Below are 144,179 nucleotides of genomic sequence, written 5' to 3'. Positions count from 1 at the left end.
AGCCTGCCCTCCCCATAAACACACTCTTTCTGAACTGAATTTCAACCTGAGGTATTATTGTCCCAGTCTGCTTGGAAGAACTCTGCACAATATCTAGACTAAGAGGTCAAAGCTGGTCTTGGGTTTGACTTGTTTCCAAAAGAGGCAGGTATTTTATTTATTCTTTCTACTTACACTCGGTTAATTTCAGCCTTTTGACTAATGACACATTTTTGTATAGTTGATTAATTTGGTAGAGCTCTTCAGCAAAGCATGTGATTCCTGTGCTGCTGGCTGCATGTCTTTTGAGTGAATTTATTTCTTCCACAGCAGCAATTAACTGTGAAGATGGAACAGAATATGCACAGATTTTTAATATTGAAGAAGCAAGATATGGGGGAGAGAAAGATGAAAGATGGCAATCTGAAAAGATGAAAGGTACAGAACTGTATACTACCACTAAACATTGCGGTGCATACAGTCCTTCCCCCCACCATCTTAGCTCTTGCCAACAAACACGGTATTTAAAGCATGCATTAAGAAAAAAAAAAAAAATTGTTTCCTATTCCATGAAGAATTACTTAGTGAAGTGCTCTCTCTGTGTACTTGTTCATGTTGTCTCCAGCTTGCTTCATGTGGGACAGTTATTTTCTCACCATACCTTTAGAAAAACCTTTATAGACAATAGTTGGAAATACATGTTAAGTCAGGCCCGTGTACACTCTTCACGTGTCAGATGAATCCCTTTGAATTCAACATAAGAATTCCATTCCCACTGAACATGCACATACAACATCCTTTTAATCCTAATGAGATACTACCTGTGTAAGAACACTTCTGTCCAATAAGAAAATGGAAGACAGAAGCTAACAAGAAAAAAATGCCCAGTTATACAGTAAAAGTGGAGAATGGCTCAACATGTTTGAGGTGAGCTATTTATAGAAAACATTCTGAGACTATAAACATTCAAATAAAAACCTTATTTTTCTGTTTTGTTCATGGCAATGACCTAAAGAGGCTAAAGGTCCTGGAGATGTTGGGAACCAAATACGTTACCATAAAGAAATTCTTCCATACGCTCTATGAATTGTTATACTAACCTGCTGCAGGAAAGGCCTTGAATGGCTACATAAGCAGTCAAAAGATAAGAACTGAAAAGTAGATATAAAATCATCAAGGCAGGACCTCACAAGTTTCCTCTACAAATATCTGTCTTAAGGTTTCTAATTAGTCTTCCGTGTCCATTAGTGCAAGACAGGAAGCAATGAGTTGAATTGTTGCAAGAGGGATTTTGTCCAGGAGTAGAAGGAAATGTCCTAACCATAATGGCAGTTAAGTCCTAGAATAGATTGCCTAATGCTTTGGTTTGTGTCTCTGTGCTTTCAGGTGACAGAAAGATCGTATTAGATAGAGTACCTGCTTTTTATTAAAACTTCTCATATTGAAACTTTCAAACTTTCTTTTTCTTGTTCCACCAAGGACCTTTATTAGATTTCTCACTGATCAGCACCCACAGGTGTTCATAGATGACTTTTAGGTGACTACTGCCAAAGAAATAGTTCATGTACTAAAGCAGTTTTCCATATTATTAGCATTAGTATTAGTATTACTGCTTGTAATACTGCTACTACTGATACTACTACTACTATTTTTAGGATGTCTTTGCGTGACCAGTACTAGAAACAGCCTTCTAATATTCAGTTTTTGCTAGCAGCTCTTAGAATTTTAATTCAAAATGGAAGCAGGAAAACAAAAGGTAGACAGAGACCTATCGGTCAAATGGTTTGCGAATTGACACAGAATCATAATCAGAATACAAAGTACATAACCTGATCCTCCATGCTTTCCATTTCTGTCACAACACAAAGAAATAGCAGCAACCATAACAGTAATGTGGCAATGTTTTGCTTCACATATATAACACTAATTGCAAAAACTCATTATTAAATTTACTTAGTGAGGTATCATAAGATTTAGGGAATGACCCCCATTTTCAAAGCAGATTACAATCTCAGTACTAGAAATTTGTAGATTTGGGTTACAGGATATTTACATCGAGAAATGTAATGCAATATGTAATCTTTAGTAACAGTGAAATCAACTGGAAGTGAACATTCTTCCACTTTGCTTTGAAAATGCAATATTGTCACAAATATTGAACTGGAAGTACAGATATTCTCTTTTTTTAGCAGGGCATTATTAACCACATTAAACACAAAAATCTCATTTTATTCTACAAATTATAGCATATGAAAACACTGGGAAGCTCAGCAAACAGAGCCTTTGAAGTCATAAACAGAGAGAAGTTATAAAACTTCCATGGGAAAATGACAAACTTTTTACTGTAGGGTATTGCTCAAACTTGCATTATTTTTACAGGCCAGAAGGCAACAGTAATTTTTTAAAGCTCTTGTTGCAGTAGCAGGACATGCTCTTGCTTTCATAGCCTTGTTTCTCAGGTGGTTGCCACATGTTTGGCTTCTGTGCAAAGGTATATTATTTCATGACTTACCTCTCTGGCAAATAGTTTGGTTGAGAATGTGGAGATTTCTTTTAGAATTAGAATGTTTAGCCATTCTGCAGAATAAATATAAACCAGCACAGCAGAGGCTAAACTGTGGATTACAGAAGAAGGAGGAAACAATTGAAGAATCAGTCTAGATATAGATTCTGGCTGCTGCTCAAAGGCTTTATACCAGCCTGGAAGCATAGAAGCAGCTATCAACGTGCATTGAGGGACTGTCCCAAAATTACTTTTCTAGAAGGGAATTTTAAGTTGTAAAGATGTCTGTTAAAAAACTCAGAAACTTGTGCGAGTGGTTTACACGACCCAGTACTGGCTAACCCCAAGACTTCAGAACCAGCTTTAGGAGGGCAAAAGTCCATGAGTTGTCCTTTCCACCACCAGTAAGTGTCAGAGCCAAAATAGCAACCTACCCTCCACCCACCAAATATCTCTTGTGAGTTAATTTCATGGAAATCTTCCCTGAGGTCTAAAAACTTCAGTCAGCTTGTTTATTCATTTTGCTCTTTTGGGACCACAAGCAAGCAAGGCCAGAAAACCACTGTGAGAGGCTGATTTTATGGTATTTACCATCTGACCAGAAAGAATTATAGAAATCTCCCAGAAATGTTTACAATCAAGAGGTTTGCATAGCAAGACAACTTATGAGTGCTTTCACTAAAATAGCTCATTTGCCAACCTTTTTAAGTTTCACCCTGACTAGAACTGAAATTATCTCAATTCATACTGAGAACAAAAAATAAACGCAGTAGTGTAAAAATAAATGTCCGGTACTGTATGAAAATATGGCAAGGTTAAAAAGTCCTTCCCTTCAGTGCATGAGCAGGTAGTGGCTGGGGTAATATTTTCTCCAGTAACATAAGCACAGTTGCCTATCTACTTTTTCTAGCCCTGTATTTTGAACAGTTTTCTTGTTCCACCCACCGCTGAGTAACTCAAAGACAATATATTAAAACTCTGTAAACGGCGTTGATCTTTTCTTCTGCATTTCCTATCCATACTGCTGTTTAAATTAAATTATTTTTTATTGTCCCATTCAAAGGGAAGGAATCGGAAATGTGAGAGAAGACTGGCAATATGCACCGTGTTCTCTGCTGGGTTTGGCTCTTGCTGCTACACCAGCTTCCTCTGATGTCTTCACCACTGAGGACTGTGAGCCACACACACACAGAGGTCAGTTGTGCTAACTTCCATGGAACAGATTTTATCTGGTATGGCAGTGCAGACTCCAAAGCAGCTGTTAGTTCATGTCATAGCACATCTGGCTCTATATGTTCTGAATTTTCCTTTTAGCAGCATAGCTGGCTGGGCGTATATGCAAAACTGAGCATGGGGTCATCTGCTCATGAGGTGTTAGCTTTATCTTTCATAGCCTTAATATGAGTCTCAGAAATATTTTCCCTATTTTCTTGTCCCAGAGAGAGGACTTTAGTCTGTGTAGGGATGTAGTTTTTCATCCAGAGCAAAATCCTGTCTCCACTACTAACAATTAGCATTTTGCTATTGATTTCAATAAAGACAGAATTTTTTCCTAGATGAGCAGTGTAGGGAGCTGAGAGACACTGAGAAAATTCATCTGGTTGCCATTGCAAACTTAATATTTCTGGTAGGAAATACATAATTTATCCCTAATTTATAATAATCCAAAAGCTCTTTTGACGCTGTCAATATTGTAATCTGTAAGAGTCAGGGACATACCATCTTCTTGGAGATTATTTTCTGCCTTTCTCATTAACATTTTTCTCCCATTGAATACTCCCAGGAACAAACAGTCAGTCTTAATAGAATTAGTTGTAGTACTTAAACAGAGTACCAGTCTCTTTTTGTACAGTCAAATTTTAACTCAACGTGTGGGTTTACATATTCATCCTTCAAATATGCTTAAACAAGTAATTTCTTATACTCATTTAGATGTACAGTTTTACTGATTTGCAAAAAGTACTCGTGAGGATATATTCTTGACTAATTAAGTATTTATGAAAGGAGGGCCATAGGCCCTATTATAAAAAGTCTGAAAATAAAACCTTAGCATCAAAACTGGTTATTAGCACTTCGTTCTTCAAAAATGTAGAAAGTAAACAGTTAAACTTACTATTTATCACCTTGTTCAATGGAACAGGATTCTGCATTATGCTGTGATTACTTTAGCTCACTAAAGAATTTTAAATTAGTTGAATTAATGCTGAAATACTTTGCTGACTCAAGGCCTAGATGGATAATCTATAATTCACAGATATAGTGAAAGGTTAGGTCTTTGAGGTCAGTTTGATCTGATCTCTGGACTTTGGAATTTCATGTGAAAAGTTTACTTACAAGACATAACAGTGTGTTAAGTATTCAAAAGAGTACTTCTTTATACAGTTTATAACAAATTCACTTCTCTATGTACTGTATTCACTAGAGATTCATATTCTCCTCATAAACCCTGCAATAAATTTTTTACTTCTGATTTCAAATGCTGTGATACTTTTTGTAATAATAAATGTTGTCCCAAAGGGACTGTGAATATGCTGATCACAAAAAGCATCTCATGGGAGCTTCCATAACAATGAAGTAAAGACCTTCTGGCTTCTCACAAGAAAGTGAGGAGAATCTCTCTTTAATATCAGTGTCTACTGTCCATTTTTCACACAACATAGTGACTTATTTAGCTTCATGAAAGAGGGTTTTTTTTCTATTATATACAGAAAAATCCAACTTCCTATGTGTAAGGGTTTAGTGGCAGATAATAGATTCATGAATTAGGCAATTTAAGAGTGTATTATTTTGAAATAAAGTGCAATGCTTCTTCTAAATATTCTTCCTTCAACTCCTCTCTCAAATGAGGAATCCTGAATAACCTAAATATTGTTCTAGATAAAATTTTAAGTTAGTGTCTCACTCCTGTACCACCTCTGATCTTTTTGACCAAATTTAGCTTCTTATATATTTCAGCTTCATATTACCCAGCTAGACTCAGCTGCACTGCTAAATTTGGCTTAGAAATAGAGATCTGCAAGTTGGATTTCACTTCAAGCTCTGCTGATAGATCTCTTTCTTTCTCCTGTTGATATATTACTCATATTGTCCCTACTATTAGAGTATCTCTCTGCCTTATAGTCTCCAGCTTATTTATCCTCACAGTCCTGCAGACAGATTTTCTTTCACAAAGAAATGCAGCACAAAGAAATCAAACAATTAATCTATGGTCACAGTAGTGACCCTCCACTACAGTGGAGGGAAATGACATCTAACTCTGCCCTTCTGTATTACTGAAGACTAAAATTATCATTATACTGTTTTGGCATTCTCCCTTTGCTTTCTGTATCCCATTCTTAATTTAACTCCTGAAATTTTTCAGTCTTTACTTTTCCTTTCTTCATCTCAATTACATCCTCCATCTGGAAATCTGCCCTGCCCCTGAAACCAGAACTCCTCTTGCCTCAATGTGCACTTGGCTTAATCCTTTCCTATAACTAAAAGCACCTGCCATTCCTTTCCCTTGTTCTGGATAGTATTTTTTAAGGTCTAAACACAACTCTGTTTTGTCCCAAAGTGTTGCTTGCTTTTCACAAGATACCATTTCACTTCAAGACAGGTTGTAAGAGGACCCTGTTTAATAAAAATCAGTAGCAAGAAGGCTGGTTTAGAAGAACATCTAGCTTATTCTTCACACATCAGGAGAAGAAAAGCAATAAAAGGCCCCTTTCTTTCTAGAAATCTTCAACCCCAGCCCACGTAACACTCAGCAGTGATCTGGATGGCCATAGACTCAAGGGGATTTAGTATGTTCCTTGTCATTTTGCTGATCAGTGTTGCAGCGGTTTCATGACCATGTGCATTGGTGCAATGCAGGGGAAGGTGTGCTGCCTTCAGGATGGCCAGCTGAGATGACAGCCCAGAGGAGGGAACAGCACTAACAACAACAGCAACAACAAATCTCTGGCGGCTGATGATGAAAGGCAATTTTTCAAGCCACATGTTAGAGAGTGGGGTTTAGTGAGTAGATGAATAGTTAAACCAGCAGCATGGAGGGGGAGGTAACAACTGGCTTAACCCAGATCTGCTGCAGCCAGAATAATTTCTCTGGCCATGCCCTAATTGGATGCACAGGGAATAACACCTATGAGTGTCTAAACACTGAAACACAAAAATGCTCCCAGCATTTTGGAATTTCAGCTTTAAATGTGTTCTTATCAATGTGCAAACTACATTTATCTAAAAGCTGGTATTTCAGGATCACAGTCTCCTTTCCTGTGATACCCCTGCATTATAAACTCTGAAGTTCTGTATGCTCTGTGCTAGAATAGAGTTACCTATGCTCAGATAAGCCATTTTTATGTACTGCGGGATGGAGAAAAAATGCCTATGGCAAGTCATGAAGGAACTCTCATGGTCAGAATTTATCTTTACTTGGGTAAAATTGCAATTACTGTTGACTGGAATTTAAAGAGAGAAAAAGACTGAATCAAGAAAAAGCTTAATAAACATTTCAGAAATGTGGTCCTATACACTCAAGTCTACTCAAAAAAATAAAATTTGTGTTCTTAATCAGGTATAGTCATTCAAATTATATTATAAATATATTAGTGATAATATATTTTGGCAAGGTTTTCCAGAAAGGATTATAAGGACCTAAAGAGATTCTGGACCTCTAGGTCATTGTTTTATGTGGCAAAATTTATTTAGTTAAACGGCATTATAGGATTAGATGCTAATGTATAGAGTTGCCAGAAACATTGTTTATTTAAAGTGGTTTGTATTTCCTTTAATAACAATCATGGGATATTACTGTAGCAAACTCACATCATAATTATATGGTTCTAGACTTCAAAAATATCCTGGAGCTATCTTTAGCTAATTAGTCCTCTGAGTTTATTGATTAAATTTATTTATATTGCATAGGTCTGTTGAGATTCAACCATCTCATCTGTGTGGTTGAAAAAGAGTTGAAAAAGAACTAAAAAAAATCATCATTTTAAACATTTAAAAGTGTGGGGTGTGAACAAATCATAAGCTTTTGAACAGGAATAGTGGGTCATTATTAAAACCTAAGCTACAGGTATTTATTTTACTAAATAGTAGACATTATTCTTACAAATCAGAAATATTGGAAGGGCATCACAAGCACTTAATGAAATTATTTTTTTCTTAGACTTTCACATACAACAGCAGTGTTTGGCCTGCCCTACTTTACAAAGCTGGACACTGAAAACACTTTTGCACAACTAGGTGCAGTAATTTCTTTGGGTCGGTGACCTTTTTCCTCACACTTATCACAAGATTAAGAAAAGAATAGTAAGATCAGTCTGATGGACATGGAAGAACCACTTATTTTCTTTAATCTTTCTATACATCGGTTCTGAGTGATTTAAATACTCATAAAAAAAGAGATTGTCTGAAGGACTGAAGAAAAGCAAGACATGACAACTCAGGGTTTAGAAAGAAAAAGAAAAATGGCAGGGCTACTTCAGAGTTTATAACAATTCTAGAATAAAAACCTAACAGTGGAACAGGATACTAGCAAATTTCTGTTTGCTCCTGTGTATGGATTTTTTTCCCCTTAATGGCTATTTATGCACCTCCTATTAATTTTCTTCCCTTCCATTATTTTGCTCGTCCTCTTCTCCAGTAATGCTTCTCTCTGTCTCTTGCTATTCTTCTTGGGATTCCTAATTCCTCCGCCTGCTTTCAAATCCCGCTCTCTGAGTTTTCTGAAATTCTTTTTTCTTTTTTTTTTTTTTTTGTACAAATTAGAAAAATGGCACCAATTGCATCTTCTCCCTTGTTTTTGTGAGGACCAGCTAAGACCAGAGGAAGAGCTCTTACAAAAAATTATGAAAACTTGGTAAAAGGGTAAACAGTTTTCCCAATGAAGTCCAGTCATTGTCAGAGTGAAAATAACTGACAGCTGAAAAAACTATAGAGATCATACACCCTTTTACATTTGGTAAGACTGAGCTAATTCCAAATGGTTAGATATCATGAATCCTAAGAGGACATACATCCCCTTGTTGATTTCTCCTCATTAAAGAAGTGTATGTGTATTTATTTCAACACAAGACAGACTTTCCCATTAACAAAAGTATGTTTCTTCCTAATCTTTCTTTCTCTAATAGTATAGTTAGTCAAACATGAACTAGAATTAATATTCTAAAGAAAACAGTCAAAATATTCAACATCCTTTTTTTTTCATAGTTGTGTTGTTAAAAAAAAATAATTTTCACCTAAGAAATCAAAAAATGGAATGAAAGGAAATGAATGAAATGCATTGACTTGGGGTATTTGGTAACATTGCTCTTATACACAAATCACAACTAAATATGTGATTATACTTTATGTTCAAACTACTTGAAATTACAGACACTTTATCAATTCTTTGTACAGCTGACATCTCTGAGTAGCTTCTTACAGATCCCTTTATTGTATTAGAAATTTTCTAAACAGTTTTTAATATATTCATGTATTCATACACATGTACACACATCACTGACAGTCCAGTGCAACAATGAAAGACCAGTTTTCACAATGTCATCCTTACTGGTTCTGCTAAACTAATATTTGCCTACATTTGTTATAATAGGGCTGTGTGGTGGGTGGGTATGGACATATCCACTAAACATACATGGTAGTTTATATTAGGCAAGTCCTAAAGAAACAAAACAATCTATAACAATGAACAAGGTGGCCATGAAGCAAGAAGTGAAGCAAACTGGAAGGAGAAAACATTAGTTAGGAAACAAAGGAAAACAAATTGTCAGTGAGCTTATACATATTTTTATCCTTTTTCACGATCTCCATTTAGTAAGTTGGTAATATAACAGAGATCCCGAGATTAAATGGAATATGTGTTGTTTAATATGTTTTGTTAATTTTCCACGGTCAATTTATATGTACAGAATTAAACAGATCAGACTAGATAGGGTTAGTTAGCCCATGGACTGATTAAGGAACTTTGGCTGCCTAAGGCATTAGGCACAGAGGAATCCTTCTAATGCATTTACATATATTTTATATCCACTAACTGATTAGATGAAATATTATAAGACCCCAAGGTCCCTATCTCCAAGCGGAATCATCAAGAGTATTTGCATACAAAGTGTCATTTCAAAAGACAGACAGCTGATTTGTGGTTGCTGCATAGTTAAGTAGGAGGAAAGCAGTATAAAATAGAGGAACTGAGAGGAGACGGGACTGAGGGATCCTATGACGAGAGTACTCCCTGAAAATGTTGTCGCTAGCTCTCGAATCCAACATGTCCTAAACAAAAAGAGTGAAATCCAGAACTGAGAATAGTACTGGGAGGAGGGAATGCTGATTTGAGTACTGTGTCCCTAAGCCTCTCAGGATCAGTCCTGGGAACCATCAGCAGACTCTGATTTCACAATAGCCTGAACGATGTAGGTGTCTTCCTGATTCCAGCTGTAGGCTCCCATCCCTTCCCTTGGACAGCAGGTCACTGCACCCTGATGGGAGCCAGTTCAACATGCTCAGAGCAAGCTTTTCCAGCATAGCTTCTGCATGGAAAAATCTATCTTTTTTTTTTTTTTTTTTTTTTTTTTTCTCCATCTGTGGTCAATACTTTCCAGATTCACCTGTTAAATCCTGCTGAATAAACCTCTCTCACTTTTATGCTCCAGTCACTCTGGTGGAAACCTTCACAATGATTTCAACGTGTAATTCACTTTTCTGATAATTTTTCAACAGACATGAATAGATAACAACACATTCCATAAATCTAATACAGATGCGTGGTTAAGAGCAGCCATCCTTGCCATGCCTATGAAGTTGACTGCAGTGCACCATAATACCTTTATTGCACCTGTTAATTTACTGACAGAGCAACACAAACGTGAATGAGACAGGAGATCAGATGATCATGTTTCTGAGCAGAGATGAATTTTACAAATAATTTGGGATTTCAGCAACCAACCTCAGTGCAGTACAGCTCACTGGAAGAAAACAGGACACTGGTAAATTGACACTGGTCAGTGAACACTGAAGAAAGTATTTCATACACATTTCCTCAAACCAGATTTATAATATCACCTTGATGATATTTGCAAACTTTTTTATTTTGAGAGATGTTTATGCTTTTGATTTTTTTTTTTTTTAATTTCCAAAGATTTGCACACAAAGCAATGTGTCCAGAAAGATTTGTGACTACGAATCTGCAGGAAGTTTCAGGCTGATATTATTCAAATTTGTCTGTTTAGAGATATTCTACCTCTACTTAGGAAGCAAAAGTTGTACACATGAAAAAAAAAATTAGCACTCAATTTTAGCAGATTATGAAAGATGGTCAAATACACAATTTAGAAAAGCAATTTGTGAACAACAAAATGAAATATCTGCTAAGCTGGTAAAAAAATAGGGAGCAGGGATGGGGGTGTAGGAATTCAGACATTAAATATCAGTGAAATAGATTACTGTGGTGGGGACGGGTCTTCATTTCAATCCAACTGTCACATCTGACAAGCCAGACTCTTGGTTTTTGAACAAATTGTTTGAAGTTCAACTCCAAACAGATACTTTGTGGAGAAGTAAAGTGGTCTTTTGGAGTTGAAGGTGTCCAGCACCTATGGGCCATAAGCAAATTGGCCCATATTGTTTAGTGGTTGAACTAAGGAAATGAGCAGTTTAAATACCAAGACTCATCAAGATCCTCAAAATATTTCTCAAGCTGGTGTCTACATTTCAAGTGCCTAAATTCCTCTGCTAATTAAGTCCAAATGGCATGCCAGTGAACTTGTACCTTTCTATCAGCTAGTATTTCTTAGGTGCCTAATTCTCCTCCTACACTGCATATGGAGCGAGAATCCCACTCCCAGCTATTCCTTCTGGGGAAAAAGACAACTGAAGGCCAGGAATTGATAAACCAAATCCCAATCTTGTTTTATTGTCTACATAAGGATTTAAGGTTACTGCTTTTCTGTTCCCATGTCTGAAGATTTGGTTAAAGGATTTTTGAGTTTGCTTGATAATAATCAGGGTATTTATTTTAATAATATGAGAGCTTACAGCTTTTATGAATAATTCTCACCACTGCAAACTTCAGGTCAACATTGATTTGACTGTCTGCATCTCCAGAAGTTGTTTAATTCTCCAAATAGTATAAAGGCATACTCATGGATTTACTTTTCTAGCCCTTTGACAGCTTCATTTTTATGTTTGTTTTTGGCACAAATGATCCATTTTTAAGCAGCAAATCTCAGCTTGATAATAGTGCGCAAAGTAAACTCACATGAATTGACCTACAGAGCATTAATTAGGCACAGATTATTTTAGTAAACATAAAAATCCCTTTGGCTTAGTTTGGCCTGAGTGAAACAGTTCAACATCCACCTAAACAGGGGCATGTGAGAGATGCATTCAGGATTACAGAGCTCTTCTTTCCATTTCCTCTGCCTCTCTCCCTTAGCTGATAGCACTTGCAGGATATGCTAATGTTGTCATCATCACACAGTCCCTGACTCTGCCTTCAGGGAAGAAAAAAACACAAGCTGTAGTGAAAGATTTCTCTCTGAAAGCCCATTTGAGAGGTCACCTGAGAGTAACAAACAGAACTCCACTGTGCTTTTTGGCTCAGAGTATTTGCGAACTTATGAAAGAACCATGGAGATGTACAGGAGGGTATAGCTGAGCCATAGCATTTCCGTTAGAAAACATAGGGGGTCTAGGGAGTTAAAATTCAAGGACTGAATAGAAGTCAGCCAAAGCTGTGAGAAAAAAGGCAGCTGGAGCTGAGCTGACTTCCAAGGGCAAAGCAGTAGTGATTGATGATTAACAAGAAGACCATATCGTATCCTTGTATTTGTTTGAGGATTTTGTTATAGGATATTAATTAACTCTTTATTGGGTATGGTGTCTACATGTTAAAAAAAAGTCTAGGAAGCATTAGGTTATTATTTGTTACACATCAGGAAGCTTCCCAGGTTGTTATTGGGTGATGACTCTTCAACATTCTCCCAAACACCAGATGTACTCCTAAAAGGCAAGATGTCAGTAACATTGACAAAATGCGCTGCACAGAAGTTGTCAGCATTTCAGTGCTGGGCAGCAGGGATCCCTCCTGCAGTGTAATGTACTGGTGCCTGGGAGCCCGCTACTTGCCCTCTTGTTAGCACAAGGGCACTCACTGGCACTGTCAACAGTAATGAACATGACGGGACTGCCTGGGGGATAGATGCCATTGACAAGGTGCCCTTCCCTACCAAGCAGTTTGCAACCACTGGGTGATCCAATGAGTGTGGTAGGGGCAATCTCTGACTTCAGACTGCCTAGAGCTATTCTTCTTGTTCCTGTCTTGGAACATCACAGGTGTGATGTCTCAAGACGTTGCCTCGCACATGCCGTACCTTCTTCTTACAAATGCAGCTCTGGTCCTAAAAACATTAATTGAACTATCTCTCAGTAGTGATTAATGAGAAGGCTCCTTCACAGTGACTCAAAGTGTTCGATTCATTTTGTAAGCACATCATCTCTTTATAGCTTCATTTGACATTAACAAAAGTGTATTTGCAAGCAAAACCACCTTTCTAATTAAGTGCAAATTTGGAGACCAGTATGGAGTGAATAGAATAGTATTCATAACATAATGACATTGCAATGGATTTGTAAACAGTCTCCTAGCATTACAGTGCTGTCAGCTCAATGGATTTATAGCATACTGGAATGTGAGACACCAGAACAAACACTTAAAGCATGCAGATAGGTTTCAAATTATTCACATTTTGCAGTGTTTTGAGATGCTTTGTCAAATTCTTTTCCATGTTACCTGTACTCTCCTATTTTAGATTCATCTTGAAAAGGCCTTCTGTACGTTCTTGACATTCTCCTCTGCTTCAAAACAGACATAGGCTAAAGCATTTGCTGAATTGCATCCAATATTTTGCAGAAAAGAAATAGTTTTGTCTCGTGGTTACTCATCCCTTCCAAGGAGGAGTTTTCAGTTTTCAGGCTTTTTTTTTTCTTATTCCAGGAGAATGAAAACAAACACACAAAAATGTCCCATGTTTGCAAGCTTGGCTCTGTCACTAACTCAGTGTGTGGCCTTTCAGATATCACTTTGCATAAAAGCTACTGGTGGCTTTTCTAGAGCCAGGAAGAAGGGCTAGCTCCGCAGGACTGTTGTTTTGGAGGAAGGCTCTCTGCAAAGCACCTTCCCAGGAAAACAAACACTTAAGCAAATCACTCTATTTCACAGGATGAACTTTATACCCAAAACTCAAGTGGATTTGAAATTTGCTTGAAGCAAATATAATTCAAAACTTCAAGGTATAATTAAATGGCTTTGGATGGGATGAATGTGCTCTCATGGTAATTCTACTATTAATGAATTTTACTAACCCCTGAAGATTTTCACATCAGAGCTGGGTCAGCCGACCTAGTTGGGATCATTTCTTTTCATTTTTTTTCTTATTTGTTTTGTCAGGTGGAAGAAACTGTACAGAAAAGATTATATGCCTATTATTTCAAGGAAATAGTTAATATTCTGAACACTTTCCAAATTTAATAGATGTCTCCACAAATTGGTATTCATTCACAATGTCTTTTGAGGGTACTGCATTCACAACAGCACGAAATTGAAAACAACTCTTGCTGGTGTGGAATCATATCACATGATGTAATGACATTCAGAAAATACTCATTAGGAAAGAAAATGGCAGAACAGATACGCTATACTGTATCTTGCTTTTCATGGTTTATATTTAGTCTTTTACCAAACATTGTATTTCAAGGTGGCACAAAAAAAAAAAAAAAAAAGTTACAAAGCAACTTTCATCCACCGGTTTCCACTATGAAACTGGTCAAACACTAGTAGACAACTGACAATTGGTGGTGTAAAAGGGGCGTGATCAAGTGACACAGCTGGATTGAGGATGTACAGTAGGTCAATGGTAGAAGTAAAAACAGGACCCAGTACAAAATGGGGTGCCTGGCAGTTTCACAGTTGCCCTCTATTTTCTGGAATTTCACTTTAACAATCTAACATTTAAGTTAGATTTGGATGACTTAATCTCCTGCTAGTCTTCAGCAAGAGACAATCAGAAACACGAAGATTTCTGCCTTCAAGTGCCAGCTGTCTTTTAGAGGGTAGGTTGTAGAGGGTAACCTGGAATGAGAATTTAATCCGTAATCACACCTCCTGAGCCCTGTTGTGCTTAGGGAGCATTACACCACCTCCGTGAACAGTGGTGATACTCATATAGAAAGCGTCCTACCTTCTCTGCATCTCAGGGAAGCCAGGTACTATTCTAAGACAATTTAATTCTGTTACCTCTCTTTTATGCCAGGAAAAGAGCTTCCTGAACCTCTTAAGCATAACAAGAGAAAATACGGCAGAGTAACTAGAAAGGTTTGGTAATGATGTTTTGGTAATTTATACATTTGTTTATTAGGAAGGTTGCATCTGGTTCTGCCTTTGAGTCACTTAAGTAAACTGTGAAGATGAAGCATTTTTTTGCTCCCTTCTAAAAGCAGAACATTACAATAAGATAATGTGAATTAGTTACATAACATGAGGGCATATTTTTATATATACGTAGATTTATACTCCAATTCTTCTGTTTAATCATTGAAACTCATTTCCCTGGTTTTAAGATAGGTAAACTGAAAGTTTAATCTCAACTTGGGAATGAACTTTCCAGCATTCCTTGACAATTTCTGGAGATTTTCGAAAAATATTTGTTTCCAACTTCTACATCACAGGCAGAATTTGGGACTGCAGATCTCACCCAGTGTACAGGCCATTTGCGTTTCCCTATCTAATCTGGCTACATTAAGGTTTCTAGCGTAAAGTCTTCTTAACTGAAAGTAATTTATGTATGGAAACTGGAGAAGTATTAGGAACGTATGTAATGCAGATCATTTCCTAAATTATGAAAAATCATCACATCTTATTAGCTGTAATAACTATGACAAAATTGTTATGCTGCTTTTCCAAATACAAGAGAGTATGTGTGTATGTATGAGCACCTGTGTGTGTACACATTGCACACTGACTGTACCTAATTGTTCTCAGAGAAATGGAGACTTGTAAAGCAGGTGTAGTTTCACTAATTTATGTGATACCATGCTTTTCCCATACTGTCCCTGATAGAAACTTGAAATATTTGCATCTTAAGCAGTGGCAGCTCTAAGGTTTTTTAGCTGCTGGGGTTCTCAACAGAAAATTTTTGGAGCAGAGGTGTGGGGGGTGGGTGGGTGAGTGTGTTTATAACACAATGGAGGTTTAAGAAGACAATACTGTAAAAATCAAGGACCGTGTATGTTAATAATTATCAAGAACAATATCAAGAAAATACTGACAACATAGAACATTTTGTTGTTATATACTGGAAAAGAGGACAAAATGACCATTAACTAAAGGACTGCTTTTTGCAGCGCCATAGGACAGTCTGGAGTTTTGGGGAGGTCCAGAGAAATCTCCTGTGTGCTACTGCGTGGGCACAAGACACTTCCCCTTTGGGACTGACCTGTGGGTGAAGGTACTATTGGTCCACCCATTGCTAGTACAGCTATGAAGGACAGTAAAAGTGAAAAGTATGGATTAATGCTGTAAATAATTACTGTTCTGTTACTTGGCGTGATAGACTTTCAATTATATAATGCTGTACTTCTCCAAGTAAACTGGATACTGCTGGCCAGACAATGAGCTTTTGTCTGCTTTTCTGAAAGAATTGGGATTTCTGAAATCAATATTTTGTGAGAAAAGGCTCTAATCTTAGTAAAGGGTTTTTTGATCTCATAACATATTTAGTGAGATACCATGCACAGACTGTTTCAAGCAGGGTATCAGGTCAATTCAGAAGTGAAGGTGCTGAGCCTATTGCTTGAGAAGGCTGAGTTCAAGTTGCTGCTGTGTGACCTTAGATAAGTCACCAGTCCTCCGAGTCATGTTTCCTCATCTCATAAAATAGGAATAAGTGGGTTTTTTCTATCTCACAGGGTAATTGGGCAGCTAAATACATAAGAAATGGTTGAGAGAGCTATAATAATAGGGGCCACGTAAGTACATAATGCTTCAGTAGGGAAATAGAAATGTTAGCACTAAGAAGTACTGTACTAAAGTAATGATTGTTTGGAGTTAATGTACCTACCTCATGTCTTTTTCAGTGGAGAAAGAACTGTGTAATGTTATAGTGAAAAGTTCTGTTTTAAATTCCATGTGCCCAAGGCTTAAACTGTGAAATTACTGTAGCCACATCTGTAGTGCATTTAACCTGAAAAAAGTCACTGAATATCTGCTGTTCTAAAACAAAGTTTTAAGAATTTACATGGACGTAAAAGGATTTACGCAATGCCATTGATGTCCAGCTTTTAATACCCACTTTACTTTTCACAAACATTCATATACTGTTACTTTTGGTTTATTTGAACTAGATTAGACAGGACTGAAAAATGCTTAAATGTGTGTATGTTAGTCTCAGCTTGTGTTTCTCTGCTTTTCTATTTGCTTCACCTTTTTTTCACCTCTTCCCAACCTTTTAAATTCTAAACATTTTGCTGAAGAACAGGGCTTTGCCAATCTTAATCAGGTGAGGATATGACCATTTTCTCTTTAGGTCAGCTCTCTAAATCTCCCTAAATCTTTTTAGGCACTCTGATGAGGGCAACCTCCTGGGTCCAGAGGCATGTCCCATTCTGGTTCCTGTTACACAAGGCTCTCAAGTAATGGTAGGTCATTTAAAAGCAGCAGCCAGATAGGATATTAAAAGAACTCCATGAATCTAAATGAACAAGCCAAGGTCATGAGTATTCACAGATTTTCTTTAAGGACAAAACAAGTCATGGGCTGTTCTTCTCTGTCCCTGTTTATGTGCTATGTCCCAAATTGCATTTAAGAAGCATTCTACTCTGGCACTAAGGATATGTTTGTGGGAATCCAAATTTTGTGGACAGAAAACATTACAGTGCTTGAATGGTCTAACAACATATATCCAGAGAGCAATGTGTAAACAGGAACTTTTCCTCCAGAACTTTTTTCTTAATGTGTGATATAATCCAGCCATTACATAGAAAGTGGCATTACCTAAATATTAAGTTAAAATTTCTTATTGTCACTGTTTCTTTGGTTATGGAAGACACCAAAACTGCAATGAAGAGAGACAATTAGGAAAAGCAAGATACTGACATATTCTTTGTTCTAATACAGGTTATATTTATGCTGGCAGGTTTTTAAGTAAATATCTTTTAATTCTTAAGGGCATCTGCCAATTTTTCAAACAAAAGTTTTTATTAAGAAGGGGAATTCTTAAAGAACAGTATTTTCATCACAAAATGAATTTTGCTTTAAAAACTGGAAAAAAAATTGAAAATGGCAAAGAGCTTTTCTGTATTTCTTTAAGAGTCTTACTTCTCCTTTTGCTGAAAAGGTGAAGAAAATAATATATAAAGTAAGAATTTAATTTTTTTACTGCATTTTTAACTTTTTTGTATTAGAGAAAGTAAGCAAATATGAATGTGGGGAGGGAAGTGTTCCTTACTATCACAAATTTGAGGCTAACCAATACAGGGCATAGAAAATTGTATATGTGTACATAACCAGCAGTACAAGAGATTAAGAAAATAACTTTCATATACAAAAACCTTATAACAAGGTTATAGAATTGCTTTCCAAAGGAGTGGGCCCATTACTTTGAAATGTTGAAAGAAGATGAGAAAGGAAACAAATGAACCTGAGATCACAGTATCTTCCTCCTCTCTGTGACAAGATGGATGGGATGACCTAATATGCCTTTTACCTCTCTAAATTCAATTACTCTGACATGAACTGTCCCCCTGAGGTAGATGACTGTCTCCTCATAGCCATTTTACTTTTCAAATAGTTTCTCTGATACACCCTGGAAAGGTCTAAAAGCCTCTGAAGCAGAGACATCAGGACTGCAAATCCAAGGAACTTTTGTTTTCTGGGCAGCAGCCAGATTTGATTCCTGGTAATTTTTCAGCGACTCTGGCTCTTGAGAATTGTTTTCACCAAATCAGCTTGTGCTGCTAACAGCTCTCTGTTCTGTACCATAGTCAGCATGTTGTCTAAACAGACTATTATCCTGAGCCCTCGCTTACAGAAGGCTGCTACCATGGAGCTGACAAGAGGCCAAATGGTAGGCTGGAGAACTGCCAAAGTTCTCCTTCCCAGCAAAGCCTGGAGGAACCTTTGACATTTTTTCACCAGCAGGATAGTAAGACATCCTTCAGGTCTAATCTCACCAGCCAGTTGTCCCATGTTGAGGTGTCTCTTAGGAGACGGAGCCCTTCATCTTGTAATGCATGTACTGGTATAGTACTCCAGCATTCAGTCTTTTCAGATTTATCACACATTAATACTCCTTCCTCTGTCCTTTTGGGTATCAGGAACAAATTGCTTGCAAAGGCTGTTTGGGCTGAGAGAATTTTTACCATTACTTGCTTTCTCATAAGGGAAATCACCTTTTTCTTGTATCAGACATTTGCTTGAACTGTGGGAAGGGACCTGAGATGTGAGAAAGTATTTGCCAAATCTGTCAATGTTGGAATTGTAGAATTCAAATTTTACCAAGGTCTTTGCTTCTTTGTAGTCAGTTGTTGAAACATCATGCACCTTTCTCCTTGGTCATTTGAGGGGCAGGCTGTCTAGGCTTCCTGCAAATTTCGTACTTTAAAGAGAGAAGTTGCCTATACTAACCAGAAAGCTTAGTCCTGCATTGGCCAGGACATCGAATTGTAAGCCTTTGATTTTGATACAGAGCAGAATGTTTGTCCTAGTGGGAAGAAAGAGCAATTAACTTCTTGGGTAAATGTCTGGCATTATTCAGTTCGATGAAAAATCTGTCTGTAGGTTTTTCACTTTACTGAAGCTTAAGGGTCAAAAGGGAAAAGAGATGTTTGGAAAATTGATTTTCTGTCCCACTAAAAACATTGGGTTTAAAGAAAAGGGTTCAAAATCAGGACAAAATGCTATATATACAATATTTTGCATGTGATTGTATTCAAACAACCTAATTGTTTGGGGTCAGTTTGACTGTTTCATAGAAACATTGAGCCTATTTACTTTTTATTATAAAAGAAAATAGGTAGTTATATATATGTATTTGGACAGGAAATTCGAAGTCAGTTCCAAAACCCACTCTGGGATTTGATTCATAGAAAGTATTAATTAGGGATCTTTTCCAATGTGACATGGTCTTCACAAAGAGTTTTTGATCAATTTTGCTATGAAATAATTTGATAGACCCCATATTAGACTGTTAGTTGTGTCTGTAAGTTCTGAGTGGCATTTTCCTTTTACATAGACGACAAAGCATTTTCATAGATTTGGCACTTTATAACTTACTAAGCCTGGTGGCTTTAGAGGTGACACCATTCTCATTCCAAGACTTTTTGCCCACCGTACATCAGGCGAGGCTCATGACAGGGTGAAAAACCATTGCGCTTTCTTTCTTTTTTCGAGGTCTGAACTGCACTATTAATCTTACATCACTGGATATTTGAGAAAGCCAATACTTTGCAGCTGAACCATGCCGATGTTGGTTTCTGTTGGTTGCCTTACATCCTACACTTTAGATGCAGTAATACTTTCATATGTGTTATCTGCCCAGCTTTTAATTCCATGTAGCAGATGATACAGAAAAACATTTCCCCTCTCTTGTTCACTGAAAAACAGTGTAGGACTACCATTTTCAGCTGCAATATTTTGAGCCTTTTTTTTCCCTTTTGGACAAAGTGATTCAGTTATAGTTTGCATAAAGAGCAGCAATAAACAAAGAACATTTTTGATCACCTAATTGGAGTGCACAGTAAGCATAAGTACATGCCCATGCTAAGTATTTATACTCACAGCTTATCAGTGTCTGAAATGGCACATCCAACTTTTTGTAAATCAGGACTGAAGACATCCTGACTTGCACATGAGTCTAATTAGATATAGTGTATAATAAATGAAGATTATTTTTACTTCTGCTTTCAAGTCTTGTTGTTTTCTCTCATCCCAGTGCACTTTATGACTCCTCTGTTATCTTTAACATCCTGCGAGAAATAAACATGATCTTTGCTTGATTTGTAGAATGTTTTGTGTTTTGTGTCTGTCCAGTACATCTGGGTTCTCAGATTTTTTTTTTTTTTTTCAGATCTGGAAAAAAGATGATCATGTTGGAATTGCTCCATGACTCCCTTCTCTGATCCATTGTTTGAACTATAACTTTTATTGGACAGTTTCTATTCAATAAATCTACTGCGTCAGCCATCCTCAAATCTGATTTTTTTGGACATGACCTTCATTCTTCTATATTTCACAACAAAGAACTCTGAATAATATGAGAAGTTTACCTAACAGAATTGATTATCTCAGAGGTCTGCTTTCTTAAACACAGCTGCAGTTCCCAGTCCTGTCTGAAACATAGTTTGACAACGGCAAAGCAGACTGTGAACTTATAGTACCTGGTTACCACATGTGCAGAGATTCTGATCTCCACAGAGGAAGTTCTGCTGTTAACATGGAGGAAATTTTCATGTCTTCTGTATGATTTTACATTCTATTGATATGACCAACCTTGTCTACTTTGCAAATGACGTATATCACATACAGATAAAATAACATGTGGCTTCTATTTTTTTTGAGTTTTCTTTTTGTTGCCTGGATATATTTCACGGCCCTTCCAAAGGTTACATCTACTACATGTAAAAATTTGTTCCTTCAACAATTGTCTTTCTTAGGAAATAATCTCATTTGCAGTAATCAGAAGTAGTTTTATTCCTCCTGCACGTGGCCAGTCTCCTTTACCCATGGGCTACTTACCTGTTCGGTAACTAAACTAAGCTTACTGGGCAGACTTACCAGAACAGGCTCTACTTGTACCAGCTGGATCCCATGAGGGCTCATTATCTCTGACACAGAACCAGAAGACATGGATAAGCTCCTCCCAGGGCCAGATCAATTTTGGAAGCAGGTCAGTTATGTTAGTGTAGCTCTTTACCCAATCTTGTTAAATGACTCTATACCACATTCCCAGGGAAAAAAAAAAAAAAAAAAAGAAAAGTTGAAGCAAAACCAATTTGTGAAAGTAATTGCTCTGTAGGATAAGAATCTTTGAACATTATAAGAAGATGCTTTTAGCATTGGCTTTTGAGTCTCAAGGAATGGAAAAAATGCTCTAGCTAAGTATTGCTGCTGCTGCTATCTCTCTCGATCTGGGTGTGGTGAGATTTGTGTGCAAGTCTTTATTCTCTCCTTGCTGTGCTCCAACCCCCCTGGCTCACAATCCCAGACAGAGCATGGCCTGCTTCTCATGATGGTCCTTCTGCCCGCTAACATTCTCCCGTTCCCATCCAGTGTGCTCATGCTTCTCTTCACCAAAATGCATCCTCAGGGACTATTCACACTTTTTAAGTTTAAGTCTTTAACTCAGCTAATGGTTTCGCTGCCTTCAGAGCACAATGGCAAACTCTTGCTTTCTCTACTATGACTGTATTAGAAACCTAGACTTTTGCTTAAAGCTCCTATATTAGATATGTGAGGTTACATAAAGTTAATAACAAATGTTCGAACAATTTCTGGTTTTCAGCAAAAATTTAAGAATATATGTTAAATGTTTACCTTTCAATTAATAAATAAATCTCACACTTTAATAAGGCTTTTATTTTATATGCTTGATGTGAAATTTGTCTCAAATAAGTTTTACACTTCACTGCTTTTTGTGGCTGATGGTCCAGAAAAATATTGTAGGTTACCTGTGACAGCTAAAATATAAAATATAACTTCTGATCTTACTCTCCATTAGTTTGTGTCACCCCTAAAATAAGAGTCCCATTTCTGAAAATATTACATCAGTCACTTAGCATACACTTTATTTATTCATTTTAATAAATAAGCAATATATAACTTAAAACCAGATTACACCTTAGAATGTTATACCTTAGATTATACCTTAAAAGCTGAAGTGTAAAATGCTTGCTCACACTGGAAATTCATTACTGGCAAATCAGTAGAGTTTATGATAGCCAAACTTTCTCAATAGTGTTAAAAAGAAACCACAAAGTGAGTCTGAATTTGTGAATCCAACCCTACAATTCACTTCAGGTCGTTTAAAAAGCTCTTACCTGTGTTCTTTTTATCAGACTAATGTTATACTAATAATTTCCACAACTGTGGTTAGTACAGCAAAAAAAAATAGTCTGTTTTTACTAAAAGCAATGAGCGGGAGGGAGCTAGAAAGATATTGTGGCTTTGAGTTATGGTCAGAGAATAGACTTCTTAATCCTGTGGGAGCTATCACAGGATGCTGAATGTGGGGCTAAGCAGGCAGCAGAACAGGGCTCATGGTCCTGTAGCACAGGGAAGTTTAGGAACAGAAACTCTGGAAGGAAAACAGAAACGGGGGGAAATGGGGAAAGAGAGAAAGTGTCAAGGAGAAATGAAAAAAAAGGGAAGGAAGTTCTGTCCATTTTTTATGCACATTGTAACTAGGCTCTAGGCAGGGCCAGGTATCTTGCAAACAAATAGATGGATATAGCAGTTGCCCTGAGGAGCTTAAACATACGGGGATAAAATATGTGAGACTGAAGACAGTGGTTTGAAACACAGTAGCCTAAACGTGTGGGAATGGTAAAAGATGTGTCACTGAGTTCAATAGCAGAGGGGAGCTGAGGTGCATCATATATCAAATTCACATGTGTCTGAAGTTCAAAGGATCACTATGCTCTGCAAAGGTCTTTCTCACCTCAGAACTGGAGAAAGAGCAGAGACATGCGGAGCACAGGCTATAGAGAATGGAATATTACTGAAATCTCCAAGACAAAAAGTAGAACACAATCTCCACTGGCATTTCTCTTTTAGTCTGCAATTACTTTTATCTTACGAACAGTTAAACTGGTGATGTGAAACATGCCCTGCTTTATTGATGTAAAAGTAGAGAACAGCTGATTTACTTTTCATTCCCAAATTCATTTTCATTCCAAGTGAATGACCAGTCTCCTCTCAAACCAAATCTAACTTAAATGCTAGCAGAAAGCATTATTTGGTAAACTAAACTAATTTGCATGTTTGTTTTTCATTGGTACTCTCGCTACAGCTACATTTTATGAGCACACTACAAGGATACTTATGCATCTCTATCAATTTCCTGATCACTAAGTAGATACTGAAGATATTATTTGTGCATGTTTCTATTTTTCACAAGAATAAGGGCAGTTTTCACAATAAAACTGTCACACCAAACCCATTCTTTTTCTGAAAAACCTATGACTTTCTAGCATTCAGCATAGTGAGGATATAGAGCCACATGACAGCGTGAAAGAAGGCTTGTACAGTAAACCATCACCCAGGACTTTCAGATTTTATATGAAAGAGTGAAACAGTCATTTCACAAAGTGGTTTTACAGTGTGTCTGCAAATGTTTATGTAATTTCTTAATCTTTTCACATACAATTGAGGACATTCTTTTTATTCATCCACATACTTCGTCTTTTCCTGTAATCTATTACATTGCTGTCCTCAATAACATCTTGTGGTACTAGTTACACAGGTGAATTATATATTATATAAAGTTCTTTTTTATCAGTTTTATGTTTGCTGTCTTCCAGTTAGTGTTGTTTGTTGTCTTCCAGTTCTATTGAATGTCCCCATTGCTCTTCTGTAGACAAGGTCTAAAAAGCATCTGATTGAATCCCTAATAACTCTCTGTATTTAATACCTTGTTACACTGAGCCCTACAAAGCTTTAATTGTGGACTACAGAATACTGTCATGAAATTCATGTATGTAATCTTCCAAATTATCTACTTCTTATATTCCAATAGGCATCTGGAAAAAAATGTTAACATTATTCACATCTGTCAAATAATACCTTTTTTCCTTAGTAATAACCAATACTTGCTTTTTCTGCATTTTCCAGCTGAAAGGATTGAGCACCTTGAAACTGAAGATCTTTGAAACCTATGGGAATTACAGTTGAGTAAAGAGAAAGTACAAATGTATCAAGTTCCTGCTACTTAACCCCTGTTTATTACATGTACTTAATTACCCTATAAATTAAGGAATTTGAGGGCTCATTCTTGAATTCTGTTAATCCATTGTGTATTGAAAACTGAGACTACAAATGTACATAAAGACAACTAGTAAAGAAGTAGATTGCTGGATGTGTACCTGGGGTGTAGGGAAAAAAAAAAAAAAGAGAGAGATTAGGAAAAGCTAAGTCATAATTTATGTAATTATTGATAACTGAGAGCCGGACATTTCAGCTAACCCAACATTAAACAACTTACATTCTATGATTTGTCACAGAATAGTTTAAAGAAAATATTTTTTAAGATAATTGACAGTGATTTCTTAGAGATTTTAAATAATACCAGCGTTTTTTCTTTAGTGTTTGTAAGAGAATCCCATGAGATGCTTTCCAGTGCTAGATAGGCCATACAATGAAAAAGTTGGTATGAACAAAGTTCACTACACTGAAGGGAGGTTAATTTTTATATTCTTCAGAACAGATAGTACCGGCGCATTGTACAAGATTTTCTTGGTAATAATTTAGGGGATAAGTGAAGCCAGTAGTTGGCAACAACTTCTGAAGGCAACAATTTTGCACTGATATAAACTGTGTGCACCACTGTTTAAGTCATTAATCTATATTTCTCAAAATCAATCTTGTTGAGAGGGGTTTAAATTGGTCACGAACTTGGCCTTTGTTGCACTGTTAGTTAATATTGCCTGAGGTTTAAAAGAAAATTTAAAAGAAAAATTAGATAATACTGCAAAATGGGAGAAATGTTAGAAACACAATAGGTACTAGGAAGATACCTTGGCAAAACCAGGATAAACATATTGACTAATATTAACATACATAGATTTAAGTGGATTTTCTAGTAAAATAAAGCATAGAATCAATGGCTAGCAGAGTTTGGTTTTTTGTTCAACAATCAGTTATGATACACAATGAATACAATACAAATTTCCATTTAATAGCGAATGAGGTGTTTACTCTAGAAGGTATTAAAACATAGGAAGACTACCACTATGTTTAATTTGTAATTATTCTCCAAGACAGAAAACATTGAAAGCAGAATCCTAAGGATTTAAAGCAGGGTTTGGTTTTAGCAGCCTGTGTCCAGATGCAGGAGACAACTGTATTTCACATGGTCAGTGGCCACATTATTTAGGTTTTCTATACTGTTTGAACTTGTAGCAACTTTCTTTTTCCTGTATGGATTCTGTTGAAATTTTTGCTTCATCTTAATAAAAAAATAAATAAATAAAATATTTTCCTTCAGAAAAGAGCAACTGTGAATCAAAATATTTTGAATATAACAGCCTCTAACATGCCATTAATATTTTTTTTTTATTTGGAAAGGGGAAGGAGGAAAGAAATTTTGCTGACATAAAAAGAAGTTTGAAATTGGTCAGTCATCTTTTATTTTTCCCTTTTATGTGGTACTGGCATTGTACAGAAGGATTGTCTGGGATTGTACTCTGGTCACAATGCTGCTACCACAGCAATAATGAATGGGGAAAATTGGAGAGAATGGTGAAGTTGTTAAAAAAGGTTACATCGAACCTGGATGAAAGCAAAAGCGAAGTCTTCTGTGCCCTAGTGAGAGGTAAGAGCTCCATCTCTGCCATGGAAGACATCTTTTGTCCTTAGAGAAAGAGCATCCCAGAGTGCAAGCCTGTTTGTATGGATTCCTGAAGCATGTCCTCTTCACATTTCTAGCTCTGTGACAGATGCAGGAGATCAAAAGGTGGGATTTAGTTAATTGTTACAAAGATCCAAACATAAAGAATAGATGCCTGGCAGATAGAGGATATGAAAAATTATATTGCGTTAAATGATTTAATAACAGTGAAAGTATTATGTTAAAGCAGCCCAACAGGTCAATGGACTTGCAGTTAAGTGGCCTTTTCTGAGAACAAGCCATGTGTCACTTGAATGCCTTTCTCTAATCAAATCTGCAGAGACCATAAGCTGCAGGTAGAAGGACAGAGGAAGTTGATATGATGGGGTTCACCAGTCACGCACTCCTGCCCAGGACAAATTTTCAACAGAGTGCAGACCTTCGGTTTTTTTCAAAGTTTTGTGTGTTTCCAGAAGAAACAAGTGAGTTTAGGAATTTTCCTCATCAATTTCTGATGTCAGTAGAATGATTCCTACTGACTTTACACCGCATTCTATCAGCTCATAATTAACATGAGCAATACAGAAAGCAGCAGATAATGCACATATAGGAAAAGAAGGTGGCTGTAAATTTGCCCTTTCTTTACAGTCATTGCTTTAAGAAATACTTTAGAGTCATATATTTTGATGTCCTAAGAAGTCATATGATGAGTAGAGTTGGGACATGTCAGCATATAAAACCACTCTACAAAGGAATGTTTAAAATTTAACATATAGTGCAGTCCCTCTTAAGACTTTATTGTGTATCCTTATGGATCTGGGTATCAGCACACAAAAAGAGGGAATCTCTTGCTGCATTTCTTCTTTTTATATGGCTAATGAAACTAAGAGTTAAAAAAAAAAATTGCATTAGAAGTGTTAGAATTGCTTTTTCACAGATAGGGTGTTATTTCCAGTCTCTAGTGTGACTAAATAGCCTTGGACTAATAAAAATCCATTTTTAGATCTGCCTCTTGTTTAGGTTTCTAGATAAACATAAGAGTAAGAAAATCTGTAGACAGAGCAAACATTTGTATACAAACATGGCCTAGAATAATGTTTCCATGTTTGTATGAGATTTACAACACTCATGGTGCTGTATGCTGTGACCAATGGTGTAAACCAAACACTTTGCCTTTGATTAGACATTTTATTTTTATTTAGTTCTTGGCCATTGTGGTAATATAATAGGAGGTCATATGTCAGCAGTGAGTGAAAAGATATGTAATGACCATTACTATATCATATTTGGCAGCTGTACTGAGGTGCACGTTGTGTTCCTGAGCCAATTTATACCACGCTAAGGGCCTCTCTGGAGTGCACTGGTGAATCTATATTTTTGCAGGAAAGGATCTCAAGTATGTACTAACCTTTTCACACTTGAATCCCATTGCCAAGGTAAGAGCCAGTACATCACAGAACAGAGTCTTCCTGGGTACCAATTTCAGGCAATGGGGGTGGGGTGGGGGAGGGCAGTGTCACTCAGCAGAAAAGTTTGGAGAAGAATCACATGGCAGTATAAATTGACAAGTAATGTGGGTCTAATCCTATTGTGTTCTCAGCAACTTTCATCACTAGTGGTCCCAATTTGTGAATACAGTCATATTTACTTCCAACAGTGACTTCTCACACTACAGCTGGTGGGACTATTTATGCACTTGAAGTTAAGTGCATGTATACAAGCATTGTATAACCATGGCCATAACTTTTTTCTTCACAGTATTTAAAATTAATTTAAAATTATTTATTCAGTTCTTAAAGATCTCAAGATGACATAGCTGGAAACAGGTGTTCCTGCACTTGTTCCTGAAGATATACAGGTATTGACTTAATGCTTGTGACCTTAAATTCCAGGAGACACTTAATGCCATTGTCAGAGCAGTATATAACTTCTTTTTAAGAGAATAAACATATTTCTTAGAAATAGAGTATATCTAAACACAAGAGAGACAATTTTCAGGTGGAAATGGATGCTGAGAGCTCATGTGCAGCAAGGTATTTATTGCCAAAGGTGTTATCTGGATTCCAGAATTATTTCTACATCTCTTTTCACAATAAATAGCTCCCCTGTGTCACTTAAAAAGGCCGTGGCATTCATTTCATTTCATGGAGAATGAGCAGCTTGTTACTTGGATGGGGTAGAATTTATTCTCATGCATCAATTTTTTCTTTCCAATTATGAAATACTTTAAGATGCCTGAGAAAAGATCTTTTATGCAATATGTTAAATGAGTTTTAAATGGGCCAGACAAACTTTTTTCTAAAATAAAAAAGAATTGTTTACCATTAACTCATTGTTTGCAGATTTGTTTTTGCTGTTATAAAAGCCATGCTTAACTTTATTTTTTTTTTCTTGACAGATGTTCTGCTCTGAGATCCTGATCTTTTACAAGTATTTGGATATATTTTTTCAAATTTTAGGATGGACCAGACTCTCGTGCTGTAGAGCAGCATATAAGGCTGGAGCTAGATCTCTCTTCCTTATCATTAGCAGCATATCCCTCAATCACTGACACGTGGCAACCACATAAAGGTAAAATGTTTGATTTTATCCAACAGCACTTCTTCTTGTTTTTAACTTTCAATGGTTTGTGTCATTTTCTATATTTTGAATAGAAATCTAACAGGTACCTCTAAGCCTGACATTTACAAAATGAAAAATCTAGGCACATCATTACATAGGTGAAGGCACTTGTCCTAGGCACCCTATAGCAGAAATCTTCTTTCAGATCTGTGAAAGAAGTTGCAGTCATGACAGGTTAAAGTAGTCATGATAACAGGAAAAAGGAACAGCCAAAAACAATAACTGCTTGACAAAGTACATTCCTTAAGTGACCTTCTCCTGGTGTTCTTGCAGGTTCTAATAATCCAAAAGATGGAAAAAACTAAGACTTAGCAAAACTTGTATTGAGCAGGGAAAATAAATCTAGTATTGAAAAGCTCATAGCTTGAAAAATTGCTGAAGACAGTACTTAAATAAGCTTTCCTAAATACAGTCAGCTGCTGTTTGCTACCAGTCATATTTAAAGTGAGTGAATATGTTTCTATAAGGAATACACTGTTTTAAAGAGGTTGTTGACCTCCTGACGGCTGGGTACAGGAAAACCACACACGAAATAATACATTGTTGAATGTTAAATAATGGTGCTTCTGAACTCACATAAGCTTGCTGCCTCACTCTTTATTGTATACTCGACAGCCTTTCTCCCAGAAATACCTGCAAAATAAGTACCAAACCAAAACTATCCACATCTATAATTTCAATAGCTATGCTGCATATTGTTGCTACTTAGAACCTTCAGACTCTGCTTGAACTAACAGGTGAGAAAAAAGGATATTTGCCATTTTACTGACATTGCATATTTCAGCCAAGATTGTTCTTGATCCTGCATACAATTAATAAGAATTTTGAATTTATTGTTCACGACTGATAGATTTCCAAGCACTTTAGACAGAAGTTCCTATTCTTTATAGACAGGAGTCTGAGATACATCTGTGGTACACACTTTCCTGAGGTAACACAGCAGGACACTGGCAGAGCAGAATCCCAGGTGGATGGCTACTTTTCAGCTGAGTGACCCTATCATGACAGTAGGTAATGCAAATCTTATCTTAATTTATATCTTAATACTTCATGTTATATATTTTTACATTTATTTATATAAATAAAGCTTTTCAGGGTCTTTCACTATTCAGATGTACTTAAGTTAGACAGGCAGTGCAGTTACAGCAGGAGGCAGGGCAGTTAAGGAAGCAACAGAAAGCATATGATAGCCTAGATTATTACAATATCATTGAATAGCATGCTTTTTTCCCCTTCTGTAATTAGCAGAATGCTCATGATAAAATATACATTTTTGTGCATGGATTTAGGGTTCCTGTGAGATGTTGTTAACCCTACCGCTACGAGAGACAGAGAGAACACTAGAGTTTGGCAATTTACAGCTGACATCTACGAAACAAGAGGAAATCAGTGTTAAAGCTCTGCCTGTGTGCACAATAAAATGCATCAGAAAAAGGGAAACCACTTGTCCTCCTTGGCATTTTTCTAGATAACTGTTGCTAAGAAGCTCTGAAACAGATAAAGTGATTTTTATTTTTCTCTTGACTTATCAGGAAAGTTATGTCTGCATAATTTTATTTTTTTTTCCCAATCCCTCCTTTCACTGGGGAAAAAAACCCAACTGTAATAAGGCCATACTAAATATCCATCTCTCCAATGGTGAGCAGTGATGGATGCCTGGGGAAGAGCAATGAGGAGAGGATGAACAGTCTGCGAGAGTTCCCCAGGATGCTTCCACAGCTGTCTTCCCCTGTTGGTGATGTTACAGTGCCTGCACCATCGTGAGGCTGTCCCTGACGAATGAACTATATATTAGTTTGCTTTCATATGAGCAGTGCTATAATCGAACTTTCAGGATACCCTTTTCAAAAGTCTTAGGTGCAAGAATCCACAAGAAAATACCACAGCTCTTTGGGCATGTGTTTGCCTTAAGAAAGAGCTAGACTTTGTGGATGACCTCATGGACCAAGAGGCTAAAGACATGGATTGCAAGGCCTAATCTAAATGATAGGTGCCAACCTAGGACTTCATAACTTCGTTTGCATTCTGTGCTCCACAGAGAGGACAAGTGACAGGTTCACACCAAGAAGAAGAGGTTTGCTGATGGCATGGTGCAGTAGGGTGGTGGAGCTGGAAGTCCATTTCTGCACCCCAGCAAAGGGTGGAGGACAGAGGCATTTCACAGTGGAAGATGGGAACTTGACAATGGCTTATCCTCACCCCTGCACTGGCAAGACTGTCAACACTTCCACTTGCATAGAGAGCTGAAGGGTGCTGGCAGCAGCTCTCCCGAATCCCTTTTCTGTAGGAACGCAAGCAATGTGGAACAGACCACAGCAAAAGGGAGCAGCCAATCTACAGCTGTGGGATGGGGTTTTAGCGGGGAGACTAGGAAGTAGTTGGGTGGTTTGGAGGATTCTGAATAAAACGGCAGTCAGAGATCCTCCTTGGGAGGACTTCAGTCAGTTGAACAGTGTGATTGGAAATGAAAGGAACATGTGGAAAAGAGTGTGAATGAGTCTCTTTCCCCATGCGAGTATCATTTGAAGGGGGAAAGAAAAACGAAAGGCAGGAGAGGTTAAACTGACTGTTAAATAGAAGCACATTTCTTGCACATAAAGTTTTATTGTGAGGGTTGTGTTTATGGGCCTAGTGAGAAGGGCTGATTAAATAGCAGGTTAATAAAGGGACAGCATGTGGTTTCTGACCTAGGTGGGGAAAAGTTATAAGGTGGGAGAGAAAAAAGTCTGACTGAGGGCCAAGTATGGAAAGAGGAAATCTTACATTGACACAGCTCATAATCAGTGCTCCTTATTTAATATGGAGGAAGCTGTTGCAGAGAGGAAAAAGAAATGTGGCATGTTCCATTGCTTTACCACCAAGGCTAGTAAATTCATGACTAGGATCTGTTATCAGATTATAGTCAAAACCCCAGGTGACTGTGACTTCTGTGTACCTAAGTTTCAAAACTTCCAGGCCAGCACAAAGAAAATGTGTTACGATACCATTGAAGCCAAATATAATAAAGGTGTAAAGAACTGCAAGTTTTGTAGGTAACCTTGTATGTTAAAACTGATTCTTTTACATAGGTAAGTGACCGAAAATTGAAGAAAGAAAACAACAAAAAATTTACAGTGATGTTTTTAGTATAAATCTGTACAATGATACAATTAGAATATCACCGGATAGTAGAACTATAGATAACATGAGCTGGATGTGATAGACTCTGTAGAATTTGGTCAAAACATGGTCACATCTCCAAGCACCTAAGAGTTGACATTTTATATGTAATTGTCATACATCTACACTTACAGGAGTACTGAAGATCCCAACTAACTGAAGTGGTTCCTTTTATTACATTAGCTCAGTCTAGTGTCTCATTCAGTTTGAAACCCCTGCCATCATTCTCACTACTGAAAGCTAAAATGTACATGAATTAGCAAGAACAGAGGTAAATCCAGCTGCTGTCTGTGCATGCAACCACAGGTCAAACTATCTCTGACATAAGCAAGTTTAGTCAAAGCTTCTACACATCTATGAAGCCCATGTTGATACCTGCCAGCCAAATTCCATCTACTTGCATCTGTGGTACATCTCCTTCTCTGTTGATTTAGCATTTCCTCAGATACAACCCTATTTGACCTGTGGTCTTGGAAATGCCTATTTAGTATGGCAAATTACCATTTCCACTGCTTCATCAGCACTTTTGGCAAATACCACTGTTTCGGCAGAAATCCATTATTTTTATGGAAATTTAGACATGCTGCTCTATAATGGAACATAATGACAGGATGCCCTCAAGTGGCAAAATTTAAACTCCACCCAGTAAAAATTAAAGTGGTTAATATTAGACGTTCCCTGCTAGAAGACACCCCGTTGGTTCAGACACTGACACTCTAGATGAACTTAAATATCTCTTAATCCTAAAATGGTGTAAGGAAATTAATTAAAATCACATACTATAACCTTTGCAAGACAAGAACAGGGGCAAGAAAGAAGTTCCCAAACACGAAAGGCTGTCTAGCTTTTAGCCTATGTGGATTGATTAATTTCTTGCCTACAGTATTCGCTCCTAGTTCTTTCACAAGACTAGCAAAATCTTCACATACTTCCTGGTATCCCTAGATAGGGACTATCAACAGGCAGTGTATTGCATGAATTCTCATATATTTGCATTAATTCAGGCATGAGCTTTCTATTTCAAAACAGTAGTGTACCAAGCCCTATGAAAGTGAAGCACGTTAACGTATTCATAAAGAATCACAGATGATGTTTTATAGGTTCACTGTTTTTCGGCAATACAGCACACATTTACACAAATAATTTTCTGAATTCGTAGGAAGTTGGCTTCCACTGAGCGACAAACCTGGCAACAACAACAAAAAGAAACATTCAGCAGTTGGTATAAATTTATTTTTAAAAATTTCTTCAACTCTTAATACGAATTTTCATTCTCCCCCCTTAAAAAAAACAACAGAAGATTTGACTAACCTAATTTCTTTTTTCCAGTAACCCAACAGAAGTTTTGCAATGAATAGCATTACTACTTTGATAATATAGTTAGTTTATCTTACGTGAGATACAAACAATACACTTTGTAAGTAATCCATAATATGCAAGGTTGGAATATTCATTAATAATTCAAATACTTCCATGATTACTCTGCTAAATAGAACAGAACAACTTTGTTGTTGCTATTGCTTTCCCTTTAAAACTGTGTTTTCTAACTAAACAGATCTCATCTGAAAAAATATTGGAAAATAAGTGATAAGTGGCTCAGCTAATCCTAAACTCTTCCTTTTTAGAGTCACTGTTTTATCTAACATCTGAGGTTTCTCTTCATTAGGTCTGTAATCTTCTTAAAACCTCCTATTTCCATGAAAGCCACAAGTATTTCCACATAAGTTTTTTTAAGTAGGTAGTTCTACATACATTCATGAGGCTGATGTGACATCATCCACACTGCTCAAGGACAAAGGACTTGTCTTTATTAAAACATCATGCCTTTCAGTCGTCTTTTACTAGGCTAAGGCCTATAGTATTTCTAAAAGTACCACGCTGAACATTTTGCATGAAGGCTAAGAGGTTTTAAAACAATGTAGATAACCTTATTCTGATCTTTGAAAAAAACAGAAAAGCTGTGAAAAATCATTAATGTTACCACAGGTGTGGGAAATGATCCTGGAATAATTCCCTTTTTGCACAACACTTATTTCCCTGACTCCCCGCTCAGGCGGCTACGTGCCCACATAATATGGTCCTTGCCCTCTTACTCTCCCCTTCTGACTGCCTGGGTCAGTCTTTACATAAAAGAACCCAAGTTCCACCTACAAAGCCGTCTCTCTGTCTTTATTTTCATGGCAGACACTTTTATATCAGAGTACTTTCATCACAGTGGCACCCATACCAGAGCCACAATACTGTAGTTAAGGGTCTGTTCTTTGGCATTTCTATTCTAAAGCACTATTGTATGAGGTTGCTCAGCAGCTAAAATTCCTTCCATGCTGAGACTTGGCATACAAGTGCTTAGCTCAAAAGCAATTTAATTTTTTTAAAATTTTGTTTTTAACTCTCGGCTGTCCCTTTGGAAAATATAAAGGTGAAAAACAATAAATGCTGGCTGTCTTTGAGTGATTGCTGGCTTTGTGATGGTGTGAGTGATTTTTACAACAAAATATTGCATGTTGTTTGTCAGTAATGTAGATTAAATAGTTTTCAGACACTATCTGAAATCCTTGAATTGCTCTATGAAATAAGTAAAACAAGATACAGTAGTAATTTTGTCTTCTGAATGGATGATACATTTGCTAGAGTGTGAAGGTTCTCTCCTATAATGACAATTTGTAAACGTTATAGTGATGGCTATTTTAGAAATATAGATAAAAAGAAGTAGATAAAAATCAGAATACCTTTAATATCAGAATAGCTTTAACCAGGAGATTTAGGGGATAAAATAGTTGCCACATGGAATGAAACAGAATTCTTGCCTTCTCGTCTCCTTGATGAAACAGTCTATCTAGCAAGGTTCACTCTGAGGATTTCACACCACCCTTTGAAGCCATTGTTAGGGTTGCTCATAGTGGCAAGGTGCCAGACTGATGGACTTTTGGTCTGTTCTTGTGTGGTTAAGAATGGAAAGGGTACCGAGCAGCTTAATGTGGATTAATGGTGCCACTTTAAATTATATCACTGCTATATCAGAAAAGGCAGGAAAGCACTGAACCATGTTGCATCAGCATATTGATTTACAGTTCTTATACACCCACAGACATTACTGGTAATAGAAAAAATAGATTAAATACACAAATGGTTTTTGGGTTGGTTTTTTTCACCTTTTAAGAAGTGAGCAAAACCTAGGGGTTTTGTTTTAAGAATTTCTGGCAGATTATATAGATTTCCAGGAACAGACACAGGCACTAACTGACAGTGATAACTTTCTGTTTAAATAGGTTAAATGATGCAACCTGAGTACTTATTCCTACACTAGAGACAAGGTGAAGCTGTAACATCCCAGCAGGACTCTCTCCTTGTGTATAAAACATGGCTGAGGGCAGAACTTACCCACTGTGGGAAGGGGTAACATGGGAAGCCATATAATTTCTTTTGGACATCACAATTTTGCTTGAAATCTGACGCTAGGACATAATTTGCTGAAGGTATACTGGCCAGAATCCTTTATTTATTCTCAAGTGTTAAATGCCAAAGGTAAATGATGTACACGTTTTCCAGAAGTTACCTCATTGATCATACCTGAGCTACTAGACTGGCTTTTAAGACATCTGTTAGCCTGTTTGCATACTGAAAGAATGATATACAAGCATATGTGGCCTTCAGTCCTTTTCACCAGCCATGCAGGTTTCCCAGCAAACATTGGGGTCCAGCAAACTAAGCTGTCCTGAAAAACCTATTCATGCTCTGAAACTACTTTTGTACACATTTTCTGAATAATACTCTTGTATTTACTGTCCTTTACAGCTTTGTTTATATTATCCAACATACCTCTAAAGATACAAGGAAAGAATTAGGTACCAGATGTTGTCTGTTCTGAAAAATATTTGTATTTGACATTTTTATTTCCAAATTTTTTCAGTATAAGATCAAGAAATGTTGGGCTTATACCTTTAAAGGCATCTAGTTCTTCTGCTGGGAAAACAAACTGACAAATTGAAATACCGTGTCCTGTTTGGTGCTGCAGTTCCTTTGTGAGGATTACAGGTAGGTGGAAAAACTGTGGGCATGCATAAGACTTAAGAATTGAAGAGTGGCTTCTTCACAGAATCAGGCTGTGATCACTAACAAGCTGGTTCTTCTAAACTTCTCCTGGGAATATCTAGCATCAATAGCACCCCCAAAAATGTGGAGGTATGATACTGGTGGTCCAAGAAAAAAAACAACATGTGAGAGATAAAGTCCCCAAACCATATATCTATATTGGTAAAAATATATTCAGTTCCACTACCTTCTATTTTACTAGAAAATCAAACAGAGAAATATAAATGCAATAACAGCAGAACTCCAATTCAAAATCAATTGTCCTGTGAAACAGTAAACCCTTTTGTATATTAGCCAGTTATGCTTTTTTGTGTATGTGTAAATATCCTCTTTTTCAAGTTTAGTCTAGTGTGATAATCAGCTCACTTTTTTAACAAAATGTACAAAATATCTGAAGCAATTAGACTGCATTACTGTCTAATTATACCAAATGGTAATTTTCACATCAGAGCTACTGTATTTTCTGTAGCTATACAATCACAAATTAGTAAGCTCTTAAATTAGTGGGCTTCTGCTAGAATCACTGGCAAGGTCTTTAACTACAGTACAGCAGTGTGAACACACTTCTGTAATACACCCAATTAGTAAATCGTTCTGTTACTCATTACCCAATTAAAGATTGCTTTTCTTTTTACACATTTTTACACATGTTTGTGTGAGTTTGGGTGTTTATGAATATGTATAGCCTATAGAAGTAAAGCAAGAAGCACTTGTTTATAGAGTATTATTTCTGAATTATGAAACTGAAAAGCTCTTCTTCACACAGTAGATATTTATGAGGTTCTTAATCGTGTAGCAAATGCAGGTGATGGATGTGTAGAGATTAAAACCAGATGTCTTAGTCTCTTGATCTTTAAATTGTCAGCTAGTGGCACTCTTTTTTTAACTAAATCTGTGTAATCATTTCTTCTTTCAAAAGCATGTTCCGTGTTTTGCTTTAATGATGGACACTATTTCCTGCCTTACAAGCTGTGAAGATTGACGAGAAATTTTGACAAATTATAAAAGAGATAAGGAACATTTTGATTAAACATCCTAATTGTTCCAAGAAGGAGACTGAATAAATACATCACAAAATGAGAGGATTGGACCACTGTATAAACAGCTGGAAAAAAAAAAAAAAAAACAGTGATGACTTTTTGTAAAGAAGTAATTACACTAAATGAGTCATTAAGAACATTCAAATTCTTATGAATTATTGTAAGCACAGAGAAAAATAGAGAAACAAATCCATATAAGAAATTTGGTATAATGTATGTTTTTAATCCCTGGGTATGTTTTATGTCAGTAAAACTGTGATTTCAATTTTAGTTTCAGTAACTTCTCAACAACTTCATAAAAATGCCATAGAATACACAGAACTAGATCCTGATTTAGTTTCTTGCTAAATAAAGAAATAATACTCTGAAGGGAAAATTATTTATAGTAGTTACTTATTAGTTATTTATCTTTCCATTTTAAAAATCACCTTTTCTCTATGAAAAAAAAAGGTGAAAGCCTGTTTCTTCATGTTCTAGACATAGGAAATGTGCAAAAATATGGAAGATTCTCATCAGTTGACAACAGGAAGGAATATTTAGGAATATTAATTGATTGTAAGACTATAGTGAGCCAGTAACAGGCTGTGGCTGCAAAAAAAAGATGAATGATATCTTAAGAATTTCAAGGATGCATAATGAAGTACCAGTGCTATAATACTGATTTCTCATCTGGAATTCTGTGGGCAGTTGCAGTGAATGTTAGATAACAAATATAAATCCAAATCTGAATGAATTCAAAAAAGGGTCGTTAAAATAATCAGTTGAATAAATTATTTACCTTATGAGAAGAGAATTAATAAATCAAAGCATACTAGATAGAAGACTGGGAGGGATTCCAGTGCTATCTGCCATTGCCACACACATGTACAATGAGCAAAGCCCATCTTCAGTGAAGGTAAAAAATGGCTATTTTAATTGGGAAATTAAAAGACTTTTAAGAAAACCCTTCAGTATGACTAGAGGGAAGTAACACAGTACATTTACACAGAACTTGAGGTTATGAATATGATATAGTGTATGTCATGGTTTCTTGTGATGGGAAGGGAATGGATCTGGTGACATTGAGGTAAGCAATGGCAGAGAAGTTGTGTGAGGTCCTGGTCCCACTATCTGTTAGCTTAGCACCAACTGAGTTGAAAAGACCTGCCATGTAGCAATTCATTTTCTGCTTTTGTTCCAAATAGTGTCCATCCCCATGAAGATGCTTCCAGTCCTGCATCCTCTATAGATAACTGCTATCTCGATTTCAGTTAAAAGAGCACCAAGACTGTCTATGTGTTTTCAAAAATTTTCAATGTGTTTGATGTACAAATCTGGACTGAAAAAAGAATGAAAATATAGTCTCCCTTTCTTGGGTGGCTTCTCTCATTTAATGCTTTCTCTCCAGCCAGGTGCAGCCTGGCTCCTGCAGCATCATAGTACACCTAGGCTGATCTACTTACAGTTGAAGTGAGTATATAAAGAGTGAAGCTAATGTAGTGCAGTGGCTGAAACTGATAGACCTTTACACATGTAAATCCAACATTCAGTAATCAAGAGAAGGTTTGTTTTGTGTTTGCATTTCAAACACAGCAACTTGAGTTTCTCAGAGTTAAACTGTCCACCATATCTATCTGTGCTGTTCTTTTTTCCCTTGTAATATGAGGGGAAGAATATGTTATTTACCTCTAGCATGGATGTATCCCTCACCCTTATATTTCCAGCATACTAGTCACTGTACAGACAGGAAAAAAAAAAAAAAAAAATTTGCTCATGGATTTTGAAATCTAAGGAGTGCTTTTAACATGTGAAATCTAGATAAGAGTCATTACTTGAACTGCTCACAGCTTGTGTACAATTCACAAGGCAACAGCAGGGATATAAGCACGCCTGAATCTCCAGAGAGAGGTAAAGGAATGGATGGGTAACACCACACTCCTGGAATCTCACTCTGGACCTAAAAGTGTGCCCTCTTGGGTAATGGTGTGTATAGGGTTGATAAAGGATGATAAAGTGCTTGCAATTCTCTAATTACTTGTGTGAGGAAAGGTTGTACACCTGAAATTTGGGAGTGCTAGATTTCAGTTCAGACACACAATTCTTCTTAACATTTGCAGCTAGGGCTCTTACCCGTAACAAGCGGCCTGACAGCAGCTGATAAACTGAGAGATGTGGGTCATCTTTCCAGCTAAGCCACCCATCTAAAGTTTGGCAAGAAAGCTCAGGGGAAAAGGACAATATTGCAAATATAATTATGGGTATCCCCTAATTGTTTATGCATAAAGATAGCCCTGGAAACTAAATAAGGATATTCAGCTTTTTTCTCATATGTCATCACAGCTTATACAGGGTATGTGTTTAGTGGCCGAGTCTTGAACATTGGCAGCAGAACAAGAGCAGCCATGTGAAAAGGTTAGCCAAAAATGTCAGCTTTAACTTTAGCGGGCTAATGCATTCAGTCAGAACAGAAAATCCATAGAACAGATATAGGACTAAAATGAAACCAGTAGGCCAGCTAGAAAGCCTACTTTGTCTATAGAGTTGATAAATACGCTACTCATTCTGTATCTAAATGTTCTTGTTTCATAGTCACATATTTTCTGGAAATTAAAGCAATTTGATTTGCCTTCTGCAGATGCTGGGTAATGCTGAAAAAACAGTCAACCTGTTTAGGTGCCTGAATATGAATAGTAAAGCTTTCCTTTAGGTATGTCTGTTTCACACATTTTGCCTAATTTAAAATGTCACAAAGCGATGGACTGAAAGGACCTTTTCTGCACTGAGATTTTTTGTACCTGCTCATTCAAAGATGGGGTCACCACAATAGGAAACATTAAGTGTTTGGCAATTCAAATCAGGGACTGGAGCTGCTACTCTCCATGTATTCTGTCAGACAGATGGACTTGAAAACTACTGAGCTGTGCAGACCCTGTGTTCTTCAAAGATGCTCCCCTTAAGGAAAACAACTGATTTTTTTTTCCATCAGACAGCACAGTGAATGATGTTCAAACATGCCAATTATATATAACCTATTCATTTTCCTACCTTCTATCCTTCAGGTTGCTTTTCATAAGGTGCAGATTTGAAAGTTCTCAGGGAAGAACAGAAAAATATCTTTTATTTACTTCTTGTTCATGCCCACTAACTTATATTATAGCAAGATTCATTCCTTTATAGTAAATTAAAACTATTCACATTGCGGCCAGAATACCAGGTGTGATTAGACAATTCATTTGAATAAACTAATATAATTCTTGTATTATTTGATGCAAAGTGCAATTTCACTGTATTAAAATACGCGTATACTATACTATTATAATTCTCTAAGTTCGTGACCATGCTCTTTAATTTAAAAATCCATTATGCTGCTTTTGAGTTGGACACCAGGAATGTTACTTTTTAAAGCTTGTTTGTCTTTAAAATCATAAAGGCTAAACAGTTAAGTGAAAGCTACTTTATGTATTTTCTTATGGCCTTGGAAGTGGTAGCAAGCTCCTGGCATGTCTGGGACAAAGACTGTTAGCTGATTTATCCAACTCTGACACTGGGAGAGGCTTTTCTGTCTGGGTACGATGGGATTTTCCTCTTCAGCCAAGCTGTTCAAGGTCCTCTGCAAATGGCTGCAGGTGGTAGAAGCCAGAATTTCTGAGTACCTCTAAGATGCCTCACAAACTCGGTTCTGGCGGAGCATAAGCCTGAGATATTTGTAAGTGTTAGTGAGCAGAGTGGTAACCATGTTTAGATACCATTGCTTTCCTGCCTCACCCCGGCAGGACCAGTAAGGTGCCTTCTCTTACTGTCCTTGCTACAGCACTTCTTACCCAGGTATAGTACATGACTTGGAATTTTGTTCAGTTTATATAAATAAGTAAAGTCTTAATAAATGGTGCTGTAAACCCACAGTGCATATAGGAAAGACATTGAGTTGCTGGAGCGTGTCCAGAGAAGGGCAACAAGGCTGGTGAGGGGCCTGGAGCACAAGTCTTATGAGGAGCGGCTGAGGGAACTGGGGCTGTTTAGTCTGGAGAAAAGGAGGCTGAGGGGAGACCTTATCGCTCTCTACAACTGCCTGAAAGGAGGTCGTAGTGAGGGGGGTGCTGGTCTCTTCTGTCAGGTGGCTGGAGGTAGGATGAGAGGAAATGGCCTCAAATTGCGGCAGGGGAGGTTTAGATTGGATATTAGGAAAAATTTCTTTACTGAAAGGGTTGTCAGACATTGGAACAGGCTGCCCAGGGAAGTGGTTGAGTCACCATGCCTGGAGGTATTCAAAATGTGCATTGACAAGGCATTTCAGGACATGGTTTAGTGGGCATGGTTGATGGTTGGACTCAATGATCTTAAAGGTCTTTTCCAACCTAAACAATTCTATGATTCTATGATTTTATATCATTTTAGTATTTCAAAAGTTAGCAAGTATCTATTGAGTCGAAAAATTTTTATTTCCTTTTACTTTAGATCACACTTTAACATCATTTCTGAAGCATTTAAACAAGCATTATTTATGCTTTTAAGCTTGTTCCAACATGACCATCATCAGTGCTATAATTCTCCCTAAAAAATTTCATAGGTAACCAGTATGGATTTCTAAAATTTCAGGAGGTGTGGTTTAAAATAAATGTTGTCAGTTTGAAATTTAGTCACTGTAAAATAGTCAAGACAGTCATCATGTCTTTTTGAATTGCTCTGCTACTACTGGATGACTTTGCAAACGTACACATTTTTTGCATGTTTTTTTCTCTTCTTAGTGAAAATACCACCAAAATTATACTAGAAGATAGAGTTTAATGGAAATGACTGCAGAAAGTACTAGCAAATAAACCAAAAGAAGTAAAGTAAATAATAGCTTTGAATTTCCTTTACACAGTTTTCACATTGTGAGTTTCAAGTTTTAGACAAAAGGTCCCTGTGACAGCCATGGGAACACTTCTACTGAGTCAGGATTATTTTGCATCAGTGCCTATGAACACCAGAACCACAAGCCAGGTGTGAGACCGCCATCGCGTCAGTACTACAGACACAGCAGCACAGAGTTTTGTACGAGGACAGTAAATTAGGTTTTGCTAAACTCTATCATTTCCTGGTTGAACTATAACCAATTCCCACGTTATTATCAAGTAGATTGTGCCAACTCTGTAGACACAACTCACAGATAAAGGACAACAGTCTGGAGTTTAGCCTGACTGGTAGAAACTTAATCACCCTAGTATACTCAAAGGATTCTCTTAGGCTGCCTTCTGTCCATTAACAATTATCTTTAAGAAGGTACTCATGGGGGACAGATCTTTTTAAAAGGAGAAACTGATGAATTATAGACTAGCTTAATTTTAATTCCTGGAAAAACTATTTAATAAAAAAATTATTTCTGACTACCTAGAAGATAACAAAGAAATAAATAAGAACCACCAAGCAGTTGTTATAATCAGGTGTCATCTATTTTTCTTTTGAGACATTTAATGAGCTTCTGTATAGTGTCATATATACTGACTTCACTAAGATATCTAACAATATCTTGCATGGCTAGTTGAAACTGCCATAAAATGAGCATGCAGATGGAGAAAAGCAAGTTCTGAAGTTCATTGTCAACTTAGAAGGATGTTCTAAGTAGGACTTCACAAAGATCTGGATGGAAGATATTCAAGAACGTCACTAGTAGCTGTTTCATAGAATACAGACCCTGGTTACACAGGCTTCACCAGTGAGAGTGACTGCAGGCACATACATCTGAGTACAATGCTGGAATTCAGTGTGATCTTAATATTGGACCAATAATCCTTGGAAAGATGGATACTGTTCAACAAGGACAAATGCAGAGTTTGATAGGCAGAAATAATCAGCTGTCTCTCACAGGAGCGGAAGGTCTAAATTACAGTTATGCCGAAGAGGACGTACAATTTTTAGCAGAGCAAAGGCTGAATGTGAACTGCAGATGCGGCACTGCTAAGAAAAGGCAAATAATACCAGCGTGTATAAATAATGTAACTGCAAGACAAATGGAGTGGCCCTTTCAAATTATGTAGAGCTGGCCAGGCCAGTACTTGTCGTGTCTTGGACATAACAGTTCAAAAAAGATTTTGACTAGCAGGGGAAAATCTAAAGGAGAGCAAAGAAAGGGATCAAAGATCACAGTGATGGCCTTGTTTGAATCTTTGAGTTGTCAGACAAGCTGCAAAGAGGAAGAAAACAAATCATTCTCATGTCTGCTGTGGATGGAGTGGCACAGTATCACAGAATCAGAGTTGAAAGGAGCTTTGAAATGCTCTTGCATGCAACATCATCCCTTCTAAATATATCTTGTGTTAGACCTTGAGTCATTAGTCTGAGTGGAAAAATATTGTTAAGACCCACTACTCCGATATTTAGAAACCTCCTTCTCAAGGAATCACATAATAGAAAACGCAGATGACAGAATAAATTCTTATACAAAATGAATATATCCTACAGCATGCTGTGTGAGAATTGCTGCTGTTCCTTGTTTTGAATATCACTTGCACGTAATGTCCCACACTTGGATATTGGCAGGCTAAGAGTGTAGGCTGAGAGAATTTTCAAGAATCTTTTAAGAAAATCAATCTTTCCAATCACTGCTTCTCTAAGAAAAGATGCGTATAAGCACTGTCTCTACTCAACAGCCACTTGTTATTATTAAAAATGTTGTAACTAGAAATTAGTCTGAAATCTGAAAAGAAAGGTAAATATTACTTTATACAAATCCTTAAAAGAAAATATAACCATTTAGATTACTCTTGATAAAATTAGGCACATGTAGTTAACCTTTAAAAACAGAGAAGATAAACAAGCCTTTCATGAGAGTTTGCCAGGCATACACAATTTATTCTTACGATATTATCCGTATTGCCAATGTAGCCAGAAACAATCTGATCTGGTATTTGATCTACGTAGTGTGGAAGAAGTGTTACTTTATATGAGATTCTAAAAATTATGCCTGTTAAATTACAGAAGAAAATTAACAGACAAATGGAGAAACTACTGAGTAGGCTAGAAAAAAATTTATTTCCCCTATTTAAACTCTGAAACTTATACAACAAAATGCGTATTTTTCCTCCTAAAACAAGTTTTCAAATAGGCTATACTTAGTCCGTCCTTTGTGTTTAACCCCTCCCATTTTTGCCTCCCTATAGAGAAGGAAATTAGGATGGTATCCTTATCTGAGTTTACTAAATATATTAAAAAAAAAAATAGAATCAATACATGGTCTCTCAGCTTCTGTAAAATAGGCAGGAAACCCTTACCCCCTCAATCCCAACTCCCCAAGACCATCTTATATCAAACGCAGAAAGTAGAGGCACCTCTTAAATCCAAAGGATGGTTTGGTCCACAGTACAATAATAAGCAATATTTCATATTTTTAAAAGTCCTAATTCTCTTTCAAATTTTATTATATTTTTGAAAAATTTGAAAGTTTAATAGAATTTACAGCCATCTAAGATTCTCCCCTTCCTCCTAAAACTGAACAACTTCTGAGAGGGATAAATCCATCATTCTTGTCAGCCTCAGTAATAAGCTTTCATTGAAAAAGCAACTTGATAAAATAAAAAAAGAGCAATAGTAACATGTCAGGCAACCTAAGAGAAAACATCTATTGCTAACTCTACTCTGTGCTCTTTTGAACCTTTGTAAGAAGTGATCTTGAAACGAGAGCTGCACTAAGCTTTTTTTAAAGATATGAACTGCAGAGAAAGAGTTCCTTTAGGAGAAAATCTTTTGAACTTTTAACTTTATATATTTGAATCAGCTGTTTTATCTGGAAAACCTGTAAGAGCACTTTTGCTACATGAATTTAGAACAAAAATAGTATATTTAATTTAGTGCATTTACATTGTTGGAGGAGGATTTCTGAAATTAATTTTCTTAAGCTCTTTCTAAGCTTTCAAAGCTTATTGGACTTTAAAAAATAGTTCACATTCCTGCAGTTTTAATTGAGCTGTATGTGCAGTTTTATAGAAAAGGAGAATTTTAGAAAGACGTTTAAGTATCCAACATATCAGAGGTAGTTTGATTAAATTTTGTTCAAGGTTAACAAGCAATAATCCACATATTATCCTAATTAGAGACAGAAGCCAACAGATAACATTTTTGTTATTGAGAAAATGGTTCTGTATCACATTCACAAATAAATGTTATTGGAACGTTTCTTTGAATCTGTGTTATATCCAGCAATTTTTTAACACACTGATTCAAATTATATGCTAGGTCAGATTATTTGGCCAGAAAACACTCTGATCATGTAGTCCACCCTTCATGATACAGGCCCCTGGCCCTCCCTGAATTAATTACTGTTTTAATTAGTGGATGCCTTCTAAAAGCAAAACATTTTAAGAGATGGAAAACTCGCAATACTCCTAGTAGTCTGTTCCAATGGCTAATAATTTATACAATTTGAAATTCTTAACATATTTCCAGTTTTAATTTTTCTAGCAGTAACTTCTAGCATTTGGCTCTTGTTACATTTTTGGGTGAAATGTTGAAGAGCTTCTCACTAAGAAATTTGTCAGTCCCTTAAATTCACTGTGATCAAATCTCTCCATAAGCTTTTCTTTGATACTCTAAACACATAGATTTTGAGTCTTTGACTATAAGCCATGCTTTCCCATACTTTGATCGTCCACCTGGCTCCATTTTTAATAATTTTTCTTTGGTGTATTTGCATCACTTCAGAGAATTGGTTTTACTCTAAAACAAGCATGCCTGATGCTTAACTTACACTACAAATTATGTCTATGGTGGTAACACAGTTCTCTTCATTCTGGATACACCAGTGAATGTTTGTCAGTTTGATGACAGTGCTAGTCTCGAGCTTTATAGAAGTAAAGTCTGCTGGAATTCTCTTTTCAGAGGAATTCGTTCCAATATGCACTTTGTACTGTTTTTCTGTCCAGTCTTTCCCAATTAGTGTCTCGTCACTTCCCTTCATTGACTAAACTATGTTCCAATACCACTGGGATACATTTTTCAAAACTATCATGCCTTGGTGTGATGCTCGTCTCCCATAAAAATTAATGGTAAAGCTCCTGCTGACTTCCAGCAGCAAAAAGGAGGAAGTGCCAAAATTTCTGAAAAACCTTAGCCTAATTAATTTCTTCTTGATACTTCATAACACATTTATTGAAATCTTCCTTTAAAACGTGGTGTCACCAAAGTATTGATATATTTCTATCTGCAAACCATTCATTGATTTAGTAGACAGCTCAGAAAGCAACAACGATATATATATCAATACGATTGAAGTAGCAGCCTTTAAATTCTTAAAATCCCTCTGTTTTGCTAAGGGCAACTGAAGTTTCAAATTTGCTTTGGAACCTCTAAGAATTTATTTCTATGGAAGATTGGATAATGTAAGGATTTCAGAATAGAGTCTAAATTTGCTATTAATTCAAAGCAGTTTTTCAAAAATAGTGTCAGTTATCCACAGTTCATGGTTATGCCTTTAAATTTCCTCTTGCCTCCTCATTAACTAGAGACAAACCTGTTCACCATGTAGGTTGGAGAGAAGACATTATCCTTTAAATATTCTAATCTTATACTAGGAAATTAGGCATTTGGTCACTGTAAATGCACCTTTCTCATGGAAACAAATAAAAGATTAAAAACTTCTACAGAGGCCACCGTGATTCCAATTTCAGTTTCTCTGGAGGATGCATTACCAGATTAGGGAACAGTGTTATAAAAGTCATGTGTCATTGAGGAAGCAGGTCAGAAATGTCTAATAGATTTTTCTGTGCATGATACCATGATTTACAACTCTTACATGACTTTGCAGGGAAAATATTCAGAGGATGTAATGATAACGAGGAACAATCTGTCATCTTGTTAATTGCCTTTCAAACAGCTGTAGGCTACTATTAGACTGCCCTTAGCCTCCTCCTAACCCAACTAAATAAGCCCAGCTCTGTCATGGTCTCTTCATAGGTTCTGTGCTCTAGGCTCCTGGCCATCTAGTAGCACTCTGCTGGATGCTCTTCAGTTTCTTAACATACTTCTTGAACTAGGTGGCCCAAACATAAATGCAGTAATCGATAGCAGTGTGGACTTATTCAGTGTCTTGTTCACAATGAGAACACAGCTGGCTCATGTGCTACCTGGTGTCCATCATAATCTCCACGTGCTTCTCAGAAGGGGACATAGAAGCCAGGCCCTTGACTATTTCTTTGTTTATAGAAGTTTAAGGTATTAACATGACCTCTATGAATTGCAAATGGTTATTTTTTGATGCTTCTTCTTCCAGTCATACATTCCAGCACAGACATAGTTAAAATAGAAATCTTAAACAACAGACTATCAGAAAGCAAATAAATAAATAAATAATCCTGTGCTATTCATTGTTGACAAAACTGTATTGACTACACTGCTATTAAGGGAAGTGGTAGTTGTACGTGACATAGCAAGTTGCATTTTATGGAATTCTTCATTCTTCAATTTGTCATTAAATAGCAAGATGGGAAGAGAGGAGCAGGGAGGGGAAATGAATGACTGCAGAGAGCTTCTAGGAAGTATAGGATGTAAGTATGGATTGTTTTCTCCTGATACAGGGTCTCCATACTGTGCAGGCACAGACATCTTACTGAAAATCTTGACTATAACTTTATTACTCTAGCTGGTGAGCTTTAAGTGAGATTCCAGATTTCATAGCTGAATATCTTTAGTGCCTCTTGAGCCATAGTTTAAAATCATACACTCTGCTTTTGAGTCATTGTGGTAGATTTCCATTGCTAGTTTGGAACCACCCTAATGCAACAGCCCTGTGATAATGTCTAGAACAGTAGGGGAGGTAGGAGGCCTGAGCTGTGCCTTTTAAATGACTGAAGAAGCTTGTAAGAAGCCCAAGTGGACTCTGATATAAGACCAGAGGCAGGATACAATGACTGTCTCTGCTGGCCTGTGTGCTTAGGGGGTGATCTAATCTCCTAGGTGTGTGGGGTAAGACACAGAGGTCTCTAATATACAACATGTACCTTTTACACACTGCAGCAGTGGAACTCCTTGGAAGCCTTTGCCATCTGCCATCTATGAACGTTCCCTGCCCAAAGACCCCCAAGGTATGTGGTATGAGTCTTGGGGCTATTGATTATGTGAGGATTTTGATATGCAGCTCACAAGGTCAAAATATTTTTTTCCCAGAAATACTCTGGTGCATATCATTTGTATTTTTCAGAGGAGAGAAAACCATGAGAACAGACATTTACAGGAAAGAGGATTTTATCACATGGCACATGACCCCATCTTGTAGAGGAGTTTTGAGAAAATTGTAGAGTTTTCTTGGTGTTTCAAGGTCAATACATTTTGCAGCAGAATGCTTTCCTTTTGTTTTTAATTTCTAAGTCTCCTTGATGTCAATTATGCATGCTTCCATTTCTTTGCATTTAATGCAAAGATGGTATCTCCCTGTTTTCTTCTGTATTTCAAGGGTTTCTATTCTGAAGTGTTACTTCTTATGTTACTGCAGGTTACTTCAGCATGGTATTTAACAGATTGTGCCCTTCAAGTGACTATCCATATTTCAGATTACACTTCCTTGAATTGTCAACCCAAAGCTTTGCAAGATAAGTTTAATATTATATCCTATAATCATTCTTAACATCAACTTTATTATTTCTGTGTACTTGCTGATTCTCTGTAAGTTACAGCCTGTTATTAACTTAGAATCAGGAGAGATACCACAATCTACCATTGAAATAGCCTCACTTCAGAGTCAATGTATCATAATTTATTATTATTCAGCTATCCCACACTCTCTCATGTAGCATTACTTAGAACATTCATTCCAGAATTCTTCTTATTTTATGGATTATGAAATTACTACAGAACTTACAGACATCCAGAGCCAAAAAACAGTGATGTAGTCACATTCAAACCAGAGTTCGAATCTCCAGAGTTCCCCCACTTTCATGTTGGTGTCACTTCATTTGAATCCATGGTGTGATATCCTGAAGAATCAGGATGCAAAGGGTTAGTGCAGAATCCAGCTTTATTTAATTTTCATTAGTGATCTGGAGGTGGAAGCAAACAGCTCATTAGCGGAATTTGCAGATGTTAATAAATTGAGAGAAGTTATGTACCCGAGGGAAGACTGCAAAATAATAAAAGGGCATCCAACAGGGGTTTAAAATGTGGACAGAAAATAACAATTTAGCTCAGGAGAGCTTATATTGATACAACTCAGAAAATAATTAAAAACACAAATAAGAATGCAAATTAATTCCATACCTTGAAGTAGAGAATGAGACATTACATCACCAGAAGAATATATTTTCTCTTAGGTATTTGGAAAGGAAACCAGGAAACTTTGCTTACAATTAGAGCCTGTCATCAATGCCAGGCAAAATAGGTTGGCAAAATGGATAGTTAGAGGCATAATGCAAGATGCTTCTGCTTTAGGGTTTTCAGTGAGCTGATGAAGTCTCTACTTCACTATACATGCTTAGTGAACTCCAGCAGTGGATTTTCCACAACTTTGGTCATCTAAATATTCTCATTCTTTAATCAGTCTGGCAGGAGGGTGACTGGATATAACCCTGATTACAATTTATATGATAATATGCAGTTTGGAATTTGCAAATGTACAGATCATGTATGCCTTTTGACCTTTATTAATTTTTATGCATTGGTAAAGATTAAGAGCTCTGTTAAAATAAATAAATACAGGAATTGCTGCTAATAAGTAAAGAGCAAGTATTACATCCCTTTGGCCTATCAGGAAATCCTCACAAAGCTATTTCAGTCTTTTAGTAAGTTTATTTACAGAAATAAATAACAATGCTATTATGTTTTAAACTACACGAGTGGATAAAGTAATTAATTTTAATTTCTATCCTTGGACCTCAGTAGCTGAAGACATTTACGTGTCAAAAAAAATTGGTAAAGCAATGATTATAAAAAAATCATAGTTGTTTATACATCATTTTTAATCCTACATTAGGTTCTGTGTTTCCTCTCTGTGGGGAATAATATCTCAGACATACAGAGAAATAAAAATTGTACTGCTTGCTTTGGCTATCTGTAAAGACACAGTCATGAGCTCATCAGGACATAATGCCATTCAGATGTGAGCCTGAGGTTTGCTGAACATTGCCTACAATTTTGTAAGCTAATCTATTTTTTCTTTTATATTTAGAAAGTTAAAAGTATAATTAAAAACTTCAGTTTGTTTAGCTCATTGTCCAAATGTAATGCAGGTCACTATATACCTAACATGTTTTGCAGCAGTGTCTTCCCTCCAGTAATTTCCTACTCAGGGCACTTTTCTCCTTGTTATCTTTTCTCCTTGTTTATTTGTTCATGTTCATATCAAACCAGAAAATGTTCCCTTTTTATTCCCAACACAACTATTCTTCTTTCTCTTCTGCCTACTTTTTATCAGAATGATGTTGACTGCAGTAGCCCTTCCTCTTTTCTTCCCTTCCTTCTCTAACTGCAATGAGGACTATTTGGAATGATTCCCTCTGTCTCTAAAGACTCCTTAAGATAAGATTAGTTGATCATCTCATCATTTTTGCAGTCCCTTAGTTGGAGGTGGCCTAGAGCTTCTCATTTTAAGCTTGACTTAATATGATGTTCTCCTGTCATTGCCACTCAAGCATATGTATCACAGCTGTGAAGCTGCAGAACATGCAAGTTTTGGCAGTTATCAAGCTTGCTTTGCATTCGAGGATGATGAGATAAAAAAGAGTTGTAGCATCCTGAGACACAAATGATCACATATGGGGGAGAAGGAAAGAAAATAAAGATTGTGCAGGCTTTGACCTCAAGTGCACATTTTTGTGTGTCTGGTTGCCTAACGATACACATCTGTGAAATCAGCATTGTATGCCCTCTAAAAAAGGGCAGTTCAATTTGTTGATGTTATTGTGGAATGACAGAGCATGATTTGATCAGCATTTGTACAGTGCAATCAAACTCAAGAAAAATGAGGAATGCTGAAAATATGTAGGCTTTGCAGACAGGCAGAGGAGGATGAGCAATGGAATGGAATTTCAGCTAATGTGTGTGGTATGTCCGGAATCTTTATCTGAGATATAGTATTAAAATTGAATTTCTCAGAAGAAATATAGGACTGTCAGAGAAACACCAGTGGCAGCATGAGAAAAAATAGTCATAGCTTTCATTCTGTTATTTATCTGCTTTACAAGCATAAATCAGTCATTATGCTTTAACACAAAATAGTTAATATGTCACTTTCCCCTATGCAATTCCACAGGTATCCAGTGAGACAATCTTCTTGGCTGTCAAATACACATACCTTGGAATTGCACACCCATACATTTTCGGCCAGGTTCTCTGTCTTTCACCAACTGGAGTCCTCTCATTCATCATACTAGGTCAGGTCACCAAAGTAGTGCTGGTGGGCTTGCTTGGCTGGCTTCCCTGTGTGGCAGCTGCAGAGTGCTGACCGTGATTAATCACGTTGCATTTACAGTGCTACATTAATTGTTTTGCTTTGCAGACGAAAGAAAACTTTCAAAACTGCTAGGTCTCAACAAGACACAAGTTGCCAATTTATTTTCTTTGTATCAGGAATAAAAATTTGTCAAGTAGTAACACGGCATAGATCACAGCTGATGTGATATTCTAAATTGATCAAAAATTCATATTTGTAGTTTAATATTGGTATAATAGCAGTGTTATAGCACTGAGAAATGGTATTACTCTCTGATTTTCTCCTATGATTATGACTCAGGATACCAAGGATCATGAAGTATCTTCCAGCCAAATAAGCTAACAGTGTTTTGAAGATTCTAAAAGAAATGAATAATTAGGAAAAATCAAGGTTTATATTTAATTTAAAGTATTGTTTTTTTCTCTAAAAAGTGGTTTTTATCTTTAAAGCTCTTATGGTCAATAGATTTTGCAGTTTGTACAAAACCTGAAAGCTAAAGCAAATTGGCTGAATGCCTCTTTTTTTTTTTCCCCTCTCTTTTGGCTGTAATTGAAAAAAATCCATACTTTTTACATTTTTAAATAAAAATATAGCCTGGGATTTGAATAGGAGCCTACAGGATTTATTTCCTTTCCATCCCAAATGCTGAGTCCAATATGGTACTCCTTAAAGTTAAACTCAGGCTGGTGTCTTTGGCTGGTTTATGGCCAGAGTGGTTAGTACCATTCTGTGGTATCGAGTCCTACCTTGTCTATTCTTTTCAAAATCCAGCCTAAAGCTTTATTCTGTGATTTCACATGAGAGATTAGTAAGCCTAATAGCTACCAAAAAAGACAACACTGTTTCTCCTTTTCCCATCCTCAGCCACAGAGTCCTCCCATTTTCCTCACTGCCGTTCATCTGACACATGGTGGGTGAACTGATGATCAGAAATTGCTCACTTGGGGGGTGAAGGGAGGGAAAGGAGGGAGGGAATAGTGTTTCTTTACCTTATCTTAATTAATTAATTAATATCTTAATTAGTTCACTGTGGGGAAAAGAGAAGTGCCCTCGCTGACAGAAGGCAAATAGGCATGTATGGTGGGAAGGAGTTGCAGAGGGGAGGACAGAAATCTGTTTTGACAGCAGAGAGTATGAAACTCACCTTTAGCATCTGGTCCACAGCTTGCTGGGTTAAATAGTAATGTTCCCATTGGATGGGAATGCCAGTGAATTCTGAATCATGTTCTTATTGATTTTTACGGTGCCCTCATATTTATTACTCATAATACTCGTAGCTGCATGCCCCACATAGGTGTGGAAATCCAGCAATACACAATATTATACTGCTTATTCTGCTTTTAATTTAGTATGGTCCAGGCAAATTATCACTGAATCTGGTTCTTCTCTCATTTCTGCCTGTAAAATCATAAATATCTCTGCTGAAGACAATCAAATTATGGTGCTGTGGATGCGGACCAAGGAAAGTATCAGAGTGATGGTTTTTGGTTGGATCATATCCCCTTGGATCCAGACGAGGATGGGGTGACACAGTAATGAAGAGCTACTCACCTCCTTTTTCCTTTCTGTTTCGAAGCTTCTAGACCAAACAAATTCCTTGTAGTCCAGGAAAGCTATTCTTTACTCAAAGCCTCTATTCAAAACCAAACAAAACAAAAAACCCAAAACAAATTCAATGCATATGTTGGCCTTTATATCCTCTGTGAAAGGTTATCAGCTCCTGAGAAGCAAACTGCATCCTGAGCAGAGAAGCTAAAGGCTCCACTAGATTTAGTTGCATTGGTTTACAACATTAGTACCTTTGGCTGTGTGCCTTGCCTCTCTGCTCATGCTGAATATACTAGAACAGATGCATGCCAACCCCTCATCAGTCTTTCTTCACAGGCTTGTTTTTCACCATAAATCCACTGCCTTTCACTACTTGAATTAATATGTTGAGCTGCAAACTTGAGTGAATCAGGTAACAAAGCATGTTTTCTTCCACTTCTCCTGCTATGGGCCAGTAAGTTCTAGTAGAACAGATAAGAAGTGAATATCATGTTTTATCATATAGCTGTTAAATCCATTGGTGAACATCTGTCAGAGGCCTAATAAAAAGAGCAAGAAGTCATATTCTCAGCATAGTTTGGAGGAAAGAGGGAACTCTGAGGCCAAATCTTACCCGTAGAATGCTGAAAAAATAAGCTATTTCAGATATTTTCTGCCATCTCATTTCTCTGAAAATTCACCAAAACTACATTTTTTTCATATAAAAAGACAACTTATTGGAAGAAATTAGTCCATTATCAATTTATGTACATAAGGTCATGAACTTTAGCTTTTAGGTCAAAGAAAGGTACCAGAAATTTGTTCCTGCAAAAGGCACCATGAGACTGACAAGCACACTGACAAAGGATTTATTTTTTATTCAGTTCCATCTAATTGTATGTGATTATATCTATTTCAATGCATCATATAAAAACAAGCAGATGGAAAGTTTTATAGTATGGCAATCATAATCTAATACAGTATCTTTTGTCATGCACAATGCACATTCTTTGTGCAGTATGACTAATAGATGTGAAGAGTTAAAATGTTTTATCACATCCCTTTAGAAACTGGGATAAAAATAAAAGCTATGCAGTCAGATAAAAGTGAGAAATAGAACACACCAAATTTTCCAATAAGTTGGCTTTGCTCTGAACTATCGGTGCCATCTGGTTTAAAGGCCAAATAATTTAGGAGAAGAAGAAGTATCGAAGAGTGATCTAAGAGTAAGAGTGATCTCCTGGTAGAAGAGAAGTTCTTAATACATTTGGTGTCTCTACTGCTGACAGGAGAAATAGAGTGAAGATGAGAAACAGCGTGTATGACTGAAACAGCAGCACTTTGATCTTAGGCTGTGCTTTTAAACAGCTCTGCATCCTTCAGAGCCTGGCATACGTTAAGAACAATCAGCTCTTATGTTTCTCCATCTGAGTGTAGGGAGAATTGCTGCTACGGAGAATGGGGTTAAAAAGGCTCAATGGTGAGTTTTAAAACTTACCTGCAGAGCACCCTTCAATCCAGTCATGGTCATAACCAAATATCTGGCCCCATACATCTTTATTGTTCTTAATGAGCAATAGTTTCAACAATTACAGAGCTGCAAGTACATGTTGAGGCCTACCCAGCTGCCATATATACATCCAAGATTAATCAGAGAATTATACTAAAAGTTTCTGGTGACTACATTAATCTATTTTAACTTTTATGGATAATAGTTTGTGGGATTTATAAAACAACTATGTTTTTTTGGTTTTTTCTAGCAAGTTTTTTATGGCAGTTATATAAAATGGACACTAGAATGGGGTTCATCCTGCCCGAAAATCAGAAACTTTGTTAAAAATCTTTGTCATTCTGTCTTCATAGCAACTTGCAGTGGCAGCATAACCCAGTGGTGGAAACATGTAAGAAGGAGGTAACAATCAGTAGTGAAGGCACTGTAGGACAAATTTCTGTACATATGTTCTTTTTCTTTCTAATGCTTGAAGACATAACAGACTGTTACCAAGTTTTCTCCTGAGATCCTCACCAGCTAAAAAATGTTAGCACTGCCTTGATCCTTCAGTTTAATTTTCTAAATCCTTGAGTGGATGTGCCAGCTACTCTGCTTCACCTAGATCACATGGGATATGTGGGCGACTATAACCAAAACAGTTTTGTAATTCTGTAGCCAAGTTTATTTCAGCTTAGAGAAGCCGAGCTACATTCTCCAGCTGAACTCACTCCTGAACTCTTGTACTGCATGTTTTAGCATGGCCAAGCACATTTCCCTTCTGCTTTTCCATATTTGACTATATTCAGTGTTGCAAGAGGAGGGCACCGAAGCATTTATTCCATCTCTCTGCCTGCTGGCAGATCCATCCCTGTATAGCTCCCGGGATGACCCACATCCCTCCCTGCCTCCTGTGCTCAGGAAGAAGGCAGAAAGCTGTCCCGGTAAGCAATTGGTAAGGAACTGGCACAGATTTTCCTCTCTGGAGTATTCTGCATACTTTCCTATGTATCTCTATTCTTATTTCTTTTCTTGTCAAAGAGATTGCCTGCATAAAGTATGAAGCAGTAATACTTCCTGTTAGGAAGGGCTGGAGTTTAATTCAAATGTCTGTTCTGGTTTTGGTTTTGTGTGTCTATTTTAGGAGAGCTAGGTTGCAATCATGAAAGAAACCTAATCCACATGTGCCTATCTTCCCAACTGACATTCAATTATTTAATTTCACCAGTAGCTTGATGTCTAATTCCTCTCAATACTACAGAAAAAACCCAGTTGTACAACTTCAGGTATTCCGTACACCAATATTATTTCAGATTGTCTTAGCTACAGAAGATTGGTTTCAAAAGAAGACACTCTTTAACATATTGTACCTTCTCCCTGTCTGCTTACATATTAGTCGGGTCAGCAGTTTTGAAATAACTACAGCCTTGTTCATTAATGTGTTTGTTGTCATTTTGGCTACACTAAACTTGGCATAGAATTACTCATCAACATACCGAAAAGCTTGCATTGGTGGTAGGAGGATAATCGAATTGTCAACAAAAATCAGTAGATTAATGTTAACAATTCCTATTTCAATTCTCTAGTTCTTCAGATCGTGTTCATAAAACAAGGAGGAAGGCTTAATGGAAAATATGCTAGAAGCCTGATTAGAATTTAAATATATGAAAAGTGCTCTTCATTTTAACAGATTTAGAAAAGTGGTTGCAAAAATGAATCCCTAAAATGTTTTTACATATTCCTGTACCTACTAACTAACATGTTACCAGAGACACAGTCATTCTCCAGAAAACATCTTCTGTCTCACTGGCATGAGTTTTGTCTGCTTTTTCTTGCCTTTCTTTGTCTTTCCTTGTTTTCTTTCTTATTTTATCTTTTTTATTTTAAACTTTTTTAAATACTTAGAGACATTACTAATATAACGTTTCAGTGCTTGTGTTTTGGTATGATGTCTCGAGATGAGATTTTCTTTTTCCATTGTTACATATATTTACAGGAGTAGTGAAAATAGAGGCAGTCATTATTTTTGTGAAAAAATTGAAGTTAGAGAATGTACCAAAAAAAAAATTTCCTGATATTTCTGATGTGCCCAAAATTTTCTTGTTTGGAAAATTTGCTTCCCTTAATATGCCCACTTACCCCACAGTCTTTAAGTACATTTGTGCTGTATGCACTGGTTTTAAAACAATACGCCTAAGACAAGACCAAAGACTAGCTCTGCAGTCAAGTCAAAAATATAGCTGTAATACAAGGTAACTGATTCTTCACAAGACAAATGGCTCAGACACGAATACTGAAAATATTAACATCCATCCATCTTTTCCCTGTCTTCCTTTGACCTCTATTGAAAAATAGCCTCCTTTCAAAACATGCATTCCCTTACCATGAAGTTGCACCTGGAACTGAATATGGACTAGAAGGGACAATAAGTATGAACAGGACAGTTATCCATGACCCTCTTGAAAAAAAAGTGTTTCTTACAAATTACACAGATGTAGTTACACAGATGCCTATCTACCCTCTAGTCAAATGGGTACTGATGGTATACAACTCTAAAAAAAAAGTCTAAAATTTCTCTACCCATGGAAGAAAATGACAAGATTTCTTCAAAATAAATAAGTAAATTCAACTGTGGAGATGTTTTTCATGACCATGATTAATTATTTTCTTTGCTGATTTTTTTCTTAAAGAGGAGCATGCATTTTTCTACAGTGTACTGCTTTTTTTTTGGCAGGGGGGGCGGGGCAGCACGTGGCAGGGCAGGGGTTGTTGTTGTTAACTACTTACAGCAGAGGCAAAACTGATCCTGGTACTTCACTTCTTATGTACCCAAGAATAGAGTCTGCAGGCTGCTGTAGGATCCCTGCAGGAGCTCAACCGCTGTTTGAGAACCGTTGCCTGCAAAGTGGAGTCTGGCTGGCTCTTGTCACTGAGGAGGCAGAAGGGAGTGGAGAGGCAACATTAGCATTTGCAGCTAATCCTAATACTTAAGGGCTGATGAACCCATAACGCTGTATGCACAAAGTCTCTGTAGATATCTCCCCAGCATATCACATACTTGACACATTTGCCGTTTCTGGAAAGTGTTGTGATAGGAAGGATGGGCACATTAGCAAGGGGTCTTCTTCCCAAGTATTTTTCTACCTGTTGAGGATATGTGTTTCCTAATGATGATTTACAATAATCTTTAAAAAAATTCTGTCAGCTGCATGTGGGCTTTCAAGCCCTTATCTCTGTTTTTACTACTCTGTGGATGGTATTTCTCAAAAGCTACCACAATGGCATAGAGGTGTAGAGATTTCTGTGTACCAAGAAATTGTGTGCCTTTGGTTTGTTTGTGCTGAATGGGAACAAATAAAACTTGGTCCCGTGGCTGTAACTGTTGTGTTTTCTGCTTCTTTCATTCAGGAAGAAGTCTGAAGATCCTCTGAAAAAGAATATTCTAGAGGTGAGAGTGATTATGCAAGGAAGGAGGAAAGAAAGGAGGAGCATTTGGAGGCAATATGGAAGTCAAAGTCTTGTTAGAACTCTGCCTCAAGCAGCATTCACTATAGAAAAACTGATATTCAGCAGAATCTCAACTGCTAATGCTAAAGAGCCTTATTCCTTAGAGCATCTGGAAGAATATAATAAATGTCCGATTTATAAAGCAGGGAGATATATTGTAAATCTTGCCCAGAGTTCTCTGTCAAATAATGCTGTTTAAAGTCAACTGCTGTGACCTTGAATTCTCATTCACATGTTGGCTGCATAATGCCTTTCTCAGTTAGCAAGATGGTTAATGCTCAACTTGATCAATAAGATGATCAATTCTACTTCAGGTAGATTTTTTTTTTTTTTTGTCAAACTGTATTCGATGTGTAATATTTGTTACAAAAATGGGGGGAAAATAGGTGCTTGGTGATCATCAAATTTCTACATACCAGAGGCTCAGGAAAAACTTTGAATTACGTGAAAGTGGAGCATTAAATATGGTATACCCCGTATAGACCACATAATATTGTTATTATCTTTGAGAAGCAGCTATGATCTACAGGAAACATACAACAGCCTAAATGAAAAAAAAAAGAAAAAAAAAAAGAATACAAGAGTACCTGACTTTCCATAGCGTTATTCCAGTTTCAAATCAACACAATTCACACTAAAACCTGATATAAACTTACAGGGAATTTGCCCATTAAAAGCACAGCAAGAAAAGTGAGAGGGGAAAGTCTTCTTGTGCAAGTCTCTAGATTTTGTCACGTTTAGTTCTTTCAGATGTGTACTGACAATACCAAGTCAATACTTTTACCAAGTATTAGTTGAAAAATGCCTGATGTTTCCAGTAAGCAAAATAATATTTTGTGTATTTAAATTAAGTAGAAGTCGAGCTCAGTTTTTAATCTGAAAAGGATGTGATGAATATTGCAAAGGGTACTTCGCTGTTACTTTTACACTCTGCAGTGTTCACAAGGAATACACCATCTTAGATCCATAAGATAGATGCGATTCATAGATCCATGGATCATTGTGGAATGCTTTGTTTCAGGTAATGGCTTTTTTGGTTGACAAAGTAACTGTTTTCTGTATGATAGGAGATGTGTGCATAAACTAAGCACAAGAAGGTAAATAGGTAATTTGCTTACTTTCTAATTTGGGAATGCATGCTAATTTTTATGTTTGCAGAAATTAGGCAGACAATACATAACAATGAAACCAGTTCTAGTTCCTCATTTGAGTAACTTAAAGAATAAATGTGAAAGTATTGTTTGTTCTTACCATACACACCTTTGAGTCAACAGCTGAGCTATGTTATTGTCCTGGTTTCAGCTGGGATAGAGTTAACTGTCTTCCTAGTAGCTGGTACGGTGCTATGTTTTGAGTTCAGTATGCGAAGAATGTTGATAACGCTGATGTTTTCAGTTGTTGCTAAGTAGTGTTTAGACTAAAGTCAAGGATTTTTCAGCTTCTCATGCCCAGCCAGCGAGAAAGCTGGAGGGGCACAAGAAGTTGGCACAGGACACAGCCAGGGCACCTGACCCAAACTGGCCAACGGCGTATTCCATACCATGGGACGTCCCATCTAGTATAGGAACTGGGAAGTGGGGGCGGGGAATTGCCGCTTGGGGAGTAGCTGGGTGTCGGTTGGCGAGTGGTAAGCAATTGCACTGCGCATCATTTGTACATTCCAATCCTTTCATTATTGCTGTTGTCATTTTATTAGTGTTATCATTATCATTATTAGTTTCTTCTTTTCTGTTCTATTAAACCGTTCTTATCGCAACCCGTGGGTTTTGCTTCTTTTTCCCAGTTTTCTCCCCCATCCCGCTGGGTGGGTGGGAGGTAGTGAGTGAGCGGCTGTGTGGTGCTTAGTTGCTGGCTGGGGTTAAACCACGACAGTTACACATTATTAAATACATTTAATCAAAGTAAATCTGAATCTTTGGCTGAATATTATTCCAATTCCAACACATGAAGGGAAGGAGTTGCTGTGATTTCACAAAGAGGTTGAGACAGTTCACTCTGACTAACCACAAGGTTCAGCCTGACATTTCAAGCAGTTTCTAATCTACTCATATTGTCAAATGAAGGGGAAAACATTTTTTTTGTTCAACAACAATTATTTCAATAGACTAAAATGAATGAAAATGATGAATGTTACATCATGTATACATATATAAATACACAGTTTACATAGTATACAGATGCTTGTAATTTTCCTTTATTGCAAAAAATGAATAGTTTTCAATCTATAAAGAAAGACTTACAATGAGTAATGTGGGTCATGGCAATACACTGGCTTAAAACCAGCAGTTTTAAAATATATGTTTGTTTTACTTACTGTCAAAAGAAACACGGTAATGTTATGAAGTGCAAGTGCTGTCACCCAAGATGCCTGGGGTGAAATCTTGAACCTACTGAGATCAACAGGAATTTTGTCCTTAACTTCAGTGGCTTAAGCTTGTATGTGTTTATGTGTCAGAACAGTGACTGGAAGCATAAAATCTCAGTCCCACTTGGGAGCCATCTCTGATAGTACAAACCTAAGAAATGAGTCAACAAAATACAGAAAAAAACCTTGACCACAAGATATGTAAGCAGCAAGACACAGCAATCTAAACACTAATGATTTAGCTTAGATTTTTCCAGTCCCTATGTCATGTTCAAGTAGCAGAAATACAAGTAATTTATTTCTAAATAGATCCAGTGAGAATATTATCCTCTTACGGCTATGATTCCAGTAGACGTTGATTGTCTGCACTGATACTATGCTAATATTTTCTTTCCACCGTTCAAAATGTATTATAATAATAATGTGAAGCAAAGTCTGAACTTTTCACAACAGTCGTTGTGAGAAACAATAGGCAGGTCCCTGAAGGCATAGCTTCAATTTACATATGGATTGAAGGTTATGACTAGTACTTATGTTACCTGAACACCCCCAGTAGTACCGTCTCCTGAACTCTGTGGAAACAAATATGTAGTTAGGACGGTATAGATTTAAAAATTGAACACCTAGGTTATATTTTGCTGTGTTTAAAGATTAGTCCTCATGTTCCATGAATGGCAAATAGTGTTTAAAAACTGAAAAGAAAAACCAAAACACCTCCATGTGAAACACATTTTTCTGGAGCAATAGACATACCATAAGTAATGGATTTATGTCCAACGCCTTGCACTATGAAGCAATTCTTGACAGAGATAAATCAGCCTGAGAAAACTGAAAAAAACATGAATCAAAAGAAAGGGGAAAAAAGAGAAGGTATTAAGACCAGATAAGTACAAAAACAACTAAGTTAACTGAATAAACATTATGAAAAGAAAATATAGCCAAAGGAATAGTAAGGAAGTAGCATAAATACTTCAAAGTAAGTCTTATTTTCATGAAAAACAATACTATGATTAGTCTCAGTTTTCTAGCCTAAAGGTATTTTTCTAAAATTCTTTTGTACATTATTTATATTCTTAGTATAAAGAGTCATGTTGGCTCTGTGACGATTGGTAGTAGGATAGCAACAGAAAGAGCTGTTTTGCTTTCTGCTTTGCATTCTTTCATTAAAGTGGGCTGGAATGGTAAAGTGGCAATGGAATTTGGCACTCAAGTGTCTACCTTTGGTCTCACAGCTAGAATTTGATTCCCAGCATTCACAGTATCTTTTGAAAATGATGAGTCAGACAGATGCTGGCAGACTTCCAGATCTTGGTTACATGTGTGAAAGGACACTGCTTTTCTTTTATAGAAGGGAAAGAAAGAAAGAAAAAAAAATCCCAGATGAGCAGTCATAGTTTTGTGCCCAGAGAGAAGAAGGATGAACTGAATTTGCATTAGAAACCCCTGCACCCAATTAGGGAGCAGAGGAATGTACAGTAGTCATAAGAAGACATCTCTTACATTTCCAATTCTCAACAGCAGGAGAGGAAACAAAGTTTATAACAATAATTTTTGTTTTAAAGAAAAGTTCTCTAATGTTGAAAACAATTTTTAAAAATATTAAATAATAAAATAAATCTATATCTTGAAAGATATAAGCTCACTTTTCACCTTTCACCAGCTACCAATTAACATAACTATATTGATCTCAGAGACATTTTTCTTCATTTAAACCTATGTGAGCTAGAGATATGATGTGAATCTTGTCACAGGCAGAAACAAGTGAAGAGCTTCAGGCAATGGTGGAGATTGAAAGATACCTGCACCACCAGCAGAACCACTTTGCCCAATAAACAAAGGATTGAGGTGTGGCACCTGGGTCCAATCTGGATTCCAACCCCTCCCCGCCCAAATTCAGGAAAGGTTGGCTATGATAGTTTTCACTGAAACCAAAGCCACTAATTTCCTATGAACTAGAGAAGGGGGCGAAGGGTTCAGATTAATTTTATGCCACACACAAGGGTGACCTCTTCTGGCCGAGGACAAAACTGTTAAACATTCTCCCTTGAGTTTTCAACCTTTTTTGTCACTTAAATCAAACTATTCCCCTCTGAAAAGAAGTACCTAAAACTTCGTTTCCTAACACTGTGACTTTATTCATCAAAAAGAGGAAAAGTCCAAATGTGGATGGTATTTAATCTGTCTATTGTATCAATCTGGAGTATGCGATGATTTATTGGTATTTACAGGACATTCTAAGTTATCCCAGCAACAGACTATCTGGCTCTATGATTGCCACTTTTAAGATTGAAAAAGTTCAGAGTGAAAATCCGCAAGCAAAAATGAGTGTTGAATTGTCAACTGTATTTGCAGATGCAACTGACACAATTGCATACAGAAATATAAACTCCCTACTGTATTTCCAAAGGAGGTGGTTTTGTCAGTAACTGTTGCTGAATGTGGCTGGAAGGAACTTCAGGACCATCCCCAAAGGGCATCATAGGCCAAATAGTGTTGGATGAGAGTCCAGAATACTTAAGTGAAATCCTGACCAGCAGAGACATCAGTGGGTGTTTTGTAATCAGGCTCAGCAACACCACAGTTCATCCCTAAGTCTTTAAATAATTTACTCATATTTTAAACTATTTTAAAAGTACAGTATCACATAAGATGGGAAATTATTTCATGTAAAACATTAAAGAAATAATATTTATTATTTTTATGGCAACAATTTACTCAGATTTTCTCAGCAGTAGTGTTTTAAAAGTTTCTGCAAAGCAGAAACATGGATGAACTTGTAAATGATCAGTTTCAAATTATTTTGAAAACTTACTATCTTCTTTTGCTATTCAGATGAGAATACAGATGTAAAGTCTTAGTTATGGTTGGTGGTTACCATAAGACAAACATAAAATATATAAAAGGCTGCTTAAATATTTTCAGTGCAATGTCTCAGGCTTCTTAAATATTGTAGCTGTTACAACAGATGAAGTTCCATCTGTGGTTGGTAGTAATGCAAGTTTAATTCAATATCGTGTTAAAGTCTTTCTCTGGTTGATGGAGTTTCAATCTATCAGGCACTAAAAGGGGCCTTCTTCCAAGACAAGGTTAGAAATTTTGTCCGGGGGGTGATGACACCTGTGAATACCATTGCTGCAAGACCTTTTAATAACTGATATTTTATGACATCAGTTCTGAAATTCAGAATTCCCAAGACACAGAAGCAGCACATGGCTAAATTAATTCTTTATTCTCAATTGCTTTTTAAAATATTCTTTGCAAAATACACCTGTCTTCATGGCTGAAAAGCCAATCCAACATCGTTGTACTTCCTGGATAAACACTCTGATTATTTTTAGAACTTAATTTAATACCTCATTATTTTAAGCTTAAAATTTAACTTAATAGGATAATAAATCCTTTGGAAATATCTATGCTCTGGTGTTAACCAAGGGCCTGAAACTGTACTTGAGGCAAAAACATTCTATCTTCCCCTCGGTTGAAGACTGACGTGAGAAGCCACTAATGGTTGAACATATCTGAATTTCCAACAGGGGGACAGGTTTGAGTTTAGATCCCATCCAGGAAAAGGTTCGAGTTTAACAGACTCAGACTATTCAGTGCTGTGAACTTCAGCCCAGCTTGGACACAGATAACAGAGTTGTCTAACGGTAATTTTATTGGTTTAATTCATCTAGGATTTCTCTTTGTGGTTGAAAAGGAGCTTTGAATATATAGGGAAGGTTTGGTCACTGGGAGCCGAAATGCTTTACTTTATTGAGGAAACATCTGGAAAACTTAGATACTTTCATATACGATGTTGGCAACATCAAAGCAGCACTCCAATCATATTCAGATATAATTGGGAAGTCATTGAAAATCTTTCCATTATAACTTCTAAACTTCCCCAGCTGCTAAGAAAAACACTGCCACACCACCACTGGCAGCCACACACAGACCTGTCCGAGGGCTCTGCCTCATACAATTCAAGTGCCTGGGAATCTCACTCCTACCGCAGGAAATGGGCAATTTTCAGGATACCTCTATTCAGGAGGAGAGCCTTTGTTAAACACTTGGGTTTTTGATTGAAAATATGGAGCACGGTGGGATTAAAGAAAATCAGTTCAGTCGCCGAAATGAACTCTTGCAAATTTGAAGCTCGTTGCCTGGTTCCTCCTGTTTCTCTACGGGGAAGAGCATCACCATTGTTGACAGCTTTCGGTTTAATTTTCTCACGTGAATTAATTCATCATGTCTAACACTGAGAAATAACTAATGGGTGAGATGACTTTATATGTGTGGCTTTGAAAAGGAAATACTGGCCTTGAAACACTGCTTTCTTTTTTGATACTCAACTGCAGAAATCCCAGGAACTGTTTGAGAAGTGCCTCTTCAAATTGAAGGGCTCAATTTTTGGTATGTGCTACCAAAAGTATTTATTAGTGCTACCGTACAGTATGTTGTCTGTTTTTGATGTGTAGGTGTAGATTTATTTCTTATGAGTGTTTCTATTTAAAGTTGAAATTTCAATTGTACACTCAGCCATAGGAAAAAGAAAAGTATGGATAAACAGTATGGAGGAAATATGATACAAAATCTGAGACATTACAGAATTCACTAACTTTCTGGCAATTTTAGTTTACTTCAGGTTTTACTATTCTGCATCTGAATTTGTGTTACATTTTGCAATGCAAGCAGAAATTCACATTTAATTTTTTTTTTTATTTTAAAAAAACAAATGCACATGTAAAATGTGGCAGCATGCAATAACATTTTCAAAGCTCAGTGTTTGTATCGCAGCATGGATACCTTAACAGTGACAATTTATCAATTTAGAAGAACTTTCACTGAGAATTTTACAAGAAAGTTGTTTTACAAGAAGAGGAATGAGGCAATTCAGGTTTCCCTTTTCATCAATACAGAGGAAAAAGGATGTTGGGGGTTGGGTAAAAGACAATGTCAGTAAATTGTTTCTTTCCTAAATTTTGTTTCTGCAGTTTATGTGTTAATTGGTCTCACCTTCTGCTACTCTAATGCAAAATTGCTTTGTTAATCACTTTATAGGAAGCAAAACACACTCTTCTTTGAATCAGGCACCATTGCCCTTCAGACTCCTTAGGTGAGATATTAAGCCTTCTCTTTTCAAGGAACTGACTTTTAAGCAATATATATCTAGTCTTTTTCTTCTTTTCCTGCTTCCTTTAAGCTGCACTATTCTAAAGCCAATGTCAAGAGCTCTTCCAGTCTGCAAAGTGTCCAGACAGATGTTAACCTGATGGTGTGCCTCTGTTGTGTTCACGGGGAATAACATTAAAAATACACCCAAGAAAATAATATATAAAAAACTCTATTTCTTACTTACAACCAGGTAGCTTTTTCCTGTTCTCACACTAGTTCTTCCTTGGGAAATAGAGACAAAGATGCCTAATACTTCCAAACTTCTGTTGGAGTCCATCTGCTTGAGGAAAGAGGTTTTGGTGAAGGCTGGCTTTGGAGTAGTATGTCTGCCATTATAGATGTGTTCTATATTATCCTTTTTAAAGGCCATGGCTGTTTGTAAGTTCTAGGGTAGAAGATTTACTAGAAGCTAGACAAGCAGGCTGCAATAATTGAAAATCAAGAAAAATCTAGGAATGATTTTACCTCTTAATGAAAGAAACAGGGCACTTGATCTACATGTTTTGATTTTCCTCCCTCTACAATAAAACCCAAATGTTATCTTAAAATATCCAATAGAGAACGCATTTACCTGTTTTACCTGTGAGACTCACTGCTATAAGGAAGTCTTGAATTTTTCCTATGTCCTTTGAATATTCCATTTTTAAGTCGGTAATGACCAGTACATGCATGCCTACAGCACAATTTAGTCCCATGAATTAGTCTTGAAATTATCTTATGGTCAGTGTAGAATATATAGAAAATACCAAAATAGAAAATATCAAAACTGAAGCAGTTCATAAGAGGAAGAGAAATCAGTTCTCAGGACTTTACCTGTTTAAAATGAGGATATTTAGGTAGTACCACCTCAGCCAATGATGGGACACGTGAAACCTTAATACTGCATTTGGCTTTCACACATCAGCAGAGTCTGATAATCTTAGCACTTTTGTTCAAAGCATCACTAATATCATTTGTCCATATCATGCAAAGCTGCCATCCTTTATTCCCCATGCTTCAGACTTTTTCACTGAATTGCATAACCACAATGGTTTTGTACAATAAGTACTTACAGGCTTCCATCAAGAGGTGTTGAAACAAACTCATCAAAAACTTTGCCTGTCTAGTGTCTTCCCAAAATTCAGAGCAAGGTAATCCCCAGAATTACTTAAGAGTCCTCCAGAGTGTTAGATCCCTGAAGATCTGAAGGCAACAGCAGTGGTACCACCTGGCTGAAGCACATCCCTTGAGCCTTCCCTGGTTCTAAACAAATCAGCACAATAGGAAAATGGCTCAGAGATCTAGTTCATCAGGATAACCTTCTAGTCTGACCTCCAAACCTCCAAACCTGTCTCGTAACCTCAGCCACTTGGCTATTTATTTCCCTGTGTGAATGGAAGTAATTTCTCATTCATAGATGCATGGGCCTTTGTTCCCATCCTAGGAATCCTGTGCTGGCTAAAATTCTCTTTGACAAAGAAGCTGACCAGGTCTAACTTCAAAGCTAGGTCTGTCTTCAAAGCTAGGACATACTAGATGCTCTTTAGACCATAGTTTGTTCTTTGTGGTGGGTCTGTTGAAAGAATTTCAGCTTTCCATAAAGTAAATCAAGTGTCTAGAAGCCAATAAATATCTGTGATATCTCCTTAATCGCAAACGAGAGATAAAGTAATACGCTGTCCTGTACCCCAGATGCCGTAACTGTAAATTTTGAAAACATTCCCAGCACATACCACTGAACAGTTTTACTAATCTGTCAGGAGAGGATCTTGCCAGACAATCCTTTAACTGGGGCCAGGGTTTCTGTTTCAGACAAGGCGGGACTGCTGAGCTTTTTTGTTCCTCCACTAACACACTGTTACATCATAACCTCAATATATCAGATGGGTCAATCAATACTACATAGCTAAAAGTGCCTACTCATAGTGGCTTCCAGAAAACTTCAAGCTCTGCCTGAACCTTTCAAATAAGTTATGTGTTAGAATGAAGAGAACTGTGTGTTTAAGTCCACCTGACATTCTGGGCAACAGATTTCAGGTCAGAAGCCGGGTCAGCATCCACTCCTCAGATCTGCACTTCCACAGATGGTTAGATCTCACATCTCATAAATCAGGTAAAAGAACAAATTCTAACACATCCAGGAAATCAAGAGCTATATTTAAAAGTCTTACATCATCCTGTCCAGGATTTCCCTTACCAAAAGAAAGACTTAACCTCTAGCTTCAGGTCTGGAATCTACATCGTCAATTTAACACCTCCAACTTTGGCGATCTGTTCATACAGCAAGGTTAGCCTAGCCACAGCTGTTGACTTTTCAAGATGTGTAGGTGGATACATAGACATCCACCTTTCAGGATTATTCTCTAATGTCCTTTTAGAAATCAATCTTCTAGTGTTATACTGTTCCTTTGATTCTTACAAAGTATTTTCATTTTGCTTGTCTTCCCACCTATTTTTAACAGGGCCAGTCACAGACACAATTCGCTGATATAGCTACAGAGGGGACATCTCAAATGCCATACTTCAAACATGGCAATCTGTTAAATATAAAAGACCAATAATAATTGGTAACTACTTCCCACAGTTCAGATAGTGCTACTCTGTTATGGGAAGGGAGCTCCTCCCATCCTACTGCCATTCCCAGTCCTTCTCTTTATCAGTACTAACCTGCTTCAACTCCCACCAACCCAGAGGAAGGGAAAAAAAACCTAAAACCTTTCCCAGCCACAAACATACATGTAAATTTCTATGACTTTTGGGGGCTGGAAACCCACCAGCCCTGGATGATTCCCAGCACCTGTGCATGATTTCCTTACAAAATGGGACCAGCTGCCTTTTTAAGGGCCCCAGAACTCCCATGCTCTGTAAGACTGGAGTGGGGGAGAAACAAATTTCTTAAATTCTACTCAAGCAAGCACTAGAATGGAAGATAAATTAGAGCTTATGGACTCATGAACAGGAGGTTAAGCTGAAGGCAGTAATAGAGTAAGGGCAAAGTTGGGAGGGAGTAATGGGATCTGCTGTAAATCAGGAAAGAACAGTGGAAAAAAAGAACAATAAGTCTGAAGGAATACAAGTATTCTGGAGAAGATATAAAACATAGGCTAAGAAGGAAAATGAGACTAACTGGGCATGAATAAGGGAAGAGGCATGAGGTATAGCAGAAAAAGGGAGACTACAATTAATATAAACATGAGCAGAATATATATAAAGGTGGAAAGTCACTTCTGCACATAAACATGGAAAATAAAACCCTAACTGTTGAATTAATGTGTTATATTTATATTTACTTGCTTTATAGTGAAAACTGGAAGAATTTGCTTGTAAAGAGGAACCAACTTTAGAAATTATTTCAAAAGTGGGGTTTGGACATGGTAGACCACAGCAGCTGTTCAGAAGCCATTACAGTCCATTGTGCAAATTTTTCTTAGTTCAGTGCTTATTGGCTTAATAGAGAGCTCAGCAGGAATCCTTACGGTGCCCTCTATTAATCTTGCTGTCAGCCCTGCACAAATTCCACACTTAAAAAAAAATATCCCCAGCCCCCCCCCTACACTTACAGCACGACAAGAATGCAGAGGGAGTAAGACCCACCCTTCCAAAAAGAGAAAGGGGCTGCACAGTGAAGATATTGTGCATTGCAGAGGTAACAAGGGAAAAGGAAGCGCATTGCTGTGCCTGCTTCCTCTCATTCCCTTTCCCTTTATCTAAACATCTTATTTTTTCTGACTCTGTGTTGCTTTTCACAGAACCAGTGTTTTCATCTGTTTTAAAGTGAAACAGGTCCGTCCCCCATCACATCCCAAAACACAAGGGGGACAGAGTTCTACTCTTCATTCATCCCTATCTGCCTCTTCTGCTCAAAATGATCATGTAAGTAGAGCTACTAGCCCAAGGATTGGCAGAAATCTTCTTGATGTTTGTTTGCATAAAAGGCATCTTTAAAAGGATTACTGCGAGAGGGGATGTAACTTTTCCTTCTGTGGTCAAAGCTTGTTTTTTAAACCCACACCAGTGCGCTCACACAGCTTTTGGAACAGTACTTCATAGGCAACGGCCATACACAAGGCAGTGAGTAGAGATGCCTCAAATAGCTAGAGGAAAGGTTGCATTGAAATTGTGGGGGATTTTTTCTAAAAATATCTTCATTATCCAGTATATGCAAAATAAATCCTGAGACATCATTCATTTCATGTTCTCCCTTCATTCCTGTGCATGATAAATTGTCAGACAGTTTTTCTTCCAAATTAGGTAAGATTTGATTTATCTTTGAACTAGGCTTCAGGCTGGGGTATTGGACTGTAGTCCCTAGAAAAACTGCAGAGAGGCATTGACATAACCTTAACCACTTTGGTTCTGATGGTTTGTTTAGCATAGCTGTTTGCTTTGGAATAGTGAGTTTAGAGAAAAATCTGTGCATACTGCAATCCACAAAGCACATGAAGATCTGTGACTTCATGCAGTAGTTATTGCAAAATACTTAAACTTTCATCTGGAGCTGATTGGTCCTCTTTATGTCATACATATTGAAGATTGCAATCTAGCTCATCCTGCTATACAACCAGAACTGTGGAGCTTTGTCCTGAATCCTGCCCTGAAGTTCGTCTTTCGAGATTACTCTATGAAGAATGGTTACGATTACATTAATTTCTTCTATCTCTTCTCTTTGAAAGGGCTTTTACTTACCAGAACCTTTCATGGTGCATCTGAGTTGTGCATCTGAAGATGAGGCTGAATTTTCCATGTGTAGTAAATAGAATGAATAAAGCAACAGACTACAGAATGTTATGTAAATTATTCACAGGATTTAGGATGTTTGGTTATGTCTTGCATTAATCAGTATGGTTTTAATTACCCTTGCCACAAATGGAACACATTTTTTACTAAATGATCAAGGAGCCAAATCTGAAGATAACAGACTTTTCACATGTTTTGTACCTTCTGTCATGACAGATCAAGCTATCATTCACTGCATGAAGTGTATTACTCTTTTAACAGTAATGTTAGTTTTCTTCAGGGCAATGTCATAACAAATAAATATAAAGCATAAATGTGATGTCTTTATATCCTTAGCATCTGAGGTGTGAGATCGCCTACATTAGTAACTGCCCTTGAGCTAAACAGGATAGCCTGAAAATTCAGATCTGTAGAAGATTTTACTGTTGTTCTTGTGGTTAAGAATTTATAGATAAACTGGTGCCAACTTTTACTATGTATGTAGCTTGGGTTTTTTGGATTTTGTTCAACTTCTAAAAGCCTGTTTTGACAGCACAGATTTGTCTATGGGTAAAATAGCTTAAAGACAGGCAGAATGCAGCTTCCCATGTATTTGAAAAGAACCTATGAATTTGAAAGGCTCTCTGAAAGAATGATTTAAAAAACATTAAGGGACAGACATGGAGTTGCTTGGAGTAAATCAGCATAGCTCTTTCAAATTCAAAGAACCCACACTGATTTATACCAGATGAGGATCTGCCCATAATAAAATCAGTTTAAAATTTAAATATTTATACAACTGAGGTATTACAGAAAGTTTAAAAGTAAAAGACTTTCCTTAATCTTTCCAGTCAAAGTCCCATGACTTTTTGTGGTTACTGGTATGTTTCCACTATGCTGTATTTTTAACTGAGTTACTGGCTCTTAATTTGCTGCAGGCCATCATGTATCTGTATCTGCATGTAATTCTGAGCTGAACAAATTAAGCTGAATAAAAATAAAGTTGTTTCTTTTTCTAAAAGAGCTTTAAAATTAACAAAAGATAATTGCCCTTGAATTACAAATACAAGGTGATAAGTAGAAAAGCAAGGTTTGTTAACATCTAACATCTGAGCAGTGAAAAGAATTCTCTACAAAAAATCTAAGGGAATTTCAGCACACTTATGTCCAACTGAAGGCTCTCCATAAATCTAATGTCGTCACCCTTTGAGTTCTCCCTCTGGATGGTGCTTGGGCCCCAAGTTCTGTAGATTGCTTTTCCCAGACATGTTCTTGTATTTATTTGCAACTCCCCTGAAGTCAATGGCTTATTCTGTGTTGGAGTTTTTGTGGGTAAACTGAAGGTATTTTAATAAAAAGCTCTAGATTAAAGGTGTTTTGTTGAGGATTTCTAAGTACAGTCTCGTGTCCTGGTCCATAAATACCTCAAGGAACATGTGATTCAGTAGTTCTAATGTTTTGTATAGTTCTTTGTGCTGATCCATAGTCCAGATGTTCCAGCAGAAGTTATCTGGAAGCCAATACTCTGCTTGGGACCGTTTTTTTAAATACAAAATAAGAGTCAAGTCATCCGCCTGGAATAATGAAAAGAATTCCCCATCCTCCATGAGAACAGCTCAGCTTAGTTCACTGATCTAGCAGAAAAAAAATGTAAATCCACTGAACTTTCACAGTGCCATCTGATTTTGGAAGTACTTAGTACATACTGCCTGTTCAGCCAGTTGTCCAAGTGTTATTAAGTGTCTGGAGTTTCTTTACCCAGATAAGTATATTAAACGGAGTTTCAGCTAAGGAACTTGGAAGGTGGTTAAGCATTGCTGGAATGTCAGCCATTTAGTCTTTGCTTTTGCTTACAGGAAGCATACATAAGGAGTTCTCCACTGCAGACCCATTGCCAGGGCTCACTTTTTCATACAAATATGCCTGTACATAAGCTGCACATCTGGAGCTGTTGATCTTTGATTTTTATATGAGCTGAATGAGTTGCCTAAATGAGCATGCACTTTTCAATGGTCTTTTAGGTCAGTATGTAGGCTACCCACCTTAGTCATACTATAACTGAACCCTTCTACATTTTAGTTAAAATTTCCCTTTGTAATTCAGACTATGATTGTTGCTATTCTGACTTTCCAGATGTTTTACTTGGCATAGGTTCATTTCAAAACTTTTTTCAGTACAAATATCACTAATTTGAACCATCCAGATCCACTAATTATAGATATTTCTGGAATCAGAATGACTTCCCCACAGTAACATCAGTATATTATATGCTTGTTTATGTAGAAAAACATGTAGATGAAAAATTGAGTTGATCCATAAATATAAAAATTAAAATAGCTGTATAAGCCCCCTCCCTCCCCCCCCCCGAAAAGCTTGTGACCTCTTTAAATAGTAGTTTCAGAGGTTTTATTCAGAGTAAGATGAATTAGGAAATAATGTATGTTTATATGTTCATATTTTTATTATGTATAATGTTCCTTGAACACTCTTAAATGAAGTAGAGTTCAAAATAGCTGTTACATATAGAATGAAAATGTTTGAAGTGTTGTGTACAGCAACATTTTTGTGAAGAGTACCTTTTGATCATATCAAAAGATAATGCCCTGGAGTTTGTTTAACACCTCAAATATACTAGGCAAACGTCTGTTTTAGGTACATATATTTATATCTGAATATACTATTATGCCCCTCACAATCTTTAATATATTTATTCTCAGCAACAATCCTAAGAGAAAGTAATATTACTTTGTTAGTCTATTAAATTATTTTCCATTAATAAAGAAAGAATAAACAATGTGCTAATGAAATTCATAGATTATACCAGCTTGGGAGAAACTAATTTTAGATTACGGTCACAATAATGTAGGATTTTTTATGATTCTTTTTGTTTTATTCACGTATGCACAGAAAAGCATATTCATTAACATATATATTCAAAAGTATGACTTGTCTGATTATAGTATTATGTCATTTCATAACCACTATTCTATAAGGTTAACCTTTCCCCTGTTAGAGGAGCATGTCAAATTGCTGCAGTAAGGTCGAACAGTAACTTCTAAGTCACCTTTATTGGCATTAAGAGCCATTAAGTGTGGCATCTGCAGATAGGACAGGATAATATATTACAAAAGCTCAACATGCCTCAACGAAATGACACAGTAGCAGCTAGTAGCATAACAGACTCCCACATGCAGCCAAGGCCATACACAATTAGGCAAAGAACAAAAATTATGAATGAAATGGAGTCTTGGGATTTGTCCTGAAAGATACTGCAGCTGAACTTTGACAGAAAACCTTTGGGAAAGAATTTCAATGATGCTCTCACCCTGAGAGGAAAAGGCCTCACCAGCCAGCCAGCCCCTCTGGGTTCTATCCCAGGGTAGTCAACCGCTCTGTTTTATTTGACTCCAGCTGTCGTGATCAGAGACCGGGCAACAGGTGTCCCTCCCTGGAAGAAAGGAAGGAAGGAAGGAAGGGTCAGGGCTCCCAGGAAAAGGGGAACGAGAAGATTTTATAAAGCATATGGGAGGAGTGCAGCTAACGGCTGAGGAAGAGAAGACATTGCAGGAAGGAAGGACTCACAAGCAAGTGAATGAAAGGCAGAAGGAGACTTTCAAAAGAATGATGTTAAATCTGTATGTGGCTAGAAAAAGATATCCTCGTTTTTAAAGGAAGATATCTCACTAGGACTATTTGTGTGCTACTGAATATGAATAAGAGACTGTCACATAATAGGAAGTGAACCTGAGAAAAAAAAGAAAGATTTCTATCTCAAATATTCAAGTTTAATCCAGGGTTCTGTTGAGACTATACAAAGAGAAAAAAGTCAAACCTTCCTCAAATTTACTTCAAAATATGAAAACATTCACAGCTCAAAATACCTTTCCTAGAACATCTGCAGAACCATTACAGCTTAAGGGTTTTATTCAGCTATTTTTCTCTTTTTGAGCTGAAATTCCCTGTTTTGTTTTGTTTTTTCTTATCATCTATGGTACTTGTCAACATTTATGGGCTTAAAATGTATAATAGCTTCAGGCAGAATAAATTCAGTCATGATACTTCTATGCTGAAACAAATCACCAGTAAAACTAACACTCATTAAACCCAAAAATGTTTAAAACCTAATATCTCATTGCAAAACTGTCCATTTAGTGAAACCCAATTAAAATGCAATTAGCTATATAAGTGATGTATATAATATCTAAGAAGGTCAATTGCTCTGCACTTTATAGCTCTAATTTGTTTTCAGATTAGCTAGTGTAAGAATATTTAGAATGGCTTTTAAACTTTCCACTTTTAGGGAGTATTTCTGGCTATATGTTGCCTCCACTTGAGCATTGTTATTAAAAAGAAGAAGCTGAATAATTCATTGTGAATAATTCTGTGTTCATTTGTCTGGTCTTCTAGCCCTGAAAGGTAGAATTTCTAGTAATAAACATCCCTATTTAAAGAAAGCCCTTACTTTCAAAGATGCCTAAGTAGATATTTTTAATCCACATAAATCAACATGTTCTGACTTTCAAAGATACTCAGTCAAAATCTAAATAGCTATCAATGGGAGGTTAGACACCTGTTTGATGGTATGATGAATTACTTCTCTCTAGGTAGCTATTTCTCTTCACTGACCTGTGAAAGATCTGGACAGTTAGCTGAGATAGATGCCTAGGTTCCACATTTCTTAGATGATCTGATGACATGAATCACCACTAACTGTATATAGTAATTTAATCTGGAGAAAAAAGTTTATGATTTTATAAATCCTTTGTACCAACTTCTGGTTCAAACATTTGTTAAAAGATTAAAGAAATCTGTATCAAAAGTCAGTGAAATGAATTTGCTTCTCATATACATTATTTAACAAATTATGAACCAGCTTGATGTGGAAACTGAATTCTCAGCTATCTCTTTTATGAGTCTTCAGTGTAAACTATTTAGCATCCTTATTTATCCTTACTATTCATGCTACCAGGTTTTGTTTCTACTTAATTACTGATGGGCTACAAAGATCTTCTCCCTTCATTTGATATGTGTATTTGAACTTGCTACTTCTGAAGTATGTAAGGAAAAATGTTTCAATTCTTCTGCCTTTTCTGTATCTGTTAAAATGTTATCTTCTCCATCTATAAATAGGTCTATCATTTTAGAATTTCTTTCGCTCCGATTATGTTCAAACTATGCTAGTTATTTAGCTATAAGTCAAGGGGTTTTTATCTTCAATATCTCATACATTCCATTCTCTTTTTTGCATTTGCATAAACACATTTCCATTGCTCTTTTTTTTCCTATCAGCTGCCTTCACTTCACTTTGGAGCCAGCAAAGCTTTTAACAAAAGTGGTCTTTGATTTTGAATTTGTTTGGGGTTAGGTGTTTTGGGTTTTTTTTTTTTGGTTGGTTTTTTTTTTTTTTTAATTTTAAATATTCTATTAATTTAAAGTACAAAGAGATTTAAAAAATAAATTACAAATAGTTTTTGGTTGGTACTAGGTTTTCTTGTTCCTTATGTAGTCATCATAGATATGGTATTTTCTTTACATCCATAAATTACATCAAAGACATGGTTCCTAGCAGGTAACTATGATTTTCATTTTTTTAATAAAGAGAAAATTGGTGTATTTTCTGACTTCATTGCTCATTTGTATCAGGGAAACAGCAGGGAAAAATTACCCTCTGGCCTTATGTCTGGTAAATTATAATTACAGAGCAAGCCAGACTTTGTCAAGCTTGGAAGAATTTAAATACCTGTTGTTTTGAAAGTCTTTTTTTTTCCCTAAAAATCTTGGACAAGGTATTTTGTAGTTTCAGAGATAGGTATCACTTTTTATGTGAATGTGTTTTGTTATGGAATGACTGTACCTGTATGAAATCATTTTGGATGCTTGGGTTTTTAATGTTTACATACCCTTATGATAACCATGATAAAAGTATATAAGGAAGTGGGGTTATGTGAGTATATATATACACATATATATATATAAATTGTCTTTTAACCTAAGTCATATGCCTGAACCCAGACTTGTCGCACATCCAACGCATCTGGGTGCAAGCCCAGGCTCAGCCATGGGTTCTGGACGTGCTCTGGAGCACGATGGGGGAGGCAGCGTGAGCCCTCGTCCTGTGCTTAGCCCTCCTAACCTGGGCAGCACAAGCAGGCAGGAGAAGGTAACACCAGCAGTTCAGTGTGTGTCCTCCATCGCCCCTCAGAGCGGTGTCAATCATCTGCCCACTCCCTGGCCTACTCCATCACACAGTACACAAGCAGCCTGTGCTTCTGGGGCCTGTAGCGTGCCTGAGCAGGGTGCAAGGCAGTTTTGGGTCATTCGCTTGTGGGTTTGGAGCTGTCTACCCTCTTCTTATTCTAGCTTCTTCAAAGCTGCAACATATTTGTAGTCATATATATATTCCATGAAATGGAATACATTGTAGAAAAGTAGGACTTGACTTGGTGACGTGTTTCTCCTTAATGTCTTTGAGTTTGTTGATTTGACTTTGAGGATAGTTGATTTGGGAGGTTTTTTGGTTGGGTTTTTTTTCAGGCTTCTGATGCCTTACTTTTCATGAAAAAGGAAAAAGGAAAAGGAAAAAAGAGAGAGAAAAAGAGACCCTCATTTAAAAGCAAGTATATTGAAACTAATTAATACCTTTCTGCTTAGTCTTTTAACGAGAAGAGTATCACTTGGGAAAAAAACAGCTTAACACCAGCAGAAAATTAAGACATCTCCCAAAGTAAGCAAAAAACCCATAAGTGATTATTACCTTCTCATCTGCATAGATAACTATAAATTATGGAAGGTTACTTACAATGAAGAAGTCCAAGATTATTTCTCTAGTCTTTCGTTTATTTGGTCATTAATCTTTTTCAACTCTCTGGACAAATAGTAGCAGATATCAAACACATTTTTTGTAATCTTTAATTACTATCAAAGTTAAGCTCAGGGCATGACTGGTTTTTAAGAGAAACAACCCATTATAAATAAGTCTAGCTCTATCTGTGTGCTTGTGACTAGAGTCAAAGTTGACAGCTTATGGTAGCGGTGGTATGTACATAAAATTTAGAATCACAGCTTCAGAGGAAGAGTGTTGGCTTAAACAGATCAGAAGTTCAATTTTTTTATTTCAGTTGACTAATACCCTTGGAAAATAGCTTCATGGTTGTTTTATTTGATGATAAATTTGTAAGAGTCTTTGCCTGTAGGAATGCGGCAGATGAGTGGGATATGGACAGAAATAAAAGCCAAGCAGAACAAAAGGTCCACAGAGGACCTCTGTGACAGTTAAACCCACTTATTGATTGATGTAGTATTTAGTCTCTTCAGTTAGGAGATTTGTACTTGGACACTGTTTTTACTGTTATCTTGTTACATAAACTTCTTAAAATAGGGAAAAAGAAAGATTGACTCCTGAGTATGTAATTTTGGCAAGAGAAAGGAAGTGGTTAAAGCCATGTGCTCACAATATCTGTGTGAAAATCCTCATGATTTTCATGAACCTCAGGTCTTCAGTAGTACTGTTCCAAGAATAAGGTACTCCCCTACAGTCGATAGATATGAAAGATCACATATGTTTTTCTCTTATTATTATTACTATCCTGGTTGATGATTACCATAAATTGATATTGAAACAGAGTTTGGACGGCATTGCAGAAGTTCAGAAAGAAAAAGCAGTTCAGTCAATAAGCTGTATGACCTTTGGATTTCAGATAAGTGGAAATAGAGAACTTGCTGTGGTATTTCCTCTGTAAATGTATATTTGGTAGAAAATATGCATGGAATTAAAAAGGACATCAGCTAAAAATGTATTCATGTAGCTGATCAGTGCTCATGAAGTGTAATTAAAACTGATAGTATGACCTGACTGGATAGGGGAGGACAGGGTGCATGGATGAATATTTAATGGAATATTTAAGTAGGGATTCTACTTAAATAGGGAAATAGATTCTATTTTTAAATCATTTTTGAATCTGTTCTGTAAAATTCTGTACTGGTAGCAAACTCATTTTATGGATTTTTTTAAAAGCTAGGTTGATTATGAATGGGTAGTAGGAGTAGGATTTTAAAATTGTTTCTATTTTTCTTTTTGTTTTACTTTTATTTAGTATTTCAGAACCACAGAACATTTGAGCAAAGGCCAACAGGCCGTTCAGTCTGAGGTGTGACTGCTGAGAGGACAGAGGGCAACTGAACCTTTAGACATCACAGATATTTTGGAGGGGTTGGAGGAAAGGATGTACAGACTCCTGAGTATTTTCTTTTTCTTCATTTTGGGAGGATTTTGCAGAATCAAAGACTGTCAAGATATGATGTGTGTCTGCTGCTGAGAAGGGCACCACCATTGAGAAAGGGCAGCAACTCTGGCAATGTGCCAGACTAAGATAGACATTTGGAAGAAGATGAGATTACTCAAACACAAAATATTGTCATGTCTTTGAATACAAATTTGAATTATTCTAAGAACTCTAGCTTCTAATACTCTTTATCCCTATGCATGATTAACCTGGGAAACAAGTAAAAAGGAGATCCCATGATCTCCCATGCCCAGAGCTCATGGCAGTTTCCAGGCTTAAATTCATGTGAAGACACAGAAAGTATAGTGGCCTAAAGGAAGGAAGACAACTTATTCCTGCATTTTTAGAATGCATTTAAACCTATAACAGGATTCTTAACTATTGTTCTTCTTTGTGTATAGGATAGGAAAGCCAGATACTGGCACCATAAATACAGGAATAAATACACAGTGAATATTCACTTCACTGTTTTTGAAACATATTTGACCTGGGAAATCAGGATGGTAGTTGAATGACAGGGAAATACATACACTCTAAAATAGAATTTGGAATTCACTAATAAAGTCTCTCCTAACCACACAGAGGCTAAACTCCCTGAGAATAAAAGCAACAATTTGCTCAAAAGAAAAATTAAATTTACCCTCAATCCTTTTTGTGTCAGGAAAGATCTTGGCTCCCTGCTCACCATGAGAATGACCAAAAGGCAGGCAATGCCCTTTCAAAGTCTGAAGCCCCTTTGCCTTTGTAGCATATTTTGTAAAATACCAAAAACTTAAAAGCTTTCTTGATTCCTTTCTGTGCTTTAGTGTCGAATTTCATCCATTCTGTCACAGCTGCTTCCATACAGTTTCAGGGTTTTCAAGCCTCATAATGACCTTTCTGGTTGACCCTGACCCATTCTTCATGTTTCCATGATGTGGTGTCATGATGTTTCTATGCAGTGCAGTCCCTGAAGGGGTTAATGCTCCCCTGCCATTCAGCTGTTAGTTTCCCTTGAATTTCCCACTAGACTGTCACAAAGGATAACAGAGATGTAATAAAAAGGTCACGCAGGTGCTCCCACAGAATATGTTATCAAGTCCTACCAGTGAAGGAATGTGAGTAGGCCTATTTGAATGAACAATGAGGAGACAATAAAAGGAAAGTCGAATTATAGACAGCAGGCAGGTTTGCACTAAAAGAGTAAACAGGATTTACTATATACAAAGAGCCTGAAAAATTACACTCATTAACCATGTATCAAGTAAATCGATAATACCATTATGTGTTACAATGAGAATTAGCTTTAACAGCTATTTCATACAACTCAGCAGGGACTCACAGCTAATTCAATTTCTACTGCATTGTATTCACACTAATATTGCTTCAAAATGGTATTATTTTCATTTTGCCCTTCATCTATTTCCTCAGCCTATTCAATACTTCTGAGAAAATAAAATATAGACATTAACAGGTGTAGTTTTAACATAAGGTTCATTGCTACTGCACCTTGTGTCAAAACACTGAAGACCAAACCTTTGTCTTGCATGTACTCCTACTGATGCCTTCATTAGGTGGTCAGCTTTCTATTCAGCAGTAGATTAATGCCAGCTGCCAATGATTCCTTGAAACAGGTCATCCATGAGGACTGCTGCAGCAAGGATCCTTCTCTCTACCGCTCTTCTTGCTTTTGCTTTGTCAGAGGTTTCCAGGATGGCTATTATTCTCAAGCGCAGCAGCTGCATGCTTAATTGGGAGCCAGTAAATGAAAACAACTTGATGTTCACACCTTTACTATGCTGCATGGTTTAATGTAATAAATAAGGGCAGGAAGGAGGGAGAGATACAAAAGGGTGCTTTGTGAAAAAAGTAGCCAATAAATATGGCTCATGTGGATAGTAAATGCGTATACCATGGACAAAACAAAATGTAAGTAGTGAATTGTGGCAAGGCAATACAAGAATGACATTTAAGACTTTCAATGTGTGACGACTTGTAACAGAAGTCTCAGCCTTTATGAGAGAGAAACCAGGGCAAATATTCAATAAAGCATAACCAAAAAAGTCTGTCATAATAATATGCCAACAGTCTTCCACAGGGTCATTTCCCTTGGTAAAGAGATCATAATCAATTTAATTTATGATCTAATTTTACTTCTTTTGCTCCATGAAGTTTTTTTTTAATAGAAAAGGAAACGGACACTGAGGGGTTTTGTGTTAAAAAAAAACAACACCCAGACAGAAAACGAGGAAACTGGAAAGATTTAAGGAGGAAGGGAGGAGAATCATAAATCATATTTCTTGCATCACAACCATTGCTCTTCTAAGATTTCATCCTATACCTGACGGTTTATTCTTCTAGACAGAAATACAAGGTACTAAATCCTGAGATATATAACTAAATCTTACACAATAGTCATTGAGGTTCACATCCACAAGACATTTCCAGCATTCTAGTATATGTTGCAAATGAATCACACAAGCTATATATGCACCCCAGATTTCAAACATTGCTTCATAATGTATTTAGCCTATGATAAGGCTAGTGAACCCTTCTGAGTTGTTTCTGTCTCTGAAATTTGAGGTTGCCTTCATTCTTTGTGTGCTTCTACAGAAAATGCACTTTTACACTCTAATCAAATAATTGAAAAAACAGATATTTCTTATTAGACCACAAGTGGAAGTTTGCAAATACCAAAGTGACCAATATATTTAATTGTTCATTAATTTATTGAATTTTTTGTTTGTGTCAAATAAGAAAAAGATTGAGGAAACTCTTCGTATAAGAGAGTCCAAAACAAGAATAATAACTGCTGGCAATTATTTGCTCAGTACTGTGCATTACAAAATAATCCTTTTTTTCATCTTTGATAAGACTAGCCAAATAATTATTTGTCATATGACATAGAGTACACAGGTTTTCTTTGGATCCCAGTTCTCCTCTCATGTTTTTATCTATACAGTGATTATGGGGGATCCCAGCAAACACCTGGCTTCTAAATTTGCTTGTTGCAGATTCTTTGCACATGACTGTGTGTTTAAAGTTTGACTGAATAATAAGAGACTAGTTATTAGGTAGTATTGGGTAGTTAAAATATAGGAGCACATGTGCTGTTTTTTTAATGGGTTTTTTTGTTGGTTTGGTTCCCCCCCCCTCCCCGCCCAGGGAATGCCTAACTGGACAGGGAGGGACCCATACTGCTTGCTTGAACTGGGGATTGTTTTCAGTTGAAAACAAAGCTGCAGAAGGTCAGAATGGGTCACTTGTATGATAGTGAGTGTTTCTAAATTGGTTGTTTTCCTGGTGGCTTATTAAGAGCTTGATTTAATGTTTGCTAGTCTTTTCCATGTAGAATATTGCTGTAAGGGACACATCAAAATGTGTAAGAAGCTGTCCTACCTAGGTGAGACCCAGAGCTATAGTTTTTAGTTTGTTTTAAAGTTTCTCCGAACAACATTGCTAGTCATCAGAAGACTGAGTAGATCAGCAAATACAATTAATTTCTTGAGAACTTATGGAATCTGTGCAAGTTACATGTGACTTCAATTTAAAGTATTAATAAAATTAAATAAATTGTTTTAAAAGTTAGAAAGGAAAATGTAAGAAAGTAATTTTGAAGGAAGTCGGAAAGCATGAAACAAAAGCCTGGAAGCAGATGAACAAAAGCCTAGTACCAGATGAACAGAAGGAAAGAAGGAAGAAAATAACAAGATCAGCAATGTCAATATGTATTTTGAATAAACCCTTTTGTCACCTTGCCCTTTTGTATCCAAAGCTGCTGTTTGGAACCACATCATCCCACATGCAGAAGGCAGACTGTTATTTGACTAAGTCAAAACAACAGAAACCCACAAGATGGTAACGTGCAGACTATGCTTCTGTCTGCATCACTCTCTAGTTTCATGCATTCATTCATCTGCAGCTGCCTTCCCTCATCTTCGAGGCTACATCAAGTCTTCCTGCTGCCAGTCTGTGGCGAGACGTCTCGGCTTAGCCATCCTGGGGGCAGAATGAAGGCACCCATGAGTGATTGAAGGTAACAGATAGATGGACTAAGTGCTCAGTAAACAATACGTGTGCCTATGAAAAATCTAGTGCCCCAGGCCAACTGTCCATTTGGCCCAACCCCAGCATTTAACAGTTGCTCAGAAATATTTGTATTCCATTATAGTTCATTTTTTCCCACATATTTACTGTAAAGGATTGCCATTATGGGTTCCAGCTTTTGAACCGGACTGAGCTATCTTGTCAAAATCAGAGCTATGTCAGCAGAAGCTGGAGACTTGTGAAAACTACATGTGGAGCCTGCTGTACATGATGTATTTCAATACAACTTATTTTCTCTCCTTGTGTAGCCCACTGTCTGATGAGCACAGGGAGCTCTGTGAGGAATGTGTGTGCAGTGAACAGCAACAGAACATGAAGGCAGCATGCTGAGTTAGAAAACTCCTTTTTTTCTGGTAAAATCTGCCTTCTCTTACCCCCACCAGATACACATTGCTGTACAGATGAGTGTTTGAAAGGCACTCATTGTTGACCTATTGCTCTTGCTTATCATTTGGTTTAGGGGGAAAGAATTTAGCCCAAAATTGAGCTGTGACATTCTCCTTGGTTTTTAGATGTTATTTTCTGGAGAATAACTTACAGTAAACAAAACACTGGAGGCTGGCTTGCCAGCTAACAAAAAATAATTACATGAAAAGATATGACTAAGATTCTAAGTCTGCTATAGCTTCAGAAAATACAAGTAATATTTAATTAACTATGTGTGAATTTCCAAACTTTTTTTCACAGCTCTGCACAGAATACGTGAGTATAATTCTGTCAGACTTCCATCTCTCAAGTCATCTTTGTTTCCGTCAGGCTCTGGGAATAGATTTTTGTCATGTGTAACCTCAAGAAACTCATTGCAAAGGCATGTCCTTCAGACAGCATTAGTCTCGTCCTCCCTATGCTGGGCACTGGAGCGGAGCGCTGGCCTTGCTGTCGGCTGCTCCTCCCCCAGACCGTGTATGTAGGGTCAGGCCTACATACGCCCAGGCCTGGCGTGTTGGGCTCTCTCATCCTCTCTGCAGGAGAAGGCAAGCTAGACCTTTCAGTTTTGCTGTGTTTACTTTATTTTCTGTGATTATGTTGGGAAAAGCAGGCTGAACAAGGGAGGGTGGTGATGTTTGAGGTACTTCTTGCTTTCTGTAGGTGCTCAGAGGCTCCAATAGTGGTTTGCAGTGATCCTCACAGCCTGTTTCCTAGTCATGCTTCCTGCTAATGGAGCAGCTGAGAGGTGGCTTCTCAACGAGAAGATTCTTCCTGGAGCTGTGGGCAATGGTTGGACTTGATGATCTTAGAGGTCTTTTCCAAATTTAATGATTTGATTTGTTTTGATTTGATTGTGCTCAGTATCAACAGACTGTAAGTCAATATTTACTGGAAAACAGTGCAGGGAACAGAGGTTGATTTTCTTGTAATATTTCAGAGTGTTCTAATCAGCATGAGGAGGCTGATAATGCTTACAGATGAAATTTACCTTCAGGCATATGTTTTTAATCTGTAATAAATTCTGCTTGGGTCCATTTCATCGTAGTAGATGTCAAGACAAGGGGAAATACTAGTAGACTTATATTACAGCTACACTGATAAAAGCTTCTTCCTCAAGTTGTGGCCCCTTCCTCCATGGGCAAGTGAATGGAGTGGCTCATGCCCCTACTTTCCAGGGTGAGTCACTCTAAAGCTAGCAGGTTACTTCCATGTGTCATAGCTCTTGGTTCAGGTCTCCCCTGAGCTGTGCATGATGCCCTTGTAGCCTTAAAATCTAGCGGTTTTTTGTTGTTTGGGAAATTGTTCTTCAGGTATCTTGAAGATTGGTACATTACCGTGTGACCCTAAGGTTGTGTGCTATGTCCAGTAGTGCCACTAAAGGAAGTGTTGGGTATCTGCAGGTGGAAGGCCTGCTGAAATAGCATCTTAGTGCTGGCAGGTTGGAAAGAGCCCAGCCAGGTGCAGTTTCATCCTTTCATCCATGCTGTCTTCAAGGAGGGGTCTCTGAAGGAAATTATCACCAGAACTATAACCAGGTTTCATCTCAGAGAGTAATGTGGGTGAAATGGAAAGTTGGAAAATGAGAGTTATCTGGAGTTGTCTTACAGCCTAAAGTTATCCTGCGTCATCTGTGTGTCGCCTGACTGTTGAGCCATGTTTTAGAATTAGTTCACATAGGAGCTAAGTATGACAGTGACCCTTACTGACCCTGCAAGGGCAAACAAACAGAAGTCTGGGTGCCTTTTTTTCAGAAATAGCTATGTGGAAGTTGATTTAAAATAAAACTGGAGTTGCTTTTCATGCTTTGCTTTTGTATCTCCCTGTTGAACTAACAAAAGAAAGTTTTTATTGTGGTGTTACGTTTAAACTGAAAAAGAAAAATGACTCACAACCAAAATTTAATTTGTTACAGCCGTGCAAATGTCTGGTAAATTTTAGGTGCTACAGAGAATGAGTAGTTCACTTTTTCTGACCAAGTATTCCCATTGGAAAAGGTCTATTTTATTTCGTTTGGATAATATTGGAGTAGTCAACTGCATAATTAACAAGGATCCCAGCAAGTTTGGCATCCCATGTTGAATCTTAGGCTTCTGTGGCTACACTGTTATCTATATCCATGTTAAGTAATGTAAAATTTGCTTAGATACATCCCTATCGGCTACAATTATAACTTAGTATGCATATGTTTACCCTTGCAGGCATGTAAATGTATGCCTGTATACTTTTGTGTATGGAAATAAAAAAAAAAATGAAGGAAAAAGGTGCTGAAACAATTAGAAAGAAATTTGAAAGGCATAATATTCATATTCCATATTTGTCAGCTATTTTAAGTCACAACAGAAACTAGGATAAAAAGAGAAATATCACAGAAATGGGCATAAAAAACCAGAGGAAAGTTAAAACTTCAAATGTATAGAACTACCAGTTTTTTCAGGGATAGCATGCTAATTTTACATTTTTTCCCCTGTTCACAATTCTTTTTGTCTAGTATTATCTGTAGGTTGTAGGATGGTACCAGCTCACTAGAAACAGAGTGTTTATAACCACCTGCTAATTTCATTAGATACTTTTGTCCATTTTTGTCCAATTTAAGCCACCATTTGTCATCGATATTCTTTTTTCTTCATCCTCACATCTGTTTATAATAAGCTTTATAAGAAACTTGGACTTACAGATATAGAGTTCTACAACAAAGATATCTTGATCCCAGGTTGGCACTTCCAGGGCCCTATAGAATTACAGGCAATAGTAAGTATTAAAATACTGTCTTTTAAGATTTTTTTTCAACAAACTTATTTATTGTGTATTACCAGCTGTTCTGAAGCTGATTTCTACCACTTTTTCAAAACAATTGCACTCTTGTCCTGCTTATCTTTCCATTTATTCCACTTCTATTTTGCTTATAGGTATTATAAATGTTTGTATCAGATATTAAATAAAACCACATATGACAATTATTTAAACTAAAAACCTGTGTGTAGCATTCAACCAATAAATGAAACAGCAGAAGATAACAAACCAAAATTTGGTATTTCTTTTATTATTATAAAATAAAAAACAGAAGCCGGACACATAACCTGAACTATCTGGGCTATTTCATACCAGGTAGAAGGGCTCACCTGGGTCTTGTCATACAGATGCTGACATGTGGAGCAGGAGGGATAGGGAAGGCACAGAACACAGAGCAGCTCCCAGAGTGCTGGGGCCACCTCCAGCATCCCACCTTCACACATCCTGGAGGATACCATCCCTGCCAGCCACTTCCTTCTTTGTCATGTCTCATGGATGTGCCACCTTGCAGACAAGCCTAATCCATGTCACTTATTGCAGACTCAGCGTCTGACTCTTTAGTTACAGCTGAGATCAAATGGGCAGCTGGAATGGATAGCAGCAACTTTCAGTACTTAAATGATCTGAATTTGAAGCAGATGAATGGCATGAAGATTTTTACACACAGGGTGATGGGCACACTAACAGCTTCTAATTCTGAGGTAAAATGTAGATAATTTTTTTTTTTTTTTTAAGTAAGTGAATTTTTATGTAAATATGTAGCTCTCCTTACTGTTGCAAATAGTCAGTTGCTATGGGGATGCAGCATGCAAGGTTTCATATTTTACCTCAGAAATATCTCTACATATCCTGCTATCACAGGCCTTAGGCACTTAGAAGAAACTGGAAAGAAATTAAAGTAAATAATCAGAAGACTGTATGTGTTTAATGACATTAATTTCTATTTAAAATACACTTTGTAGATATTCCTTAGAGGGCTCTCAAGAGTATCTTGTCATATTGTGAGATTTTCTAAGCACTGATAGATTTCTAATGACTGATAGAGACTGGTATTACTTTCCAAGTGATCGGTGTGGTTTCCTTTCATCTTTGAGTTTCTGTGAAGCAACCCCTAATTTAAAGTCTAATATCTTTCTTCTGTTCCCATATGCAGCAGATGGCACATGCGACTACATCCTACTTTCTAATTCCTATGTGACATTTATTATTCATCAGAAAGGAAGTTAAAAAATACTATCTTTCCAGCTTCTGGTTTGGCTAATCATATAAATTAAAGAAAATACTGCTTAAAAGAAATTATATTTGAAGACTTAAAAAATATTAAAAGTATAGCATAGGGGCCACCCAGTGGGGCAGGAGTGTATTGTTCTTTCAAAGTGTAGTTCAATAAAAAAAAGCACAACTGTTGAAAACTCTTGCTTGCCACCATATTCCACTATATATTTCTGTGTTCATCTAGCAATATTTCTCCATTAAGTACTAAGGGAATTGAAGCAATGCTCAAGTACTGGTAATCATATTTTCAAATATACCCAAGTTTTCTTCTATTTGTGATTACAGATTCATCTTATAAGGCTCTAGAGAAGTGTTTATTAATGCCTCTTTCCAAACTGCAGGCAAGGTTGTCACTTATTCTTGCAGGTAATTATCTTTGCGTGTATCTTTGGTTAAAGGTAAATATTCTTGTCTGAAGAACTGAAAATCTTTATTTTTAAGTGTGTATGGCATATGTACCATGGCACAGCAGAGTTAAAAAGTGGCAGTCTTGGACAGCAAAGCAAAGCTGCCTGAGAAATAAAAAAGTATTGTATGCTGGTAGCTTAATTTTTCTTTAGGCTGAAGGATTTCTACTGTTGGGTTTTTAAAGACACCTGAATGTTTTAGGAACATAAGTTCTTGGCATTCAGGAGCACTTTTTTTCTAGTGAATGACATAAGGTTTCCTTTTTTAAATTATATTGTAAAAATAATTAGATCTTGTCCAGCTCACAGGGTGTGAGTTCCAAGTTTACCCAAAACCAACTTCCCTGTAAAAGGTCTGACCCTGACCTGGAGTTTGTACAATTTCTAAACTGTTTCTACTGCTAATGATTGACAAAAAATTGGAGAAGCAATTGAAGCTTCTGTTTTGGTTTTCTAAAAAAAGTAGAATTAAACTAGAATTTGGGGTTAGTTTAGTTTCCAAAAGTAGTAAGGCACTTTGGGTTATGCCTTTCTGCTATGTCTGCTCAGCCTCTTGACTGTAGAGAGATCGGTTCCATGGTAACATGTTTTTCAACTATCACTTGCAGCTGTTCTTAAATACAAAAACAAGTCACTGTTTAAAATATCTTATAAAATATCTGGCCTAAAGAAAAACAAAGAGTATTTGTTATCAACTCATACTATTGTTAATGAATTGTAGTCATAATAACTAAAAAGACTTCTGTGTGGCATCTGTTTATCCCCATCATAGAAGTCAAACACATCTTGCTGCATGCAAATAAGCATTTAAAGGAGAGAAGTGCATGTCTTTTAACAGATTCAACATTCTTGAATTCAGAGCATATATATACCAGTTAATCTTGTAATTATTCTTCACTGTACACCACCTCCCTGTGCGATCATAGATCCAAATGTCTTAGTTACTGTTTTGATGATGATAATTAAATTCCACTGGCTATAAAGTTAGATGTGCTTAGCAGAGGTTACACTTATGTATGTTATTAATCTGAGTTACCTTGTAAAGAGTCACCCTGATAATAGCAAAGGAAGAACAGAACAGATGCTAAAAATATGCCTTTCTTCTCTAGTCATACAACACCTACCTTTATGAATTTTTTTTAAGCTCTGGAAGGATGCAGATGCTTTTGTTCTTATAGTTCCTGCTTACTTAATAACTTCAGTGATGCTTCTCAGTGGTCAACTTTTAAAGTGATCCTGATGCAAATGAATCCAGGATCTTCAGGTCTTGGAGTCATACTCTTCTCCAAGAGGCTATTGTCCTTGTTACTCATTGGAAAAACTTTGGCCAGAATATAATTCCTCAAAAATAATCAGAGTAAGGGAAACAGTATGAATATGACCTCTTATGAACTTGAATGTTTTTATATAAATGTGTGGAATTCCAGGACAGCTTTCCCAAAGAGGAAGTGGTCTTGAAACCTTAAGAGTTACCTTAAGAGGTTTTTTTAAAAAGAAAGAAACAGAAATCAGGATGATCACATAGGGCGAAGTGGTACTGGTGTTACCCAGGTATTCACTCATCCTTTCTTCTCGGTGAAGGAAAAGGCTCACCTATTTTATTTATGCTTACGAGATTTCAACCTCTTGGTTCATGAAACTTCGATTAATTTTCATAAGCCCTGTGAAAGTTTTTTTTGAAAAAGTGTTGAAAATTTTTGAAATTGACTGCTATCTTTATCAGTAGGTGATAGCTTTTTTAGTTTCAAAGTAATGTTAACCAGTAGGAACCCAGAGTATCAAACTGTAAGAATAAACCCCTTGCATATAGTCCTTTCAAAGCTTATGTGGTAATAACACCTGTTATTAATACTTTTTTCTCAAAGACGGTATATGTTTTCAATTTAAATCAATAATTTTCTTTACCTCTGTCTCCTTCCAGTTCTTAACTAGTTATTAAAATAACTGAAATTTGTTTTCTTTAATATTAGAAAAGCTACTGATATATGGATTAATAGGACCATACTCTTTAAAGCTTCTGAAAGTTATTTGCCTTTGAGAGAGGGAAATAAAACCATAATTATTAGTCCAAGGATTCTGTAGGTTAATCTAATTAAGAATCCAGACTTGTTATGTCTTGGTTGGAGTCCTAGTACCAAAGGAATTTATAGCTCATTTCACTAGAAATTTGTTTTTGCCATCTGCCTACAGAAAAAAAAAAAAAATGCTACAGTACCTACAGCTTGCATCGCACTTCCACAATGCATCATATTTTTGCTACTACATCCAGATGGGCTGCTCAGTTCCTATGTAGTTAGTAATATTCTTCAGATCTGATCATAATGGGGGAAAAATATTTGTAGTATATTCTGGAATTTTTAAATATATTGTTTTGGTACATACAGAGTGAGTTTCTCCCTCTCCCTCTCCCACTTTCTCATTTTCCCCATCTTTATCACTCTCTAACGCTGTACCTCAGATATCACTATCATTCATGATGATAAAGAAGTCCTGATAGATACTAATGTGGTAGCACAATCTTTCATGTCTTTATTTCCAGAATATTAAGTGTCTTGGATTTATTGTTATGTATGCATATAATTTTCTTACTAAATTTGATTGCTATATAATTGCAAGGTTATTTATGTGACTTCTGGTGAACTGTGGTTTTAGAAAACCACAGTACTTCCATAAAATTCTCATCTGTTTGATGATAACTGCTGTCATATTTATTTTTTTCAAATTTTGTAGTTCTAAAAATTTAAGATAAAAATGGACTTACAGTCTATTTCTGTAGAACCTACACTATGAATGCTGTTCAGAGACAGGTAAAATAACCCATTATTAATTTGGGTCCATTTGTTTTAGATCATAGCTTTCATTAAAAAAATATACAGTAAATATGCTGGTGAAGGAAATATTTCCCAGACATATATGTTTTTTTCCTCTCAGCTTTTCCATACGCCTTCTACTTATCAAACTTCATTCAACTGACAGGTAGGGAGGAGTCCAAATATTATCTTTTTTTCTACTGATAATAGGCTGAGAATTAGAAATCCAAGATACAAATTCCTTCAGTCATTTCTAATGCCTTAAAAAGCTTCAGTTAAACTGGGCTGAACAAAACATAGGCAAAATATCTGCATTTGATTATATGAAATCAGTCTTTCCATCTCCCTAAATTTAATATGATCCCATTCTTTGTTTTGAGTCCTATCAAAAGGAGAGGAAAAGCCTTGTTTAACTCTTCCAAAGTAACTATTACCACCAAGTGAAAAATGAAACTTTCAATGCTCGAAAGGTAGCTATGATCTAAATGCTTGGTATTTCATAGCTCCTGCAGAACACTTCTTTACTTGATCAAAGCCTAGTCTGGCCAAAGGACCCACATTTTCCCTCTGAGGCCACTGTATACACCAGTCTGCTTTCTACAAATACAGGCATTCACTCATTGGTGGCAGCGACTTACCATATGTTCACAGTCCTTTTCATTTTATCCTTTGTTTTTCGCATCTAAATTAAATAGTAAAGTCTTTGAGCCATGGGGTCCCTTAAAGACTCCCTTAGCCCCTATATTCACTGGCATGTAGACGCAACAACAACAAAATCAAGGCAAAATTGACATTATCATTCAAACATGTGTGAGCTTCAATTTACAGCTAGTTGTTAAACTTTGCTTCCCAGCAAGTATTCACTTTAGGAAATGGGTGTCCAAAATTGGTCTTGGATTGGTTGTTTCCCTCTGTATTTCTAGAAATACAGCTCTTTCCAGAATGTGAATTAAATAGAAAAAAATTCTCCAAAGCACAATGTGCACAGAATATACCTTTTAAGTCTGATCAGGGTGGAATTGCTCACAGCAAAATCCTTCCTAAGCTAGTGCGGTGCTCTGCATCCATGGATCCAGAACTGCACTTGTGCAGATGCAGCTCTGAAAACAAGGCTGACTTCCAAATCCATTGGGTTTTGTCCCCTTAATAAATATCCTCAGAAAGGAAAATGTAATGAAATGAAATTAAATGATTTCACAGGATTTTTTCTTTTTATCCCAGTAATCATTTGGCCTTTCTGTTGAGGCTTTATTATTCTCAAACATAATTCTGTATGATTCCCATGCAGATGAAACACTAACACAGATGATAATTTAAAACTCTCCTTATTATTCCTCATAAGAACTTCAATAAATCATTATAGTATTATCATTATTCAGACTTGTTTTGACAAGGCTACAACCTTCATGTTTCAAAATGAGTTAGGTCTGAATTTATCTAAGCCCAGGGTACTTTATGCGTTCTGAAAATGTCATGAAATTTTCACTGCTATATATCTTCATAGTGCTAATTTACCACCAGAACCATATGTTCCTAATCTTAGATTACAGCTGTATAAAACACTCAAAATTGTGTTCATTAAAAGTACGCCTGTGGTTAGGTCAGCCTATCTATATTTATTTTAGGTATGAGGTAGGGTTCACATTCTATTTCTAGTCATTTCGTAGAGACTGTAGCACACATAGGAATGGCACAGAGGAACTGAGAAGAAAAGCAAATGTGAGTACAAGACATTTTTTTGTCCATGAAAGGAAAGTTCATATTCTTATTCAAAGGAATGTGTATACATTAAACATTTGCTACAGTCCCAAAATATAACTTAAATGTCGGCACAGAAATAAAATGCCAAAGGTGATGTTTCAAAGTGTGCATTTCTTTTCATAAATATTCAGGGTTATAGTTTTGGTTCTTTTTAACAAGTTGGAGAAAAATACTGTCAAGTACAGTGAAGCAAAAAAGTATCCAAAAGAAAAACATCTGGCAAAAACAAGCGTTTTGAACGTCAGCTTGTGGTTGACTGTCCTACCCTCCTACTCTCAAAATGGTGCATGAAGTAGAGAGATGCTTGCATGTATGTTGTTATATGTAAGAATGTTCTTTGAAGAGAATTCCAGTGTACCGTCTGTTACAAGAAATGCCATGCAGTACATTAATTTATTTTTGGTGTTGTTGTTTAAGCAAGTTAAATAGATACATAAAACTTACATGAGTTTTTGGCACGCAAGTTATTGCTTCCTGGGGACTGCAGCAAGTTACTGAAACCTTTTTGAAATGATGTCAGGATTTTTTGTAATTGAATATGCATATTTTACATGTTGGAGGCTGAAACACACTTTTTTTTGGCAGGCTTTTTCAACAGATGCACATGCTGGGGCCCTATTCTAGGAGGTCTTACAGCATACGTAAGTCAATATTTGTGCATAATTTATAAAACTGAGCAGTGGAACATGGCTTTTCCATCAAATTTACACGATCATATTTCCCTCACTTTGTTTTTTGCTTAAGGAAAACAGGATGTAGAAGCCACAAAGACATCAAGATGTAAAAAAAAAAAAAAATAAAATAAAAAATTAAAATGTAGGATGAGGAACTAAACATTATTATCTAACTCTAGTAGAAATTGGCTTTTTTTTTCTGAAGGAAAAATACAAATGGAAAACAGAAACAAAGGGGAGTATTGAAAACTAGTAATTAGTCTTTCAATCCATACTCTCAAGTCTCTGAACATTTCTCTTTAATTAGCCTGTCTTTCAATTTCTTTCAGGTTTTGATGAGAGATAAACATAGGCAAGGTTGTACTGAGCAGAAACCATTTGCAAAACATGTCTAAAGTGTTCATAATATTAGTTAAAGAGTTGCCTACATATCTTCTAGTTCTTTATTTTGCCTTCATGCATTCTAACTATAAGAAAGGGAAGACACACAATAAACATGCTTGTGAGGAAAATGAATTGCTGCATCTCAAACATGATGCTGTAGTGACTGAAGGTCACTAAATTCAACCCACTAATTTCTGGTACTACCATAGTGATTAAAAATCCATTGAAAAAATAGTGAGTTTAATACATCATCAGCCATTTTCTATACAGAGCAAAGGTTGCGTAGATACTAAGATAAACATTGTTTGACTTTTTTGACTTGCTGCCAAATTATCAACAATGAAAATATACCATACAAACTAAATGAAATCTTAAAAGGGACAAAAGATCTCAGAGGATAGTGATGTTTTAATTTATCTCCTGTATTTTTTTTATAAGCAAAGAATGAGAGTCATATGCTGCTGGGCAGAGAATCAATAAATATTACAATGAATATTAGCTATATCCAGTATTTCAACTATATCCGGTGAATGCTTGGTACAGAAGAGCTTACATATCCCTGAGTACACTAGGGTAAGGGGTTTGGAGCTATTATTGTAGAAAATAAATCTGAACTGTGATTACTGTGGATTAGAATATATTTTATTAATGACAAATTATACCAACTTGGTGAGTGCCTTATCAGAACCATTCTGAAATACTTAAAAATCCAATAAACTGTTATGAGGATACCTCATTTTAATATTTTTTAAAACATGTATTCTTCCATTTGGTCAAATTTAAAAGATGGGAATAAGACCAATGGTGCTCCTGGCACAGCTATGTGAATGTATGCACACATAGATTTAAAATGTGCTGGCTATGGGGTCTTTTTTTGTCAAGTCTTCTGATTGTAGGCTAAGATAACTATCTACTGATTTTTATGTTGCCATTTTATCACAGGATCTGAGTGTATGTTGCATTATCACACAGCTTCAAGGTTTATCAGAAAAGTTTAATGAAACCTCTGTAGCGTACTGATTTATTTTGACCAGTGATGACAGCATGTAATTGATTATTTATTATTTAGAAATGTAGGACCAGGAGAAAAACTGAAAATACATTTTGGTCATCCTAATCTGCCATCAGTTGCTTTCAGATGCTGGCTTGAATTTACTTCCTATTAAGAAACAGTGACAGAGTAATGATCACACCTCAGAATTTCTTATTCCAGGAAAAAATATCTGTTAGTCAATATAGCAGACAAAGCTTTTTGATGTAAAAATCTGAGAACTGGGTTATTCCTTTATTTCTGTTACAGTAAAAGTCCTGCAAGAAGTGCCCTATCTATAGTAGCTTGTTCATTCTGCTTCCAGAACTGGGAAATACCAAAATATTTAAAAAAAAAAAAAAAAAAAAAAAAAAAAGAGACAGAGAGAAAAGAAAATATAAAATCATAAAAAAAGGTTATCATGTTTTCTAGAGTTTCAGAAAATGTCTTGCTTTGGTTCTGTTTATATTACCACAAATTTTAAAGGGTAAATAGCTTTGTTTTGCAATGAAAAGATTTTTACTACCGCTGCTATTCACTAAAACTCTAAATATCAAACCACCTAGAAGTTACTAAAAAACATAAAACTGCAGTGAACCTAAGATTCGTTCATGCAAACTTGAGTGGATATCTAGATCTTGCCAAATGCACTGTAAATTAATTGTTTAACTGAAAACAGAGAGAATTCAGCAATTTTAACTTAGATTTGCTTTTAGTATAGAGAATTATTTATATAGCTCTAGTTTTTAGTTTAGCCTTTGTTTTATACACTGCATAGGAAAAAAAATTGGTAACAAAGATTTATTACTCCACAGATAACAAATGAACAACAACTCCGACAGCTTCACAAGAAATTCCTCCTATTGCATGACAATGAAGAAGAGCTATTCTGGTGACAAGCACGGGCTGCCAATTTTAGTAACAGTTTTCAGTCACAAAGTTTAGATTTGGCCCTGAACTTTCTAAAGAATATGAAATAATCAGGTATAAGCCTTTAAGTTTTGGATCCTCTTATAAAAACAAAAGCATTTCAACATGAGGAAGTAGAGGTTTTTTACAAAGTACACTAGGTATTGTGCTGCTGTGCACATTTTACCTATGAGTGAGCTGATGTGCGTAATGACTTCAGATCACACTGCAAAATCTGTGAGTGTCAGGAATATAAACTAGCTCTTGTCACTAATTATAGCCACCAGACCACATTCCCATTAGTCAAAAGACTTTTCATTTCAGGAAAGATGTCTGGAAATTGGTGCTAACAAAATGTTATTTTCCAAAAATCCTGTCTTGAAATAGCTGAAAGAATCACTGGGAAAATAGACCAAGACTTAACTACAGTTTTCACATTCCTGGCAACTTTTATTGGCATTCTACTGCAGACACTGCTTTTAACATCTTGCTGTCATAAATTTCAAATAAAATGATAATGATGTCAAAGATATGGTGTTAGATCTGGCATCAAGAACATAGTTTACATATACAGTGATAAACTTCCTTATATAATAGAGAGAAATAGCTAAGAATTCAGCTTTATCAAGCATATCATAATACAAACAACTAGAATAATGAGTCTAAGGACAATTTCGCAGTATGCAGATGTGATTAAATTGGGTGGAACATCAAGTAATGAGTAGCAATAAAGAAGGACTTGAATCACTGAAGAAATATGCCTGAGCTAATTTATAGTAAAGAGGCTTTGACAGAGATGGATGTATTGTTAGGTGCTAAAAGGAAAGAAACCTCATTTGTGTGAATGGAATGGTGCAGAATTCTTCTCATTTCAGACAGATAATCCCACACGTTTGCCAATACCATATACAGTGTACTTTATATATGTATGCAGCACTTTATATATAAATATTGTTCCACAGTGACTGCAACATGAAATGAAAAGAAAGACTGTGAAGTATCAAAAGGAAGAAAATGGAAAGGGAATTAAAAAAAACCCCAAAACCGAGAGGAATAAGAGTGGGAAAAACTGGAAGTACAAAGTATTTCAAGTTCTTTTGAAACCTTCAAAGCTAGATTCAAACACAGATTGAAGAATCCTGCTTTAGTAGGAAAATTCAGTAGATTAAATACTCTGTTCTTTTCTATGTCTAAATCCTTATTATTCTTTGTAAGATTACCAACTTCTGGTTTCTTTTTCAAGTGGAAAAATGTTGCTAAATGTTACCTTTGAAAAATGCAGCAGCTTTCTTCTGCTTCTCTCTTTTTTTCTGCACTTCCTTCCCTATATTGAAAAATTATGTCTCAACAGAAATAGAGTTTATAAGTTTACTAAAGATAAGCATTTCAAACTTTAGCTACTTACCTAAAACTTGAACGAAAGCAGCATAGAAAACTCGTTGAAATAAGCAGTCTGTACATACACACAAGTACCACAATATACTGGCATTCTGTTGAAGATGTGCATTTGGTGATTGCTAGCCTATATGTTTAGGTTTCACCAGACCCTTTTTATTCACTGAGGGCTCTTCAGTTACTCTAGAAGATCTTTCTGTCCCTTTTTAATTACCCAGGTTGTCCCTAACTGCAGTCTTAATTCTCCTTCTTAATTTACCACACTCACCACCCCTGGCCTGAGTCCAACCCCAATTTAACAATTTATTTTACTTTCAGAGTGAGCTATCTTAATCAGTTTCTCATCATTTCAGCCTGATATCTGAGCAATAACCACAAATGGAATCCAATGTTAAATCTGTACCAAAACCTCCTTCTCCTGTATAGTACACAGAGAGGCAGCCAGATTCAGAACAGGAGAACTCTCATTTTGTCGCATCCAGTGATTTCATCAGGGTTCTGCAACATAAATTTAAAATCCCAAAACAAGATTAAATAACCAGGGGCTATCTACGCCCTTAATTTGGTCAATGTGAGTAATTCCCAAAGTTATTGAAACTTAATGTAAAGCAGAAGAATGACATTTGTTTTCCAGTTCTACTTTTAATTTCCTGATACTTTAATGCATCAGCTGCTTGTTTACAGCTGTCAATATATCTGTGCACTAAGCAAGCAAGCTGGAGAACTGTTAGTGCTTTAATTTTCTTGACTGTTGCAGCTGGTCATTGGTGAAGTGGACTGTAAACTGGATGCTTTTGAGATTTTCTATTTGTATCCATTCCTGGAATGACTCTGAAAACATATTAAGATGACATACAACAACAACAAGCAGAAAAGACATGGTGTTCATATCATCTATTGACCATAAAATGAGTGAAATGTTTAGCGTACTAGAATTTATGCTATACTATTTCTTGTTCTTTCTTTGCTGAGAGAATTAAAATGAGAGTTCTTTATGTTTTAGGCTTTCATTGTTAGAAAATGGCTGCTATACATAAAGTAATAGAGGGTACACAAATCCTGCCTGTCTCATTTTGTGTCCTTCTTTCAAAATAATCTCATCCACAAGGAAACTAGTTTTTGGTTTGTTTCTGACTCTGAAGTATACCAGCTCCCAAGGGAAGGGGAAGAATCAGTATTTTGTTGTCAAGAATAGCAACACACTGAAATATGTTTTAGGCATGATTATGATCTTATATATTAATTTCTATAAAATGGTTGAAATTAAAGTTTACTCTGAATAAGGAGTTGATTATGCAAAAGTAGACAATCAGCAATTTTCCATAGTAGTGGAATTCTCTGAAAACCATAAAATATAATTTAATAAAGACAGGACAATACTTGTATTTCCAGTATTTTCCATAATATTGAACCAAATATTATAAAATAACCAAATATCTCATCACTATCTTGATATTAATCCAATATTTCTTCAGGATTTCTGGCATGCCTCAGGAGGACAAATGCCCTTCCAGAAAAGCAGTGTAAAGCAAATACAACCAATTACATTCTACTGTGATTATATATGTGTTTTCTATCAAGAAATATGATAATTATTGGGTTTCAACAGGGATATTTTACTATCAGGGCATTCTTGAAAGGGAACCTCAATGGTAGAATTAATATAACCTTGAACAAATATCTCTTGCAAGAGACATGACCAAAAAAAAAAAAAAAAAAATACCACAACTAGGTTATGGCTGTGCTAATACTAGTACTGCTTTTGCCAAGTCATTGTTTCCCTTTGTTTCTTTACACAGCCTCTCTGTATCTCTTGGCTAATCTGAGGATGCTTAGATAGACTGTTGAAATTGTCTTTTTGCTGTTTTGCATATGTCTAGTCTGTTTCTTTGATGTATAGACACATATTTCTAATAGTAATTATTATTAGAAACAGTGCTGTTTAACCACATGTTGTGGTACTTTTCAATTTTCTCACTCTTTTCTAATAAGCAAATGTATGAAGTCAGAGGGAGCAGAAGACTATAAGAATTTGAAATCATATTATTTGTGTCAGAGACAGTGCCAATGAGTCACTCTAAATGCACTGACTGGTTTATGTTTGGGGTTCAAACAAATTAGTAATGAGAATGGAAGCCAAAGGAAGCCATAAGATTGCTTCATTAAGTGTCCTTTTATTTTTCCCCCACAAATAAACAACATTTCATCATTCTATAAGACCAAAGAAATTATACCAAAAGAGTTCTATTATAAGCCATTGAATAACTGAAGTCAATAAAGAGAGGCTGATTTCTGTCAACCAAGGATACACAACCACGGAGTGTTCAATAGCTGTAGAAAAGAAAGGAAGTGATACAACAGGTCACATACTGGTTACTTAAGTGCCATTATCTGTACAGCTCTCTGACTGTACCATAGCCATGGTCATCCAAGATAATACTTCATAAATTATTTATTAACCTGAAGATAATCATCATGTTCAGTTAGAAAATTAAATGGATCCTTCCCCTTTTATTTTCTGTCTCTGAAGCATCAGTTTTAAATCACCTGACAGAAATATAGATGTGCCTTTGAGCACCAATAGCAGGATCTGCTGTGATCCTGCTCTGAACTTCATGGTTAACCACCTATTTAACCACCTGACTAAATGATCACATCACTGAGTGCTGGGTCTAAAGCTTCTCTGTATAACTAATGAAAGAATTATCAATGTTGGTACACCAGAGAGATTAGCCTTTTCTTAAAATAGTATAAGAGTATATTATATAGCAGAGATGTTAAAAGTATTTTTCCAAGTGAGATATCCCAGCTTGGTTGTTGGGGTTTTTTTAATTGTTGTTATTATTAATAATAATAATTGTTATAATCATCATCATCATCATTTCTATGCTAACCCTACCAAAAAAAGATATTTTTAAAACACATTCAAACAAATTCTGTTTTCAGATGCATGTCTCTCTGGACAGAATATACCTTTGAGGGAAATCCTTAAGCAATTCTGATTTGCTGTGTATACAGAAAAGGGCCTATCCCAAAGCACATCCAAGGTTTTCTGTCCTCTAATTCCAGCATGTGGCTACTTCACAGCACTGCAATGGGTGTTTGAGCTCAAGCAGGAGTGAGTGAAGAGGTTAGTTCCTTTTTGAATATGCATCACATTTACTTTCCTCTTCAGTCACTTGGTACAATAACATAATTTTTTTTTTTTTGCATAATAAATATTGGTTTGTTTTGATAATAGCTGGAGGGTATCTCTCAGTTTGTAGCATGATCTTGGTAATAAAAGAAGCACCTACTGTCTTGTAAAATAGAAAATAAAACTCTGCCCGATTTATGAAGCTCCCTGAGGTGATGGGGTTGAATATTCAAATAAATTCAGAAAACACTGGACTAAAAGAGTTTTAAATATGCCTTCAAGAGGCACAGTGCTTGCTCGTAAATCCTGAGTTTGTTGGCTATGGCAAAAGTATTTCTTATGCTGCTCCCTTTGGAATTGCAGAAAATGAAAAAAAAAAAACCCGAACCCCCCAAAAAACAACAAAAAAAAAAACCCCAAAAACCCAAAGCACATACTAACTCATTATAGCATCCTAGTCTATAAAGATAAAAACAATTCTACTACTTGATGATGCCAAGATGAGTAATCAGCATATTGCACAATGGAAGACCATAAAAGTTGTTAGTAACTGTACTTTCAGGGTGATCAATATTGGTAATCAGAAGTGTGTTTTGCTGGGATCCTTGATAAGAATTGACATGTTTATTATTTTTGATTGACATGGATAAGCAAAATGCAAACACATTCATTACTATCTTCTTTTTATTTACACTTTTTGCTGTTCAGAGATTTCCAGGAACATGGAAAACGTTTTTTTAATACTGGCAACACTAGGGAATTTCACAAAATAGAGGCTTATAAGATTTACTCTCTGATTCTTTTTTAATTGCCTGTTTGATGCTAAAGTACATTCACTTTGAAATCTCTAGTACAAAGTTTTGCAATATTAATAGCCTCAGGCTATTTTGGTCTTACTCTGTACTTATGGAAATAGAGTTTGGGCAAATTTTCTCCTTCCCACCCCACTCTTAGTTTTATAGTAAACCAGTAGTTTAACAAGGACTTTGACCAAAAGACTGAGTCAATTAGGATCTTAATGTATAAAAATTCTTACATAAATAATTTTGTAAAATAAGAGTATAAAAGACTTGCAGCTGAAACATCAATTATTAAACAGGAAGTAATTAAATGACGATCTGCTGATGCTGGAGTACACTGGAAAGACAAGTGAAACATATAAATCTTCAATGGAATAATGATTTTTTTCTATTATTTGCAACCTAATGTTTCCACATACTAAGAAATATAGCACTCTGACACTTTATCTTACTACAGCTGAATGTTACCTTCATAAGACTTGAGACTGGTTTCCCGAAAGGTCTGGAAAACCTGAAGTTATACAGTAGGTCAGAAGATGATTGATGTCAATATCCCATTTCTGAGCTAAGACTTTCCTTTTGTTGTGTATCTGTAGAGTTTTCACCAATCACAATATACGATGATGCAATGCACTAAAATTATTTTCCCATTGACTGCAATGAAACAGGGATTTTGTTTACAATTTCAGCATTTTCTTGTATCTAACCCTGATACATCTAACAGATCTGTTCCAGCACATCTGGAGATGTCTCTTGTGAGGCACGATTTTATTCTGGATGCATTACTATCAGGATATGCTGGAAGCTGACTTGAGAGCACCTGGCCCACTGGCCATTGGTGTGGAAAGTGATGCCACTCTGACAGCATTCTCCACAGTGGCACTGAGTCACTCTCATGGGAAATGCCAGACATACTCAAGAAACTTGAGTAGCCCAACGTGCAACAGCCACACCTAGCAAGAACTGTTGTTGAATGTGGCTGTGGTAATCAGAATAAGGTTATGGACACCTTTGTTGCCAGTGCTATCACCAGCAAAGTATCTATACACTTTAATATTGTGCCCATGTCAGTGAACGGAAGAGGGCTGTCACTTGCTAAGGGACGCAGATATGGAAATATGTATCTCATCATCAGAACTGCATTCTCCTGTCTTCCCAGACTATCAAGACACTCCAGCCAGAGCTCTGTTGAGCTGCCACTTTCCAACCCAGATATGGAAGACAGCCAGTGCTGTTCAGGAAACTGCATCGCTGGATCATTCTGGCTCTGACACAATACCCTTCCCTGGGGTGTCTATGCCTTCCTCTAAGAGCTCTCTGAAACCACCTCCTCCTTCTTTCCTCTCTTCCAGATTGACATAATGTGCTGCCACACTAAGGTGACTGGGGATGCACTGCCATCACCACCAGCTGCAGCCCATGCTAAGCTGTGTGCTACATCACAGGTTGTAGTGTACTGTACACAGGTCAAGTCAGAGTGAGTGCCAGGATCAGGTCAGGCATGCCACAAAATTTGGTAAACGAGAAGTCTTCTTGATAATGCTGTCTGTGATACACTACACATGCCCAAATTGGGCACTGGAGCCTAGAGTGCCTTCACTGGAGTAACCTCCAGAAGTGAACAAGCCCATAAAGCTTTTGTCTCCCCATTTGAAAGACTACATGCTCTAGACAGCCACAGACACAATATAGAGTACATGAGTAACCACAAATTACTTATGAAAGTGTAATTAAGCCATGGTGTTCTGAATAATTTCTGTCTGCTGCACTTACAGGCATTTTTCCGGACTTACTTCTTCTAAGAGTCTTTTGGGACAGGTAAAAACCCAGACAGATTGAACTGGTGGAATGGGATTTTGGTCTAAGGATGGAGCTGAATGCTCCATGTACAGTATGTGTCTTTAAACAGCAGCAGGTGACCAGTACTTTGAGCTGGATACCATTTTTTTTTTAATATTGCATAAGTTAAATTAGAATGAATGAACTGTGGCAAATATTCTATGGTTACTATTTTTAATGATTATGGTTCAAACATAGAATCTGAATTGGATACTGTATATAAAGAAAAATCTATTCCCATATATGTTATTTATTGACCTGTCTAGTCATTGAAATATATATATTGTGTATATAATGTTGATTGTACACTTTTTGTTCCAGGAACTCAAAACAAAGGTCTGATATTTTCTGTATTTCTCTTGATTGTTTCCAGATATTTCAGTGTATGCTTTTGCTATTGTGTGTAGGTTTTGTGTAGTCAAGTTAAATATGAAGGCTTATTTATCTGCAAGAGACACACGGAGAGAGAAGTCTCATCAGGCACTTGGGAAAGAAAGTACACTTTTCACAAATGAACTGTTAATTTCTTTCCCATTTCAGCACCCATGTACTCAGGGACATTGGAGCAGCTGTGATGAGAATGATGGATGTTCCAAATTGGTTGCCATTGAACTCCTGCAATTTTAAAAGGTCACATAGTGGAGTAAATGAAAAACCTCTGTTTTGGCAGAGACAAAGTTACCCTGGCATGGCAATCATGCCAACAAATAGCTTTGTGGTCATATCTAACACAAAATCCTAAAACTATTTCTAAAATACTTTTTCATCATTTTTATAAGGCTGTTATCTCTTTAACTCTTTAAGAGTTTGATTTATTATTATTGTGCTTTCATTTATCTTGTGTTTAAAATTTGATCTCAATTTATTCATATACTTGTAATCTTTTATTTACACATATTTTGCATCCCTCAAGTATCCAGGTATCACAAGTATTCCCACACAGTCAATAAATTCATTCCTTTTTTACCATTCTCTGTTCTGTATCAGTTCTGTACCTATGACCTTAAAAAAAGATAATTCTATTAAGATTTTGCTTTTTTCAACTGTAGGTACAAGTAAATGCTTGTTTCTCTTCAGCACTAGTCTTTATTTTATTCGAATTGTGAATCATATTTCTGTGCACATATCTGAAGAGAACAATACTTTCAGCTATTATCTTACATGAACATTTTCTACTCATTACCTTCTTTTGATTATGCAGCCCCAGAACCATGAAGGTAATTAGTTGCCTAACTCCTGTTTAGGCCTAATTTGCCAATGAAAAAGATGGGAATACAGACGCCTGAATAAGATTCAGGTGCACAAATTCCCTTGTGAACTTTGTTCAGTAAAGGAGACATATTCTCATTGTGTAAACTGTTCAGTTCAGATGGGATTCTAAGCACTTTCCACTGGGAGTCTGATTTCTTTTTTAGCCAATGGGAAGTATATAGTAAGTTGTGATTCAGAGGGTCCAAGTTAGAGACCTGAAGTTACACAGAATTAATTTTTCTGTTAATGTCCACTTACATCTTTGTTATTTTTAAACTGTAATGAGTTGAAGCTGTTGCAAGGCTCTTTGTTCCCCATATTCAAACTGGCAGAACTCCTACAGAATCCCAGAGCCCCCACCTCTGAGGTAGTTAATAGTACTTAACAGTACTTAGCTGGATCCTTTTTCCTTCCCCTTACACGTGGTAGAGCTTTCCTCCTCTTGATCATTACAGCTTTTTTTTTTTTTTTAAAGACCCTTTGAGTTAACCTTTATTGAATAAGGGTGACCAGAACTTTACAGTATTAAATGAGGATTCACTAATATCTAGCACATTGGTTTAGTTCTTATATTTACTGGAAACCTTCTTACAGATACATGATAGGATTGAATTTTCTACAGCTGAAACAACAAATATCTTGCTGTCATTCTGCAGTCAGCTGATATATCTTGATCTTTGAATAAAAAGCAAAGATCCAGTATTTGTAATGAGTCTTTGACCAGTTCACTTCATAGGAAGAGCCTGTTGTAGAAAAGTATTGCAATGTTCCAGTGGAGGAGGTAGTGACGTACCAATCTCAGTATTCTCCACACAAATCTTAAGACATGGTGTGGGCACAGCAATATATGAAGAGAATAAGTAATAAAACCCCTGAAACTAGCTGTTCTTATCACAAGAATTCTTGTATGATGCTAAATAAGACACAAACGTTAATAGCGTTGTCCTCCCATAAGCTGTGCTTGTCAGCTTGGTTGCACTAAAACCAGTAGGGAAGAAACATCCTTCAGTGACCAGAGCCACCCAGAAATAAACATTCATAAGGTGCAAGAAAGTGGGAAGGAGTTCCTTGACAGTTTGTGACTGATTTTCATCAAAAAAAAGACAAATATCAAATGCCTTACCAAAACAAAACAAAACCCATTAAGTAGCCAGTTCCAACCCTGCCCACCTCCACAGATCATGCCTGAAGTAATTGTGTAAGTTCTCTGAAAGGAGAGGTTTAATGAAGTAACAGTCATCTAACATGTCTAAAGAGGAATGAAGGGTGCTCAAGGTAGAGACTGGGGAGACTAAGATTTGATGAGATGAGTCAGATTTATTAATGAAGGATACCAGCAAGAGATATCCTGGCTCCAAAGGGAGCATACAAGGTACGGCACCCTGGAGACCCAGAGGAAGAAATTAATCCAGTCTGCTCACACCTGTGGTCTGGCCACTTCAGTGCAAATTCACATAAGCAGAACTGGGATGCTTCCAAGAGAAGCTATGTGTAAAGACACTGCCTCCAGCACTGCACAGCCTTACATCGAAGCAGCTCCATCCAAAGACCTTTTGGATGTGTGATCACCAAAAGATGGGGAGAGAAATAGTGATGGGAAGCCAGGAGCAGTGGAATGTGGAATGTTACTATATGTTTGCTAGTAATGATTGCACATACTTAAATCAAGGGGTTAATTCTCATCTGTCTTAAAATCATTTAAGTAGAAGGGTGTAAAATGACACCATATAAATTTCACTCAAACCTAAATGTTCTTCTGTCTGCTTGTATACTTTCATTCACTATTCACAACTAGGACCTCATTTTTATAATAAATTTAATGCTACAGGAACTATTGAAACAACTAGAGAGAGACTACAGCAGTACCAATTCACATTTAGTGGGTTAAAACTACGTATCACTTATAAATTCAGGCAGATTTATAGTGTCTGAACACAAATAATCTACCTGCATAAAATCTCCACCACTAGCCTGGGTTCCTTATTTCAAGGGCATAAATCTACAGTTAAGAAATAATTTCCCTGGCAAGGATGTACCAGAAGACACCATAAGAAATCAGTATTAAAAAGCTTCTTCAAATGTCTGGAACCTTTTCTACTGAATATTCTTACAAGTGAGGAATGGTCTAAATATATGCCCTCCAGTCTTAAATGGAGCAGATTAAATTTAACATAAAACTAAATTTTTGTGCAAAAATGTTTCTGGAGAAAACCAATGCTAATTATTCTAAAGTATCTGATGTAAGTAGGTAGATTCCTATTACTAGCCCCAACCTCTCTTTGCCAAGGAAAGGACTCAAAACTATCCTTGTGTCGGTAGATTCACAGTATATGCACTTTCTAACACTGTACTATAATTTTATTCCACCTCCTCCCTCTTTCAGAAGGGATTTACTGAATCTAGAAAAAGTATGAGAATTGTAAAAAGGATGATGAAAGACATAGCGTAGTCCCAATACAAGGAGTGATTGGAAGAGTGACCCCAGAGGGTACTATGATAGAAATCTATAAAATCATGAAAGTACAAAAAAAGTAAACGTGGAAAAAGATCAAAATGAAGAAGCACCCAAAGAAATGATAAAGCAGCAAGTAAAAAACAGGAAATAAGAGTATTTTTTCATACAGTGTGTGAGTAAACTGTGGGATTTATTGTCCCAGAAAGGGAAAGACCCAAACTACAAGTGCAAAAAGTAATTAGACGCATTTATTGAAGAAAACATCAGTCAGGAACTCCCTAAATTGCTTGAGCTGGAAGGGTATGTTTACTGTCTGTAAATAGGGTGACAGTATTACTCTTGCTTTTTTCCACTAAACATCTGCTATGGGTCATTTTCAGAGACAGAGTATTGGGCTAGATCAAAACTTCATTTGACCTAATGCAGCTGCTGTGCACATGCTATGTGTAAATCAGGGAGGTTAACCTCATGGCCCAGCAAGATACTTCATCAGTTCATTTCTATGGTCCTTCAGGTCTATTGTCTGGACTTATAAAGTACTCAGTACAGTTTCCATGGCATCTCATTTCAACAACACCTAAATTTACCCTTGTGGTTTGGTGGAAAATACACAGCTTATACAAGTCCTAAGCTTTCCTTCACCTGTTGGTATCCAAGGGGTGTGTTAGTAGAAGTTTATTATTTAGTTTAAATGCTTTCAGACACAAAAAAAATCTTTTGTTTTACCTCTTACCTAATATCCCTCTTTACATATGCAAGCTCAAAAATGAAAATGACAAATTTTATTTTTCAAAGCGGAGAGTTATGTTACTAGTTGAAAAATTGGAATCACACTCACAAGAGAAACATGAAAATGAGAGACCACTCAGAAAACATATTCCTAGTTTTCATTGTTACTTATAGCTTTATTGAGGCAAGGCTTTGCTGCAGAAGCAAAATCAGCACTATTCTTCAGGAATCTTGTCTTTAGCATAGGACTTCTGTGAGACATCCTTGGCCAAAAAGATAATTCAAGAGTTCTAGGTTAGAATATGAGTTTATAACAAGTGGGTGCACATGTATACATTCTTGTTACTTTTATGAATTAATACATTCCTCCTCAATTGCATGGTTTTCTTCCAATTTGTATAATTTTTGAGGCCATTACAATACTTTGTAAATCGCATGTTCAGGGAAACTTGCACTGTACACACATTTTAGAAATCTTATCAACTCTTACCCATCTTTTGCATTGCTCAGTATCTGGACAGGTTTAGTGCATGATAAATTATCATGTTTGGGTATACTGTGATCATCAAATCACAATCAAACACTTCTGATTTAGCTTTTTCCTTACAGCTTTGCTACTCTTAAGATTTCTGCAATAAAGGTTCAAGACATTTTACAGAAAGCTGTATTTGCTTCCCTGCTCCCTGTCTTGTGCATTGCTTTTGGGACTGAGAGGGTATAAGATGATCTCAGAAACAGCTGAAATTTTAAAAGGAATTCAAGTGAATGGAAAAGGAAAACACCATGTGACTAATTTTATTTGCTTTGGAAAACTGACTTTGCTGCATTGGGTGGAACTGACTCCCCGTATTCAATCGTAAAATTCCCCACTGCCTTCATGTAGATCAGGAGTTTACCTCTGATTTTCTGAGACTCAGAGATGAGTAGGTTTTATTACCAGGTTTGTGTATCTGTTGAAAGGTTTTACTAGTAGCAAATTGTACCTGCACAAAATTAGGTATGCTTAGACTGCAAAAATTAATTCAATATGAAACTCTGCAAAAGAAACAATGTCTGCTTATTTCCAACATTTTTTGCAACTAGATCTGTGCAAACCTGTATAGACTTTCTGAAATGGAGTTTGTACCTGAAAGAGCCCAATTTTCCCAAGGTCAAATTGCTCTGTGAACTCAGATATGATTTATGCATGGTAACAGATCAAAAGTGTGTCAGAAGAAGGCCATAATTATCTGAGACAAAAAATGGAAAAATAATGAGGTTGTTTCCTATTCAGGGATCTATATACAGGCCTTAATCCTTTCCAGGGAAAGGAAGATAAGAAACATGAGTGCAACAGGGTATTTCAGATCCAATTTTATGTCTTGCCCTCTTCATTCTGAAACAAGGATTTTCTGGGAAAAAAAAAAAAAAAAAAAGTAAATTTTCAACAGCACTGACCTTTTCTCTCTGAGTTTATTAGGATATAAATTAAGCCATCTATACACATAAAAATAAAAAAGGATAAATGTATGTAAGAAGTAAATTTAGGCCCAATAAGATATACTATCTTGATGAGCACAATCCTGAATACAAGAAAAGTTACTGAAATATGTGAAAATTTCAATCACGTGTGAACATATGAGGGTAAATAAATAGATATCAAAGGATTTTGTTAACACAACTAAAAAATATACACTTTTTCATTCATTACACTAAGGCAATTCTTAAAATCCTGTAAGTACAGTGTAACTTTAAAATTAAACATTAATAACACACTAAACCTTTAAAGAGAACTAGTCAAGGACAAAGTCAGATTCAAGTTATAATAAGGCAAACATAACCTTTTAGTAAGACAAATCTGAATAATTCCCAAATCTGATTAAAAACTGAATAATACTCAGTACTCTCACAGGTCAGATGAAGTAAGCCCATAGTGGCTATAGATCGTGGGGTTTATTTAAAAACCTGGGAGATTCACTTACACCCCACTCACTTATCTCACACATTTGCTCACCGGTTCCCCCTGCCATACCAGGTTCCCTACATCTCCTGCCCCCACCCAGGAGGTGGATGCTGACCCAGGGAACTTGGGCAGAAAGTTGTACCAGTACGTGCCATGCTGCTGCTTGCAGGTACCTGTCTTGGGCATCACCAGCCAAGGTCCCTGGGCATGCCCCAGCATTTATGTCCGAGCAGGTCTCTGATCTCGGGGACCTTTCCCTACTTCCCAGATCTTTCCTCTAGCCACACTCTTCAGCTTCTATTTCCTGGACCCCCCCCTTTTTTTTTCCCAAGACCACTTCTTCCTTTTGCAAAACCCTCTTCTGTGCACCACCTCTTCTTTCCAGGACCCTACACCCCAGTTTTCCAATCTAGATAGTCTAGATAAGGAAGCACAACACATGATTGGCCTTCTAATTGGTGGTACTCTCTCAAGTCTCTCTCTCAACTGGAAGATTCAGGATGTGACACTTTTGTTTAGTCCAGGTGTTATAAAAATTTATAGTCAGCTCATACCAGCTGCAGCTAGCAAGTAGGAGGCTTCTGCCTGAGAGTTCAGAAGTTCAGTTTTGGATACTCACCCTTCCCAAACACATACACCCAATTATCTTCTTTCTGCCTGCTAACATTCACAATTTGAGCTATATTTTTACCTATGAGTATGCTTCTTGATTACTTTCCTGCTGAAGTTGAACAGCTAGTGCTTCTTTCTATAGCCATTTTATAAGACCTATCCAACTTAGAAGAAAGAGCTGGAAGGGACAATAATATTTTATATTGCAAGCATCTGCTATTCTATCACAACTGAATATATGGCACACCTAAGAGTCTGACTGTTATAGAACAAATAAAACATATTAGACAGTATAAAATATATAGTCACAGAACATTAGACTTGGAAAGAAGGCTTATTTCCTTACTTAGTTCACCCTCATGGAAAGCAGAATTAAACCATATATTCTCTTGAGCTTTATACAGGCAGGTTTTTACGTGTCTGTAATTATGAGATTTCCATTACTTTTCCTGAAAGATTTTTTTTATAATCTAGTATCTTGGAATATAACTCTGGCATTAACAAAATTTTTTTTACATAAATACAGTGAAACTTCTTGATAGTTGATGTCACCCAGTAATCCACCTCTCCAAGCTTGGTTGGTTTTTGCTGGTAAAATTTATGATATTGAAAACATAAATGTCTAGTTTTGAAGCAGATGCTCATTTTGCACTCAGGCACAGCATATTTGATTAGAATTGTCCTTTACAGGCTAAAGACTACAGAAATCAGTGAAAAAAATATAGTGGTGGTCTTTCATACTGAAGAGACAAGAACCACAAGTGAATGTTTTGTGCATAAATCACTCCAGACAGACTGAAATCATATATGAAAGTTTAACACACTAATTCTATCTCATCTGCTTAGTACTGGTAACTTTAAACATTAAAAATCTCATAAAATAATTAAAATCTAAAAATTAATCACTGTCAATATTTGCTTTCTTATTATGAGCTACAGATAGTTTCCAGTAAACTTTCCTCCTCATCTCAAGATCTTGAGATTCATGGAAGTTTTCATTGTGTCAGTTAGAGGTATCAATTCAGAGATTTTAGCATCTAAAAATTAGTCATCCAGCAGGAGATTCAGCATGCAAGCTAAATACTGCACACTAAGAAAGTAATTGCCTATACCCAGTGTCCTGGTTTCAGCTGGGATAAGAGTTAATTGTCTTCCTAGTAGCTGGTACGGTGCTATGTTTTTGAGTTAGGTATGAGAAGAATGTTGATAACACACTGATGTTTTCAGTTGTTGCTAAGTAATGTTTAGTCTAAAGTCAAGGATTTTTCAGCTTCTTATGCCCAGCCAACAAGAAGGCTGGAGGGTCACAAGAAGTTAGGAGGGGACACAGCCAGGACAGCTGACCCAAAGTGGCCAACAGGGTATTCCATAACATGTGACATCATGTCTAGTATATAAACCGGGGGGAGTGGGGGTGGGGGATCACCGCTCGGGGACTAACTGGATGTTGGTCGGCAGGTGGTGAGCAATTGCATTGTGCATAATTTGTATATTCCAATCCTTTTATTATTATTATTATTGTCATTTTATTAGTGTTATCATTATCTTTATTGGTTTCTTCTTATCTGGTCTATTAAACTGTTCTTATCTCAACCCATAAGTTTTACTTCTTTTCCTGATTTTCTTTCCTCCCTCCACTGGGGGGGAAGCAAGTGAGTGGCTGCGTGGTGCTTAGCTGCTGGCTGGGGTTAAACTATGACACCCAGGAAATAGAAAATAATTTGCATAGGAACTACTCTGAAACTGTCACCCAAATTAGGGCTTCTTCACTTCTTGGAAAATCAAAGCAGAGTTCACTTCCAGGAGTGCACATGTAGTAAAAGAGGAGATGACTTTTTGCATAATATCTATATGGTTAAAGAAAATAGGAGAGATTGCTTCCAGACACCCTTTTCCTCCTAGAGATGTGGACCTGTGGTTTCTACTTCTCCAAAGCATGTCTTACTGATTAGACTATGGAAAGTAGCCTGAACCAGGACTGAGATCTTTACAGCCAGTGAAAGCTGGACAACTATGCAAAAAAAAAAAAAAAAAAAGCACAAGGGAGGCTGGCTCTGCATCCTTCTCTTAAACACAAAGCTGTTGAAGAGAGGGCACAATGCTGTTACTGCATGGCACTATGCAGTGGCGTTTTAATGAAAAATGCATAATCAAAGAAACATGGAAGCCCCAAACCCTCTCAGAGTTAAATGAGAGATTCTACCATAAAATATATGCATTTTTCATTTCAACATTATTCTTTACAAGTATTGCTGACATTTATTTCATGCCATTTACATGGGTTTTGTCATATTGCCCAATTTGTAATGGAAAATAATTTGGAAATTATAAACTTGGCTAGAAAGCGGTTTCGGTACTTTTCTTTCTACCAGTATGTTGTGTGTAATACGGAGGAGCCATCTTTTGACACATTATCTACAAGTGTGTTCTGTCTTTTAATTCCTTCTCCGATGACTTCTGCCATCTGCCTGGAGCTGCAAATATCATTTGGGACAGAAAAATAAGAAAAAGAAGGAAAAACACTGAAATCAAAGTATCAAAATATCAAGATCATAATATCAATATTGAAAAGATATAAGAAAATTTTAAAGAAATCAACAGAATTTATTTCATTAGAAGAAATACAGGAAACATTTAAGGAAAAATAAGATTCAATACAAGATAAAAGAAATGCTGCAAAATCTAGTAGTGGAAAGTGTGAACAAGAAGCCAAATAGGTGTACATATAGTATAGGGGCATTAAAATGGATAGTACATTATGGAAAGGGGATATAACAACTTATTTATTATGTATTTAGGATACTTAATTACAAAAAAAGTAATATTGGAAGAGATTTACAAGCAAAAAAATTAGTTTCTTCCTGTTTTTTAAAAGATTTTAGTTCTTAAATCCAGGTAATTCTCTGTAGAGAAATGTTAACAGATCAATTTGAAACCTTTTGAGAAGTCATCACAATAACTAAACAAAGTTGACAGCCTGCATCTTAAACCTTTCTGGAACTTCAAAATAGCTCGTATGTTTGTAAAACAAGAACATATTGGCAAGGGCTTTTTTTAATCAAACATATCTTTGCAATTTCTGTGCCATAGCACATCACAGCTGATTATATCATATTACAGTATGTGTTGATGTAACCATAGCAATCATTAAATTCATTCTTGGAATTTGTAGGACGCATGGATTCTCCAGACTGTTCAAACATTTGTTCTAAAAGTGCAACATTTTCATTTTAAAAATCATTTATTTTTAAAGAAAATTCAGAGATCTTATAGAATGTTCAGATGCTAAAGGAGTTGTTGTGCATATATAGTCCAGTCTAATGTACTTATTTCATGCTTACATTTCTCATTTGCTGTTAATCAATCTGAATTAAGTGCAATCTACTGTGCCTGCTACGCATGATGCCTGGCATTGATCAATTCACTACACACTTAAGTACTGTTTTAAAACTTGATCTGGAAGGTATAAGCAGTAATTCCACAGGGAGCCAAGAGTCAAGACCCCTCAGAAGTACAACAGTAAGTAATAAATTAGATTGTTTAATTATAAACATGAGTACAGGTTATTTGTATTCTCAATAAATCATCCAACAATATCAACACTGGGTAGAATTTAATTCACCCTTTCAAGGAAGAGCCCTGACCTATGATTTGCCTTTATTGAGCAGATAATGGAAAGATCAGATGATAAGGCTGAAGAGGCAATACTCAGATGTTAAGAATAAGTCTTTTTTTTTACTTTGCAATGAGAATTTTTAAATGCCACCATTTAGGATGTGTTGAACTGTTATACTAGTCCATAGCAGTACATTTGTTGTAAGGAATATAAGGACAAGTATATAGGTACTTGTTAAGTAATGCTCAGAACTTTATAAGGTGGCAGGCAAGATAACCACCAGACCTTTGGAAATGGAAATATGGGATAGCTTTCTAGAACATGCTTTAGTTTGCTGGGATGAGCAGAAAAGCAGCCACAGGAGGAGTTTTGGAGTAGTTTCTTGGTTCTTTTTATGATCATGGCAGGTATCTCAAGCCCAAAGGTGACACTGCATCTAATGATAATTGTTTTTATAAGCTTCTGTATGATCAGTGGCTGAAAAAAATTCCAATCATGTAGAGAATAATGCAAAACTAGGCTTACTTATTTTGATCAAAGTTTACATGCAATTTATTACTTTCAAACACAGGATGAGGTAAGTGGGAAAGTACACAAGTTCCTTTGATCTTTTATGTTTGCCAACTAGATTGTGCATGAATATCTGTCCAAAATTTTCAAATTTGTTTTCTGAGGATGGGCTGGTAAAATAATGGCCTAATTTTGACTTCTCATAAATATTCAAAAGTTCTCAATACCTTTCTCTGCCATTTCAATGCTCTTGATTTGTTTTATCTACATTTCAAACCAACACAACTCTAGAAACTGAGTCTGTAATATATAGTAATGGCTTAGAGTGTGTCACCCTCCAAAGAAGCTGTCTGAAATTCACAAGAGTGGCATCCTCATGCTCAATATCTGAGACGTGGCCTTCATGTTATAAATCATTTAAGTGGTTAAAAAGTGGTTTGCAGGCAGGGCAGAAAAATAAATAAATAAACCAGTGTTATTCTAGAGTTAGTGCATCTTACAAGGCTAAGTAAAGGAGTGGTCTGTATCCATCACGTAATGACATTATAAATCTTTGTACCTTGCAAGGCAATGACATGAAAAATTAGACTGAACAAGCCAGAGATGCACTATTTGTAAGCCTCAAAGGAAAGGTTAATGCAAGTTAAATATTGACATGTCAGCAATAAGGATTATAGCAATTATAAATTTGCACTAATGCCAGCTGCTGTTTAATTATTATGTGACACTGACAGGTCAGCCTGATAGATTGACAGCTGAAGGCATTTGCCTTATAGGAATTATTCAAGATCTTTGGAACAGGCTCTGATCTCAGTAATACCAGTTCAATTCTACGCACAAATCTCCTAGAGTCAGGGGAGTTAATTCATATTCCCAGTGACAAGAGCAGAACCTGCTACTATGTCACGTGTTGTATTCATTTTCCCTAGTGTCAGGAAAGTGAAAAATTAGTTATCATGTAAACATACAATAACACACTTCCTCTCTTCTTTCCTTTAAGTCACTCTCCTAAGAACTAAACTAGAACATGTCTAAATACTTTTAGCATCTGCCTGAGAAAAAGTGGGGGGAAAGTAAGAAACGTGAATTTCTACTCTAAATGGGAATGTCTTCATTAATCTCAGTAATAATCATAAATCTTGAGCTTTTGGGAAGTGCTCAGAAAGAAAAACTGTGTAGACAATGAAGAAGAATTTCACCGTTTTCTAAGGAAAAAAATCAAGTAGGGATTAAAACAGAGGAGTATTTCTGGAGTACAGGGAAAACAGTAGATTGAACTTGTCTGCTGAAATATACTGGGTCTGACTAAATTATTCATCTGGGAAAATTAATTCAGTGACTGCCATTTTGCTGCACTTGCATTGTTCACTAAGCAATCTTGACATCTAAAAGCATGCTGAAATTATGGGAGTAAATGCCTGCAAATGACCAGCACAAAGCCTGTGAATCAATTAATTTCTAATTAAACTTTAACGTACTGAATGAACAGGATTTAACTTGTGGAGAGGTCTTATCTAAGTCCCTCCACACACTGGTGCATTTCTAAAAGACTCTATAAAATAGAAAATCAGGACAGTCATACCTTTTCTCCCTTAAGTTGTATGAAAAAACCCCAACGTACTGATTTCAATGGGAGAAGATTAAAGCAAGTCTTGTCACTTTTGAAATGTCTAGATCATACCTTTTCTATTTTCAGTATCTAAGTAAAACAGGAGACCTGTCCCAAAGCCCTGTAGAGTTCTTGATAAAACTGCAGTTTTCTATGACAGACTTTTGTGGTTTGGGGCAGTTATTCATCTGTTTACCTGTAGTAAGACATGTTTAATTCTGAATACAGCAAATATGCTGAAGTACATCACGTAACTTCCTCTTAAATACTTTGCTTCAGCTGTTTCGGATTATTGAAGGAGCTGCTAGCTGAGCCTCAGCACTAGTAAGTGGAACTGCATTTTAGTTTTCAACTATCATTAAAACTTGTTTCCAATCCCTCAGTTAAAGTTTTATAGATAGGTAAATGGGTTTGGGTTTGGTTTTTTTTTTTAATTCAACATTATAAATTTTATGGAAACTTATTCTGGAGGCTTCTATATGCTTCTATTTCCATGTTTCCCCTCTTCTTACACCCAGTCTTATGAATTCTCTAGTGGCATGGAACCAAGCTTTTAACCTTCTGTAGGATTCACTACAGGTCTTCTTGTATTCTTATCTTCAAGTTTAATTCAAATGTAAAATTAAATTTCTGGTAAGGTGAAACACACAAGATCAGTGGCACATGACCAAACAGTAAAATACCTGACCTTAAGCAAGAATTGTTGGTATTCTTTCCTTTCTTCATTGAAGATAGGATGTTTCACTTGTTAAAAGGAAAAAAGTTAAAAGTAACCTCCAAGATTTTTCAAATGCAAAACTATTTCATGTTAACATTTCACAGTTACAAAATTAAAACAAATCAGAGGCAACTACTACAGCACAAGGACCTCTGAACTTTAGATTTAGGTCAAACTTTTGGTATAGGGTACCAAGAATGTATTACACAGGGTCAGTATTGTAAGAAAGAATGTCTACATGAGGTTCATAAAAGAAGATTGTGGATCCTTGCTCTGAATGAAAGCAGAGTGGTGACAGTTAGTGGACTCCCTTAAAAAACACAGTCCTAATTCAAACTAGAACAGCAATGTAGACACATCCTGTAGAGTCATTCCACTGCATTCTTCACAATAAGTGAAGAACTGAATTGACACTTCTTTATGGCAAAATACTGTGGTGGCATACCACACTGCAGCAACTCTAAAGCACACCAAGGAGGTGACTGAATCAGTGTCTTTTACCCAGACCTTTCTTGAGCTTTAGAGAGGAAATACTGGAGGTGTTCCTACACTGGAGTAGTTTAACAGAGATTATTTTAAGAGCTGTCACGTGATCAAAATGTAACCAGGCATTTGTATTATTATAAAAGTTTCAGTGTTAGTAATTAGCCTAATGTTTGCAAGTATGCTGATAGAATGAACTCAGAGTCCTCTCCGATCAGATAAAAAATAGATTAATCAGATGGCTATGCCATCTCTTTTTCTGCTACACCCAAACTAAGAGCAGCATCATTTGATATAAAAAAATGTAGTTATAAATGTACTTTCAATTAAATGGAGCAGGCTGTATTTTAATTAGAATATTTTTCTCAATTTGAATGCACAAATCCAATTTGTGCAGAAAACTAAAGACATTTCTCCAGTTTGAGGGCGGAGTTGTAAGGGAATTATGGCACATATTTCAAGAGCAAAAACCTTTAAAAGATTGACCAATCTCAATTATGTTGTTAATTCCTGAGTGTGCTCATATGAAAAAAGTCATAACAAGATCCAAGAGGTTTGGCAACTGAGAGAGCGCTTCTGCACCTGGCATTGTACATGCTCTGCATCACAAGCAGGCAAAAAAGTAGAACTCTGCATTTTTCTGGAGCACTTCACCCTGTTATAACAGTAGCAGTAAATGCTGTGATAAACTTTCCCAGGGAGGGAATAGATTTCACTAATGTCCAATTTGGAAGACTATTGTAAACAAAACTGTTTACAGCAATTATTTTCTTTTTTATGCAAAGGTCATTAACCTCAAGCAACCATAAGCACATCTTCATAGTTATTCTAATCTTACTTGGTTCCCCAAGGGTTAAATCTTTTTCGTTTGTGTTTTAAAGAGTTTCGTGTTGTTTAAAGAATAAGTAGACCGCTGCTATTTGGTAGTTATAGGACCAATATATATAGGACTAATACCACTTTCCAAACTTACTTAAACGAATTCATATAGAGACAAAATAAGATTTTTGCTGCCTTTATGGTTTTAATGCCAAGTACACTTTTTTTTTAGAAAAGCATGAAATTTTAACTCTTAAAAACTACTAAAAATAATGGAATATATTTATACATTTCTAAAAAACAAAATGGGATCCAAAATGACCCGACACATGCCTTGAGATTTTTCTGCCTGTAGAAAAAATGCTCTACAGAAAGCTGGGAACTGCCAGTCTGGATCATACCTATCACATCTCTAATCTTGCATGCTGTCTGAAATAGTGTCCAAACCAGTTCGCAGATGTCACATTATCTACTGTACTGCCATTTTCCTGAACAGACTGAATCTTCTCCTCCTTCCCATTCAGACATCCCAACTCTGTGGACTTTTTGAGGATGAGTCTCAGAGTAGAGACTCCCAGGACTCTTTCCTGAGTTGATACAATGCACCTGTATTGTGCATAGGAAATTCAAACAGTCCCCTCTATTGTGGATTAATTAGCATTTTTTAGTTCTGTTTGACACTATGCTACCAAGTTACTATTCACATAGTCCTCTAATATTTTCTTGTGGCTTTCTCTGAATTTGACTATTAATGAAATAATTTCTGATCTTCAAGAAAAGTTGCATTGCTAATATTCATTGTTAATATTTACAAACATGTTAAGACTGGACTTTTCATGAGACTTGAAACATTGTACTGTCAATCTGATCTGACAAAACCTGACCATTTACCATCTAGTGTTTGTTTCCTCTTGCTTTCTGTAGGAGACTTTTGAGTAAAAGCGTGCTCCTATACACAATTATTACTTCACCAAAATGTTCAAAGGACTCCAACGATACATTACTTATCAAACTTGCTAGATCTGTTATCCTGGAAGAGATATCCTACTTCAAAAAGCAAAATTGTTAAAAACAAACCTCTTAAACTGACTTGGTTCCCAATAAAGTGGAAAAAAACAAGTTCTTAGTCCCACAGAATTTTTCAGCTTTATTGTGAGAAAAAATGACTGTATCCCTGAAAATCCTTTGTGGTATAGAATGAGGTTAGAAAATCACTGAACTTCTCAGCAATATCCTTAACTTCCTCCAATGTTCCCTCAATCACACTTAAATATACAAAAAAAGGCTCTGAACAATTTGGTCTGGCATTTACTGTGCAGCTAGAGTAATGGTTATGCACATGGCACTGAAATGTTGAATAGTAGAGTTTTATTATCATTTACAACTTTGAACACAGCAGAGTTTAGTAATGTCAAAGATAAGAGCTGAGCCTGACAGGTAGCTGAAATCAATGAAAGGCAGAGGCAAACCATGAGCTGAAACAGGTTTTTTTCAAGCTTTTCACGTCCCTTTATGTGTGAAAATCTCCCTCACACATATTACGTGTTTGCAAATTATGGGTTTCATAATATTTCTGGGATCACTGTGGAGAAATGGGGAATGAGGGGCAGGGAACAGAGTGAACAAATTTTCTCCTTTATTGCATGATGTGGAGACTTTCCTGCAGAGGGTGAGGAAAGGGCTCTGCATGTCCTTCTGCTTTCTCTCTAGCCTTGTAAGGTCCTGGGGACAAGGATTACCAGAAACTTATTCTTACCACAAAGGTATTTAGGGAAAATTCTCTTTCAGCATTCACCTATTAAAATTCCCACCAAAGCATGGCAATAGTCAGTGGGAAGGTGGTATTACCCCCATCCAGTTTATCAAGGAGCATGTTTTCTTTATTCCCCTGTTCATTCCTATACACTGGTCAGACAGCGTGTTTGTGAGGAGGGGTTTATTCTGTGGGCACCCAAATGCCTGGGTCACCAAGAGGTCTGGGGGGAGCATTTATTATGTGTTTGGTATTTATTCTCTATTTATCCTCAACAAAATGGGATTCAGTTTGCATGCCTAGAGTTCCTACCCACTGCAATAATCATGATGATCACTGTTATAATCTCCAGTTAATCTCAAAATAAAGTTAGGTTTGTTGAACAATTTATATTTCCCATAAATTCGTGTTAGTTGGCATTAATTGTTCTCCTTTATGTCCTTAGCAGTGAAAGTTTATCCACTTTTTCATCATTAGGGATAAATGTTATAAGCTTAGAAATATTGTACTCCTCATACTTGTCATTTCTGAATATTGGCACAATATAAACTGTCCTTCGGTCTTCTGGATTTTTTCTGCTATCTCTGAGATTTATTACAAATCAACACTATCAAGCTAGGGATGTCCTCAGCCAGCTCTTTTGTATGTAACTCTCCCAGCTTGATGATTTCAAATGTTTATCACCACCAGATGTTATTTAACATCTTTCTTAGTTATTAATAGACAATATCTATCTATCTAGACAACAGACATCTTAATTCTTTCCAAATGTAGGAGTGTTTCTAACTCTTTGCCTTTTTTATTTCTTAAAACATCTTAATCTTCTCCATTTAGTTAATGACCTCTCTTTCCTAAGACTTCTGTTGTTCTAATGAACTTAATATATATTCTTATTATATAAAACTTGGCACAGAATATTTAATTTCACTATCAATAATCTACACTTTAAAACATCTATTTTTATTGGTTGAAATGTGATTCTGCTTGTAATATTTTTTATATATTGTGTTTACCTTTTGACTTCTGCTTTAATTTCACCACCATACAAATATTAGTCATGCAGCCAAGTTGTCCCCTTTCTCATTTTCAGAATCATATTTTGTCATCACATAAATTCTGTTTGAAGCATTCTGAATTTTATTCACATGTTTTTTTTATCTTCTGACTGCTGTTGTAATTCTTACTAAGTTTGTTTTCTGGTCTAATTAGACACTAGTAGGGCAGTATATACTAATGGGTTAACTTCTCTAAAAAGGAATAACACATTATTTAAATAAATTTAGAAGGGAAATGATTGATATGATGTATATAGGAAAGTCACAGAGATGTGAAGGAAGGCGGTATCACCTGTCAGTCTTGACAATTATAATTCCCTAGTCTAAGTCAAACCTCTTATATATTACTTGAATAAAACTTTTTCTGCTATGGATATCCTAAATTTTTCCTGCCCAAGGCTAACGACTCAGTAAGTGCTGGAACTGGTCCATCTCTAGCATTCTGGAGCTGCTACTCCACGGTAGACCGTAAACTTCCGAGTTCTGCAACACGGAGTGAAAAGAAGCACATTCTTTGTGGCATAACTATATGAAAATAAATATGGAGTGGCTGTAGTGGTTATATGCTCTCCAAGCTGTTCAAAACTTCAAATGTTCTATGGTAGGGGGCCTGTATTTTTCTTTGATATTCTTAATCTATTTTCCTGATCCTTAAAAGCACATGGAAACTATGCAATTCATAAAGGCATATGTGTGCATAGTCTTAAAGATCTACTGAAGCATTTCTGCAAGATGTCAAATTTGTAAATTACAATCTCATTCTTGCAGATATTTATGAGGATATTTAGCTTTACACTAAGTAAATAAACACACTAAAGATAATGGGAACAATTACTAATTCTATTCACTCTTTGCATATTGAGACATATGCATTTTAATAATTTTTCATAAAGAAAGTATTATTCCTAAAAAAGTTTTCTTCTATGTTAGCCTTTCACAAGCAAACATTAGTTAATAACTCTTTCCGATCTCTCTGACTGGCTAGGACACTCCTTTCAGACAAGTCTCAGAAATACACACATTTGTCTTTTCTTGGCTAGAAGCATGACAAAATGTAGACGGGAGTGAATCTGGAAACATGCGACAAAGTGTACCTGAAAATTCAGGAGGGTGCAAGTATTCAACATGAAAATTGAATAGGTGGGCTGCAACTAGCACATCAGCTCTTTCCGTAGCTCTTCAGACTGTTGCCTTAGATCTCTCTTCCTAAGACAACCAGCGGTGATAGGATTGCCCAGAATGAGAGAAATAACTGACAGTTCTGTTTATTAGGCAAAGTGGGGTGGTTTATTCCATCAGGATGGAAGGAATCTTCTCCAGACTGATTCATGAAAGGAAGAATTCCCACAGAGTCTAAAACTCATTTCAAACTAATTTTCTAGGTAATATGTCTTATGTCCAAAAATAAAGTTACAAAATATTACAGGCATTAAAGAATTAAAAACAAAAAGGAATTCTTATTTTCTGCTAGAGTCCTTTTTAGGGTGATTTAAGATCCATTATTCTTATGGTGATCTAAACAGATTTAGAGATGGAAAGGTCCCAACAGCAAAATAAGCAAATGTTACACATGACTTGGTAGTCTACATCACACTTTCAAAACATTCTTAGTAATTTATTGGCATTCTTACAAAAATTAAGCCATCCTAACAGAGGAAACTCTAGTTTTAAATTAATTCAGTTAATTTAAAAACAAGCAAAAAGAGTGTGAAACAGTCCCAAGACTAATTTCAATAGATATACATTACACACTTCTGATCCTGGATAATAGCTGAAAACAAAAAGGGAATTCATTCCTGCTAATATCATCAGGAAGCTAAAATATTAACTTAGGGTTTCTTCATAGTGCAAATCCAAAGTCCGAGATGATTCTTACTGTTTAAATGGATAATACATACAAAATAGGAAGCTGAAGATTTCCCTATGGAATGCATAAATAAGACTTTAATAACCTGTAAGTTAATAAAAATATTACAGTTACAGTAATTCACTTGTCTTTGAAGGACTCTCCCTAAGGCTAGCAATGAAATTGTTTCCGAAATGTCCTCTCTCCTAACACAGAGGTATATGGAAGGGCTCAGGGACACCAACATACCAGTCTACAAACCAGGAATCTGCTGGCAGGATCACAATTAAGTTTCTAATCCAACCACCAGTTCCTTGGCTAACGTCAATCAAGACAGTCCTGCAGATGTTTATGGAGGGAGTATCCCGCTACCAGTGCCCAAGCACTGGTGGGGATCTCCAGCAGTGGTCCCAGGGCAAAAGTGTACTTCAGGAATCCCAGGCTTTCAGGGCTGCTTCACACCTGAGTCTGAGAAGGAAGGGAAAGTTTGCATCAGAACATCTCTTTTTCCAGTGAAAAAACATTGATTTTCCAAGATTTGTATTTTATGTGTTAATTCAGAAGCTCATCCAGCCTTTCTCACTTCTCTGCAAATGAACTTTGAGACTTTAAATTAATCTACATTCTGTCAATCAACAGAGAGAACAACTTCCTTTCTCAGTTACACGTGTCCATACCTCAGCTAAGGTCTCCATACCTTACGTGGGTTAGTGTTACTCTGAGCCTGAGTGGGTGCTGAGAGGGAAAGATGGGAAACCTACACCCTGAACTCCACCCACCACTAGCCACTGTTGATCTGGAGATGAAGGTATGTGTGTTCCCTCCATGAAATCTTTCTCATTGTATACAATATGGTTTTTTAAATAAAAATAACAGCCAAATCCCTCAGACTACCTCCCTATTGAAAAGCTTGGCAACAAAAATGAGTACATCTAGTATATGAACAGATGTAAACACACATTTATAAATGTGTAGTGAAATGCCAATTGATCTGGCAAATGCCATTTTCACTGTAATATACCTTTTCTTATGAAAAGTTGTATATTTTAAATATAAGTCTGGAGGACAACTTTTTCTTTTCATTTCAGACCTATTATAGTGTATGGAACGTAATCATGTAAACTTTGCCATCTCATCCAAATATGAAAATGTTAGTGAGGCTTTTTAAAGAAGATAACTAATACCATGTTACTTTTAACAAAGTAAGAATCTATGAGATTATATATATTCATGAGTATTTATAAGATAATGTTTAATTTTCTTTGTAAAAGACCTTTTGACTAGGTAGAATGTACATGGAAACTTCAGTATCCTACAATGAAAACATTTTTCTTTTTATGGGAATGCAGTGATTCTTCTATTTCCCCAATGGGATTTGAATTAGTTTAGCAAAATGTAGTTTACCCATAACAGCTGCAGCCTGCACCTGTGCAGTATTTCAGAAAATCATTAGGAATTGTATATTACTTTTTCATTGCTATGTTGTGGGGGAAACAAATGGGCAGAAAGTGGTTACTGAGACCTAATGAATAAGAAACTAATGCAATATCAGTTTAAAGAGGTATTTATTTTTTGAGGTATGTAACTAAATGTACAAAAGAATCAAGTTTAAGGAACAAAAATGCTGTATTTTCACACTCTCTTCCAAATTGAAGCAGCAACTAAGCTGGATATAGTATGTTTGATACTTCTAATTTCTTTCAAAGTGAAGTTGCAATCTTTTTTTTTTTTTTTTTTTTTTCCTAGAATCAGTGACAAAGGTCTTTACTTCATTCCAGATTTTAAAGGTATGGACATAACAAAGCCTGATGTGTGGTCATTCAGTCAGTGGGTGAATTAAACCCCCATGATGCTATGAATATCAGTGAATTGGACAGGGGAGGGTGCTAGAAGAGATTCAAAGCTTACTCTTGTCAGATGCTGACCTCCTCAACCTGCATTCAAGTCATGGTGAGCTACAAGTACTCATTGCACTAAGGGAAGTACATTGTACATTTTAATATCTGCCAGGGTTGTATTCAGCCCTGGTTGGAGAGGCGGGGGCTGCCCCAGCATGAACCACACCGGGTCAGAAAGCGCAGGGTTCATATTGCTGCTAGTGGAAGGGGATAAGAAGCAAAGCCACTCTGCGCACACACACACCTCCCCAACACATCTATGTTTGTCACCTCTCTAATGTGTTTTGTTAGTGACAATGTCAGATGGCACAAGCTATGCCTTGGAAATCCAACCCTTTCCCTGAATTCCCAATCTTTGTTTTGGTGACAAAAACATGAGCCAATGACCATAAATTTCTAACAGTATTCTTGTAACTGCATTTGCAGCAATTTAGAATTTGTTAAAGACAGAAAATAAAAATAAATTAAATATACTCCCACCCATTTTTTAAAGAAGTCTATGGCAAGTTGCCCAGAAAATAAACATAAGTGCATCCCAGTTTAAAAAAAAGGGAAAAAAAAGGACAGAATATCTTCCCATTAAATGCAGATACAGTAACAATCTTATTTTAGGTTTTTCAAATACCTAAAAAGAAATCACTTAAAGCACAAAAAGAATGAATGCTATTAAAGACTGTCACTAGGCTTGACAAGTTAATGAGGGTTAGATTATGAGAGTATTATTGTTTTAGCAGAGTATTATATTCCACTCAGATTCTCCTCCTGACTTCATAGACAAAACTTACTCAGAAATCTGTGCCAAATATTACATTAGGTTAATGGGACCCTGACACATGAAACAAGGCAATGTAGTCCTGCTGACCTACCACATGGGAAAGGGATACTGTAGCTACAAATTCAGAAGGGACACTAGACAGTTTGGTTTTGTTTTTTTTTTTTCTTTTGAAATGAGAGAATGAGGTAAAGTTATTAAAATTCTCTCTAATACAGTGAACACCAATTAATTGTTGTACTCCAGCAATGTACATCATTGTGCCTAACTGAAGTAGGTTTTTTTTCCCCTCTAATTTCTTTTATCTTTAAAAAAGGTAGAATACTTCCTAGAAGACCCAACAGCTGAGAAAGTCTCCTAAAGACACTGTTTTCACTAGTACTTTCTTGAAGATCTGAAAATAGGTACCTCTGTTTTCCTTTCTCTTACCTTGAAAGACAAGTATAATACTTTTGAGCCTAGGTACATGAACATCACACCCAAAACCTGCTAATTTCATTAAATTCAGGACAAAACAGCCACAATTACTTGAGCTTTTGTTCGAAACCACAGCTGTGGCATTGTTGCGATCTTGTTTCATATAATCGTTGTGTGGCTAATGCATTCCCCTTGAACGCAGAAATTTACATTGAAATGTTTTCAGCCTGACAGGGTTTAGAGCCACAATCTGAATTCCAGGAACTGTAAGCCTGTCCAAGACCCACAGAACATTCATAGCAAGTAACTCAGAACTAGATATGTAGGAGGTATATAGGACATCCTGGGAAGTGGTACCAGAGAGCAGAGGACAAGCATCCCCAGACATGATCCTGTGGGAGGGATGGGCTGCACTGGGCATGCAGATGAGTTAATGGACAATTCACTAAAGCAACTGCTATAGCCCCTCTCAGCTCTCCTTCTGCAGCTGTGGTAGATTCAGATCTCTCTTTGGTTATGTGATTGTCCTGGTTTCAGCTGGGATAGAGTTAACTGTCTTCCTAGTAGCTGGTATGGTGCTATGTTTTGAGTCCAGTATGCGAAGAATATTGATAACGCTGATGTTTTCAGTTGTTGCTAAGTAGTGTTTAGTCTAATGTCAAGGATTTTTCAGCTTCTCATGCCCAGCCAGCGAGAAAGCTGGAGGGGCACAAGAAGTTGGCACAGGACACAGCCAGGGCACCTGACCCAAACTGGCCAACGGGGTATTCCATACCATGTGATGTCATGCCTAGTACATAAACTGGGGGGAGTGGGGACGGGGGATCGCCGCTCGGGGACTAAGCTGGGTGTCGATAGGTGGGTGGTGAGCAATTGCACTGCGCATCATTTATATTATTGCTGTTGTCATTTTATTAGTGTTATCATTATCATTATTAGCTTCCTCTTTTCTGTTCTATTAAACCGTTCTTATCTCAACCCATAAGTTTTACTTCTTTTCCCAATTTTCTCCCTCATCCCACTGGGTGGGTGGGGGGGTAGTGAGTGAGCGGCTGCGTGGTGCTTAGTTGCTGGCTGGGGTTAAACCATGACAGTGATGCATGTCCCATACCTAACTGAGTTTTTTGATCCTTTCTTGAGCTTGCATTCAACTGAAGAGCATCACTCTGATCATTTTTCTTTTGGCTACTTAGGAGGAGAAAAGATTACAAGGATGTCACCCCCCAGAAAGAAGGGCTGCGGGATCTGTCTTTACATATCCTATTGAGGCTCTGCTAAGATTCATTGCCCCAGCAAGGGAAGATGACTCCCTAGCACTGTCACTATGTCATTTGCACAGAAGGCGGAGACTGCTTTCAGTGTTTTTTCTATATTTTATCATTTTTCTCTTTTGATTTCACCTGTGTCTGTGGCTATTGTTAGTGGGATGTTCTGCTTTTCTTACTGACTGCTTATAGCCTCTGTCCTGCTATGTCTTCCCTATATATAGCTGCTCTGCTGAGTAGGTAATTAATAATACAATTTATACCCATCAGTTTCAGTTTGGTCTTTATCAGGTTTAATCCCTTAACCATTAACATTTCTCTCCTCACTCTGGCACATAGCTCACTTTACTTCTGTCTTGACTGCTGCACCTATTTGAACAGCTACTCCCTTCCCCTTCTGTGCCCGGTTACACTCCCTGTCTCTCCTTTTCCCTCAGACACAAGTGGGCCTTTGTTGTCTTGTCATGGTTGAGATCAAGGGACTTGAGCCAATTTCTGCTGTCCTTAATCAATGCCTTACAGGACAGGCACTTGATTAAGGATTGTGAACTTAGGATCTATAATGTCTGACAGTACACATGAAGCTTGCCTGTATCCAGAAGGTTACACTATTCTTCCAGCTAATGTGACTGTTTTCTGATTTTAAAATATATGTACTTTGACTATACATCTTTTCCTATCCTTTTCCATGTCCTGATGATTTTAATACCTAATATCAGGAAATAAATGATAACTTTCATTTTTCTAAATAGTTTAATTCTTTTAAAATTAAGTATATATTCCTCTTTAGTTTCCTTTATAATGACTTTGGACTGTACTTTATTTCTTCTGTTTACAGGAAGAGAATAATTTGCCTCTGGAAAAAAAGATTATTTTTATGAATGTATACATATGAATATAGATTAGAGAAAGAGAAAAAAAAGTGAGTTAGAATTGGACAAAAAAACTTTGGTTAATGAGTATCATCTAACTTTTAGGTAAAGGCAATTATTAATGGAAAAAATTGACAGAACTACACTGAGCAAAGATTTATGAATGGAACTATATGTGTGGCAAAACTAATTTCACCTGCTTTTGTAGGAGAGCTTGGACTTTCAAGCTGTGTCTGGGCAAAGAGCCATTTTGAAAGGCTTTTAAATCATGTCAACAGAAACCAAATCAACCAAAAATGTGAAACACTGCTATACTAGGTATAGCAAATGTTCAAGCTTTCTGCAACATTCCATTTTATCACAATACTGTAAAATTTTTCACTTACCCATAGTATTTCAGAATGATAGCACAAGTGCATGTGAAGTTTTCCTATAAACTGCAGGTTGATCAGCTTTGCCTTGGCAGCAGAATTTGTTTAATCAGCCTGCACTGACATTTTGTGAAAGACACTCATGCCATACTGTCCTGAGAGCGTGGCCTCTCTCGATTGTATTCTTGTTTGATCATTGCTCAGATGTGTCCCCCCACCCCATTACTCCTTAAGCTATGCTGTGTGGTTTTTTTACTGATGGTATTTAAGCTGACATAGCACCCTAAATGACAAGCAAACAGCCACAGAAGCTCCTCTGCTTACAGCCAGCCTCATCCTTGACAGTTTGACCTTGTCCTGCTAATTTTAACTGTCATGCCAATTGGATTTGAGAGCCAAAGCACAGATGAAATCACTAATACAGAAATATTGTTCACATTTTATGTCTGTGCTCCTGTTTACAAGGAGAAAAGGTAGAAAGAAATAATGTTGCCCAGTCAAGTTTGAGGATATGGAGGTCATTTTGCCAATAGATGTATTCATATGGAAAGAATACTATTAAGTTTCAGTCTGTGAAATAAGCTTATCAGACTGCAAAGAATAGATCAAGGTCTTCTGTAGTAGAAAATGATAACTGTAGTCCTATCAGCAGGAGCAGCTTCTACAAACCTCTCTGATGACAGAAACAATACACTTTAATTTGCTTCTGATAAACAATGTAGCAACTGTTTCTTCACTGCATTTTTCTCATAAAGTTCTTATATGGATTTTGAAAGTCAATTTGGATACCATTTGTTTCTAGTCATTCCTATGGTTTGCCAGCAGTGCCTCTCAAAGGCATCATTTTCTCTGCAAATATTTTTATACCCATTTGAATATATATGTATATGATATATTTTTATATATGTGTACACTTAAAATTCAATAACTTTTTTATTTCTTTTTATTTTAAGATTTGCTGAAAACTGCAAACCCCGTCTGTTCTTTAATAAATTTGTCATTTCTGGAAGAGTGATATGAATAAAATGCTGAGTTTCAGGTAGGCAGATGAAGAGTGGAATACAAGTACAATTTCTTCCTTGTTAAGCTTACTGTACTCAGGGAATTCGATAACTCTATGCCATCTAACAGGAAAGTGTCATTTGAGATCCTGTTACCAGAAGAAACAGGAAAATCGCTATGGCCATAAGTGAAATTAGACAGGAAGAAAGGAAAAAAATAACATGAAATAGAAAGTAATCACATTTCTCTATATTCTGTTCTGTCTCAGATGTCAATTTCTTCTAATTAATCTGCTGAGTGAAGTGGTATTTATTCATGATAGGAATTCATGGGAAAAAAAACCAAAAACTGGCTCATGTCACTGGGGACTTCCATAGGAAAGTTCCCGGTTTTGCAAGAACTAGAAAATCTTCTGTATCTGTTATTACACTTAGAAGTTTTCACAAGGAATTAGAAAAGGAGGATTTTTCTTTTTTTTTCTTTGACATTTTCTTCTAGAACAACTATTGACCAAATCTAATACATCTTCCTCTGTGCTGTACTCCTATTGAGTTTGTGTTTGCACATGGTCTTTTGCTCCTCAGTAAAATGTATGAAAGAAACAAAAACAAAAGTCTTGAACAGTTCCTTCCCCATCTACAGAGCTGTAATCTCAATCAGTGACTGACACATTCACGTGTTTCTGAAGATGCAAGAACCATACTGACTAGTGATTGCAGGCACAATGGATATAAAAGATGTTCAGCATTTATCTACATGATGGTAACAATATTCAATTCAGATCTGAGGTTTTAGTAAAGGGGCTATCATTGTGTTATTTGTTTGTACAGTTTCCTGATCCCTGCTGGAGACTCCTGAATGAGACCACTATAGAAATTAGAAATAATGATTCAACCAAAGGAAATGTGCTTTGTTCTCATTCAGACATGCTTTTTAAAAGTACCATCAGTGCCTGGATTTAGTTATTTATGGCAGAGGTCTATAGAGAAAGCTATTGTATAAGTAATGGATTTTGAAGAAGTGGCAAAGATATAAAGACAAAAAAATATGACAAATCATCCATTAGAAAGAAGGGTTATAAAAAGGCTATGAGTTATATGAGCACAATTCTGATAAGGTCATGGTGCTGGCTGATTCTTTTCTTACAGTGTGGCGAATTTAGAGTCTATTGTTCTTCCCTAACTCCATGGACTTCATAGCTATTGAAGTCAGTGGACTTGCAGAGGTATAACACTGGTGTAAGGGAGGAAAGAATCAGACTCTCATTTTTCGGTCTGTATACAATCTAAGGGATTCAAAAAAGTCTTTTTTGATAATACTTTGACCCTAACATACAAGGGAAGAAACGGTCCTACCCACTTGAACAAAAGGATGTTGCAGTTCAGCTGATGGTAATAACAGCTTGGACCTTTCCTTTCAGCATTCTTGTAAGCAGAAGACAACATAACACAAAGAATAAAGAAAATCCAGGCAAGTTTTTTATTTCCTATTATGATTTATTTTTATACAGAATAACACACTTCCACAGAATGAAAGATTTTACCAACATGACTGAAATACAACCATGTAAACCATATATGTATTTTCCTTTTAGAGATAAAACTGCAAGTTGAGTGGTTATGAAATTTCCCAGCAGCTCAGATAAGATTATTCCACCACATTTTTCTCTTAAGGAATCTGATTTAACTTGTAAAAGAATAAAAATTGATTTTAACTTTTTTTTTTTTTTAAATGCTGTCCAGTCCTTGAGGACCTCATGAACTTCCTTTTAAACTCATAATGACTGAGTGCCTAGAGGCACAACACAACTGCTGCCTTAAGTTCCAGTTATACAGAGTGTCACAGTATGCAGAACTACCATGCCCTTCTAGTACATGCACCATTAATCTACCTGGAAGTTCAATAATGTCGGAGATACTGATACAGCAGTGTCTTACACAAAGGGGAAGGGAGAGACAACCCTCAGTACTGGGTTTTTTTTAAGTATCTATGATATAGAATCATAGAATCACAGAATATCTCAAGTTGGAAGGGACCCATAAGGATCATCGAGTCCAACAGGACTACCTAAAACTAAGCCATATGACTGAGAGCATCATCCAGACACTCCTTGAACTCTGACAGGCTTGGTGCCATGATGGCTTTCCTGGGGAGCCTGTTCCAGTGACCGACCACCCTCTCACTGAAGGACCTTTTCCTATTGTCCAATCTGAAATTCCCCTGATGCAGCTTCATTCCATTTCCTCATGTCCTGTCACTGGTCACCAGAGAGAGGAGATCAGCACTTCCCCATCCGTGGCCCCCCTTGAAGAAGTTGTGGACTGTGATGAGGTCACTCCTCAGCCTTCAATTCTCTAAATGGAACAAACCGAGTGACCGCAGCCGCTCCTCATAAGTCTTGCCCTTGAGGTATTTCACCATCTTGGTCGCTCTCCCTTGGACACACTCTAATAGTTTGACGTCCTTCTTATATTGATGCACCGACAACCACACACAGTACTCGAGGTGGGGCTGCACCAGTGCAGTGTAGAGTGGGACAATCACCTCCCTTGACCAGCTCGTTATGCTGTGCTTGATGCACCCCAGGACACTGTTGGCCCTTTTGGCTGCCAGGGCACACCGTTGACTCATATTCAACTTGCCATCAACCCAAACCCCCAGATCTCTTTCCACAGGGCTGCTCTGCAGCCTCTCATCCCCAATTTGTGTGTATAACCAGGAATGCCCCATCCTAGGTGGAGAATCCAGCAGTTGCTCTTGTTAAATTTCATACGGTTGGTAACTGCCCAGCTATCTAGTCCATCCAGATCTCTCTGTAAGGCTTCTCTACCCTTGAGGGAGTCCACAGCTCCTCCTAGTTGAGTATAGTCAGCAAACTTACTTAATGTACATTCAATTCCTGCGTCCAGATCATTTATAAAAACATTAAAGAGCACTGGCCCTAAAATTGACCCCTGGGGAACCCCACTGGTGACTGGCCACCAGCCTAATGTGACCCCATGTACTATAACTCTTTGAGCCCAACCCATCAGCCAATTGCTCACCCAACATATTATGGACTTATCTAGCTGTGTGCTGGACATTTCATCCAGAAGGATACTGTGAGAGACAGTATCAAAACTTTGCTAAAATCCAAAACCACCACATTTACTGGCTTCATTTGGTCAACTAGATGGGTGACCTTGTCGTAAAAAGAAATTAAGTTGGTTAAGCAGGACTTTCCCCTTGTGAACCCATGCTGGCTGTGACCAATGACTACGTTGTCTCTCAAGTGTTTTTCAGTAACTCCCAGAATAACCTTCTCCATAATTTTACCAGGCACTGAAATGAGACTGACATGCCTGTAATTACCATGGTCTTTCTTCTTACCCTTCTTGAAAACTGGAACAACATTTGCCAGCTTCCAGTCAACTGGGATCTCTCCAGACTCCCAAGACTGTTGAAAAATAATAGAGAGAGGTCCTGCGATAACATCAGCCAGCTCTTTCAGTACCCTGGGATGATATACGTATAAGCACATATATGCTTATGCAAGAAAAAATTTTTCTAATCAAATTTGCCTACAAGTATGCATATATAAATCTGTATCAGCTTTGGCTAAAAATCATCCTATTTCAGTAACTACTTTACAGCACAAGTGACAAATTACCTCCCGACAAAATCAGTTGCTAGCACATGGATGTATTCAGAAACGTGAAAATACACGTATGAAACACACAATGTAACTATCAGACAGTTGTAGTGCAAAGAATCAGTGATTTGCTAGCAAGAAAAAAAAGGAACTGGGAAGAGACAAAAAAAAAGTTCTTAGTACAGAAGTGATCACATATTTTCTAAAGACCCTAGCTTTTCTAACAGTTAATAATGTTTCAGATTCTCAGCTGGTGCAAATATCCATACTTCAGGTGACAGTGATGGACAGATTACGCAGCTATGCAGATTATACAGTTATCCAAAATATAACTCTTCACTATAATCTTATTTGGAACTAGCAATATGCAGTCATCCCAAGATTTGTGGATTTGAACTGTAAGGCCAGAAGATACCTTTAATTTTAAATATATTATTACTGTTTCTTCTCCAAAATGGTCCAAAACTAGTGTTTTCTTAGAAATGTGATTTAATAGGAGGATTTTAAATCAGCATGTGATTTAAATCAGATGCTGATTTTAAATCATCACGATGTAAACACATTTGTTTGTGATAGGACTGCACTGTAATTGCTGTATCAAGACTTTCCTCTGCAAATACACAGGCAAATTGCATGGATGCTATAAAAGCAGAACAGATTCTACTCTGGAACGGATTCTCATTTACATTGTCTCTGCTAACTTGGGCTTATTTACCACCACTGGGGGTTTATTTAAATGTAACTAGGATGATATGAACTGGACTTAAGTGAAGCCATGTTTGTTTACAAAAGGCATCTTTCCCTGCAAGAACAGAAGAGAGATTTTAAATAAATAAATAAATCCACTTGACCCACAAAATTGAGGCTAAGATGACTGAAGGATGAATATTTGCTACCTATCCATTCTCAGTTCTGCACTTTCTACTATAATAGCCAAAAAGTAGTCCACCTATCACACGTAGTATAGCACTTCAGTTTTAGCTCCAAAACTTTGGGGCTTTTCTTTTTTTCTTTTTTTTTTTTTTTTTTTTACTTTACAGTAACTCATATCCTAGCTATTACTTCAATATCATTACAGTCATTTAATTCCCTTTGAGGGTTTTAGGTGGGAGGAGTCATTACAGCAGTACTGAGGCAATTTGGAAGTATATATTAAGTACTTAATAGAATCTAACAATCTATCATATCATGTCAATTGATAGTGTTAAACCACTAAAATATTGAGACATGAAATCATTGGGATAATTCTTATGTACCGCAGTCAGCTTTCAAACATACACACACTCAAGGGAGAGAATTTTAAAGGCAGACTTAAAACAGCTGTAGGTTTTAGAAAATATTCCTTTTGCTCCATAAGAATACAGAAGTGCCATCATTCAGTTATGTTTCATCCTGAAATAACATTTCCCTTAGCACAGACTGCTTTTTTTAACAGCTTTGTTGGTGCATTGCTTATGTCAGAGTAAATTTAAAGGGAAGTTCCATGATGTAGAGCAGAACAGTTTTGTTTGAGAAGCATACATTTGGGGGAAGATGAGGAGGCATAACTGGAGGAAAGAACAAGATGCTCGAATCTAGGAGATAGACTGTAAATATAAGTTTTGTCATTGCATCGCTGTGTAAACTTAGACTTGTGCATGGCCAGTCCAACTGACTCGGTACAACTACTGAAGTGATGTGAATGAATATTGTCTGTAAGCTTTGTAGCATTGGTATCTCAGACTGAGAGAGATCCTACCTACTTTTTTTGTATTTTCAGGTAAAATGTGCTTTGCAGAGTAACAGTATTATTTTTAAAAGGGAAGACCATAGGCTCTATAAAGGTCTTAAAATGTTTCTCCACTATCATCACTCACAGGCTGGACTCTAACATGGACCCAGGGGACTTCCACAGCCTTCTTCCCCTTCAGACTAGCTCTGACCGGTCTTGGCTTTGCTGATCTCAACACAGCTACCAGGAAAATCTGAGCTCATAACTCTAAGCCAGTAAAGAGTGGTTTGCAAAGTAAGCCAATTATTTTCAGTGACACCAGTTACTACAGATGGTTTTATCTTAACGTGTATTCTTGTAATTGACCATTAGTTCCTTTCCCTAAAGCAAGTGTGTAATCCAACAACAGTCCTACCAGATGTTCAGTCTCTGAATACACATTTCATGGACAGTGACCCATCCCTCCAAGCCTGTCTTGGGGAGCCATTCAGGATTTCCTGTTCTTTGAAAATAGCCTGGTGTGGGCAGATTTCATACTCATTATGTGAGCTCCCCTTTTCTTAGACAAACTTGTCATAAGCATCTGAATAGTGCAGGAATCCCAGCTCCCTGTTATATCGCATTTTTGTAACCAAACCTACAAGAGCAAAGAGTGAAATATGAATTAAAAACCATTGGAACAAAAGCCTCTATATCTCGCAATAAGAAACTACTAATTAGAAGAGATCAAAAATCCATTCTTTTGATCTGCTTTACAGAAGTACTTCACATAAGACTGTTTTAATTGTTGGAATCATTTTGGCCAATGTTATTTCAGTAACAGAATATCAGGTCTGTTTTCTTACTATTATTTTTTCATAACAGCATTTTCAGCCTGTCAAATAGGCTTATGTACATACACTTTATAATAGACAATTCAACACTGTATAGCTTTTTAATAGGCTCATCAATGTACTAACAAGATTTTAACTGTTGTGTAGCCTGAAGTAACACCAAGAAAGGGGGAAAGGCAGTACTAAGATGGCTTTTAGCTGGGTAGTACTCCCAAGCCTTTTAAAATCATTTTGATGCAGTTATTCAAAAGACTAATCTCCTTTCTTCTTTCTACAATCTTTACTATGTAAAGATTTTTTTATCACAAATGCTGCAAGTTATCAACTATATCAATGCAATGTACAGTAATCATAAAGAACAATCTTCAAATAAAATGCTCTATGCTGAAATTGTAAAATATTTGTTATTCAAAAATTAAATTTAAATCCCTGAAAGAAACATGGCATCAAAATAAAAATACTGACCAAAACTTGAAAACATTAAACACAGCCAGCTCCAGAAGGAACACAGATTTTTTGAAATGTCAACTTATGAGTTTTGATAGTCTGTTTTAAAAATCTTGGATACTCATATTTTATTCCTATTTATAGCTCCAAATTGACATTTATTCATATGACAATAGCTGTAATGTAAGCCATTAAGAAAAATTTGGTGGCACTTATCAAATAATATGTTACCTTATATCATGTTTCTCTTTGACCTGTCACATTAACATCCTTTGCATAGCAAAGTTATAAAAAAAAGTGACTAAGGACCAAACCACCTAGGGCCTAAAGCAGCACATGCAACAAGACCAAAGAAATGTAAAACTTAGGAACAGTCTTTCCACAAGTCATTTTGTCATGGACAGGACTTTACTGTGGAAGTAATGTGCATGTGGATTCAGTTCTCAGATCCAACAGTCTTTGGGAACAATTAGGAAAAGGGGCCTCTTGAAAAAGGTTGATCTTCCTAATTAACTCTTCATTTTTCTCCCATGGTTCTGGACAAAAAGAGAGACCAAGCTCTCCTTTGGACAGACATTTGGACATATTTTGCTTAGGAAAGATGGTTTGAGCCCACAGCAGCCCCAGGCAGCAGACACCTCTGCAGTGGCAGGGTCTGAACACAGCTCTGTCAGCCCAGAAGAAATCTGCAGAGGCAGATCACAGTGGGTGGTTCTCTGGCCATGTTACCAAGCCACCATTGCTAGAATTAAAAATGGGAATTCATAAGTGGGTGGAAGAGGCCAAGGCTTGTGAAGCTGTGATTCATGTGAAGCCAAACATTTCACTTCAGTTTTGAATAAATCTCTGGTAGTGGGACTATGAAAACTTTTTGTGTTGGACCATTGCCTTATATGAAACAACAGTTATGCTGACTCCCACAATGTGAAACCAATTTATATCACTAGAGAAATGGGTCTTCTACATATTTCCTTACTATTAAAATGGTGTATTTTCCATATTGATAATTGCATCCTGAAGTCAGCTTTTCTGCAACCTTAGTAAGTAGAATTTTGGTGTGTTTTACTTGAAAAACACATGACACAAAATAATTACTGAACAGATTTAGATGAGGTCCTGTTAACCATTTGAAATATCTTTCAAACTAATTTCCACAAACTGGCTACAAGAATAAGACCTTTACAACTTCAGAATTTATAACAGATTTTTAACCGCTACGCTAAGGAACAGAACTTAAAAGAATGTACTTATTTTAATCTGTTGGGAATACCATAGTTGTAGAATATTCATAAGCAGAATAACAGCAGAAAAGAATGCTGTCTATGCCTATAAACATAACACCCTACTATCATCAAATGCTGACACATGGTGCATTGAAATGAAACACTACTAACGGTTGTACTGCAAACATAGATTCACTATGAAATCCTTCTAATTAGCCATGATAAATTTTCAAGTTACATGGTTTTCTTCAACAGACACCATGATTTTGGTTTTTTTTTCTGATACAGGTTGAAATTGGAAATTTTCCCCATCTCTGCCTGCTAGAAACTTGCAATTTAGAAGAAGGAAAGAAAGAGAAAAAAAAAAAAAAAGGCAAAATAAACACCAGCAGTCACCAGGCTGTGCTGCAGGATGATTGTATCATTTATAGCAATCACAGTACTGATATCAGAACAACAATGGTAAAATTTACGCCCCCGAGGAGAAAAAGTGCAGGCAGTTTTTGTCAAGTCAATGTAATACAGTGTTGTAGTCTAAGGTTATGGAAGATGGTTAACCAGGTGGGAGATTCTAAGGTGCATCCTTTTTGCTTTAGTTTGTTTTTCTTTTTTTAACCTCTGAATGATCTTTATGGTTTTAGCATCAAGCATTTAATGTGACTTGGTCTCTATGAACCTGGATCTACCTAATTAGAAAATAATCAAAGGCTCTTCAAGATAGTAAACAAGAGAAAGGACACACATAAAACAGGATGGCATACTGAGGTGAAGAAGACCATACAACGCCTTCTAGTATTTACACTAAGGAATACAGTTTTGAATAAAGAACTGAAGAAAACAGAGAAGTTGCAAAAGATTGTATATGGAGAACACTTGAAATCTTCAGAACATCTTCAAAATATTCTACAAGATTAGCAAAACAGCGTGTTCATTCCTTTCCACCACTGCCTCCCCAATGAAAATGTATGTTAAACTAGAAGACAGTGATAAGCATTTAGATCTTAAAGCATGAAAATTCTAGGCCATGTTACTTACCCATATTTTAAAATTTTTAGTTTCTTCACACAAAGCTGCTTTTCTCTGATGCCATAGCCTGTAGTCTCATCTTTTTTTTCAGAAACTTGCTTTTCAATGTATGTCTGTAAACACTGTCTCAATTTTTCTGCCTGCACAACTCTGTAACAAAACTCTGTTTTCCCACATGTGATGATGCTGCATTAATTTTATTATTTGTTTGTGTAAGTGTTACTGTGCAAAATGGTTTTAAGTAAAACTAAGCACAGTAGAGTTATTATTCTCACTAACAATGGGTCTTATCCAAAGATTGCTCTTGTCTATGGGTATCCAAAGGATTAAAAGGAGGGTAATGACAGACACATATTAAATTATGGGTTTGGTTACTATATTTCAGTATATATTTTAATGTAAGTACATCGATCTTCAGTCCCTAGGTGAGAACCGACACCCTGTGATGGGTTGACCTTGTCTGGCTGCCAGACACCCACCTAGCTGCTCTCTCAACCCCACTCCTCAACAGGACAGGGGGAGAACACAAGATGGAAAATCTCCTGGGTCGGGATAAATAAAGACAGGGAGCTCACTTATTAATTACCATCAAATTGGCAAACCAGACTTGACTTGGGGAAAATTAATTTAATTTATTGCCAATTAAAATAGATTTGGGTAGGGGGAAACAAAGACAAAACCTAAAATACTTTCCCCCACCCATCCCTTTTTCCCAGACTCAAATACACACCTTCACCCCTGACTCCTCGACCTCCCTCCTGCCCTGGTCGGCACAAAGAGGATGGGGAACGGGGGGTTGTGGTCAGTCTGTAATGGTTCCTCTCTGCTGCTCCTTCCTCCTCACACTTTTTCTCTGCTCCAGAGTGGGGTCCCTCCCACGGGCTGCAATTTCTTCAGGAAATACCCTCCTGCTCTGGGGTGGGGTCCTCCCTGAGCTGCAGCGCGGATATCTGCTCCACCACGGTCTCTCCGGGGGCTGCAGGGGAATCTCTGCTCCTCCCCTCCTTCTCTGACCTCAGTGCTCACAGGGCTGTCGCTCGCAGTTCGTTCCTCACTCCTCACTGCCATGCAGTGTTTCGTCTTTTCTTAAATATGTTTTCCCAGAGGCACCACTAGGTTGGCCGATGAGGTGAGCTGTGCCCTGCGGTGGGTTGGCTGGAGCCGGCTGGAACCGGCTGTATCTGGCGCAGGGCAGCCCCGGCCTCTCCACGCAGAGGTGCCGGCAGCCCCCGGCCCTGCTCCCAACACCCGGACACAGCCGACGCCCAGCGCACACCCCCATGGCGAGCGTGGTCTCTCGCCACTCTCATCACACAGCTTGCACAGCTTTGGACGCTGGCCGTGTTGAAGTAATAATAAGCGTCATCTATCCGATATGGAGCCAATAACATAAAAGGATGCTTAAGTTACTTTTCCCACCTCCGCCATTTCTAATTGAACAAGCACAATCCACATCTCTGGTTCACATGGCAGGAACAATCTCCAAACGGCCTATTCCTCATCTGAGCTGGCAACGCATTTGGATGAAGAGCTGTTGATGGAGTTATTATTGAGATACGTGGTTTTTAATATCACACATTTTGAGGCTAAAACCAAATACCTAACGAGGAAAACCAGGATTTATTAGCCTCTCTTTTGATAGTATTCTGAACTTTGTGAGGTATTATTTTCTAGAGAAGCCGAAAGAGAAAAAAATTCACTCCCTTTAAGTACAACAGAAAGCAATTAGAGATGTAGCAAATGAAAAAAGTACCTAAGCAGTAGGAACCATGATCTAATTAAGGTTTATAATTAGAAATAAATTGAGATTGAAAAGGGAAAAAAAACATCAGGATGCTTAATGTCAGAAGGAAATAGTTGTCAGATCAGTTAATATATTCTCAGGGGTAAACAGGCTACCAAGCAGTGAAGATAGATAGAGTAATATATGGACAATGCAGATGAATGTTGCATTAAACGCAACCAAAGGCATAGAAGAGAGGAGTACCCTGCAGCCATATAATCTCATATATAAAAATGAATTAAAGACCGTACAAAATAATGAGAGAAAACGGGGAGTGAAAGAAAATAACTCAGAAACTAGCAGTGGAGCACAAAATTGGATATTTCAGTCTAACAACACAGGACAGGTAATGAGGAAATTCCCATGATGAGTACCGGTAGAAAATTAAAGGTTTTCTAAGAGATCTCTGATGCACTCAACGATCAGCTTTTATACTAAATTAATACAATTGTCCTACTTTGCTAGTATTTAACTAATGCTGAGATTCAAGGAATGCTATTCTAGCTTTTTAGAGTTTTTATTTAGCTTTAAATTTCCCATGCTTTAATCTCTGTTCCACTCTATCTTGAAATTAAAATTATTGGCCAATAAAAAAGATTTAGAGATAAATATGTCACAAAAGGCCTGTTATCCACATATTGCTGGTTAAAGTTGGGTGACATTTTTTAAAAAAATGCTTTTCCCTTCTGCAGTGCCAAATGCTGAGAATCAATGTTCTGTGGGAATGCAGCAATTTCACTGAAATGATCAGGAAACCAGGCAGGCAGCCAGGCTGACCATCTTGGCCAGGCTGACCATCCTGGCCAGCCTTGGTCTTTTTAGACCCATGGGGTCCAACTTTCCTATGCTGCCCAGCAGAATCTTATTTCCTGCACAGCTAGCTGTGTTTATACTTCTTTATTATTTGTTTATCTAGTAGACCACAAAGACTGTGATCCACCTAGTATACTACAGATCAGAAAAACTATGGATACATATAAGAAAGATATGTTTTGAAGTTATTACAATGAAAGGAAACACAAAACTGATTCCTTCATGGGAACTGCCTCAGAAAGACAAACCCCACAGTTGTTACAAGATCTATAAAGACACAATATAGTTGGGAGAAAATGTGGCTAATAGTAGATGACAGTGTGTTTTAGACTTGGTCCTAAATGTGAATGTAAGTATACTGCAGAACTGTCCTGCGAGACAGCAGATGAGGTAATATTAAGTGGTCCGCAACATGGGGTAGGATCTCAAAATTGAGCAAGTGGTGTAAATGCTTACAATTTCTATGAGTTTGAGAGTGGTTAGTCTGTTAGCCACTTGCAGTAATATGTGACCAAAAGAATTGCATTTTTAGCGGTTCTTCTCTTTAGTACTAAAAATATTTTTTTTTCCTTTAGTTTATTCTGCACATACCATTCCAGATTCTGGAGCCTGCAGTTCCAGGATGCACTGTTTCTAAAACAGAAGAATATGTATGTTTTTTCTTCAAGGAACTTACTGAAAGTGAAATTGAAATATAGCAAATGATGGTGTAACCAACAAGGAATCATGCAGAAGAGAGATCTGAGAGATGGGGAGGATGACAAACATGACGCGAAACTGGGGAAGTGAAAAAGCATTGCTTAAATATTTGTGAGGCATATGAATCAATCTGAATCAATGTCTTCAAATACAGCCCCCAAAATGTGCTTAATATAAGTGGGTTTTACTTAAGAATATGTAATTTGTATGACTAAAGTGTACGTATATGTATAAAATAAATGCATATATATATAATAGGTTGATGTAATAAAATAAAGATCTGGAGAGTTTTTTTTCAAATTTAGGAATGGTTAACACTTACAGCTAGATACTCCTAATACTTGCAGAAATACTGTTCATTCAGGTGTATGGTTTTTTTCCCCTTGTATTTAGTACTTTTTTTATTAAAGGAGTGTCTGCAAAGATCACAGTTTATCATATACCAGTAGAACCAAGTTTCAGACCTTCAGACACTGGACAGGACTTGAAACAAGACTAATCAGCACATACATGAACAAAGAGAAAAAAATTCAAACAGATTTGAATTTATCTTAACCTGCTAATAGTACAACTGAATTTGAATCTTAGTAAAAATAATAATATCACCCTGAATATCTCAGTGAAAGTCAATTTCTTTTTAATTAAAACCAAGCGCAGCTGGTCTATGGAACTGATAGGTGGGACTTTCATTCTGTCCTTCAGTCTCTTAATCACAGCATCAAGTCTCTTATTTCTAATGTACTTATTAAGTCCTTTAATAATAGTATCAGTGTTTAAAAATTATCAGATAGTTGTAACTCACCTGAGAGGGCTAATGAATATAAAGGATTTCATCCCAAAGCAATGGCCTGTGCATGACACAGCCATCTGTCATGGTGATTGATCAGGTTGTCCTTGTCACTAAGACAATCTATGGATCTTTCCAGGTAACATTAAATTTAGTTAATTTGGAAAGACTTGCTCTTGTTCAAATGTGTACAGCGCGCTTGTTGGGATTGGGTTGCAACTGAGCCGCAGCAGATTACTTGTACATCCTACTCTAATCTTTGCCTCTCTCATTATGAGGTTTGGACTATACTACTCATTAGGATGAAAAGTGTTTCTTTGATTGATTAGCCTTCCTGAGCTTATCTTTGTTTTCTCCTAATGAGAAACCAAGAGTGAAGACAATTTTATTCAAAATAAATATTCTTCAGATGTACAGTGAAGGTAGAACAAGAGCAAACTCGGAATTAGTTTACTGAATCACTGAGTAGTGGACCATAATATCACAGCAAAGAGAAAATCAAAGAAGAAAAACAAATCACTATTTCTAAGTAGGAACTGTTACTCTGACAAATAGTATCGATGCTGATACAACAGAAAATCCCAGCCTTTGTCACCTAAAACTGCTCTTTTTAATTTCCTTTCTTTTTATTTTAAAAGGAATTACAGATACTCAGCATGGAAAAAAATTACACTAGTGAGAAATGTTATCCTATCATACTGATATTTAAGTCATCATCCTGCATTATCTGTAACAGGACTAAACTTCTCGTTATTATAAACTGAGTGGAACTTCAGAAATGTGAAACAACCTAAGCAATGGCCAGGGTCATTTTATCTAATATGAGTGGTATTTGGAGGTTGTCCAAGAACCTGAGGCTATGGCTGAGATTTAAGAATAGTGCTGCTGTCATTGTTTAACCTCTTATCTCTCATGAGTCTTAAGGAAATCAAACCCAGTGTAACAGTTTTCCTTAAAGTGATATTAATTGCAGGTTTAAGTCGTGACTTGGAAATTCTCTAGAGAGATATCTTCATAAACACAGAGTTTAAGGCCAGGCAAGATCATGATAATAATTTAATTTGACCTCTCGCATAGCACAGGCCGTAACTTTCACTCCATGAAGCTTGTATCAAGCACAATTTCTGGTCAACTTAGAGCATATATATTTAAAACATCAAAACTTGACTTGAAAATGCAAGTAAATGCAAGCAAATCTTTAAAAAGTTACACTTACTAAAATATGCACCTAATCTCCATCTTGGGCATTTTTTTTCTTCTAGTTTCTGTCTCCTGGCTCTCATTATGTTTTTTCTCTGTTAAAGGGTCTCTAAGGACAGAAATATTGTCCTCACGTAGATGCTGTCAAACATTCTTGTTACACAGAGAGTGCTAGGACTGTCTGATACCTTTAAGGCAATTAGATCTTTTTCACTCATAAGACCCTGGTTATGCTTACTTCTGTCTTTGCCAAAAGTTACCCATTTTGTATAGCATATGTTTGAGTCAGGATCAAAATTTTAGGGAAAGTTCAGGCTTTCCTGAAGAAAATGAATGATGTTTCACTGCGTAAAAAGTCTGGCTTCTTGCTTCACACTGTAGGAGTTTGCTGGATTATGCTGTATCACCAGATGAGGTGAGGGTCTGAGGAATTGAAGCCAGAGGCTCATGGCTAAGATGAATCATAGGATCACAGAATAGTTGGGGTTGCCAGGAACCTCTGGAGATCATCTAGTCCAACCTTCTTTCTCAAGCAAGGTCATCTAGAGCAAGTTGCTCAGGCCCATGTCCAGTTGGGTTTTGAATATCTCCAAGGGTGGAATTGTTTCACAAGTGCTTGCTAACTGTATAGTCCTCATTTTCTGAAGCTGTGGGGCCCAAATGCAGAAATGCTTAATATTTCCCAACACAACCAAAGAAAATGAGAGCAGTAATTTGAACAAACAATGTTATATGTAAACACCAACATCCCAAGAACATCAGGACACTGGACAACTTGAACCACAATATATCTTTGAGGCTTCATTCATGTATTTAAAAGGGTATGGTACCATCCACTTCTGGTTTTACAGGGTTATGAAATTAAATTAGCTTTGTCAAGCACTCATACACTACTGTGACGAGTTAAACAAGAAGTGCCTGCCATCAATGTCCATTAATTCAACTTTGAGTATAGGATTTGAATAGCATGCAATAATCATACAGTAAAGCCACAATGTGGAAAAAGCAAAATATTTCTGTGTGCATGAAGTAAGCACTAATTAGCCTGTGCAGTGAGTCAGACAATTTTGAGGGGAAAAAATAGCATGTAACTGTCCAATTTAAACCATAACAGAATAACTCTGTAGATGGGAACTAAACAAAATTAGCCCAGAAAAATCTTCATATCAATATTTCCCATCAACCGCTTTGGGGGAAGGGGAAGTTTTATGGGTTTTTCTAGTTTCTAATGTTAGGCAGCTTTAGAGAAGACAAATATTTCTTCCAAGTGTATTCTGAAACATTTCCAATTCTGCAACAGCCTTTTGAAGTCTGGACAGCAGAACTGGACAAAACATTGCAGAAATATGGCCTTACTAAATCTATACTATTATCCCTTTATATATGAGAAATGAAATCATTTCCAAGACAAGTTTGATTTCCAAGTTCTGTTATTTGCATGAACACACATGTGCTCTGATATTCAGTGCACTTTAACTTATTTTGCTCCTAAATCATCCCTAATGCATGAAATGCAAGTCCAACAAACAAAACAACAAACACAGCATTAAATATATCTGCTAAATGAAGAGCTTAATTAAAAGAATCTCTGAAATAAGCTTTTTGTTAGTAGTCTATTGCTGTTTGGAATGCAGTAGACTGATTTTTCAAATCATGTCCAAGAAACATTGAAGGAATTTTAAGTATATGAGAGAGCTTCAGGCTTTTTTTTTTTCTTTTTTAAAATTTATTATTATTTTGAGATTAGACATTTCAGAAGCTATAGAACAATTTTTGGCTAGAAAGTTGGTGAAATCTGGTGAGAGGAAGAAGCTTTGCTGGAGTAATAAAATGTCACATCTTCCTGGGATCCCTAATGAGTCCTAAAATGACTTCTGTTTTGCAAACAGACTTGCATAAACAATATCTTCCCTTTCTCTGCATTAGCCTTCCAGAA

This window comes from Aquila chrysaetos, chromosome 1, assembly GCF_900496995.4.
Source record: "Aquila chrysaetos chrysaetos chromosome 1, bAquChr1.4, whole genome shotgun sequence".
In the NCBI taxonomy this organism is placed as follows: Eukaryota; Metazoa; Chordata; class Aves; order Accipitriformes; family Accipitridae; genus Aquila; species Aquila chrysaetos.
The sequence above is the reverse complement of the archived record's forward strand: the minus strand, read 5'-3'. Positions refer to the sequence as shown.